At 39.5% G+C, this 121,896-nt stretch overlaps 5 protein-coding genes across 9 annotated transcripts; 2 read left to right on the top strand and 3 right to left on the bottom strand.

The window, feature by feature from the left end:
- Positions 1-59,768: 59,768 nt before the first annotated feature.
- Positions 59,769-65,656, bottom strand: ccdc125 (coiled-coil domain containing 125). Its single transcript, XM_018694483.2, has 7 exons — positions 65,600-65,656; positions 65,441-65,523; positions 65,148-65,260; positions 64,457-64,561; positions 63,656-63,806; positions 63,111-63,229; positions 59,769-62,080 (listed from the first exon to the last, which is right to left on the bottom strand). Exons 3-7 carry the CDS (start codon positions 65,226-65,228, stop codon positions 61,643-61,645), a joined length of 894 nt encoding a protein of 297 aa, XP_018549999.2. The 5' UTR covers positions 65,229-65,260; positions 65,441-65,523; positions 65,600-65,656; the 3' UTR covers positions 59,769-61,642.
- Positions 65,657-70,099: 4,443 nt separating this feature from the next.
- On the bottom strand, positions 70,100-86,791 carry rad17 (RAD17 checkpoint clamp loader component). Its single transcript, XM_051074821.1, is given in 18 exon segments — positions 70,100-70,940; positions 72,600-72,657; positions 73,370-73,472; positions 73,474-73,491; positions 74,812-74,940; positions 75,323-75,469; positions 75,572-75,675; positions 76,028-76,222; positions 76,358-76,469; positions 76,558-76,627; positions 78,041-78,166; positions 78,537-78,589; positions 83,667-83,803; positions 84,138-84,276; positions 84,602-84,676; positions 85,246-85,473; positions 86,175-86,270; positions 86,631-86,791. Coding segments are annotated over 17 exon segments (1,923 nt in total). The 5' UTR covers positions 86,217-86,270; positions 86,631-86,791; the 3' UTR covers positions 70,100-70,753.
- A 17-nt stretch (positions 86,792-86,808) lies between these two features.
- On the top strand, positions 86,809-91,331 carry ak6 (adenylate kinase 6). 3 transcript variants are annotated; one of them, XM_051074822.1, is made up of 6 exons: positions 86,809-86,929; positions 87,014-87,089; positions 87,281-87,373; positions 87,632-87,690; positions 88,298-88,443; positions 90,097-91,331. In XM_051074822.1, exons 2-6 carry the CDS (start codon positions 87,053-87,055, stop codon positions 90,284-90,286), a joined length of 525 nt encoding a protein of 174 aa, XP_050930779.1. In that variant the 5' UTR covers positions 86,809-86,929; positions 87,014-87,052; the 3' UTR covers positions 90,287-91,331. The 3 variants fall into 3 exon arrangements, with proteins under 3 accessions (XP_050930779.1, XP_050930780.1, XP_018554337.1); XM_051074823.1 differs by having other exon boundaries at positions 86,830-86,867; XM_018698821.2 differs by having other exon boundaries at positions 86,916-87,089.
- Positions 91,332-92,022: 691 nt separating this feature from the next.
- Positions 92,023-110,318, top strand: ydjc (YdjC chitooligosaccharide deacetylase homolog). Of its 3 annotated transcripts, none has more exons than XM_018699021.2 (6): positions 92,023-92,160; positions 94,738-94,913; positions 96,508-96,667; positions 100,301-100,400; positions 102,845-103,022; positions 105,405-110,318. In XM_018699021.2, the coding sequence occupies exons 2-6, from the start codon at positions 94,750-94,752 to the stop codon at positions 105,733-105,735; spliced, it is 933 nt and encodes a 310-aa protein (XP_018554537.1). In that variant the 5' UTR covers positions 92,023-92,160; positions 94,738-94,749; the 3' UTR covers positions 105,736-110,318. The 3 variants fall into 3 exon arrangements, with proteins under 3 accessions (XP_018554537.1, XP_018554457.1, XP_018554615.1); XM_018698941.2 differs by lacking the exon at positions 92,023-92,160 and adding an exon at positions 92,795-92,951; XM_018699099.2 differs by lacking the exon at positions 92,023-92,160 and adding an exon at positions 92,988-93,118.
- Positions 110,319-111,375: 1,057 nt separating this feature from the next.
- Positions 111,376-117,095, bottom strand: LOC108898993 (ubiquitin-conjugating enzyme E2 L3). The gene is made up of 4 exons (XM_018699224.2): positions 117,002-117,095; positions 114,689-114,784; positions 114,420-114,606; positions 111,376-112,967 (listed from the first exon to the last, which is right to left on the bottom strand). The coding sequence occupies exons 1-4, from the start codon at positions 117,026-117,028 to the stop codon at positions 112,813-112,815; spliced, it is 465 nt and encodes a 154-aa protein (XP_018554740.1). The 5' UTR covers positions 117,029-117,095; the 3' UTR covers positions 111,376-112,812.
- Between the last annotated feature and the right edge of the window lie 4,801 nt (positions 117,096-121,896).

Genomic DNA, 121,896 nt, shown 5'->3' on the forward strand with positions numbered 1-121,896 from the left:
AATATGGTCTCTGGCCTCTTATGAAGCGATAGCTCTCGTGTGTGTTACATTGAGCATGTAATTACACAGTCTTTTCTACCTGCACTGTTGTTTTCGGATGTAGCCGCCATGCAACATACCATGAAGAAGTTCATTTTCTGTTGCATAGTTAAGCAATATCATGTGAGCGGGCAAGACTGATCAACATTGCTTTCCTGTATCTGGTTGTGGCTTGCATCACATTAGAGGACATTTGCGTAAAATCATGCCTTTTTTTCATTTTCCCATGTGGTACAACTGGATGCCTTCAGAGTCTCAGAAACATCTTCATCCAAAGTTACATCAGTAATGTTATCTGATGTTATCTGTTCTTAGAAGAACTACACAAGCAGTGGCAGTAAAACACCTGAGACAAAGCACAACAATATGCAGGCAGTGTGCCAAAACCTCTTAAGAGGTAAGCTAAAGTAACTATCAAGTGCTGTGGATGTAATGTTAATGTTACTTTCAGTCAGCTATTTTTTGTGTCACAATCAAAGGGAACTAATTAAAGAAATATCACAGATGTTATCCATCAAAACAGCATGTCCTCTTAAACTAAACCCAGACAATGAACAGTAGGTTAGTGAACAAGTGAGCGAATCCAGCTTCTGAATGACTCACTCTGCAGTGAACAGCACAGGTTGCTGCAGTAATGCTAGGTTGGTAACTATACTGGATTAGATTGGAGAGAGGGGTTCTGTTCAAAGAGACAGAGTTTGGAATTGATAAGTGGATTTACTGAGGCACGCTAGACTGTGTATTACTGCAGAGCAGAGTCACATGGACACCTCACAATATACACCTGTAACTATGGTAACTAAAAGATGATAGCTGTAGCCTCAAAATGCCTAGAAGACATAAAAATTCAATATGCATGACAAAAATGAGACAAACAAATCAATGATGAAAACTAGACTAAAATGTCCTTAGTTACTGTTGACTACAATTTGGCTAAAGCCTAGAAAAATCTAAACAAAATCTAATTATTAAACTTTGGCTAAAACTAATTTTCATCCAAACACTAAAAACTAAATGACCAGGTGTCAAAATTAGCACTGCTTATTGTAGAACACAATTAAAAGAGCTGTATTTATTCAGGCTGCTTCTATGACATAATGAGTGGGCAGTGACAATCAAATGGATTTGAGGAATGAGGACGGGAAAGCAGGTATTTCCACAGTCCTTATAATATGCTGTCCTAATCATAGCTCCAGTCCACCTCTCAATGGACATGAAAATTACCTATCACCTGTCAAAGGGAAATTACTGGTGAAGAATGTCTTATAGCTCTTGTATTCTTCTATCCTCCCACTACGTTGATATTACACCCTTCTGCTGAGTAAATGCCCACAAAAACCCAAGATGCTGCACACATTGAAATCAGGGATTATTATGCTGGAGAAAAAGCCAGGCACGATTGGGAGGTGATTTTCTGTTGAAACATGACAGCATAAATACTTTGATAGTTCTGACTGAGCCTGGTGTTGGCACAAACAACTGAGATGGGATATACTTGGGTGCCTGATAAGACTGCCAGACATGTAATTCCTCTGTCATCATTATCAGAGTCATCTGTGATTCAACAACACCAATTTGACTTGCAGTTTGGTGGAGGGATTAATAAATACTAAACAAACATCACATCCCCATATTTCTGGATATCATGTTCAGTCTGTCAGTGTGTGACAGCTCAGTGCAGAGCCTCTTCATGTCTTCACAGCCAAGTGTAGCCATGCATCACTGATGATTAAAATAGATACTACACTTCATTAAAAAGAAGCTACCCACCTGGATGTTTCAAAGTGAAAAACAGTCAGGATAGACAGTACTTTTCTGTTTTGTGTCTTGGTCATGTCTTCAGGTCCATCTTAAGTGTTTTCAGACCCAAAAAAAGACACAGGATTTTTGGGAAATGGTGATGGGATTTTATTGGGGATGAAGAGAGGTGGGAATAAGGAGGGATGGTGAAGGCAGGGAAGCTGGAGAAGGTGAGATGGTGGACATTTGGCAGGAAGTTTGCAGGTGAGCTGTGTAGCAGGAGAATGACAGCAGCTCAAACACTGGCAAGAACCAGAGCACACCGGAGAAACACATTAGGAAGAAACACTGGAAACACACTAGAGAATAACTCAAGTGAATGATGAGGCTGAGTGGCCAAGGGAGTTGATACCACTGCTGCAAGAGAACAATCTGGTGAAGAGTGAAGAGCTGGGGTTCTTATACTGCGGGTGATGACTAATGGAGATCAGGCAAGCCAGTGAGCTGGAGCCACACACACACAGACAGACAGACATGGGGGAGGTTGGAGTTTTGCACCAGGTGTAAGATAGGGCCCAAAGTGTTTTTACCTGTTCTGAATGGTCACAGTGGAAGGTAAAGGAGAATTGTGCTATCACAGCCTCTACCTGACTTTTTCTCAACTCCCTCCCCAATCTCTCTGTGAGAATATAGTGTGTCATTGTAGTGTTTAATGTGTCATTGTAGTCTCAACACAATGCATCATGAAAAGCAATAGTCATTTCAGCACCTTCCTTTGAAGGATACTGATGCCTCGAGAGGGGTTTTATTCAAAAATTTACCAACATGTTGCATGTTATACTAGTGTGCTTTGCAATCTTGCTGCCTGAAAGAGGCGCAATAATAAATACAAACCTCCAGGCACTGCAGAAAACCAGGATGATGGGCCAGTCTGATCTACACTGATCAGCCACAATATGACAATACAATGTTCTGCCGAGGAACCATGGGTCTTTCATTCATCTGGATGTTACCTTGACACGTACCACCTACCTAAACATTGTTTTAGGCCAAGCACACACCCCAATGGCAACAACACTCCCCAATGTCAAGGGTCTCCCCCAGCAGGATAATGTTCCCACCACACCACAAAAACTACTCAGAAATGTCTCCAGGAACATGACAAAGAGCCCAAGGTGTTGACCCACAGGACTCAGAGGATCCACTGCTAATGTCCCAGTGCCACACACCACAGGACACCCTCAGAGGTCCCATGTCCATCCAACTGGGGAGTGTTGTTGCCATGGGGTGTGTGCTTGATCTGTACCAATGTTTAGGTGGGTGGTACATGTCAAAGTAACATCCAGATGAATGAAGGACCCAAGGTTTTCCAGCAGAACATTGTTTTGTAACAAAATGATCAATGTTATTCATTTCACCTGTCAGTGGTTTTCAGTGTATGGGGGTTATACAGTATGTATTACAGTTTAGTTTGCTTTGCAAAGTAAAACTCACCATTTGCATAGGAAACCATAAATATGAATTGGAAAAAAAAGAAAAAAACATAAGGCAGTGGAAGCCTGAGGAAAGCTAACCCTGGACAAAAAGCTAAAATTACTAATTGGTTTACTGATCAGTTGTACTTTGTTCGATTGATTTGCAATTAATTCTGGTTTGCGGTGTATAAAAGACAGAGGCTGGCGCCAACCTTGGAGCTTGTGGATACCTTATACTCACTTAGAGGGTGAAGGGGGGAGAACATCAATACATTGTTGTGAGTCTGTCCCGGGACTCACACTGATACTGTCTTCTTCATTTGATGGGGCTATGTGGCAGAGTGTATGGAACACTACATTTTCTGTCCATTTTAAAAGAGAAATGATGGATGATTTATCCTCTTAAGTGCAGGTGGGTGGTGTGTAAGCCTGATCTGCTAGTGCCATTAGTGTGATCTTATGCTTTGGGATATGCATCATGGAATTAATGTTTTATACTCCATAGGGATGCATTATACTGAGCTGTGCTGTAAATATAGCTGCTCTTCCAATAATATGGCATATCATTGCATAAATATGTTGGTAGCCGATAAATATCTTCTCCAATAAACGTGAGGCGATCACATGAACTTCTCAACTACATTACTGTTCTACACAAATTAATGGAGTGTTATAATTGCACAATACCAAGCAAGTACAGAGATGTAAAGATGGAATGATGGGTTATAGTCAAGTTCTTTAAACCTATTCAATACTAGATTGGTTGTGATTTAGAAAATCTGGAATATGATTACATGAAACATTACTAGAAAAACAAGAATTCCATGGACATTTCTTTAGAATATTGGTGTTTGACAGGGAATTCAAAATGTGTATGGACAATGTTCATGTAAAAGACCAGAAATGGCTCAAAATTAATTCCATACATTTGTGAAAAGATACTGTGTTCTTCCAAAAAGTGAAAGAAATGATTTTTCACACTATTAACAGTTAAGGTGGATGAAAACCAACTCACAGGCAAGAGTTAGACATAGACATATTTTGGCAGAATCAGAAGATTACCTATTAGTACAAAGTGGCAGGTAGTCTCTTACCTGTTTACTTGAGAAGTCTCTATAAATAATATTATAAAGAGTACAGTCTAAATGAAATTGACTTGACTTGGTACGATAAAGAATTTTATGTGCTATCTATCGTTTTTCTACTTGGAGTCCTGGTGGCTCAGAAAAGTGTCAGTATAGAGACATTTACTTAAGACGGCATTCAAAACAAGTGCGATTGGTTTTATTTGGTTAGGTTGTTGGTCTTGCACATCAAAGCATGATGTTCATGTAAAGGGTTTTTTGATTGGTTTGTTTTGGTTTTTTGCCACTTGAATGGCATTCCGTCGTCTAGTGTTCTAAGTATACACATGTGAACAGGGGTTTCGGTGTGTTTGAGTGTGTCCACTTGTGTCTTTGCATTTGCATTGTACACCTTCTAAAATTTGCTTTGCATTCAATTTACTATCCTAATCTTAGGATGATTATTTAAGATAATTATAGTCATTGTCAATTAAATGTATATAACACTGGTTGGTGTTCTGAGATTTAACAATCACTAGAGTTTGTTTATTTGTAAAGCCCCTTATAGGAAATTATATATGTTTGCATTCTGATTTAAACTGAACCCTTTCAAGTAAATGAGTGATGCTTCAAGGATTCCATATCAAAACTGATTCATGAAAGACTGCTTCAGCTGTTTTACTGTCTACTGTAATGTGGTGGCCTAATGTGAAAATCTGCACCTAAAACATCTAAAACACCACCCTCCTTTCAGACTAGGGCTAAACAATAAATCAAATATTGATCATGATCACAACTTTGGTTTCCTACAAGTAAATGAACCTGATTGTGTGTGTTTTAAGAAAACTACTCTGTATCTGAAATCAAACAGTCCCCAGTCTAACAGCCAGCCACTGGGGCTGTGCGCATACCTTACAGTGGCAGTTCAGAGCAGGAGAGTAACAACAGAGAGTAGAAGAAGGTTCCAGGCTTTTCTGTGTGGAGTTTATATGTTCTCTCTGTGCCTGTGTGGGTTCTCTCCAGGTTCTCCAGCTTCCTCTCACAGTCCAAACACATGCACATTAGTTTAACTGGTGACTCTATATTACCTGTAGGTGTGAATGTGAGTATTAATGGCTGTTTATCTATATGTGTTGGCCCTACAGTACCTGTCTCACCTAATGTCAGCTGGGATAGGCTCCAGAATTTCCCTTAATCCTTCCTTTTTTCTCCTTCCTTTACTTTTTGCTCCTCTGTCCCTAATACCCTCCCACAAGAGGAAGCAGAGATAAGGAAGTAAAGGAAAGGGAAGAGAGAAATTCTTGACCACAGATGCTTTCTGAATCCAGACTGTTAGCTTTTTAGCACTGGGTGTGTAGCGATCTTGTTACCCCATGTGCCGCCACCACATTCAGAGACACACAAGAAGTTTCCCTAGAGACGCAGGATAGCAGGTCTGTCTCCAGCATGGCTGAGAGATAGATCTGTCTCGGACGTCACAGTGTCTGACCAACTGCATCATGCACTTGCATCCAAAACTGAGACCTAATGCCAAAACCACAGGCAATAGTATGAGAGTACGACATACACATTAATATAATAGGTGCTAATTAAACATTATTTCTGAGATCCCAGATTGTTACCCTTAGTCACTTCACATTCCCTTGTACCTAGTCTAATATAACTATAATATATAACTATGTCTATCTTTGAACATAGGTTTTAAATATTGTAAAACTTGCATTGCATACTATGGACAGGTTTTGCTATGCAAATAACATGGCAGGCATTGCTATTTTTTTCATTAGATGTACCACCAGTCCTTGTTATATCCACAGTCACATTTAGTCTCTTTCATAAGACAACATATGTATATGAGAACAGAATAGAAAATGTGACGGTGCCATTTTAGTGACAGAAGGACTGCTGAAAAATACCAATATTGAATTAGCCACCAGTCATGAGTTAGGTATGAATAAGATAGCTTTATGTACTAGGGATGATGCTAAAGACGTAATATTGCTTAAATTGTTCTGATTCTGGGGTATCTTTATCCATTTGTATAGTTAATGTAGACATGTATATGTAATGTAATGTGTGTGTGTGGTGTGTGTTTGTGCAGTGAAGGCCATAGACATTAATTACTACCCCATTCAGCCAACATGCCAGGGTATCATCACAGGAAGGATTTACTGTTGAGGCCCCTGTGACCCATCCTCTGACCCCTGACATGGAAATCAAATATTTTCTGCCTCTTTAAATTTGCTTCTTAAATAAAGCCTGCCCTGCCTGCTATTGATAGTTTTATTGATTCAAATGACTACATAGCTGAGGAGGCTAATCTAAAATCAAGAACACTGATGCAGTCAAGCAAATATGCTAAAGTCAACTGACAGCTAATATGTAGTTTATCAATAGTGAAGGAGTTCCATGTCCACAGTCCAAATGTACAGTTGTTAACATCTCTGTAAACAAGTAAATCGAAACTACTTTACCACCCTTTACTTTTATAGGTCTACTTCTTTTAATAAAGATAAATGAATGAATTAAGAAAGGAAGGCAGTAGGAAGTAGAGTAGTGAATGAGTATCATGCACCAAAGTTAGGTGTATAGCCCTAAACAGTGTAGCATTAAAACTCTTTGCACACAAAATACATGTCATAAAAAATATGCAAAATGTATATAGTACAATGACAATGCTCTAGAGAAAAAAGTCTGTACAATTTATCAGCACACCGTAACAATACACTTGCACATTCAGATGACTAAATGTAAAGAGAAGTTAACTCCAAAAATATGCTGGGACATCTACACAATCCTATATAAGGCAGTGCACAGTAATCAGAGTTTATGAGAGATGACAAAGCTTACTCCACAGATACATTCATACTACAGTGTCTCTTCTAATTCAGATGCATGAATTCAGATGCACTCTAAATTAGTCAAATCAAATCAATACCTTCCTCCTTGTAGTCATGTAAGTAAATTTTTACCAGCCTATTAGTTACAGCAGCATTATTTTAGCTGTAGTCTTCTCACTTTTTAGGTTAACCAGTGTGGAGGACATTGCAATGCCAACCAACAAAAAATAAATGTATGTATAATTTTTTCTACATCTGCCTAAGACAAGAGGTTAGGTCAGAATCAGTGATAACACTCAGATTTCTAAATGGGATAAATAGGAACATATTACCTACAGAGGCTTAGGAGCACTTACAAGGTTTTCTGTCTTGTCAATGTTAAGTTGGAAGAAGATGTGGGACATCCAGGTGTTTATGTTTTGTGACATAAATGAGATTTCACAGGGCTGAGGTCTCTGTGTGACATGGACAGGTATTACTGTGTCATCAACATGATAATGATGCTGCAGATTATGTTGCCTAAAAGTGAACTCAAGAACAATGGACCTAGTATTGACTCCTGTGGGACTATAAAGTTCACAAGAGACACAGAATATTGTCATCCTTTTAAAAACCAGTCAAGTACTGCATTTTTTTTCTTTTATTCATGTAACTGTATACCTTGCAGCCAAGTTTGTGTGTGTTTAGTAGTGTTTGTAAATAGTGAAATTCAAAAATATTTTAATATTCACCCTAACCCATATTGATTAAACCCTACATAACAGGAAAATCCTTGTAAATGAATAAGATGCCAGAGACCTACCACTGACATCCTATTCTACATGATGACACAGAGTCTTTCTAGTCAAAGTGAATTAGCTTTTGCTGTCTCTTTCCAGCAATAAAACCACAGTAGATTTGACTCTTTTCCTCTTCTATTTTATGCATCTGTCCTAGCAGACACCAGCTTATTTCAACTGATTTATTTTCTTTTGTGAAGGCCATTATGAAATGCTGCTCTATAAATAACAAAGCAGCAATCCATAGGCAGCTTCCACATGGCTTCAAACCGTATGTAGCCTTACAAAAGAGCGACCAGTTGCTAGGAGCACAAAAGCACCACAGCCATTAGGGAACTGATAGAGTTTTGCCTCCTACTATCAGGACAAAACTATAATTAGACATTAATTGGGGGTTCTATTAAGGCCCTGCAGTTTGTGTGTGTGTGTGTGTGTGTGTTTGAGAGAGAGAGAGAGAGAGAAGGAGAGTGTGATTTTGTTTTACTGTATTTGTGGGGTCCAGAAACTGTGCACCCATTACACTTGCTGGGCTTCATAAATTAAAATGACTGTTTGAGAAGACTTGATTTTGGTTAGCTGTAGAATTAGGTTTAGGCTAGGGTAAGCAAGGGGATTAGCATTTTGTTAATGACAGGTGCCCACAAAGATAGCTGTACAAGAATTTGTGTGTGTGTGTGTGTGTGTGTGTGTGTGTCTGTGTGTGCATGTAGCACATTTTGTTGGAAATACCTAATACTTAATTGTGTGCTTATCTCAATTTGTCTCCATGTGCTTTTGTACAATGAATGAAGAGTATCTTTGAACTGCACCTCAGATTAATCAATATTGTCTGATAAATATATGCAAGGAAAATGTTTCAATCTTAATGTAGGTTGCTGTAGATCAAAGCTAAACTAACACTGTTGCTTGTGCTCCTCCAAACTCCAAAACACAACAACATGCTAGACTCAATTTCACGTGTGGAATATTCAAAAGTGTCTCAGAAAAAAGATCTGTCTTTTCATTCTGGGGCTGTGTCATAAAAATGTCTTTGTTGGGGAAATGGCATCATTTTGTTTCACTGCACCTCGTCCAATGGCATCTTGTATCCCTTTGAAGGAAGAGGAGCTTCAGATGCAGGAAAATTGAAAAATTGCAATACTTTTCTGTCATTTTGTCTGGCTATTTTGAGTCAAATTAGATCAAGGGGTGTTGCATCTGTCTTGTGTAACACAATGAGAGGCACTGGTTTGCTAGGAATAGTGGGGGCACCTCTCCTGAAGATCAAAAAGGCTTGTGATAAAGTCTTGTTCCCCTGTCATTTATCAAGACATATCAATATTTCTGATGGAATTATGCTGGGCTAAAGCAACCACTCAAGTAAGAATGAATATGAGAGACATGGGCACAGTTTATTTAGTTTAGCTGCTAGTAAGTTACTTTTTTCATGTGATTCATATGCTTTCACTAATGTTCAGCTATACATTTATATAAGATAGATGTTTTCTTTTGAGTAACTAATATTTAGAATTTTTTTATTTCTCAGCCATTTCTGCAGTGTCAATGTTGTAAGCATAATCCACACATAATTTATGACAACAAGCAGATATACATAGAGTAATTATCTATGTTTTTTTAGGTTGGTCCATCCTAACCAACTGATATATTTCCAAAGGAAAAAGACAACACATGAGTGGCAAGCTGCTACAGGTTTGAAATCACTGGATGTGATCCACCGCTCAGAGAAAGAGGCAGGTAATTTATCAGATGTTTGTATTTACTGTTGCTTTTACAAAGAAATCTACACTTAGTGACACTGCTATATGGGACCACCAGAGGTCCCATATAGTAGAAATAGCAGAGGTAAGTGTGTGCATTTTGAGGATTTCATCACCCAGAAATCCTATCAGTTAAAACATCCAAAAAGTCCCAAAGTGGTTCTACAATCCATATAGGTGACATTTTACAGGATAAGGATAATCCATACAAACTCTTTGCAGGAATTCATGCAGTTCCATTGTCTTCTCATATTATGCTACCATAATACTTAGATAATATCCATTTCTATTGATATGCAGATATGCAAATCTATCTATCCCAAACACTGCATCAAGACACTGACAAAATGTCTGTACTGATATAGCTTTGGAAAGGAATAGCCAACTTGGCGTGAAGCTTAGCCAGTCCATAACATTGGTAAACATGACTGATATTTGTTTAGCAGCATTCTAAGCTCATGTCATGTTTGATGATTATGTTTGTTAATCAGGTATGTTTGTTCAGAAAACATGTTAAAACGGATATATTTGCTAAAAACTTAGAAGTTGTGTTATATTACTTGAATGAAGATAAAATATGCATCTTGTGGTAGTTGAAGAAAACTAAACACTGGCAAACTTCTGTCTTCTTCCACAACCCTCAGTATTTCACTGACAGCTAATTTTATTTCTATAAAATTTAAATGACAAATTAGAAATTTACAACCACCTTTAGTACAATGATCCAGAAAGAAAACCCAAGGCTGCACATTAAGACAATGTTTATACCTAACTAGTGTTACCACATTGGGAACCACCCACCATTTCATCTTCCAATGTCCCATGTGACTCAGGTGAGGTGATACCATATACCTACTTTTATCTCACAGCTTATTACTTTTTAGATTGAGATTTAGCATATCAAACATATGACCTCTTGCAAATAAGCTCCAGCTTGACCAGCTACAACAATTAAATGCTGATTACATGTTGAATCATGAATGATGATAATCCTATAATAAAACAATATAACACTGACAAGGACCATCATGTTGCCTAATGATTTCTTTTGCTTTCAGTGCTTTGAATCCATTGTTGCCAGTAATAATTATATTTATTTGTAATTATTGGGTATGAGTTTTATTTTTACATTGCTGTATCACTACTTTATAACAATAGATCAGAATACTACCGCTCACATCCAGCAGATACTAACCTACATTAACATTCAGTTGGAGTCATGCTTATGTCTGCTTGCCCATGTATGAGTCCGATATTCACTCTCCTTGTACCTCCGTTTTCATCTCTACCAAGTCGTAAAAGAAATATGTCTCTTAAGCTGTGAAATGTTTCTCTGTGTTCATCAGCTAAAGACTAACTTTTCTCAACAATTGTAGTATGCTATAGAACTAGCATATTTCTTTCTCCTCCTCCTCTCTCTCCTCTCCCTCCTCCTTCTTTTTCTTCCTCTACTGAAATGTCTTTGCAAAATCATATTAGCTCTTGTGTCATTGTTGTGTCCTTTGCTCTGCCCTCATGAGCTACATTCAGTGAGAATCAACACTCTGATGAATATGTGACACAGCGTGTTGAGAAAACTTATTCTCATGGCCATTTGCCTTTAATCATCCTCATATTAACATAATATTTTCTCCAGTACCATGGTAGCCAGTGATTATTCTATCATAGCCACTTGACAGCAAGCTTGCACATGCTGCAGGGCTAATATGGCTGAAGGTTCACTGTACTAACAAGACATTTAACAAGTGAGCTTTGATTTCATAATACTATCACAAAAAATATCAATTCAGTTTTATTCATTTAGCACTGAATCATAACAGAAGTTATCTCAAGGCACTTTTTCATATAAAGCAAGTCTCTCTTTAGATTCACACTAAATTATTATAATTACAGAGAGAGACCCAACAGTTCCCACCATGAGCAGCACTAGGAGACAGTGGAAAGGAAAAACTTCCTTCTAAGAGGCAGAAACCTCGAGCAGAACCAGATTCAGGGTGGGTGGCCATCTGCCTCGACTGGTTGGGTTGAGAAAGAGAGACAGAGAGAGATGGGGGAAGAGGGAAAGAGGGGGTAGAAAAAAGCGACAGGAGAACATAGCATAATGCAGATTCCATGTAAAAATGTGAAGTGGTATCAATAATACAGAAGAGGTAATAATAGTAATGACAATAGTAACAGTAATACAAGAAGCAGTACTAATAATTTCTAAACAAAACAGCAGGTGTTGAGCAGAGTTGTAGGAGCAGCAGGAGACTTATTCACATATATCACATTAGATAATCTATAACCAGCAGCCTAACTCTTCCTCCTTGTCATTTCCCTGGTTGTTTCATGTTCTGTCAACACTGACACCTCAGGTTATGTATGTTTTTGTTTCTTTCTCACATATGAAAGCAATACCAATTGATGAAGATGAAAGCTAATATATTCATCAATTTATCATTTACTTATCAGAGATAACTCATCAATTTATATAATACTATGCACGCTGGAAGAGTCCAGGTAGGTACTATTAAATAAAAAGCTAGTCCACCTGTACAGTTAACTGCACCCTACATCAACTTTAATACTTATAGTAGGTTACCTTCACCAAAGAATACAATGTACCATTAAATGTAACAACTGCAGCAATTTTTATTATGACTTTGAATTCAGAAACCTTTTTCTAAAGCACTTCTAAAAATCTACCTGCTTCATAAGCCACCACTTTGCAAAAATGTCTCCACTCTTTGTATCAAATCAAAGATAATTATAAAGATTATTCCAATATTCTTTAACAGTCCTCAACAAAACAGTGCCATCACCAAAAATCATCAACTACAAACTTTGGTTCTCAAGACAATAGTGACAGACCTATAAGACTCAGTCAAGGCTGGAATAATAACCCCAGGTGAGCAGCAGCTGTTGTGTAAAGTTGGCATAAGACTGCCCTCTACTGTAGCCAGACTGTCTGAATGGGGAACTCTAACCTGTGAGCATCATTTGAAGTGCACATGTCAAGTGCAGTGTTTGACTTTTAGTCACAAACATTGAGACTGAAAAATGGCCAAAAATAGAATTACTGATATTTGTGGTCCAGATTAAAACAACTGACAAAAATGTCTTGAATTTCTCAATTCAAAAGCAATGTGTTATCCACAAGATTTGTATTCTTACCATGTCAATGTATAAAAAGCCTGTGAAACACCACTATGAGACAAAAATACTTGTTGCTGTAGAGGATGAATGGAAGCCAATAAAAGCTGTAATACTTCTTACAAGCAAGAGAGTACCAAATTGTAAAACTTAACCACTAATGAATATCAAAATACCACTGAATCTATAGCATTGAAATTTATGAGGACTGAGATTTCCTGTCACCTGGGGCTTTTCTGTGTGGAGTTTGCATGTTCTTCCTGTACCTGCTTAGGTTCCCTCTGGGTACTCTGGCTTCCCAGTCTGGAGACATACATAATTAGGCTAATTGGTGACTCTAATGCCTGTGTGACTCCTTATATGTCTGCCCTGTGATAGACTTGCAACCAGCTTGCATTGGATCCATACCCTTGATGATTCACACAAGTAACGCAAATTGAGAGAGAGTAGCCATCACAACCAGGCAGAAATACAAAGATATTCCTTTCTAAAGCTTCTGTGCAAGTCTCATCCCTCCAACCAATCAGGGAAGACCAAAGTCAGGGGTGGATTTTCACAGCTGTCAGTCAATAAGTGAACATTTCTGGTCTCCTCCTCTGACAAAGAGGCTTCAAGCCAGGATTAGCAGCTGGAAGACGCTGCTATGGCTGACTCATAGCCTAGCAAGCTCTTGATCCCTGCATTAGCTTAGACATAAAGGGAATATAGGGGAAGGGCTGAGTGTGATGGAGCAAGGAGAAGGAGGGGTGGCAAAAGCAGACTGGTTTGTCATGCTAGCACTAGCTTGATTTCCAGAATTTGCATGTTGTAGGTATAAGTTTGAACTTTTCTTTTGATCTGCAACCCTGTTTTTGTTTGTTTGTTTGTTTTGTTTTGTCTTGTGTTGTTTTTAACATGGCTTAAATTTTGAATGTGATTTTTCGTATATTAAATATTTAATATTCTATCTGAATTTATCAACACACAAGGTGTTTGAATGTGGACCACTTGAAATGACCATATAGTGATTTCAAACAGGGGAATTCAACCCACATGTGTTCAGATAGTTATTTTAGTGTATGTAAGTAGGCTTGCAGTTTATTTTATTCACATCTCCACATTTTTGTTTCACTTTAGCTCATATTTTTTATAATTCAGTAAGCTGAATTAAGGAAATACAAGGTGAGATCAAAAAACTCAAAAAGCTCTGCTCCTGTTACAAACAAGTGAGGCTTGGCATGGTAATATGCACGCAGCAGGAGTGAGCCATTGTGAGTCAGTATTCCAAGTTATATCACACAGTCAACATCTGGACCTGTGTTACATGTGTTTTTGTGACCACTTGCAGGTTCACATTTTTAATTTTACCATGAAGCAGAAGCAGCACTGTGCTGAAGTCTGCAAAAATCTCCAACCGTCATGGGATGACCCAACCTTCATGTCAGCGATCATCACCTTTGACAAGAGGTGGGTCTATGGCTATGTTACAACCCAGAGACCAAACAGCAGTCTTCAAGACCGAAAATGGTTTGTGATGCTCATCTTTTTGCATTGGAGCTGCTGTGCGATGGCAATTGAATGCTTCATCTTGACAACAAGTGTGTGTATAGCAGGTGATGAAGGCTTACGAATTTTACCAAAACAACACGTGATGACATAGGTGCATACATGTGTGCTCTGGTCTTTCTAATATGGCCAGAGGTAGGTAACTGTTAAGTCACACTTTGTCTACAAAAGTTCATAAAAGTTATTAATTGTAATTTGAATGTGACCATACTGCTGTATTGTGTTTTATGTAACATCTAATTTGTTTTATGTAAGATTTGAGTTTTTGAAGAGTTTAGCCTGCTAGGTAGAAGGCTAATGCTAGTATGCAAAGTTAGCTTTGGAACTTTGTTGTACCCTGTTGGCATACATTCTGCCCTTAATTAGGGAAGCCAAATCAAGTTGCAAAATACACACGACTCACTGTTATATGGGTAGGTATATTTCTATATATATATATATATTTATAGTGTTTAAATTATGTTTTGTAATTATGTTGGCTAAATGTAATCATAGTTGGCTGGATCCTGGTCACAAATTTTAAAGTAATTACCTGTTTAATTTTTATTTTGTATTTATTTCTTTTTTTTTTAACTGTACAAAATTTGTAGTTAAGTGTATTATTCCCTAAAACCCTAAGGTCCCTAAGACAGAGCAGACCCTCTGAGTTAAATTTGTCCAGAGTAAAACTTGTAATCATGTCATCATAATCAATTTTTTAGGGGTGATAGCAATGATAAATACTCTGTCCATGAGTGGGTGGAAATGGTGGACATGTATCTTGTGAAAATTAACACACCAACACACCAGCAGTCAAAAAAGATATTAATGGGCTTCTGGTTTAGCAAACACCAAGGACGGTCATGCAATGGTGAGCTCTGCCAGTTTGCCTCTCGGTTACTTTAAATATTAGACTCATTTACTTGGAATCTCGACCACGAGCTAAGAAACATCTAACGTGGCAGGTAGTTGTATGGCACAGTACAATCTTCGTGGGAAAAAAACACTTTCACTGGAAATACTCGCCAAAGCCAAACAGTCTCCTACAAAAATGGCAGCTGACGAGGAAAAAAACCCCTCACTTGAAACTCTGATGATGGCGATACGAGAAAGCAAAGAGGAGTTATCCAAGCAGATTGATGCAAAAACTGCCAGCATCCAAATCACACTTACAAAGAGGAGGGATTTACATCTACGCTGACTGCAGCGTGGAGACACAGTGAAGAAGGATGCATTCAAGGTGGTGAAAAAGATGCTGCAAGAGAAGGGTTTCGAGCGCAGCCTACATCATCCAACCAGGCTCCACATGCCGTACGGCAGCCCCATTTATTCCAACTTCCAAATGCTCTCATGCCACATCTTTCCCAAGTGCCAGCATCCCTCCACACGGTGCCATTACTTGCAACTCAGTTCACACAGCCCCAGCATCTCTTACAACTGTTCAGCCTGTTCTGGAGTCAATTCGTTGCCAGCCTGTTCCGACCTACACCCCTATCTTTGATGTGACTCGCATGCACTCTCTAATCAGCTCATTGGATGTATCACGGCGCACCAGAATGTGCAGGCCACAGCCCCTGTGTCGGCATCACCACAGCAATTTGCCCCAGGGCATTTTCATAAGAAGAACAGTCAAGTCTGTGGTGATAGAAGTCATTCCACTCTCATGCACTGCAGGAAAGAGAATCTGTGCCTCTCATGCTTCGCTCCTTGTCACTGTAAAAGAGACTGCAACAGACATGGACAGAAACGTCAAGTGGGCCAGGCTAACGCCAGAGTGAGCCCTTGGGAAATCCACACTTGGAGAGAGGCAGTGTTGTAGGTGGACAAAAAAACCCTTGGTGCAGATGAGTCAGACCTTGAGCTTCTCTATGTTAACACCTGTTCAGCCATTCAGAGGAATAACAAGTTGTGGTTCAAGGATCAGCAGAGGTGCCTGCTTTCAGTGAGTTGCAGCGAATGACAAGGTTTAACTGAAGGGCATGATGCATTTGGGATCCATGGCTTGCACTATGAATGAGGAGGCTGAATGTTCACTCAGGGAAGCTGGAGCTCTTGTGGGACAACCTCATGCATGTCATGAAAGGCAATGATGACTACCAGCTTGTATCAACTGGGTGCAAGCTCTCACATTTATTGGATATTATGTCATGCACCACCAGATGGAGGGGTATTGAGATTCCCAACAAGATCGGCACTGCGAAGTTGTCCTGTGCTGTCACACTTCTCCCACAGCATAAACTTCTAGTGTGGGGCAGGCTTCACAGCAATGTGCCAGTGTCTCCAGGCAGCACAGTCGTGGAGCTATGCACTTCCAAGTCCAGACTGAGAGACATCCTTGTTGGTCGGGTCATCACATTGATGTGGGGAGACTGGTGGGTGCCGATGAAGATGACCAAGCTCTCATCAAAACCAGTCATTATGAGGTGCAACTCCAAGGTTACTGATGTTTTATCTTGTCTTGCAGTGGAGGACCTGATATCCAGCAGGGCTCCTGTGAGATGGAGAACAGGATGCCAGAGTAAGTCAGCAGGCCAGTTGCCTCCAAGGCTGACTTCAAGGACAGGCTCTCCAACCTTGGTTTGGGCGACCTTGACATCGACTTGTGCCATGTCAGTCTCCGTTCTAAAAGAGAACTTGTTGAGCTTGGTGAAGAGAATGAGGACATCTTTTCCAGACACATGCTTGACTGTGGAAAAACTAAAGGGTTTGTGCACCACATTCACCTGACAGATGACTGTCCATTCTGCATGCCATACTGGAGAGTACCCCCTGCTCACTACCAACAGCTCTGACAGGTACTCACAGACATGGAGGAGAGAGTGATCATCAGCAAATCCATCAATGAGGATGGAAGAAGGACAGTGGATTGAGGATTTGTACAGACCTCAGGTGGCTGAATGTCCGAACTCTGAAGGATACCCATCCACTCCCTCATCAAACAGGTTGTCTTGCGGCACTCAGAGGCAACGTCTTCTTCAGCATGATGGACCCAGTCTCTGGGAGGAAGATATAAAGTATACTGCCTTCATGACACCTGCTGGCCTGTATGTTTACAACAGGATGCCACAAGAGCTCTGCAACAGTCCAGCTTTGTTCATGCTCATGATGTTGAACATCTTTGGTGACCTCAACTTGGGCAGTCTGCTCTGCTATTTGACGACCTTCTTGTCTTTGCTCCAACTGAAGAGGAAGCCCTGAACAGGCTCTGGGTGGTCTTCCAAAGGCAAAGGCAAACAACAATCTCAAGCTGAGCCCCAAGAAATGTCACCTACTGAGGAAGTCAGTCCAGTTCCTTGGTCATGTTATCAGTCAGAGTGTTGTCGCTGTGGATTCTGCTAAGGTGGATATAATTTCAAATATTCCAAGGGAAGCTCTAGTGGAGGAGGATGGCCACTCCCCCTCTGTAAAGACGTTTAAGTCCTTTTTAGGCATGATGTTTTTCTATCAGAGCTTCATCCCTGGATGCAGCCTTTGCCAATTCTCTGTTTGCGTTAACAGCAGGTCAGAAGAAGAAAGGACGGACTGGTCAGACTGGGAGAGGTGCTGGCATGTTCAGGAAGTTGACTGCTACAGACTGGAGTCCTGCATGTCAAGAAGCCTTTCATAGACTCAAGGATGAACTCCTCAACCTTTCATTCTGTCAGTAGATTAACCTCTACATGGCCTGGGAGCTGTGTTACCACAACTTCTGGGGAGGATAGGGCACACCCCCTTTTCTAGTAAAGCCCTAAGAAAGTCACAGGAAAGATATCCTGCCTATAATCTTGTGTTCATGGCCCTGAAGTGGAGCATCTCCAAGTAGTTCAGTCACTGGTTGAAGGGGCATGACTTCACAGAGTGGACTGACAACAACCCACTCACTCACATACTGACCAAGCCTAAGCCTGATCATTATGAACAAAGATGGTTGGCCAAGTACTCATCCTACAACTTTGACTTGTACATCCCAGGTCCAAAGAACATTGTAGCGGATGCACTCAGTCATGATGAGCTCGTCTGCATTGACTTCTGGTCAGCAGAGGACAGGAAGAAGAGCTATGTTGATGTGCTTATGGCAACTGAGCACTTCACAAATACGGCCCATGCCTTCCCATAGAGGAACCAGACTGCCAGGACCGTCAACAGGTTGCCAGGAAGTTATGAGATGTGTGTTTTTCGGTGTTCATGGCTTCCCTGTGTACATTAACTCAGACCAGGGACCCAGCACACCCTTGGCAATATGCTGTGAGCCCTCCCTCTTGGAGGCAAACAAGAATGGCCATGCTATATCCAGATGCTGACCTTTCCCTACAATGCAATTCTTCATGAGATTACTGGCTATGCACTATTCTACTTGATGTTTGGCTGTGCCCCAAGGCTTCCAGTGGACATTTTGTTTAAGTCTGTCTGGCATGATCCCATTGTGGCAGACTTCAGCAGCTACTCCAGAACTCTTCTCTCATACCTGTCTGAGGCTGCCAGAATCACCCAGCAGTGTGCCACCAAAAAATCAGGCTCGCCAGTATGATAAGAAAGTCAAAGCTGTCTTTCTGTATGTTGTAGATTGCATCCTGCTCGCCAATAATGGAGAATTGGGGAAAGAAGAAATTGGCGGACAAGTGGGAACCTGTGGATAACACTGTTGTCAAGAGGAACCCCAAGACTCATATCTACAAGATCAGTGATGCCTTGGGCCAGTGTAAGTTCGAAGGTCGCAAAGGAGTGTCCTCTTGGAATGGTGGGCAGGAGATGGAGATGACAGAGGAGGGACCCCTCATGAGGATGAACTGGGGGGTACAGGAAGTAGAGCAGGGGTTCTGGGCCACTGGGACTTGGGGTAGCTTAATAGCTGGGGGTTGGGATCACTGGGCAGCAGAGACTCGGGCCAGTCACTGAAGCTAAGGCTTGGAGGCTTGACTCCTGTGACCCATGGTTCTTTCTTGAGGTACCAACCCCTAGATATCTCTGTAAGATGGCCAAGTGGGTTCCACAAAAGGGGAACAGCTCTGGGTCTTCTGGGTCAAGGTCAGGCAGGAGGCTAGTCAACCTGGAAACAGGAGCAGACAGTGGACTTGCTGGCGCAGGGCTTGAAGACTACACACTACACGCACAAACCTTAGCCAGATGGATTGGGGTGTAGGCTGAGGTTCAGACTGGTAGCTGAAAACCTGGGGTTGATGCTGGGGCTAGTGACTGAAAACCTGGGGCAGAGGAGAGGGCTGGTAGCTGGAAACTGGGGACTGCTCTAGCTCTTCAAAAAAAGGTGTCTGCTGGGTCCATGTTCTAGGTCAGAATATGCAGTTACAATTACTGATTAAAGGACAAAGGGATGAGGACAGAAAGAAAAAAAGTTGAAGCTCAGCACACAAGGAGTCCATAAAGTCCTCAGAAACAGAAAAACTCAGGAGATTACACACATCCATACTACTACATGGTACGGCAAGGAAATGAAAGACTGACAATGACAAGACAGGACTATATAGACAAGGAGATGATTATAAATGGGACACAGGAGGAACTGGAAAAAAGGAGGAAAACAGAACAAAGGGCGGAAGTAAAAACTTCAGAGACACACCAGGGAGGTAGCCACAAAATAAAAGAGGAAGTAACAAAAACCACAAGGAACACAAAGGAGGGAGGATTTTCAAAATATGACCAGAACACAAGAGAAAGAGAAGAAGAGGAAAAATACGAGAGAAATAATCATCCAACTAAAATTACAAAACCAATTTCCAACTAATAACCAAAAACCAAAATTCATTAAGGGGTGGATCGTCACAGCTTCTGTTTTCACTGTTTCTTTTCAAGCACATTAACATTTATACATAGGATGACCACTGGATAATAATGTAAATGCATTTTTGCAAATATATGTACCGTTTTTCTTAAAGGGCTGTGTAATTGACTAGCCAGCTAATTGATATTCAGCACAGAGGCCTCACTGGCAGCCAACTGACATTCACTCTGTGCTGCCTAAGAACCAGTACAGAGCAAACAAAGCCACTATGAGGAGCCTATATCACCAACGAGCTGGTTGAACAGCCTATGTCCTGTGCACTCACTTCTTCTTTTTTTTTTTTTTTTTGCTTAAGATGTCTTTTAATCTATAAGAGCAGGGTTTTCTACAAAGAAGATCCAAGAGAGCACCTGCGTTTGATTTCTGGGCCTGCAATTTTCCTCATTAGCTGTATATTCAATTAGGCTGCACGTCCCCTGTATTGTAAGGCTGAGATGTGGGTCAAACACTCAGGTCACTTTGAAGAGCTTGAGTACTCTATCCCTGACCTCATGTTTGATAGTAGACAACTAGCTGAAGATTACCACCACACTTGTGACTCATCTTGAACTAAAAGAATTACAATGACTTTCTGATTAAATATTCCTCGTCCTACAGTCTACTGTCCTCAGCAGCTCATCCACATTATACAAGTCTGAAGTATACCTGTCCAACAGTATACACAAAACAAATGAGTCTGCTTCTGTGCTTGATTTATTGTAGCTCAAAATATAAGGAATGTACATCAAAATGAGAGCATCCTGCCAGGAGGTACAAGAGCTGAAGAGCTGTAGAGTCTCATCAGAATACTAGGAACACAATTAAAAGAATGAACAGGGAAACACTGATTAAAGCAAGTCAGAAGATTAGAGTGAAATCAAAACAAATCATGTTACCTTTAGTGACACTGCCTCCATTTTTGATGTTACTGCGTTTAAAATATTTTAAAAATAAAATAACATATTTTAAAAATAAAATATTTTAGGTAAAGTATGTCTTGAGGAGTGACATTTGCGATTTAATTGCACAATTTAATTGCCCCCCAAAAAATTCAGGTGAATTACCAATGACATACTCAATTAAAATAATAAAGATAACATACTATGGGTAATGGTGAAATGGGTTATACCAGCTCAACACTACCACAACCATTATTTTGAGATATTGGCAGTGTTTAATTTCTTTTTTCTTCATGAAGCCAAGCGGTCCTAAATGAAATTAAACCAAAAAGTGGACATCACTTTCAACCTTCTTTCAACCAACTTTCATAGAGCCAGTTAGACAAAAAGACTAATTTTAAAATGCACACACTCATTGATGGTGGTATAATTTTAAAAAGCTATGGTGGAGTTTCTTTATCACACTAGAAAAAGTAAACATTATTTGCTAGAATAAACTGATATGTGTTTTACTACAATGGCTTTAGTCTCAGTGTAAACCAGAAGCAAATAAAAGGGGGTAAATTCGAACAACACTCTGTGAAAAAAAGATTCAAATCTTTGAAAGACTGCATAACAAGACAGTGATCTATACTCCCAAACAACATGAAAATAATTTGTGCACGTGTGTTCACATGAGAGAATAAAGGCAAGCTCATGTGGAGATGCACTTATTTGGAACACTATATTGGTGAAATGAACCTTTATTAAATGGCAATATTCTCCATATACCACCTGCTAGTCTCATAATGAGAAAGGATTCAAATTAGGGTGAGGCGCTCTTTTCTTCAATGGCAGCCTGTTTCTTTTCATCAGTGAGCGCTTCAATAGAATAAAATGATGGAGCAGAAAAAGAGTGAAGAAAAGAGAAAATAATGTACAGCACAAAGCAACCATTTTTCAGTGTCAAGACTTAACAAGATGGAATTTTCTGCAGCAGTAACCATATTAAATACAAAAAGGGTTGCCCCATTCTGTTTAGAAAAGAAAAATAAGGGACACGGGTAGACCAAAAGATAAAGTCAAAGGCTGAAGGTGGTGAAATGACTATGAATGTTAATATATCTACCTGACATAGACAATGCAGCTCAATGGTTAGTGCAGAGCTCCTTAATATGTGATTATTTTATGAACTAGATTAGTCCTTATACATCTAGTGTGAACCAAACACAAGACACAAATCTATCTGTTTGTGGTAGCTGTTTAAAACAGTAGGGGCAGATTAATGCACCTCATACCCACAGTAGATGAGGGAAGGCAAAGTGTGTCATAATATACTGAAATGCTCCACCCCAGCACTGTGGTCAGGGGGATTTAATAGCAATGTAGAAACAGAGCCTGCCAAGCTTGGCAAAACCAATTCCTGAAGTGAAAGCCATCTTCATATTAACAAACTGCGGGAAGTCAAATCCAGCAGATCTCAACCTTTTTTTTTTTTCATTATTTCATTTCTAATACCTACAAAGGCCTGCATCAGGTGCAGTATGTGACAAGTGGTCACAATCATTTTAGGCATGCAATGAAAGCTTTTAGTATATGAAACAACGATCTGATACCCCACATCATTAAGACATGAGTAGATAATCTAGGTAGACTCTAGCCCTTACACACATATCCTCTGTATATATTCTTTAATTTTGAATGAATCAGTTATTTAATTTGTCATCCACAGACTGAAGTACAATAACAAATGCATATGTCATTTTGTCTAAAATTAAAAGTATTAAAAAATCTGTTGTGCACGGACACATGTATAAAGTAACAATAAAATATATTTCTTTACATTATTATTGTCAAACAGTGATCCAAGTCCTCCACAAACCATGTAAAGACATAGAAATATAATGCATTCTTGCTGAGTATTTTCGGGTCTGCCATCATAGCTTTAGGTGAGTTTATATACAAATATATAAGAAAATATGATAACAACAATTATAATGTTTAGATTATATTGTGAGTTATCCTAGATTTTTCTTCTGAATACTAAATTCTCAGAACATACTGCATACTGTACATGCATGTACTTCTGTGTGCCAAAGACTTGCTGTGTATTTATGCCTAACTGTGACACATACTGCACAGTAACAAATGCAGCCATTGACAGTTACAGATGGAAAAAACACTTCTCTATACAGATGAACACCAAATTTTTGTAAAGAAATAACAAAACATAATGAGATGCTTTAGACTTACACCATTAATACTGCTTTCCAACAGCTTTCACTACAAAACCATCACATTCAATGTAAAAACAGTCACAGAGAGGAATCCATATTCACATAGCTGCAAGACCAGCTCAGACTGGAGTGGTGGTCAGGAGGAATGTGATGGAAGTGATGGTCAAATATTGGGACACTGAGGTTGACAGCTAACAGTAACTTTTTAATCAATTAACCAGTCACAGAATGATCTATTGGTTTTTTTTTTTGTTGTTGTTGTTGTTGTTGTGTTTTGTTTTGTTTTGTTTTTTTTTGTTTTTTTTTTTTTTGATTAACTGTAAGGCCATATTTCTCTATATTCTATTCTATCGCAGTGTCCATTCCTAGTTTAACTGGACAACAAATCCAAGTTTCCATTAAGTGGTGAGTAATCAGGCCTCCTGTGCTGAAACAATACTTAGTATGTTTTAGTTTGTGGTAATTTGATTCACATGAGGACAATATAAACTAAAATAATAATGGTATTAAAACTAGAGCTGACCCACCATTGTTAATATTGTACTTCAGTATTGCAAATAACTTTATATGTTTGTAACTGATTAGATGGATGAACCTGTGGTTTTTGGGCCCCTCAGATTTTGGGGATCTTGGGCAGTTGCCCATTTTGGCCAGTTGCCCTGCCCTGACATTCCAACTGGTTTCATGACATTTATAGTCATTTATAAATTCATTTATAAAATATATATTTAAAGATATAAGTGTATATATAAAAATAATTACTTAAATATTTTGGGAAGTGATGTTGTCAAGATGTAATGACAGAGAAGAGTCACATAAGAGGATTAATAAAGAATTGTCAAGTGGAGAGAGTATTGTGCTGTAACACAAATACTGGAAATGGGGGAAAACTGTAGCCTAGTTCTGTACAAAGTGAAAATCACACCCTCCAGTGACTGGAAACTTGCGTATCGCTTCTATATCATTTTATACCTGGACAAAAAACTATTTACAGGATATGTTTTGGGTTTGTTTTTTTTTAATTAAAAAAATAGATCCGTGTGTGCTGAGGCCCTACTTACTTCTTTACACAGAGGCTTACACACACATACATCCCAAACACACCCATAGTCATTCACATTACTTTGCCTGTCCACTGTCTGTCACTTACAGCACAGTGCTGCAGAACTCCATTTGACAGTTACATGATTCTTGCCATGACATCTCATTTATCCTATGTAATCATAATTTCCTTTTACACAGCCTTCCCTTTTGCAGGTTCTCCCCTCCCCCACCTCTTTCCACTGGCATCCCTCCATCTCTCTAATCCTTCCATTCCTGTCATGTCAGATCTTAGTGGACGCCATGGGTCAGTGCTTCACTTTCTGAAGAGACACCACCATTCATAGGAGAGCAGAGTGGGAATTTACATCTCATGGCAGAGTTTTCCCCTCCATTTGTTATAATGTCAGGTCACTGCACTGCTCAGCTAGCAGAGAGGGAAAGATAATGGCTTCAGCACACTCCTTCCCGATTTATTACACACTCACTGGCTCTGACCTTGTCTGCAGCTTGGGGTGCATACAGATTTTTTGTCAGCCTGCACTACTTTAACTTGCCAGTTGGCTAGCTAGCTGTGATGCCAATCCTACTGCTTTATGAAATCAAAACTGCCTCTGTCATTCCTTGGCACTGGAGCACTTCTAATTCAGCATGCTGGAGGAGTTACTTCAGATTGGCATGCAATGGCAGTGGGTGGACCTACTGTATATTTTACTGTAACAAAACCAATAAACTTAATTATACAGACTGCTTTGGTTTAAACAGGGTTCCTGCAAATCCTACATCTCTGTCCTACAGAAAAAAGACTAATTTATTACAAAACTCTTTTCCCAATTCTGTTGTGATGGCAATATAATTACTGGCTGGATTATTTTGAATGAATTAAGTACTGTATTGTAAACTGCAGAAGAGATTGGAGGTTGATTGGCCATGATGTGGAACCAGGAATTCTGTAATACCAGAAATAAAAATAAATTAACAACCTAACCCTAGAAATATAATGTTAAAAGAAATGCTGACTGAAAAATGTATTAAAGGTAGGGATGGCAGTTATAATCAAATGAACTTTTAATCAAATTCAGCGGATATCTCCTCATAGTCTGCTAGCTCCATGTGTGCTGAATTGGGAATTGGGATATACGTGAGGTGGATCGGTGCGATCCATTCCAGCCAGTCATGGTGTTCATGCTTGTACTAAGGAGGAGGGAGAGTACAAAGGGGGAGTGGCAGCGAAAAAGACAGAAATTTAAGTGCATGCTAACACCACAGAGCAGAGATAGGGTAATAGCAAATAAACAGCCTAAGAGCAAATGGACCGATAGATATAAATTTAAAAAGAAAGGCCATGACAGAGGCAGTTGGGCAGTATTATTTTGTCCTGTTTGTAATGTTAGTTAGACTAGGAGGAGAGTTGTTGAGTATCACTGAAGTATCACACAAGAGAGGAAAGGGGTGAAGAGGAAAAAGAGTGAGACCAGGAGCAGCTGTACACACTGTTGTATTCAAGTACTTTCAGACTGGTTGTTACAATGATCAAAATATTAGTGATACTAATGTTATTACTAATGATAGCAGCTGTGGCTCAGGAGGTAGAGCAGCACCAATCCAACCAACCAATGCCGAAGTATCTTTGGGCAAGATACTGAACCCCAAATTGCCTCCGATGTGTGTCATCGGTGTGTGAATGTGTGTGTCTGCGTTAGAAAGCACATTGTATAGAACAAGTGCTGTATGAATGTGTGTGAATGGGTGAATGTGATCTGTAGTGTGAAGCGCTTTGAGTGGTCAAAAAGACTAGAAAAGAGCTATATAAGTACAGTCCATTTACCATAACAGCAGCAATTAATAATAAACAATAGTAATGATAACAAAATGAATAATAAAATGAATGATGATGACTGTTGAATAGTTGTGGCTGATCAGAGAATCAAAGATACCTACAGAATGAAGACAGGGAGAGAGTGGACAGAGAGGAGAGGCACAAACTGTGGGATTGCACTTCTTGCACTTATGTATTTCATCTGCCTGTAATTGCGGAATTGAGGAGGCTGAACAACTTCTCCGAACTACATTCCTAGACCCCTCAGTCTCATCCAGCTGGTTTCAACATCCACATCTCTCTCACACAAGATAAAATTGGATTTAGGGGCAGACAAGAGTTTCATGGATTGTAGACTAGCTAGGAAGTTACACCTGTTTCAACCTGTTACCACTACCTCAAAGAGGTTTACAGCAAGACTCATGCTATGTTCTTACCTCTGCACCGTAAGTATGATTGTGCCATAGATGTGTTACCTGGTTGATCTCCCTGTGGGGAGCACCTTAACTCACTGTCTGTAGCTGAAACTTGCAGGTATTTCTTCCTCCAGAGCTGTAGAGTCTGATCTGTGATGGCAAACCTCCTGCTGCTCTTATGATCCTGCTCCACACCTGCTGCTATATTTAAAATCATGGATATATGGTGGTAATGGATAAAGAATGATCAGAAGTGGGAGTGACTTGTACAAGTTATGCAAAGACACTGATGATATCATCAAAGTTGGTTTAAACATGAATGGACAGCTTATTGAATGTCCTGATTCCAAGTCATGGGTGGAAGATAGTTACTAGGAGATTAAAAAAAAAAAAAATCAAACAATGGCATTATTGAAGATACCTACAAACAGTTTACAGTAACAGAACAGAACAGAACAGACTCCTCAACAACAGAACCCCTCATGTAATTTTACAAACCAAAAGATGGATTAGCCTGATGAAGCAGCCAAAGCAGCACACCATCTGAGCTGGACTCTTTTTCAAATTGCTAATCTGTATCCAAATGCTTGATATTTGTTGAAATTTTATCAAATCCTATGCATTTGGTATTGGACCATAAATGCAAGTGGTCTATCCATACTGACACCCCTTAGTTTGGTTCAAAGATGTCTTTACTTGCACAGTGTGTATTTACCATGTTGTAGAGCTATTTTCCATTGTGCGTTACCCAACATTTTTGGGAGTTAAACTTTCATTTTTAGCTTCACAGCTGGTTAGGCTCTAAAATGACTAAATTGTAAATATGTTAATTAACAATAACCCTGGAGGGAAAGCAACATGGCATCATGGGAAAAAGATCCAACCAGAGGCTCTATCACTATCTTACAGTGTGTCCCCTGAAGACAGGGCATTTGGTTTGTTCCATTAGAGACAGCAGCTGCTGCTGTTTAGGAAATTATTCAGTCCCTTTGAATCCAATCAATCCCCTATGTTTACTTTCTTTCTCCTAAATGACTGTGAGAGTGCTATGTGGAGGGAGACGGGGCCCCCTCTGAGAGGGTCTTCATGATTAATGACCTGGAAATGTCTTATCTTTTCATCTGATTAAATAAAACTGAATGGATTTTTACATTTTATAATAAAGTGACTCCACAGGGCTAAGATGACATTGTGACATGCTTGAGAAGCTCTGGTGTGTGCATCTCTGTGTGTGACTGTATGCAAGCATACTTGTGTGTGTGTCTGTGTGTGTGTCTGTGTGTATGTGTGTGTGCACCTGTATGCATATATACAACCATTGTGTGCATGAATGACTGTGTGCGTGTGTGTGTGTGTGTGGTTGACAATGTGTGTGCTACTTGATGAAAGTCTGAAAGTGCTCCAGGCTGCTGGTGTTGTGAAGCAGAAAACAACAGTTTGTCATCATCCAGTGACACTACCTGCCACAACCATTTGAATGCCAAACAAGGCCTGCTGGCAGCATGAGCAAAGTTTCTTTTCAATTTCCTGAGAGTCTAATTGGGCACTGGAGCATTCTTGTGTGACACTCCATCTTCAGATTGTGTGTGCATGTGTGTGTGCTTACATAAGGATGTCCAAATATTTTGTTCATTATGTCTGTCTTCCAAAGTGACTAAACACAGTGTATTTGTTCATAATAAAATTTAAATCTAGGCTCTGTTGCAGTTTTGTATATTACAGCCTGTGGATTTTTTTACAGTTCTAAACATTACTAAGGGAACAGCAGATCTAGTGCAGCAATGACAAGAGTCTGCAGTATTTTGGCAAAAGTCTGTCTTTTAAAGAGAGTCAACAGGATGGCAAAATGAAAATGATTCAACAAGTAAACATCAAAGAGTGTGACAACCCGTATTATAGAAAGCTTTTACAAGGAAAGAGACACACTTTTACACCTGAATCCACTGTGTCTTTAGTCTTTGAAATGTGTGGACATGTTTTTGGTCTTATTAATTATTCTACTTTTTACATACAGCAAATCTATTTTTACCAAGTTCCTTAAACAGCTGTGGAAAAACGTAGTCTTGGATAACTTAAGACACATTAAAAATCGTCACACAGAAAGTGAAACCTCATCTGTGTAGCATCAGCAGTGATTTAAGCACTGAACCCTGTGGCGCAGTGCAGATGGCAGTCAAGTGGGCCCTGCCTAATGCACTGGTCACAGCCAAAGTACTGTACATTTATCACAGATGCATCAGGAGCTGACTGTGTGGACTTGGGCAGCTAAGTGTCCTACAGTGTACTGCGTGCCAACCAGCAGAAATGGCGGAAATTGAGAGCCAGAAACAAGGCAGTAGTCTCTACAGTCATGCTGGCAAATATGTGTTCACTGGAGAGCCGGTTGGATTATATCATAATTTTGACAGCTTCCCAGTGAAGTTTGATGAACTGTTGTGTCTTCGTTTTCAGTGAGACCCGGCTTAATCAGAACACCACAGACACCATGATCCAGCTGGAGGGGCTAACACTATACCGGGCAGACAGCAGCTTTACTGGCTGTCTATACAATCAAGTCGTGGTGCCAGGATGCCGTAGTGATTTCCACACTATGCTCACCACATAAAGTAGTTGACTGTGAAACGCCAACCCTTCTACTTGCAGCAGGAGATGACAGCAATCATTGTAGTGGCAGTCTATGTACCACCCAGTGCTAATGTGAAGGAGTCCATGAATGAGCTTTACAACATCAATGTGCAGCAGTTAGCCCACCCTGATGCTTTCTTCATAGTAGCTAAAGACTTTAGCCAGGCAAGTCTTAAATCTGTCCTGCCAAAATTCTACTCACATGTGAACTTCGCAACCAGGAGCAAGAATACACTGGATCTGGTGTACGCAAACATCAAAAACTCACACAGAGCAGTCGCCCTTCTCCACATTGGTAACTCTGACCACCTTGCTGTAATGCTCACACCTGCATACAAACCAAGGATGAAGTGAGAAAAGCCAATGATCAGAGAAATCAAAACACATGCCAACCAGAAACCACGGCTGACTGGGGAAGTCTGTTCATTGCTTAGAGCCACCAATCCTGCATTTAAATCAGGGGATGCTGCAGCACATCATTTGTGGCAGGGATTCCATACAGTCACAAAGAATCACCTTATAAAATGAAAACAAAGTCACACATCATCTGAGATCCCTTATGTGGACATGGGAAGGATTAACATATCGCTTTCATGCAAAAATTGTTCTTCAGCATGTGCACTGCATACTGCACATACAATACAATATTTGTATGTATAGTAAAGAGAATGGGCTGCTGTTGATATGGAAAAGTGGAGCACAGACAACAACCTTCTTTCTTCGTAGAAAAGAAAGGTTCCACCTTTTCCAGTGGTGGATTAACTACCAACCTTCCTGGCAACATCGATCAAACACTGTGCATCACTGCACTCCGAAAAGAAGGTCTCCCTTCATCAACATCAAACCCATTTGAGCAGAAAAACTGCAGTGTCCAAATGATGTTTACACTTCTGCTCTGATGTCCCTACTTAGTGATATAGCTGCTCTACCCACTGAATTTCCCTCACCCAGCCTGCACAGGAAAGATTAATGATCCTGTGCTGCCAGAGCCCAGTAACATTATGTGACATTTACAGAAGGCTAAAAAGGAAAGGCTTAAACACAGCAATTTTGAAAGGTCAGCCATTTGTGAGTTTAGAGGGAATACAGCTCAGTGAGAGAGAGAAAAAACTTAATTTTCAAAGGTTTATCATTGTCTTCATTTGTCAGTGGTGGGGCTTTGATAAAGAAACAATATCGACATCCTGTGATAGTCATTTCATTCAGTTATTCACTGTTGCTGTAGTTTATTCTTATCACATCCCATAAACAAATGATATATTTGTATAAACAACAAAAAAAATACTTTTTTGATTGATGGCAGCATATTGTAAAGTAATTTATCATAGACTCTTGTGCTTATAACATAGAGAATGACCTTTAAGCACCAATCAAGCCCCAAGTTAGTTTGGCAGAAGCAGATTTCTTCTCAGTGTGTCAGTTTAGTCTCATTATGACATGCAATGGCATTGCATGCACCAGCATGGATAAGGAGCATGTTACATTTGGTACAGTCAGTCATTTTACCGGCACCAGGATGTTAGTGGGTTTTTTTTCTGTTGGCATACAGTGCATTCAGAAAGTATTCCAACGTATTCCACATTTTGTTATGGTGTAGTCTTATGCTAAAATGGTTTAAAATTAATTATTTCTCTCACACTCAATACCCCATGATGACATGAAGTGAAAACAGAATTTTAGAATTTTTTGCAAATTTATTAAAAAGGAAAAACATCACATTAAATTAATCAGAGATTTTTCTTGAGATACTTTACTACAACACAAAAAAAAAAAATAAATTTGCTCAGATGCCTTCCATATGTCATGATCATCTTATCATCAAATGTTTTACACCTTAATTGGAGACCTGTGGTATATTCGATTGATTGGACATGATTTAAAAAGGTACATACCTGTCTACATAAGGTGTCACAGCTGACAAAGGATCTGCCTTCAAATCTCAGAGACAGGATTATGATGAGGCACATGGCAGAATCCATCCCCAATCTAGGTGTGCAAAGCTTGTCATCCTTCTAGCTTCTGTCTATGACTTATGTTGATTCTTTTGGGTAGTGTCAATGGGCGTTTTTTTTTGTTTGTTTGTTTGTTTGTTTTTTTTTTTGTTTCTTTTGGTTTTTTTGCCAGGAATTTCTATGGTTTCCTGGCTGTTTATCCCCAAACAGGATATTCATCATGGCAGTTCCTGTCCAGAATCACACAAAAGCAAAAGCCAGGCACCAGAACAGAGTATTTTCCTGCATATTATGCACTTTTACTTGATTGAAATGACTAAAATACCTTATAGTGGTATTTGATTTATGTCAAATACTACTGACTTTCACCATACACTACTCTACAATAATAATAATAATATGTTTACATACTATACATAAACTTTATTGTGTTATGATGATTAGTATTGCTAACAGGGAAAACACACACAGTTTTATCATTATAGATCTGTAGGTCTGTCTGGATAGGTTCTCAACATGAAAAACCTGCTTCAAAGCCTGAGCTGCACCACATTTCTTACTTGCTATATCTATCTATCTATTTCTGTCACTACAGTAACCACAGAGCAACTTTTCTCTGCTTGGAGCTCAGAATAATTAGTGTTGCTCCTGTTTAGGCTCACAACAATAGATTGTATAAACTTCTGAATCAGACACTCTGATTGGCTGTGAGGGTACCCACTGGACCCAATATGAGTGTCTGATTCAGAAACATGACTGTCAAAGTCATCAACTGGATGAGAGTCGAAACCTTTCCCAACTTTTCATACAAGTTGATAAACTGAAATAAATGACTGCTGGTCCTGCTTTCCCTGAAGTGGACAGGAAATAGAGATAGAGGAGCCTTTCTTCCCAAACCAGGTCAGCCACTAGCATGTCGAGGAATACATGACCAATTCAAAGGTCAAATGACTTGTTCTGGAAGATCAACTCTAATGGAACCAAGGCCAACATAGGAATAAACAATCAGAAACTCCAAAATGGAAATGAATGTTTTCTATACATGAATGTTACCTTTAGCAAGAAAAGTAACATGAAAAGAACTATGCTGATCAACAGAGGTTGGACTCTTACAGATCCAAATACCCAGTACCCCCCCCAATCTTCTTGTCTCTCTCTGTAAGACAACAGGGCCTCATGATTAATGACACCACATTCCAGTCTTAAGTGGAACTGCCCTCTCCTTATGTTTCCTCAGGTCTAAAATCATATGAAGAAATTGTTCAGCTATTCTTATAGACTTATAATGCTGGTAGGAGCTGTTCTTGCACTTTACATAGCAAGTTGTCAACCTGTCTCCACTGATGCTCCTTATGCTTCTTGTGTGTCTCTGGAGATACACATGAAACAAGAGGCGGAGACAGAAACACAGATGTAAATGATTTTTTGATTTTTTTCTTTGTTTTTCTTGGGAGGGCGTGGGGTCACATTGGCATGACAGGCCGCCTGTTTCAGATAATCAAGGTAGCTCCTCATTTAGCGATGAACTCCTCCTCAGCATCAACTCCACCTTCCACCCTGCATGTTCTTGTTCTGCATGTGAGCAGTGGGCTAAGAGTACATCGCACACACAAATATGTCATCAACTAGAGTTTATTGTTATTATTGCATTACTGTGGTTTTTATCACAAACAATACTATATCACCCATCCCTGGTATAAAGTTTGTGCAATATTCAATGGAATTGATGTGTGAATAGATTCAGTTTTCACGGTAGGCAAGGGTGTGATCATGTTTCTATCCTGCCTCCTGGTGTCCTGCACACTCTATCTCAAATGGGCAATCTCCAGCTGTGTGTTCTGAGTGTAAAGGGGAAACTACAGAGAATGTCCAGACCTGATTCTTTAATATGTGAAAACATGTACATAAGCACCAAACATGCAGAAGAAGATGAAAACATTTGTCAGTGTCAGACTGTAGAGAGCAAGCATGTGGCAATTTCCTAGAGGCAGTCCGTAGACTGTAGACTAAGATATTCTGAATACTCAAAATATCACCAAGCCTGGGCAGAAAAGCTTCAACCATAAGCCATGATCTTCATCACCCTCTCTGTTCTGGAGTTCTGTGATTGCCATTAACTTAGCTGTTAGCTTAGCTACTATCAGCCAGTACATACATTGTATCATTATGTAGAAGCAAAATAGTGTCAGAATCATACATTATCAATACACCAGGTCCAGTGTTGCATGTTATTTGTTGATACCCTTTCTTGACATGTCATGTCTTAACCCAACCGGTTGAGGCAGATGGCCACCCACCCTGAGTCTGGTTCTGCTCAAGGTTTCTGCCTCTTAAAGGAAGTTTTTCCTTGCCACTGTCGCCTAGTGCTGCTCATGGTGGGATTTGTTGGTTCTCTCTCTGTAAATTTTATAAGATAAAGAGTATGGTCTAGACCTGCTCTATATGTACAGTGCCTCCAAATAACTTCTGTTGTGAATTGGAGCTATATAAATAAAATTGACTTGACTTGATTTTACTTGACATGTTTTACACATTTCTGTCATATGGTTGAATATTGGGATTGTTGTCAGAGATGACAAACTGAAGCATTTAGTTGAAGGTGCTATGCAACCTGCTGCCTTAATGGCATCCTGACAAACAGCTGCTCGTCCTCTGTCAAATATTTGTTCACTCTCACTATCTGCCATCATGTCCCAGTATCATTATTCAAACAGCTTATATAAACACCTTTAGCATGACCCACAGGTTGACCAGGCCATTGAGAATGAGCTTTTCCAGGCTTTGCTGCTTAATGGGACCAGGACATTTAATGCCATGTAGACAGGTCAGATAGTAGCATGAGGACATGACAGCTGTGCAGACTGGTTGAAACCCTGAATGAACATGAGGCTACAATTCATTCACACCTAGTGATGTGATAGCGGTGTAGGAAATGAATGATCAGTGAATTCCAGTCTCAAACTGTCAAGAGGCAAACAATGACCAGAATTCTATAAATAATGATTATATAGAATAACAATGTATTATTATTATAGAATAATAATTATATAGATAGAATAATAATCCTATGAATAATAATTCTGTAATTTTAAAAACTGATAAATTCATCTGTCCATTCAACCCTGTCCACAGCAAGAGATCTCACCATCCATCGGCCAAATTAACATGATGTTGATTTTCACATTAAACCATTAGGGGTGGTGTTTGTGTCAACCTGATGTATCCAAATCTAGTATTCACTCTCTTTTAGCTTTGGTTCTGGTCTCTACCAACTACAGACAGCTTTCACATCATCTAGCTGTATCCAAATTGGCAAAGATTGGTAAACATGAATAGTTGGCAGAAGAAATAGTTTGGCAGAATTTTTTTTGTGTCTGAAACAATATTGGAACTTCTCAGGGAAGCTTTCCACTCTTGAAATATGAAGAGTTTGGTTTACTTATGCCACAAGGTCAAGCAACCTTTAATGCAGTAATTTCACTGATGGTGATGCTTAGAAATCCAATAAAAGTTAAGGGAGGGAGTAAGAACAGTTATAATGGTTAGCTTGCTGTTAAATGAAGGAGCATTGGCTTCAGACTGAAAACAGCCACAGAGAATGTATCAGCAGATGTCACCATCTTCATTTCTACTGAGGATGTGAGACGAGATGAAGCAATTTACAATGAAAGGATATCTGCAACACAAACATCAAATAGTCCATTTTATCATCATTGTGCAATTTAAATATGCTAATAGTACGCAATGTTAACAGGCTAATTTCAACCTTTTTTTGAATTCTTTATGCTTGTATAGGTGTCTGTATTTGTTGCAGAGTGAGCACAAGGATATGATAGACACAGGTTGCTCTGAAGGTAATGGAAAAAGATGCAGAAAGGACTGAGGAAGAAGACAGAAGTGAGGGAATTGCTGAGGAGTATTTGCCAGATTACCCTTATTCGGTTTTATTATTAAATCAGTTGTGTTTTCAAAGCTGTGGAAATGTCCTTTTTCCTACCTTTGTTTTATGCCCAAAGAATGATAGAAATCTAAACAATCCTTTTGAATTTAATGATGTGTACTATCTTCAGTCAAACATATGTAGCCCCACAAGATGGTGAGATTCAGAGGCTAAGAATAAATCAGTAGTTCATTCTACTGCATATTGTGGGATGGTGGATATTTTTTCCTGCCTATATTGCACCAAATGTGAAGTACAAGAGGGTTTCCTGACTAATATCAGTTTAGCTTTAATCCCGTATCATCTACACAGCAAAGCTCTGCAGTTAGGAGAGCAGCCATCTGTTCCAAAGAAATCTGACCTGGACAAGATGACCTGGTACCCTAGTCCCTAAGGTCTTGACTGAAAGCTGCCTCCATATTCTAAGGCTAATTTATACAAATAATGTCTATTTCTTGCAGCATTTTGATACCAGTGTTTTTATAAGTCACTGGAAGGAAAGGGTACATCAGTCCTGATTTAATTACACACAGAATATTGATTCATACCTTACACTTCCATTCTGATTGATTCCATTAAATGGAAAACTAACTTGTCCATTAATGAAAAATATGTTACATAGATATGTTATTGAGACTGATTTCAGCCTGAAAGAAAGAGAATGATATCATATTACTAGAAAGTGGGAGCATTCCAACTTTAAACATTTCTTAAGTTGAAGTTCAATTGTAAAGAAACTGCAGCAACCATTGCTCCCCTCCAGCTGTCCAGTTGAGTATGTAATATCACAGTGACTGATGATTTAGATCTGTTATTTGTAATTAACAATGAGCCAGCAGTGTCATGTTTAGCACTTAACACGTTGTATTTCTAATAAATCTAAAATGTCACAAAAAGATTGCATTTAATGACAAACTTTTTTTATTGCCCAAGTTTGCTTAATATTACAACAAACATATGGAAAATGTAATTACTCAAATTTAGATGGTCAAATATATTCTCTGTTAGCTAACCTGGAAATGTTAAAAACTAGAATCAATCCCATTTTTTGTAACTGCACATTGTGGTCTGCAAATTGTAAACCGGTGAATCTGGGATGCCTGGGAGTTGAAAGCAAACCCTAATTAGAAATACCCAGACTTCCAGACTTCTTAAATGCCACTGAGGCCAGAAATATGTAGGAACAGTGAGGTTAGAAACAGTGAGGCACTCTTCATGTTAAAGATTTTAACACATGGCATTTACTTTTCACTTTTAAGGCGTTTGCACTGGCCTCCTGTCAAGTTAGATTCATTAAAAATTTGGGTAGAGTGTCCACTACTTTATGATTTGCTCCACCCCTATACCACAAGCCAGGCTCTTAGGTCCTCAGATAGGGGTCTTCTGGACTGGATAGCTGGCCTGACCTTTGCTGCGTGTCATTCCCCTGCTCTGTCTTCATGTTTCCTGGGAAAAAGCCCCCCAAAAAAGAATCTTCTTATGATTAGCTGGTGGCTTCTTTTTAAAAGGCAGCAAAAGACTCATTTGTTCAGACAGGCGTATGGGTAGTGCTTTGTGTTTTGTGTTATGTTTGCTTGTGTGCGTCTCTTGTTCTGTTTTTATGCTGTTGGTTTTTAATTGAGACTACTGTAAAGTCATTTTGTGACGGCTCTTTCTTAAAAAGTGCTATACAAATAAACTTTACTTATTTACTAACATTAACATATAATGCTTTTGTTCCATGCCTGTGAATCTTGCAGATCTTGCCACTGTAAACATGAAACCCAGCTTGATCACCCCCCCACCACACACCACCACCACCACCCCCCTTCCTGATCTCTCCCTCTTTAACCTGCACATCTTCCAGCCATCAGCAACAGATGCTGCTCCACTGTCAAATGGCCTACAAAGCAAACTGCACTACTTTAATCCTATGTGTAGCCAGCATTAAAAATTGGATTGAGACGGATAAGATTAGATTATGCCTGCAGGATTTAAAAAAAAATGTAAAAGCCTCATTTAGGCTTTAACATAATCTCCTTTCACTCCCTGCAAGTATCAAGCCTCCCAGCAGATGCCAGATACATTTTGTAAAGATGTTGTCTTATTCTATCTTTTATTCTGTCTGGATTTGGTCCTTTTTATATTATGAGTATTGTGGTTTTCCTTACATGGGGATTGTACAGTATCATATTGGGAAAAGCTTTGGAATGTTCATAAGGCAACACGTTCTGGATGTTTGACCTCCACAGTGCACGTCCATTGGCTGAAACTAGTGGCTTTTACACTGATTTCTAGTTTCTTCACAGCTAGAAATCTGATTCATATCAGGCACAGCTACATCGTCTGTAACCAAATAAAATTGAGTGCTTTTAGGAGATTGCCTTCATTGTTGGGCACTGTGACAGACTGCAATATTATGTTTGTTTTCAAGTGGGTCTACTTAAAGATTCACATAGTTGAGGCGCATAGTGCCTATAAAGCAAAGTAATTAAACATGTTAAGGCTGGAAGGTTAAAGATCTAAAATGATCTTTGTAAAACTAAAATGATGGTATTTTTAAACAAAAAATCTGTGTTGTTACATTAAGTTATAAGTACATATAAGTTAAGTTATCAACATCAAATTAAGATTCTATTATTATTAAAATAAAAAAAATAAATTATTAAAAGTTGTTCAACAAAAACATTAAAGTTTTTGTGAAATAAATAAGTTTAAAACACCTTCAAACCCAGTATCCATTATGATGAGCATCAAATTATTATTCATATTACAACAATAAGAAGATTGAATCATGACATCTAGTTGCCAAAGTATAAGGAATGATGGAAAACCAACATGGCAGACAGAGAAAACAGGGAGTGGAGAGGTAAAAACTAAACAACAGCACAGTATAGCCCTGTCTATGAGAAAACGTAATACATGAAACAGCCTTCAGTTGGACAATGCATTATAGCTGTGAGCATAAAAAAGAAAAAAATTAGAGACATGAGTTGAGAAAAAAAAAAAAGATTTAGCCATACTTCTATATAGGACAAGGGAGAGGGGAAAAAAGAAGAAAGTAGTTTTTAGTATGAGTTTTGAGAAACTTTTAAATTTTACATCATATATAAAAATTTTAGAACCACTATTATTCCATATTTTCATACACCATATAATGTATGTGACTTGATTAACCTGTGACTTGATTCTACCATATATACACTCAGTTGCCAGTTTATTAGGTCCACTTAACTAAAATCACATGCAGTCTAATAAATCCTCAATCATGAAGATAATAATGTTCAGTCATTAATTTTAGATAATTGACTGTTAATTGACTTGGCAAGTTTATTAGGTACACTTAAGTTTGTGTGTCTGTGTGTGTTTGCTTGTTGAACAGCAGAACATAGAGCTGTTTCCATTCCCATGGCACATGCTAAGCAGTGCAAGCTACAGCCGTAGCTCCAAGTAGGACCTAGCTAAAGTGGCCTGCTGGTAATGCAGTGGGACAAAATCTCTCTATCTCTATCCCCCCTCACTCACACACACACACACACACACACTCACACACACACACCAGGCAGCCATTTGTTGTTTAGGCCTTAGCTGGTGCTCTTGGGTAACATCTTTATCCTTCCAGCTCAATCTGGCCTGCATCTGCCAGGCAGGAATTACACTGATCTACTGTCACACAGTCCCCTCTCCACGCACTATACCCAACCTCATCTCCCATCCCCACCCCTTTCCCTGCTATTATAGCCACAGAAATTCCCTTCTTTGAAGAGACAGGAACCATTGCTAACACACTGAATGACAAGGTATCAAATGATGCTTTATCAAAATCTGTAGGAGAAAAACAGTCATTAGAGCACAAACTAATTACAGGATACAGTTTAGAATTAAAGAATATCAGCAATAAGAACCCAACTCAACCACAAAGTGCTCACTACAATAATAAATCAACTAAGAAGATGAAACAAAAACAGCAGGCAACCAAGCTGAGGTAAAAATGAATGTACATGATCATTAACTTACTAATGAATTGTATTTGCCTGCCCTGCATTTTTAATCTATTTTTCACAAGTGAGGCAGTATCTTTTCAATTTTATAGAACAAGAGAATATATGCAAACTGCCATTTCGACTAAAGAAACTGATACTAATGATACTAATGCAGGGTAAAAACAGATATGGTACAGCAGAAATCTATGAAAATCTACAACAGCAATGCCCTGACAACAGTTTAGATATAGAAGAGAATTGGAAATCAGTGCTATAATTTTATTCATAAAAGGAAATAAAGTAACAAGGTCAAAATGAAGGTTAATATGAAAGAAAATTAGGAATTTTACAAATCCTTATGTTAAAATATGATCACCAACATCTGATGTACTATGTAAAATGTACTATGATATAATCTGAAACATGACACTCCACAATGTCATGTCACAGTCAAATATTACTAGTAGTAGTGGTAATAATAATAATAAGACGAAGAAGAAGAAGTAGAAGAAAACAATGAAGTCAAAGTTTTTGCACTGGGACTATTTGATAATGTTTTAAAAAGACACAAATAGTAAACTTAGGCCAAATATTTATTTGGCCCAAGTTCCTGGTATGTGTTGTCCTGCTGAGAAAAAATGGAGAGTTTGTTTTTTATTTTGACGGAATTTCTCTTGTCCAAACTGGTTCTCATTGAGCCGTCTGAGATCTGAAGGATTGGGGTTAGTTTTGAGGAGCTTTCCTTGCAGCTTGCTATGAGCCGGGGATAAATATATCCACACTTTCTCTCTTCGTCTAAGGCTGCTAATCCACCAGCAGCTATGCCATTTAGCAGCAGCACAGGGCGACCTCTCAACCTAAAGAGCAACATGCTGCGAGGCCAGGGGGGTGGTGGTGTTAATAGTTGAACAGCTGGTTGTGGAACAAGACTCTCCACACATAGACTAACACACACACACACACACATGCCATTAGGCAAGGAGCCAGATGACAAAACCTCAGCCAGGGTCACAGTGGATACTGACTTATCTGCTTTCATGGGTCCACTCACCAAAGGATTAAGACCACATTGTTTATGTTTTTGTTTGTATGTTTTTTTTGTTGTTGTTGTTGTTGTTGTTGTTTTTATGAGAGCGTTTTTTTTTTCAGTTTGCTGTTAAGTCTTAAAAAAAAACAAAAATCCTGACTTAACATGAGAGTAATAACTGTTATTCTATCGCATGTAGGGATGGACAATATGGATAAAATCAATTATAATTGGTATTAGTAATATTCCATGATATATGCTTATTAGTATATATAGTAATATAGTGGCAGTATTCTGTAAAATAACTGGGAACTTAAAATACCAAGGAAATAATGTGAGCTTTTGGCCAATACAGTGATGCAATACAATCAATGCAAAAATGATAGAGATAATTGAAACCTAGCATTTAGCAGTATGTTGATTACCTTACCCGCTGGTTGTGGTATCTGTGTTAAAACAACAGCTGTCTCTGACAAATAACATTTATATAAAGCTAATTTACAACAGTAATTTGAAGAAAACATGATACCAACTAGATTATATTTTCTATTGACATAATGAGGAATTGTTGTTAATGTATCTGATGTATACATGTATGTTGATACATTTACACCTCAGTAAAATATCCATTGATACTGTATTTCATAAGTTTTGCAAATTATCTGATCTTGCAGCACATTATTCACTTGGAATTACTAGAGCATTATTACTATTTTATGGTCCTGTTTAGACTTTCACAGCACTCGGTTAAGGTTAGGTTTAATACAGAAAAAAGTTCAGTCATAATCTTTTTATTTACATTTAACCTAAACCACCATATTTTCCTAACCGTGGGTGTGAACCCTGGTCTCTGGTATCAAAGTCCTGCTCATTGTTGACCTTCCCTCCCGATTTCCATGCTGTGGCTCCAGTGTGGTTTATAAATATAGTGCTTCATGGGCATACATTTTGAAGATGTTTCTACAAGGCAACATGTGGTTTGTGCGGCTGTTCTGGATCAATTGTATTTCCACATACCTGAGTATCATCATTGATTGATGTTTGCATTTTGATTCATAATGCAAAATTTCATTGGGTGTTTTTTAAAGGACATTTTACTTATGCGTTCAAGGTTTGTATGTAACACCTTTTCAGATTGTGGTGTTTAAAAAGGAGCATACAAAACATTCTGACTTCACTTTGTGAAAATGCATTTAACCATACTGGGGCAAAACATGTGACAACTGCAAAAGCATGTCAGTTTAAAAACTTGTGGAATGCTGTGGGGAATGGCTGGCATGGGTTGTATTTAAACATTATTTAATTATTATTTAATTTATTATAACTTGGATTTTATTTTGTATTTTTTGTGGCTTTGGTCATCATTGTTATCAGTTAACAGCTCAAAAAACACAAGCGTACGTGAAATCTCTCTGATAAGCCCTCGCTGCACAGAAAAATTGGGAGAACACATCTACTATAAGTATAGCAGGTCAAAGTTGAAGCAGGAAATAGATGTATACACTGATGGATGCTTACAAAAGTTTGAGTAATAATTTTACTATTCACCTTTTTCTTCTTCACCGAATTCTTTGCAAATTGAAAAAAAGTTGAATTATTCTTTTAAGCAATTTTAGATTTAAAAAGATGAAATGTCCACACAATGAGCCTAAACATCATTAAAGACATATCAGCCTAACTCCACTCAGAAACGTATTCCTGTGACCATCAATCTTAAGTTGTATTGCATTTTATATTTCTGATTTGCAAGAGCACACAGTGTTATAACAATTACTACCACTGAGGTGATGAAGCATTTGGCTACCTCTTGTCATTATGCCACTTTTGTGTCTGAGCGGAGTCTTTGTCCACACATACACATGTAACAGAATACTGTAGGGATACACTGTGTGATCCCTGTTTTGCCCACTGTAAGTCTTGATGTCATCCACAGAGATATCAGACAAGCTACTCAGATTAATAACAACCTGTCAGTGTGACCAGATCCTGGATTTATGGGATGGAGGCAGAGCAGAGATGTTGCCTGTGGGCATCAGTGCACTGGGAGCACTGCCATTACTTTGAAGTCGATCTTGCACAGAGATTAGTTCTGGACAAAGACCAGCAACCAATGGCAACACGTCCCACTGCTGCCTCAGTTGTGACAGGCAGATTTCTGCTGTGATTAATCACTGCCTGTTAGCTGCTTGAAAGGCCTGACAGACAGGCTGTGTGTGTCTCTGTACAGGATACTTTATATAGATTCTATCTGTAATAATGAGAGCTACACACACCATCCCTCAGAGACTGATACTGCTGATAGACTATATTTTGGAGAAGTATACAATGCTGTTAAATGTCATCAATTTTATGTTTTTTAAGAATTAATTACTTGCCTGTGAGAGACACAAACTCCAGCTCCCTGCATTAAGCCACTGAATAAATCCAGAGGTCTAGAATAGTCCAATATAATATGAATGCAAGTCTCTGTGACATTTTATGGCCTTTGAATTTTCCTGCAAAGAAAAATAAAGTACCGATTAATTCATATGAAGGAATATGACTTAAGGTCTAACTTCCTGTTAGTTGCCTTTAGTTGAGGCTGAAAGGAAATAATGTACTGTATTTATTTATTTTTAAGGTTGTTCATTAGCACTACTTTCCTCTTCCCTTTGTATTTCTATTTACTGCTTTATTACATTTATTGTGATATATTTTCAAATGTATATCAAAGAGAAGGAAAAAGAAGGACTAGGACTCACTGACAACCACTCAGGGGCCATGAATGATTTCAGCTTCACTTTCTGTCAGAGGACCACTGCTTACATACAGAACCATTGGGTGTTGATGCTGTGAAACGGAACAGTGAATTCAGTCCCTGACACCTTGCTGATCACCTCCACACAACAAGTGGTGATTTATAGGCTTCCAAAGTTTAGTGTGTCATGTCTGTGAGCTAAGTGGTGTTGAGATTTTTTGGCTCTATGATCATTTCATCTGATAAAGTGACCATCTCAAAAGACAACTTTAGACTGAATGAAATACCAAAGCCATTTGTCCTGTGAGAGGTTTGCATGCACAGAAATTTTATGCCAAGCTTGTAAGGTATTAAGGGGAAAGCTTGACTTGACAGCAACACCTAAAAGAAAGTTGAAAGGTCATGGCAATCACTAGACTTAGTCCTCTTGTATCCATGCAAAATTTCATGACTGCTAGTTGGGAAAATACAGCATCTCATGCTGGACCAAAGAGGAAAATATCAGACAGACTGATGATGGCCTGCTGTCTGTGAGGCACAAACATTTCTGAAACAAAGAAAGAAAGAAACCTAAATTATTAAGTCCATACACTGTAAATGCAAAAATATCCAGACTTCACCAGTTTGTGGTCAGACAGGAGCATCTATCTGGTCAAAATGAATAACATGAATGACCAGCATGCAACATTTAACAAAAGCCCAACTTCTATATCACCAGTAGCACTGGAAGTGTCTGCCGGTCAGATCAATAATCACATCTACCCAGCTGGAAAATTCACTCATGTCATATTCAGACAGGGCTTTAGACTGCCTTCACTAACTTGTCATGTCAATTTAATCTTAATATGAAATTCAAAGGCTCTGGCTTACTGGCTTAACAGTAATGGTGCTGAATGGTGAATGGTGAACATCAGTAGCACATACACGTGTATGCATATTTTATATTTATTTTATTTTATATTTATTTTAATTCGATTATTTTTTTAAGATCGTCCTTTTCAGAAAAACAAAAGTATTGGTCCTGGTTGAAACACTGTAAAACAACCACAGCAAAGGATTGCAGCCAGTTGACCCAAATTACAAAACAAACCAACTAATGAAAATAAGGAAAAAGAAAGAAAGAAAGAAAGAAATCATTAAATTTCACACACCTTCTATACATTGGAGTGGCAGCATAAACCTTAGACATCATCAAATTTGGACACATAACATCTAAACTCTTTGCATGCCACTTAGAGGAAGATAGTCGTTTTTATAAACATGTATTTTTGAGACACAAATATTGGGAACTAAAAAGCTATGCTACCTTTTCAGCAGCAAACAGCAGACAAACATGGTCAGAGACTATTTTCCTTTTTTCTTCTGCTGTATAGGCTCAGAACACTCATCTAAATTGTTTTAAGCTCATAATTAAAATGTACATTTGGAATCAGTGGATTTGCTTCTTCATTGTTATCCACATGATTCCTGCGGATTTAAAATGTTACACCATGGTAATTATTACCATCAATGCAGTTGATTTACAGACAAATTGCTTTCAGTTTCAACAGCTTTCCATCACACAGCACTATTTGTTAGCTGTGTTTATGAGTGATGATAGTGGAAAGAACCTTGATGTGCACCGTTACAGTGACATCCAGTAAATCATTGTTGACCTTTATCTTTACCTGTGTTTTAGCTGAAGCTTTTAGTAAAGTGGTATAGTCCAAGGAATACAGTCTTGATTGATGCCATTACTGAAACAGTCAGTACTGAGATTTTCATGGAGCTGCTCTGGACACGATGCTGGAAGCTTCTGGAAGCTGTCCAACCACCCAACTTATTGATGTGAAAGAAATGGAAGCCTAACTGGTATTCAACATGCTTTTAAGGACCATGCCTGGTTTAATGCTTTATGGATTGTAGTTTTTCCAGAGAGTCATTAGTTCATATTCATTTCAGTACACTACAAAAATCAACTTGCAGAGACATCAAATTTCCTGTTTTTTTTGTTTGTTTGTTATTGTTATTTTGTTTTGGAGTCAAAGTAATAATATTGTGTGATATATACATACAGTATATAGGTATATAAATTACACAAATAATAAGCTATGAAAAACAAAAAGGTATGTCAGTGTTACTGTTACAAAGTGAATACAAATACATTTATATAATATAATAATATACATTGTTTCCTTATCAGTTAAAATTCTGTGATTAAAAATAGTTATTATACCCATATATATCAATAGGTTTTTTCTATGATGACAGGTATCAAACCCACCCACATGTGATGTATTGCTCTAACTGAGTTTCTTTTGTTTATTACTTGAATTGTTATTTGTCTGTTATGACCTGTTGCCATAGAGCCCAGCATCCCTGTTGTTACATGTTTGGCATATGAATATGGTATATAAAAATTTTATCCGATGAAGAACCAACTGTGACCAAACTGTTGTCTGTTTAAATAAATTTGTGGTTTGAAGTCAGTGTGCAGGTACTGCAGATTACTTGTTGAAGTCATGTAGTTTACTTTTGCCTAACTTCTTCTATTCACAAAAATCAGTAGCACAATAACTGTGTAAACATGAATGCAAGCTTGTGCGCCTGTGTATTTGTACTGTATGCATCTGTAGTTCCCCTTCATTACCCCAGCAGCTGCTGCTGCAGACAGGAATCATCCTTTCCCTACATGGAGGAGGATATTCAAAAGAGAGATGCCTCCAAGGGAAATGTTTGAAATCCACTCAAACATACTCCGATACATTAGACGATAAACATGTGGCAACAATCTCCATTCCCTCACCTCAGTACATAGGCTTCGTGAGACACAAGTCCCTCTGAGGCGTGGGTTGCTACTGCCCCCCTTTGGTTAAAGGCAGAACTGCAGCACTTCCTGCAAAGGTGAGCAATTTGCTGATGAATAAACAGCATGATCACAAATTGCAGCTTTCCTGAATACATGTGACACTCGGTTTCTCTAATTACTCTGTTTATTAGTTTTCTCGCTTCAGCTCATCTGAAAGCTTCATCAACAGCAGGACATGTCAAGGAAAGCACAGCCCAAACACAAAACCTCAGCTCCATTAAATGAATAACCAACGGAGCGTCTGTGCTCAGTAATGAGAGACACAGGTATACGCAGACGGCACTGTCTGTTTGAGGTGTGTCTGTTGAAACAGTGACATCAAGATGTTCACAACAAATGGATGGATATTTCTGAGGGTTTATTTAAGGATATGTGTGTACTTATCTTGCTGTAACATGAATGCTTTGGCATTTTTAGACAGTGGCCTTCTTGGTTCATTTTCTATTGTGCTCCATTTTACTGTGCTGCTGATCTGACTTTGTAAATATGGAAAACAGTCAGTGGTGAGTAAACTTGTCAAACTTGATATTTCTGTTTCTTTCTTTTTTTTTCTTCTTCTTCTGTTTTTTATCAAGATCATGAGTATAAACTTAAAAAAAACGGTCTTATTTCTTCCCTTCCTCTATCTAAAATGATATTTTTACTGTGTTCTGAATTATATATTGTCTTGCTCTCTGGTTATATTTTGTATTCATTCATCATTCCATATTCTTAAGTCTAATTAAAGCTCTACATGTCATCTGTCTATTTACCACAAGCTGCCACAGTATTGGCTTGATACAGAAAGTAATTGGGTTTTGGCCTACACAGGTTTCCCTTTTCGGTCAATTATACATCAGAGAGTAAAGGGTAAGGTGAGTTGGTGGGTAAGTTCAGCCAGCTTGTGTTTCTAGGCAACCAAATGCAAAGATATTGGGAGGTTTTTGAAAGAATCACTCAGATACCTGAATCTGTGATGGAGAAATACGTTCCACACACTACATACTGCTCCTGTGGTGATTTATCAAAAAAAAAAAAAACACTCCACTGGGTCTCACTTGTATCTGAGAATGTTTTTAACATTTCTTTCAAGAGTTTTCAAGAGGTGAACCATGACCAGAACATGTTAAATACCTGCCAGGCACTGATTACACCAATTACAGTCTGCATTAATACTTCCATAGATTTTGAACAGCTACTTCCATTGACCAGTGGTAGCAATTCTCATGTTGATGAGCCTGATAATGGACAGTATGCTAAAACTAAATGTGCAAAAAGCAAAAAAGAGTGCTGCATCTCTAAGACAGGAGGGGAGAACAGGGAGAAAGGAACACAGAGAATGAGGAGAGAGTGTTTTAGTAGAGCAGTGCTGACATGTGATGGCAAGTTCTGCTATACACCCAACTCTCATTCAGCTCTTTAAAGAGAAGTCAGGACTCTCTGTGGAACTGTTTGATTCACTGGGCCTCTCTCCAGCTCTTATTGATTTATTAATCACTCTACCAATGAACTAACAGATACTGACCTTTTCATGGTCCCTGAGAAACCCCCCACCCACCCCCAAACCAGCTGAATCGATCATTTAATGGAACATCAAGGCCACACAGATTATATGTCAGCGTTTTGTCATGCATGCCCCCTTATCCAGATAGGTCAATACATTGACCTTCCCTAAGAAGTGTGTAAACAACAACAGACGGGACTGAATTCCATTATTAACCTCCGTCATCACATTTAAGAGCTATTTAGACTGTAGGCTAATGAGGACAGCCAGCTGGGAGGGTCACTGTTCAGTCATTACTAAACATGTGCCATTTGGGAAAGTTGATGTTTCTGTTTTGTTAGCTGTAAACTTAAACTTCTAATCATTACAACTTGCATTTCTCTTTGTGTATATTCTCACTTGTAATCTATGAGCACACTAAAATCTGGGTTGTTATATACATGAATTATATCACTGGGGGTTTCCACTATGTCACGTTGCCCAAGCTAGTCTGTATAAATATTATATATACTATGCAACAGAGTCAGACACAGCAAATTAGAATATATGTAATATGTATGTTTGCCTGTGGACACACAAAAATGCATTTTTATTTTACATACATTTTTATGGGTCTCCTAATTTCTTGATAATTTCCTAAGATGCTTCCCAGAGAGAACTATGTAATTTTATACTAATAATAGTATTTTTTTTATGTTAAGATGTTGACCATATAGTATACAAAAATGGAGTCGAAGTTCTTTGATAGAAAACATGACAAATTATTTATTAGAGTTTACATAGACAACAATTTCTCTTGGAAGAACTACCGAAATCTAAAAGCTAGGTATATGTAAGAGGGCCTTTTTCTTTCTTTCTCCTCTCAGTCAGACATGTTCTTGACCAAAGAACATATCTGTCCTTTCTGCCAAATCACTTTTCTTAAAAGTTAGGTATAACAACATATACATTATTCTCTAAACATGACATAAACAGTCTAAAGTAAATCCTTCTCATGGAAGTAACCCAAGTCTATCGTGCCCTAAAAAAACAAAGTGGAAACAGGCCAGCTGGCGCTTACTGTGAAGCACAATGGCTGCTGTGAGGGCTTGGAGGTTGCAGTATTGTCCCCTGATTACTGCAGGCATGAACTCAACTGGATGCACAAGAAAAAGAGAAGGGGGGTCTGGAAACAAAACAACAATGTGGCTATATCCTAGTCCAAGCATGCCACACTGGTCCTATCAGGCTGCCAGTGTCAGAGAGCACTGGCTCTCTCAATGGATGTCAGTCACTGCTTCACTAATGGCAGATGACATGGAACATAATGCACCAACTAGATCCTGGGCTGGCAGGAGTAATGGCTCATAAATTCAGCAGCCCTGGAGCAGGGATCTGTCAAAACTCAGCAGTGCATTGTGGGTTAATGTTTTTCATACACCTCCCCTCACCCCACAGTCACTGTAGTGTGCCAATCAGTTTGTGTGTATGTGTGTGTGTGTGTGTGTGCGCTCGTGTCTGTATGTGTATACCACCCCCTCCCCCTGCTCTCTGCTACTGCCACTCTCCATGCAGCCAGCCATGCTAAAAACCATTTTCTTTTTAATTAATCACGCCAATACTATAGAGCAGCTTTGGTCAGGGTCCGGCCGTGAAGCTTAAGCTCCAATCAATGATGCTGGGTTGAGAGCTCAGAGAGTGTCAATATTTTACAGAGTGCAAAAAATAAAAGTCCTGGAGGCTCAGGCTGTCCCAAATAAAGTGCCCTGGGGATGCAGGTGGCCCCAAAAGCCCCTGACTGCAGCCTCTGTTTCCACCATGCTACTCAGCTCTTTTGTTCCTGCTAGTTGGGTGTACAGGAGGAAAGGGCTGTGACCCCCCAGACCTGGGTTAAGTCTGCCTGTGGCATGCCTTTCAGGTGCACCCATGGCACATTTCATTTGACACAAAGAACATTGGAAAAGTCACAATAAAAGACAGTTATTCACTTCCATGTGATAATGTGGAATAATATGACATCTGAATCAAATTAGATGTTAATCTCTCAATCATTAGTATGAATTTCATTACAATTTAGTATGGTCTTAATTACCTAGCCCCTGCGACCTTTTCCTATCAGGCCCCCTACTATGGAACAACCCTCCTACAGACATAAGATTAGCTGACTCTCTGAGGTCTTTAAATCCAAATGTAAAACTCATGTTTATACCTTAACCTTCAGTTAGCACTTTATTCACTTAATTATTTCAGGCTTCTACCTGTTACCATTCTACCACCATGGTGGGTTGGGTCCGTCTCAATGAATCGGTTTAAACTCAGTGTTTAGTAAAATCCATGTTGTCCTACCGACTAGATTACTGCAACTGTCTTAAATCACTGCTTCATTCTAATTCTGTTTGTTTTTTCCTCAAGCACAAGTTCTCTCTCTTTCTCTTTGTCCCCACTTTTCATCATTCTCTCCATAACTTTTGTGTTTTTTGTCTCTCTCCTCCTACTGCTGTCTGCCTCTAAAGCTGTAGAGTCTTATCTGTGATGGCAAGCCTCCTGCTGCTCCTATAATCCTGCTCAATGCCTGCTATTACATTTAAAATGATTACTCTTACTTATGTTAGTAAGGTCACGTTGGTTTTGTTGTTATAAAGGTGCATATTCTCAGAAAGAACGTGGGATTTGGGGTTTTTAACATTCCAGTTGATGTAAACATATCACATAACTTCCGTGTGGGGTTGGAACAGGCAGATTCAGAACATGTATATGTATCAGTATATCAGTGTGTCAGTAGGGGGATATGTTTTTCTCCCTTACCTTCCCTTTAAAGTTTCTTTCTTTCTAAAATAAAGAAATGGAGGGTTAAATGGTAGGAATAAGGAATGTGTTTGAACACCACCTACAATCTAGCCTCATGGTGATTTCAATGAAACACAGCTGGTGATATCTTTTCCCTCCAAAGACAAACTTAAGTTTCCACTAACAATCATCACATAATAGTCTCCTCACAGTTTCACATCAGTCATTTCTACTCTGAATAAAAAAGTCACTAAATGCTGCAGCATACTGATATTACTAGCACTGAGCATAAATTGCCATTTTAGAATGTTTGGTCATTGGCCTAAGCTGCCATTGCTATTCAATTCTCATTCTGTCTATTCGCTCGCTGTCAGTCCAATTCCCAAAATGCCTGCAATCAGTGATGCTTAGCGCTTCAAGGCCTAAAGATGCAAATTGCTCAGATGGCTTGTGGGCCATTCCAAGTGTGAAAAGCTTTGCCATTATCTAAAGCTAATGGGGCAGATGTGGGCAGTGAAAATGATACAGTGGCTATGGTACTACAGTTCAGCGCCTGTGTATCAGTTAAGGTACTATGTGGCCACAAGCTGATTAAAGGAATCCAGTCACTGCTGCTCACCAGTGACCTGTGATGACTGACATTTGTCTTATTGACTTCACTTGCTAAGCCCACATCTAGATAAAGTTTACACCAGCACTATCAGCATTTGGCCAAGTATTTTTTTTATTTGTTGGTTGGCGTGAGAGCAGGGAGTGGGAGAACACTGAGAGGATGTTCAACAGGTTGTCACTCAGCAAAGTTAAAGACTGTCTGTGGCCTAAGTGGAGGGGCTGTGCGGCAGCACAATTAATAAGATAGTTTTTTGTCATCTCTAACTCAGTCATTAACCTGTATTTATGTTGATTTTGTCAGTCCACCTAGCAACCTTAACATAATACTTTTATTAGTCAGATGTCTTTCTCAATCCTAACCAGAGGCTGTGATGCAGTTTTGTTGTTTGTCAACTGAAAAGATTTTCTGTTGTTCAGGTGTCTCTTTAAGCCTGTAAACACTGCTGTGGACACAATGTTTTCAGTTGTTGCACTTTCTTTGCTCACATAAGTGATGGAGTAGTTGTATGAAAAAAAAGATTGCTTGAGACCATATCTACACACAATGCTGTCTCAAACTTAGACACAGAAAACTTTGCATTTACAGATTTAACCAGCTTGATATGGATGTGAGAGAGATGTGGAAGCCCTGCCTACTTCCACATCCCTAACCACTCACTGCATAAAAGTGCGTGTGATTGTCCAACTGTAGGGTTTGGAAAGTTACACAAATTGTAAAGGAATCTGAGGTTTTGAGCCACTATTTGACCAACTAAGAAGCACTTTGTCTGCAAAGTGCAACAGCATGAATTTCTTCAAGACAAGACTGAAATGTATGCTTTTTTTCCCCATTTTAAGATTATTGCTCTTCAGCTGTGGCCCTTCGCAAATTTCATTTGAATATCCACTCATAGTAACACAGCTGACATCTAGGGTTCTGTTTAGACACTCAAACATTGTTAACAATCATTTCAATAATTTCTACCAGAAATGAAGCGATGTTTGAGAGCCAGTTCAGGCAGTCCAACTTGATTCCAATGATATTATAATCCTATCACTGCAACACACATTAAGCACATCCTTTTAATCTTGGTCAGTGTTGCACTCACCACTCTAGTGTCCAAGCTATGTTTTGGTGTTTGTTCTTACATGTACACACGTTTACATGCAACAATAACATTGCTGTTTAAGCTCTTTTTAGTCAGCGCTTGTTCAGTCGGCTACATATGAGGCTCTATAGTGTGAACCATGACCTTGCGTACACAGGATCAAAATGAGTGTGTAATCAGAAGCATCATTTGGACGCATCAATGCATGACTGAGTTCTGATTCCGGAACTCCTCCTCTTCATTATGATCAGCCAAGACTGATGTATACATTTGTGCAGCAGGCTTCTCATTTTTGGCCACTCTGACTGCCATTTTCATTGGTGACAAACCACGCAGTCAGACCAAAATTTGCTTCCCATTTATTTCTATGTGAAACAGGGTGACCTGCCTCCTTTTTTTCAAGTTCAATCAGATTAAACTTTGACATTCAGAATCACAAGACTCTCTAATGTCCAGCCAGTTTGAGAGAGGGGGTAGGGACTGACCTCTCATTCAGTAAGCACAGTGTGTTTATATTCTTGTTTTATAACTGCAGGCAAAATAATACTCTAGTTAGTATTAGAAGAAGGTAGCTAGAAGAAAGGATGCAGTTTGGCTGTGGTGAGTGAAGGACAGTCACATTGAAAAATGTTATAAAATGCTTAATAATTTTTGACCTTGTGGACTGCTGTTGTTAGTATGTTGTGTGTGTAACTGGCCAAAGATCAGTTGTACTTGAAGGGTCTCGTGCACAGGCGCTGTGACTCTATAGCGCCACCCAGACATTTTCAAAACCCCTTTGCCCTTGCTCTGTATACTATCAAAAGATTTACCTGATGTCAAAGGGTGTAGCCGTGGCGGAACCTCAAATTTCAATGCCTTGCCATGAAACAGGAAATTGCATTTAGGTTGTTGTAACTCTGCCATACTTTGTCCAATCTGCACCAAATTTGATAGGACTGGCCTGAATACACCTACATGTCAGTACGCACATAAAGTTATAGTGCCACCTACTGGCAACAGGAAATTATGTGTTTCATCCAAGTGGGTTGATTATTATCATTATACAGAAGTACAATGAAACTGTGTGTGGCTACCATCCAAGATAAAAATATGAGATCAACAGAATAAATATTAAAAAAATTAAATATACTGTATAGTAAAAAATATATATATACAAAGCAGCATATAAAGGAGCAGCATATGAAATGAGCAGCATATAAAGGGAGTAGTGCAATTAAAATGTAATATCTATACAAAATATAAAAGAACAGTGTATAGAGTGATTAGTGCAAATGAGCAGTCACACACTGCTTATAGTCTGTGTGTATGTACACTACTCACAATAAGTTAGGGATATTGTTATTTACATGAGTGCCCTAATATGTAAGGCACACTGTACACAGTGAGACCATTACGTGGAAAACACAAAATGAGGTGTGTCTATCACCCCAATACAATTGCCTCCCTATCCCAAAAATCTCTGAAGTGTATGTATGACATCCACTGAGTCTCTCACAATATCCCTAACTTGTTGTGAGTAGTGTATATGCACCCCCAAACGCAGGCCATGATGGAAAAAAGGTCCTTGGATTTTCATGAGATTCTGTGAGGTCATTGCTCTCACCATTGTGGATGTACTGAATTTTTTTGGAAATTTTTCAGCAAACCATTGTGGATTTCCTGTGTTAATTTTCATTCTACAATCACAGTTTTGAGGCCTTTAGGATGCGCAAAAACTCACAAAACTTTGCAACCATGTTTACACTCCAAAGCACTTTGATTTGATGGCCACAGGCATCACACCATAGCAGCTCTCTAGGGCCCCTAATTACTTTTAGCACTTTTCATGTGGTAGCCATGCTTGGACCCTCACGAAACTTGGCCTCTATGTCATAAGTCACAGAACTTGATGATCTGATGTGGATCTTGGGTGTGGGTGTGGCTGTACTTTAACATACTTCTCCTAGAGATTTAATCTGATTGACTTCAAATTTGTTAGGTGGCTTCTAAATACCTTTGTGGTGTTAAATTGCAGAGCTTTTCAGGTTTCGTTGGCGTGCAGCATGGCGAGTTTCAATGCTTTGTCATGAAAGAGGATTGTTGGACTGTTGTAACTCAAATATACATTGCCCAATCTGTCTCAAACTTCACATGTCTGACAGGAGTCCCGGCCTGAACACATAAGCATGCAAATATTCAGCTATACTCATAGCATCACCTATTGGAAACAGGAAATGACATGTTTCATACTGATATGCTCTCTGAGTGGGTTTGATCAGATTCACCTTAAATGTGGATAGACATTAATTAAGACTGTAATAATGCTTTATTGTGAAAATTGTGAGTCTTCATTAAACACATTTCGAAACTTCGCCATGAAACAGGAAGTTGTTGTAACGAACATATGCATTAGCCAATCTGCCCCAAACTTCACATTTGATAAGAGCCTTGGCTTGAACACATCTACATGCCACATTCAGCCATACACATAGTGCCACCTACTGTCAACAGGAAATGACATGTATTATACATTGATGTATAAGCACCAAAGCAAATGACAGCAAATTTCCATGTCTCACCATGAAACAGGAAGTTGCTCTAACTCACAGGTACATTGTCAAATCTGCCCCAAACTTTACATGTATGATCAGGGTCCTGGCCCGAACACATCTATATGCCAATATATAGGCATAGGCATAGCTGTTGACCTGGGCTCCAAACTCCCTAGATCCCAGTCTGATTCAGAACCTGTAGGACTTGCCTAATATTTTGCATTGGTCCTCCTCATACTGGTAAAACAGCTCTGACCCGATGGGGCTTAGACATCTCCTCTGAAAATCTCCTGTAGTGTCTGGCACCAGGACATTGGCAGTAGGTCCCGTGGGTTGCGGGATGGTGCCTCCATGGATCTGACTTGTTCTGGATCATCCCACAGATGCTGGGTCAGACTGGGATCTGGAGAGTCTGGAGGCCAGATCAACACCTTGGGCTCTTTGTCGTGTTCCTCAAGACATTTCTGAGCTAGTTTTTGTGGTGTGGTGGGAGCATCATCCTGCTGGGGGAGACCCCTGACATTGGGGAGTGTTGCTGCCATTGGGGGTGTGTGCTTGGTCTAAAACAATGTTTAGGTGGGTGGTACATGTCACAGTAACATCCAGATGAATGAAGGACCCATGGTTCCTCAGCAGAACGTTGTATTGTAACAAGATGATGAATGTCATTCACTTCAGCTGTCAGTGGTTTTAATGTTCTCGCTGATCGGCGTGTATATTGTATACGTATATACACACACACACAAAGTGCCCTCTAACACACACGCACGCACGCACGCACACACGCACATTCATTCTCCAATGCTACATCGGGGGCGATCTGGGGTTCATTATCTGGCTCATACTTCGGCAAGTGGACTTGAGAGCCAAGGATCGAACCACCGACCTCCTGGCTGTTGGGCAATCCGCTCTACCTCCTGAGCCACAGCTGCCGCAATAACGCCGGGAGAAGGCCATAATGTAGGAAATGTAATAGTGATGCGGGGAGAATGCGATGGAGCAGGGAGAACTGTTTCTGACACCACCACCACCAGTATATGCAAGACTTACAGGTAATCATGCTTACAAAGCTAGCTGAGCAGCCAAAGCTGAGGCGGAGTCTGGACGTATGTGAGAAGAGTAGGTGCAGGAGGACCGGAGGCAAATTGTTGAAGACAGTCCGAAGGAGATCCCTTGCTTTGCAGCTGAGGTGGCAGAACCTATTCTAAATGAATGACCTGAATGTAACTGAGGAGATTACGCTTGTGAAGAACCTTTAAAAGTGATGATTAAACCATGCTTTTGACATGGGCTGATTGCCTGAGGTTAAAAACAGGGAGAAGGTACACACAAAAGGTCAGCCTTGAAAGGACAAAATCTACACGAACAATGATTATAGAGCAAGCACCCTTTGCTTCAGAATGTTTGATGTAATAACTAAAGTGACTGAGTTGAAATGCTAACTACGAAAGGAGATACCTCTGTAAGGACTGAAAGAATTTGAAGGAGAAGCGAATTCGCCAATTCTTAGAAAGCGATTTCCTTTAATAGCACTAATATTGGGTTAGTAAAGGCTAGGTAAAAAGGATCAAAAAAAATTTAGCATAAATTGGATCCCAGCAAGCATGGCCCAACCACAGTGAGGCTTGAAATGGCATGTCAAGTCAGTTGTATTTATATAGTACCAATTCACAACAGAAGTTATCTCTGGACATATAGAGCAGGTCTAAACCGTACTCTTTATCTAATTAACCCTAATTAATTAACAGTTCCCACCATGAGCAGCACTAGGCGACAGTGGCAAGGAAAAACATGCCACTGTATAATGCAATATTTAAGAAAGCATGTATCTGGACAGGTTACAGGGGAAATATTAGTGAAACACAAAACAGTACTTAAATGTCCCGAGCAAAATCATATGAATTAATTAAAGAAGTGCTAAACTGTCTTTGTACATACCTGGCTGAATCTTTATATGAAAAAGAGTTCCCTAACTAATGCAGAGCTAGCTCCTCGAGAGGAGGGACAAGCATGGGATTTGGCTGGCAGTGACTCTGGTAGACCTGAAATTAGACAGGATAGGAGCCAGAGATAATAGAATTTACCAGGCATGTGCGGACGGTGAAGATGAAGTTATGCCTGACAACCACCCAGGCAAGGCTCCTCATAAAGAACATGATCGTGCTTAAAGGGGAACCCCTATTTTCTAATATTGATGGTGCTTTGTTGTCACATAGCATGGAATACTTTTGCAATGCTATTGATGACTCCAAATGCAGGCGACTGCAATGGGGGTAATATCATACGAGGCAGGGGAAGAGCCAAGCTTGGAAAATGAGGAGGGCATGTACTGCATCCACTGGCCCTGGGAAACAAAAAACAGAACCCCAAAGATGGAACTGCATACCATATTATTTATTATATTTACATCATCATTAATTGCTCTTCATGGATGAAACTCTTTAATTGTTTGTGCAAATTAGGGACTAAAGAGGCCAGATGATTTCTAGCATATTAAAAATTCTTAAAATTCTTTCTTCCTTGACTATTTGACTAGCAGACTGGTGTGGAAGACTAGAAAGGGGAGAAGAGGAGAGGTCAATTGTAACCTATAGTCTTTTTTTTTTTTTTACCCAGTCGCTGAGAAGAAAACAAATCCTGAGAGAGAGAAGAGAGCATGGACTTTCTCAAAAACATACAGTGATCTATAAATCAGAGTCCAAGTCTGAAATGAATGGATTAGGCCTCCTGTGTTTTCTTGGCGAGGGTGAGCTAATAGAGCAGGAATGAGCCATTCTGTTCTGGATACGGGCTTCTTTGCAAGCACGGAGTATGAATAAATATGCAGGGTGGGTACAAACTTTTGCCCTTGCCGAGATGTATGGGTGTGGGCTACGGAAGTTAAAGTCCCTAAAATGACTGTCTCTCTGTAATGAGGAGCGGCAGATTTCTGTTATCAATGCTGCGCTTGTCTCGGGTCATTTTTTTCATTACAACAAAAAATACACAGGTACTATTGTTTAACATTTTAAAGCTTTAAATGAACAACTGAACACAGAACGGTTTTCGCTCATTTCCTTTTTCACTTTTTCCCGACGCGCTTGCATGTAAATACGGCTCCCCGTCTCCTGTCGCTCTGCGTGTACCTGGTCTGTACCACTACACTCGCCGTCCTCGGAGCGTCTGCCCCCTTCCTTCTTTCACATACTGGTATGATCCTAGTCTGTCCTCACATGTGATTGGCCGCATGGTGTGCCCATCAAAATAAAGTCCCGCCCCTGCCTGCACGGATCCCCAGCAGAGCTGAGCAGGAGCGGCTGAAGATTCCACTCTCCCCGCCGGGAGTCGGCTCGTTCGCGAACGACACATCAGTTCAGATGCTATGTGCAGATAGACAGTCTTCCTGCCTGAACCTTCGCTAAGCTTCATTTATGCAACAGCAAGTACGTTTTGTGGCAAAGTAATTGCACCCACATTACATTTTCCATAAACTTAATGCTGTTAATTTGCATATTTTTCAGATATGTTGATGTGTTCAAAGATATCTGGTCTTCTGATTTAAAAGAGTCCATTCTCCAGGAATAAGATAATACAGTCAACTCTCAACTCTCAATAAGCATTCAGCTTAAAATTCTATCATATGCACCACTATCAGTGGGTAGGAATGTAGATTACGCTACTGAGGAAACTGATTTCTCAAGCTGCAGCAACTGTATTTGTTTATTTTGCTTTAGTTGCATTTTGAAACACTAAAAAGGAATAAAATAACATGACAGAAAAAACAGAAGCAAAAAACAAAAGAATAATAAAGAGGACTGATAATAAAATAGACCTGCAGTCATTGGTTGGTTTTTCTGTTTTTACTGTCCTAACACATTATTTGTTATGAGTGTATACATTAAAAATAGTTTCCATGTATTTTTAGTTTTCCATTATATACAGTTACTGTAATATCTTTGTGCATTATCCAGTGAGAGGTGTGTGCTCAGTGAGCTAATGTCCTCAACAAAATAGACAGTCACTAAATGTGAGTATTTCAGTTTTAGCTTCATTCAACTGTTATAACAACAACAACACAGTGATAATAATAATAATAATAATAATAATAACATTTAACATCATTCACTTGTCTCACAGTGAAATGGAGTGCTAATATTGGAAACACTGTTGAAAAAGTTTGACAACGAACTGAACCAGAACTGAGCAGAGTGAGGTCCATGTAGCATATCCTCCACAGCCCTCATACTAACAGACAATTCATCAACATCCTGTCAGAGGCTGGATGTACATATATGACTACAAAAATCTACTGGGAAAGAAGCTTTCCTAATATATACCGCAGAACAGCAACAATCAGCCTAAAGGCTATAATATCTCATGAACGCACTGTGGTGGATTATACTGAATGTGGGAGCAGCCAGTCTCATACTGAGAGGGAGATGTGTAGACAAATACTGCCCTCAGCTGGTCATTTCCTGTACAGCATGCTGTCATTCAACCATCCCATCATTTATAGGAACAGGCCATTCTCTGCTTAAATGACAATGAATTACAAAAACAAACAGAGTCTTCAACATATTCTCTCCCTGACCTTTAGTCCAGGGTGCAAGGAGCAAATGGGCATCTGTTAGAAGCAGGGCTGTGTTTTAAGTAACTATCATCAGCATTGCTTGTTGAACAGTCAAAAGGCTCAATCAGCTGTTTCACTGCTGCCCACTGTCTTATAATGTCTCTAGTGGTATCTTGCCATGCAGGTCATTTGATTTCTTCAGGGGATTTCTAGCCCCCCAAGTTCATGAGATGTGCTCTATTATTGGCTCACTGTGACTAAAAGTAAAACTGAATGCTACTCCATTGTAATTTGTCTGTACACACTGTGATGACATTATTTCCATTGCACAGATGATAAAAAAATGTAAAGATTTTTTGATTGTGATATGTTTTAGTTTGTTAAATTTGCCTCAAAGCATGGGAAGTGGAATGTGTAGGAAGTCTCCCATAGGTTGTCACACTCCATGTTGTTGCAGTAATTTATAAGATCTGATTTAGAGAATGATGTGAATTTTCTTTATTTCTGAGGCCTTTCTAGTATCAGCTGAAGTACTGAAAATAAGTATATCAGAGTTCTCTTTTTTTAATAGCATTTGCATTTTACTTGAGTATTTCCCCTTATATAGACATTCCCACTTTAAACTCACATATGACTAAATCCCAGAGAGGTAAAACTCCTGTAAATGAATCTAAATCTGTGTAGAAGAACTTGTTTTTTCTTCTTTCCTCTCCCATTAATCATCTGGCGACCTCTCTGCTTTATCTAGTAACCTTTTGGAACAGCTTGATCTCTTGGTGGACAACCACAGGACAAAATTACTTAAATGTATATTAAGTTGTTATAGTATAGTTATAGTGGTAGACTATCTCCATGTTAAAACAAGGCACAACAGTAAAATGCTCCTTATGCAGTGATGTATCAGAATAATGTTATATATTAGTCACAGGGGCTTTTTGTCTGCAAAACAAGTACTTTTCTTCGAGGCAAAATTAGCTGATAATGCTTCTGTGCTTATCTCTTATCTCTATTCCTATACTGAAGCTGATAGTCTAGCTATTTATTTGTGGTGTGCTGTCCATGTGGTCTGGGCATACTTACTGTGTAAACTCAGAGACGAGGTGTTTGTGGTGTTGGTGGAACATCATTTTTCTAATACGCTTAAAGTTCATTTTTTCACCAAAGTGCATTTTAATCCTTGAAAACCTAATTCAAAACCTGAAATGATCACAACTTCCTCAGAACAGTACAAATAAACACCACAGTGAACCACACAGTGTCATGAATTAGACTTTTATCCCAACATATAACACTTTGAACACGATTAATATGTAAATTCAACTTTCAGATGACTCACAGATGCCTTTAGGTTTGAACATCATTACACTAAGACAACTAATTAAGAGAAAACCTCTCTACATTTTGCACTTAACACAGCATCTTACAATAATCTGAACATGTTGTGTTGTAGTTTAAAAAAATTACCTCCACATATCATCATTATTCATACTACAGTTATTGCTGTTTGAACAGCTATGCTAGTGTTACGCATTGATGATTGTGTTTTCATTTTGTTGTAATTAAGTTTTGTCTGGACAACTGGATGATTATGTTTTCTATATGAAATCAGTTTTACCTGTGGCTTTATGAGGACACTTAAGAATGGACTTTCTCAAAAACATACAGAATTGCTCTATCTGAGAGTAAAGCCATGTACAGTATCCTGCAAAACTATTGGAACAACAGGGCGAATTCCTTTGCTTTTGTTGTAGCTACACTCAACACATATTACTGCCTAATATTTACATCAAGATGTGTTTAACAACTTAGGACAGAGCACTTTGTATATCAACCACCCAATTTTTAGGTGTGCAAAGGCAAAGGAACAGATCATCTTAACATAACTCAAAGTAAATAACATTTAATATTTGGTTGCATAACCCTTCGCTTTAAATAACTGATAGTTTTGGATGGGACTGTAGGTCATGGGTGGAACTACTTTTCTGTATCTTCATTTCCACAAAACAATCATCTCATGAACTGAACATATTTAGTTTCTCAACAACATAGTGGTGCATAGTGCTCACAATTTCAGGGCTCCCAGCATCTGCTCTGCAATTCAGAAAATAGGTTTTAAGTAATGTGATGTCATATTTAATTATCCTGCACATACTCAGAACTTGTGCCAGAAAGAAACGGTGAAAATACTACAATAGCCAATATGCCACATTTAATACACCGAAAACAAGTGAGTCACACCATGTTAGCTATTGTACAGTTCCTAACAATTCCTTGATTGTTACAGCAGAAGTTGTTTCTCGTAATATATCATCTAGCCAGTACTTTTCATGTGACGTAAAATATTCATTAATAATCAAATAGGGCTTGTAGATTATCGAAGTTATTCTATATGAAGGACATTCTAGTGTACAGGAGGGGAAATGTCAGTCTATGGATTCAGACATGATAAATAAATTTGGGATTTACAAGACTGAACAGGTTGGTGGTAGGTAGGGTTAGGAAAAAAGAAATCAAGTAAAACATTTTATAGACAAATCCATCCACTCATTCTTAGAATGCCACACTACCTCCCTCTTTCACAATAAACACACATAATTAAGATTTTTCTCAACTGTCAAATCACACAGCAATTTTACTTTCTCTCACTGTTAATGGTAAGGCATGACAGGCATTTGCATGGAAAGGTGGGCCGGTTGATTGACATCTCTGTCCTTTACTCAGACATGACCAAAAAGCTTTCCTACTCTGACACATGACTGGACAAACTGTCACTGGTCTTCATTTTGATTTTCAAACTGCTGTACAGCCATGCTCCATTTTATATCAATAACTGCTAGTTAAAGAAGCTCTTCTCAAGGTTTGGAAAAGTTGATAGTGGACACTTACTGTATATCTTGAGATATTTGGTGGTTCATATGCCAGAATTGAATGTAGCAGGAAAACTGCTAATCTACAGGACCACATTTGGGTTTTTTGGCTGCAGTGGCTGCTGGGACAGCCCCAGTGAGACATCACACATGCTAGATCATTATATTAACAATGAAAATCTGGCTACTACTTCTTTTTCTGAGCCATGGATCTTGTGGGGGGATCAGGACTCTGATTGGTCGGACTCTTGGTTTTTTCGACTCATGACTCTTGTGGTTTGACGGTGGCTTCACATTGGTCTGTGATGGGTCTGACAGACATGGTAATTGTCCTGGCTGAAGCTGGGGAACTGGCAGGTCTAGTTGCTGCTTTGCTGGGATGCTGGACTTAGATGTCTCAGGTGTTTGCTGAGACTGGCTGTGATTCCCTGATGGGTTTTCTCGTTGCTCTGATGGGACACTGGACTCTGCTGGATCTGATGGATGGTAATGTGAATCTAGGTGCAACTGTCTCTGCAGCTCCTCTGCACTGCGAGCTAACATGATGCTGACCTTCTTCTGATGGGCCAGGGCCTCCTCTTTGTCATTCAGCTACAGCAGAAAACACAGCACCAGTAAGTTGAGGAGGAAATAAATGTTCTCTCTAGAAGAAATCTTAATAACAATGGCTTATTACTTGATGAACATTTAAGAGCATTTGCTTCATCAAATCCACAAAGAAGCTTTACCACAGAACAGCAGCAATCAGCCTAAGGGTTGTTTTAGAGTTTACACTTGAAAGTAATGCAAGAATAATGTTTTAGACATGAACACATAAATACCTTGTCATGGTGAACCATGGAGTTCAAGGCTACCTATTAAAATCAGACTACAGCTCTCGCTCATGTACCACTAAAGGCTACAAGGGATAAATTTGGTTCCATTATTTCCTATTGGGTAGATACTTAGTCTTAGACTTGACTTTATTGATCCCTTTGGGATGAATCAGGAAATTTACATTCAGTTAAAGGATAATGCTGGTGTTTTTTTTGTTTTTTTACTTGAGCTGTATTTTCCCATGTTTTTGGGTTTAAATTATTGATTGATGAATGACAGACAAATAACTTTGGAATGGTGCAGTACTGAGCAATGAGTAAGGTCACTAAATATTGCTACCAGACTCCATTGACAAAAACTGAAATGTTACTGAGAAGAACTTGTGGTTGCTGGAATTACACTGCCTTGTAAAGTAACACACAACAACACAAGCTAACATTGAGGTAGTGGTTGCCAGACACTGTTCTTGCTAAATATTGCACTAATTCCAAAGGTTTTTGTCCTTATCCAATCAGTTCCATCCAAAATCACAGGAAAAAAAGGCCCATTTTCTAAAATACTCAATTTGCCAAGGCAAAAATGTGGAAGCTGAGGTGTTGACATAGCTGTTGCTGTTTGTTAAGCCCACCCCTCTCTGTTGTGACCAGCCTTTCTACCAGCCTTCATGTGTGGCCATGTACATGGTCAGACAACATGTGTTGGGAACTAGTTATGGAAGCGTAAGGACAGTAACTGTCAGTAATTCATAGTCTCTATGTTGTGATCTGTAGATAACTGGCCTACAGATGGTAGAGGAAATACTAACCAAGTCCAGCAATCTGTAGAGAGTGTCTAAAAGATCATCAGGCAACTTCAACTCCAAACTGGAAGGCAGCAATCCTCTTAACCTCTGGCTTACACTGATTAAAGGACTCCTGTTAGCACCTGGAAGGAAGAGACAGATTTTTATTCCAATAAATGTGAATTATGAGGCATGCTTATCAAAGATTATTTATAGCTTCAAGGGGGAAATCACAGACGTTGTTAGTAACTGTAAATCCCTGGCTTTGACAGGGAATATCTGCACTCCCACTTAAGAAGCCCAGTTCACCTGTTCCTTCTTCCTCTGTTTATTTGTGACATATTTCTGTGATCCATTCACATTTGGGTGCTAGGGAAAATGTTAATTTTCTGTACACTTGCATAAATGTCATCTGGAATTTAGCCGACACCTCAGGTTTAGGACTGTGGTTACAGGTATGTGCATTGGTTTTAGAAATTTACACTCTGTGATCAGGACCCACTGTCTGAGGGACAACTTAACTGTCCAGTTTGAACTGATGTAGCATACTATACTGATGGCAGACTTGCCTTCAGCCTTGCAGTGATGGGATCTCAGGATGTTGGTCTCAGCCAGCAGCAGGAAGTGTTCACTCCGTTTTCTCAGCTGCTGTTCGAAGGCGATCCGAAAAGCATCTGCAACCATCAGTGCCTCCTCTCTCCTTGAGCGTTGAGCATCAAGCTAGAACACCACACACACACACACACACACACACATACACACAAACAAAAACTGCTGTTATTGAAATGTACATAATTCTATGTCTCAGTCTTCCTGAAATTAAAGCATAGAACAAATTAACAATTGGAAACAAAGAATCATGGAATCTTCTTGTTGTGCTTGTTTACTTTGCTTTCACCTTTTGTCCAGTTCATCTCAAACCATGTGAAGCCACTGTCTAGCCCTGGTCTCCTGATGTTTTGGTTCATTATCTTACTGTAGGATGAACCCCTTCGTTTTTCTTAGCATTCTGACAGGATTATACAGAGCTGCTTCTTACAGTATATATCCTAATGATGCGTCAGAGGGTTTACTAACACAGTTTGTTCCAACTCTGCCTTTGTACAGCAGAACAAAAGTCATCAACAAAAGTTGGGGCACCTGTAGGAATTATTTGCATTACCTTTAATGGCTTCATTTACTTCTATTGCTGCAGGAAAGCCTAAAGGTAACACATTTATTCATCTCTGAACAAGGCTTGTTTTCTATTAAATGTACATTATTTTCCAGTTTTGGTGACCTAAACTTTTTTTTTTTTTACCTCTGCCTTTACACCATTTAAGCTCTTTCACTGAACTTGAGCTGCGTAAATTACGAGTGGTTAGGTTTACCTCCTGTTGCAGCTGAGCAAGCTGCTTCCTGCTGGCAGCAGCAGTCCGGCTGCATGGACAAGCTTCCCCAACTCCAGGACACCGGCAGGCACCCAAAACTGCCAGCTGGAAAACACATAAAACAAGGACTACTTCTTTAATCAACTCCTGAGTACAAGTTACTTATAAATTAATCTTAAAGTAAAAAAGACTTTATGTATATAATCTCATATTCATGTTCACCTATTGAGAAGTTTTTGAGATCTGAGAGTGATTTGATAGTGGGCTTCAGGTGACACCTGTGTCATACCTCGTCTTGTAGACGGGTTAAAATCTAGTTTTAAGGGCTTCATTATTTATGTTGTGCTTATATGGTGCAAATTGCATGTAAATGTTTTTTTTTTGTGTGTGTATGGTCAAAATACAAAAAAACAAATGATTAACTAAAACACAACCCACAAGGTGTGTAAGAAATTGGGGACTCAATGGGGTACAGCTTTTTTTTTTTTAGCCCTGTGGCCCCAGAGATATACTCTGCAACACCATAGATCATCATGTCATTTTATATTACACTTAGAGTAAACAAGGGTTTCATAATGCGTAATGATCCAGCTAAATACACAGATAACAGTTACTCTGAGTCTTGACCTGACTATAAATATCATCTCTGTGTGTGTACGTGTGTGTGTAATGTTGATTTGTGCGCTCTCACCTCCACAACACTTGCATCCCTCTCTGGGCTGTACTGAGGTTTGGTTCCTTGGTAAGCTCTCTGCTCCTTCACATTCAACATGGAGAGAAGCTCTAAGCACTGCCGACTTAGAGCTGTAAACACAGGCACATCATTTTCCTGATGATGACTACATCCATGTGCAGAAAAAGGCTGCAAGATGCATTTGAAACTCATTCAACTCTAGACAGATCTGCTTCACTTCACAAGTAGAGATGATATGTGCAGACATGTCTAGGTCACCTCAAAATCATTCTACATTATTCAGCATTTACCATAATTTTCTGCCCGCAACTGCTGGATCTCACTCTCTCTTTCCTGCAGGTTGTCAGCCAGAGTCTTGTTTTCACTCAAAATTCTGATTACAACAACAATACAGTTACAATACAAATCAAGAATACCACAGACGTAAGTGTATGTGGAGTAAATCCAACCTGTTGTATTTCTGCTCCCAGGACTGCTCAGACTTCTTCAGCTGGACCTGGATTAAAGCTGAGCTCCCACTGCAAACTGTTCACCTCCTGCAAGAGATGGTAGCGCTTATTTGGCATATATATATATATATATATATAATATAAAATAATATATATATATATATATACACACACACACTGCCAAAATCTTTTATAAAGTGGATTAAACTTTAGAGATTAAGTTGTATGTATGTATGTACTCCTACAATGAGTCTAACTGAAAAAAATTTTGATTTAGGATGCAACAATACAAATCTGCAACAACATGTCATGATTACCACGTCCTGTGGTTTAATTAGTCTGACAACAATCAAACTTTTACCGTACCAAACTATATATTGGATTGATGCTCATTTTTAAATGTAGTGATTGGATAGCCTGAGTAGCATATTAACTATGATCATGTACTCTTGACTCTTAATTGTGAAAAGTCAACTGTGATAATGACAATGACAGATTCTAATGATTTCTCAGTCATATAAATGTTCTCATCTGAAAATGAAGTTAATGTACAGAGGTACCTTATCTTGACCAGTTTTGGTCATGATCTAGCTATCTGTGAATAAGCCACACACAGCATGTTTTTCATTAAGTGCTTGACGACTTGTGTCTGAAATCACTCCCTGTTTACTAAACAGCTAACTATATTTACTGTCCATTTTATCTACCTTGAGTATACATCTGTGATGTACTACTGCTAACATCCACATTAATCACCCTAAAGTTCCAGAAATGACCCATAAGTGTCTGCTCAATTTTAAATGTTTTAGTTGTGAACAAGGGAGAGATTTCAGACACAGAACTTGTCAATCAAATCAAGCACAGACAAAACCAGGGCCCTGCTTCATTCATCATTTTAGAACCATTTCATATTTTCAGACAATTCTCATAGAATTTATCAGCTGTGGACTTTCCTTGACTGGAATGCTGGAATCAGTCAGAATGTAACAGAGACATGTCTCTTTATACTACTATTTCTTGTAGCATTAGAGTTTGTCTTTGATAAACAGGAAAAGAGCAGCTAGGTCCTGACTGTTGAGCAGAAACCTGCTGTAGAATGTTAAAGCAAACAGACCAAGCCCTTATTTGAGCAGCCTGCACTTTTATAAGCACCAAAGAAAAGCAGTTACCTTCTCCAGAGCTTTGGCCTTTTCCTCACTTTTTTGCAGCAGACTTTTAGTGTGACTCGTGGCTTTGTCGAGAATGGCCTGTGTGAAGAAGAGCAGTTTTTAGTCACTGGCTGAACAAAGCCAAGACTCTGCAGGTTTTTATCTCAACTTATCATCACAGAAGCAGGTTACATCCTTCTGTCTGACTGACGCCGACCGATCCAGGAGACAAAGATGTTTCAAACAGGACTGTCCAAAAGGGACTTATTGTACAAAACTGCTTAAACTATTAAGAATTGAAAGGCAAGTAATTTGCAGCAACATCGTGCTGATAAGGGATCATCTTTCATGATCTCTTTAAGAAATTCAGGTGTCCCTTTGATCCAAGTGCATTACAGCAGATAGTCAGGATGTAATACTGATATCATCAGCTAACTTCTGAGTCAACATGGATGAGAAATGGAAATTCGAAAATCTACATTTCCATAACAACTGGATAACTATGTCTTATGGCTGATCATGTGATATAATCTGGACCATGGAGCACTGCTATTATCCAAAAACTACTAAAAACACATGTTGCTTCATCACCATAAACACACACGCTGTCATTTATTTTGGCTCAGTCCCACACACACCTTTACATTACTGAGTAATAAGTGTGTAGTGTGTGTAGTAGTAAGTGACTAGCTGTATCTTGAGTCGAAGTTAAAGAAATGAAATGATGTATATTTGTGAGGCTTTTTTTTAAAGATGTGCATCTTTAGTAGATACCAGTAGGTTTGGAGCTAAGAGCTTTTTTTCCCTCCACCAATTGACAAAAGAAATCGACAGGAAACAGGATGAGACTGAAGGGGGTGACATGAGGCAAAAGAGCACTCTTAAAGGGTCAAAAGCCCAACGACGAAAAAGAGTGAGAAAACAGTTTCATTTTAAGTGGTCACAAGAGATGGCGAGATGTTTGTGATTCCAACTGAACTAAGGGACAGTGAGGTGTAACATGCAGTACGTCAGTATGTGTTGCTCTACCTTTCCCTGTAAGATCTTCAGAGCTTCAAATTTGCCTTCAAGGTAACGATGCGCCACCTCCAGCTCACAGCATAGTACGTCTATCACCTGTCAACACAGAACCATCAGTTACAGTTTGGCAGGCTGGAGTCAAGTTCTGTCAATAGTAGTATAGTTTCATGTTTCCTACCTCACTTGCTTCCTGTAGTCTGTCTTTCAGCTCATCTTTGGACAGGTCAACCAGGGAGCCTACTGATTCACAAAAAATGTTCTCATGCATTAGAGGTCATAGAAAATGTGTGTGTGTGTGTGTGTTTTCTTGAGAAAAGACACTTTTCCAGAGTTCCAAATTTGATCAGCATCATCACAGAAATGGCAGCGCTACCTCACTACCTATGCCTTCACATTAGTGGAGTATTGTGTATTTATTACATATCAATAAACGTGTTTTGATTTACGTGAAATGATAAAAGAAGTGATGTTAGATATCTTTAATCATGTCATTCTTGTTTAGCTCAGTAAAAGGTCAGTTCACAGCTGTTCTTACTGCAGTGTGGCAGCTTCCAGCGGGCTCTCTGCTGTGTCTCTGCAGTCTTCAGTCCAGGGATCCAGGCTGTCTCTCCTGCCTGGCTGCTACGCCTGAGCAGCTCTGCTCGGGGCAGCAGGGTCTCTGAGAGACCAGCGGAGCTTTGGCTCTTCTTACTGTTGGAGCTGGGTGCTGCTCTGACTCCCATTCCATCACCCAGGTCTCCATCCAGCATATCATCATCCAGGCTGCAGGCCTCACTGACCTCCTGCATGTGAACCAGGTCAAACTTTACCTGGATTTGCTAAACCTGCAAAACCACATATTGTTTAGCTCAAACTTAAATGGTTAACCCAAAACTCACAAAAATATATTTTCACACTTACACTTGCCTCTAATGCTATTGCAGTCAAAAACTGTTCCAGGTTAGTTCTATCAGCTTAGCCACTATGAGGGTTAAGACCTCCAGACCTCCATGTGTTGTGTTAAACAGAGCTACTGGTTGTTTATTAACATGTGACCCCCTCACTGTGTATGCTTTGTCAAATGGCAGCCTAACTATTTCTATTCACACCAAACTTCATACACTTACATGGAAATGTTGAAACATAAAAGCATTAAGTATTCTAAAGTATTTTTGATTTTATGTCGAAGATGTCATGTTCAGTATAAGTTAGCACATTTAAAAATATTTGTGAAAAGTCCAGCTGATTTGAAGTTACGATGCTTGGCTCGATGACTCTGTGTCTAGGCTAAAGTACTATGTCTACAGTTTGGATTAGAGAGTCTGACTTTTTATGTGTGTGTTTTCCGACCATCACAGGACACTGACTGTCACTCAGATTGAATATTGAATATTGAATATTACTCTATCTTGTTGACTGAATACACGATTCCACGCAAACTTGTAAAACAATACAAAATGAGATATGAAGGGTTTTTTAGCATATGAAAAGTTACACGTTACGTAAAATATATATGTGACAGTTAATTGCACTTAATATTAAATGTATCACTTTGAATACGTTTGCCGTTCGCTGCTAAAAGCATATGTATATATCATATGTGAATTTGATGTGAGCTCTATCATCCCGCTGTGTTCCAGTGGTGACTGTCATCACATCATCATCTCTGCAGCAGTTAGATCATTTGAGGAGAGACTGGACGAAACACAAGAACCAAACCTGAACCGTAAAATGTGACGGAAATAAGATTTCTAGGTGGATTTACGCTTTAACGTTAGTGACTCTTGGCGTTTTATGAATTATTCTACTTCCTCTTACCTTCAACTTTGAAGCAATAACCTGTATATTGCTCGGTGCTTTAAGGTCTCTGCCGACACACAAACAGGAAGAAAGTTAAGTAACTAAACGAAGAGAGAGTTCATATTCATGGTTCATATTAATCCGGGCGGTGGCACATTACAGACTTTATCGTTATCTTCCTTCATCCGGCAGTCGCGTTCACGCCGTTTGAAACCCTCCAGCACTGTCAAGCTCAAATCGGTACCACCTACTATTTCCGGTCAACACCAAATAAATAAATATATTTTGGAGTAAAAAAAACAAAGCTCGGCAGTCTGTAATCAAACACAATAGTATTGTATGCGTTATTGAAGCAGCATACATTAAGAAAAATATGGAAGAAGAATTATTTCTTGATTCAAGTTGAAAGTAGTTGAGGGCGTTCCAGCTGCAGACAGTCAGTGAGTCAACATCACCAGAGGGAATCTTTAAAGGACCTTCCTGTGGAACTGTTGAGTAAATATTGGATGAAAGGGTGTGTGAGGAGATAATGTTCAGGTTAAGAGCCCTACAATCAGCTTTTCACACACTGTTTTTATTCACATGCTTATTAAGATTCAAACCATTTATCCCTCAATAAGCATTAATATAACATTTCTTGTTTTCCACCCATGGAACAATGAGAACAGATTTCAGTTACAGGCTGAGTTTGTCCCTGACAGTACTCCATTACAGGTTCCTTCAGGCTCAACAATCAAACAGCAAAACAGAAAGAAGTACAAAAAACAAGTGCTGAACTAATAAATACTAAGAGTGTTTCAGCTGGTAGCACTGAGCGGTTATAGGTCACTTTGAGAGATTATTACAGTTAATCCCTATGCTTTCATGCTTTTATGAGCCTGTGACAAGTGACAGAATCACATTCAAATCAGGGTTTACAACACAACAAGCTTGTTTGAACAATGTTCCTATCTTGTACAAATGACATCTCAATAAAGCAAAAATACTGGTAATATCAAAACCATTGTCACAGTCACAGTGGGGGGTGGGGGTGGGGATAATGTGCAGAATCACTCTGTTCAGGGATCAAAATCAATATGTATGTAGCAATATGTTTTCCCTCACATCATTCCCATGGTGCTAATCTTGGCTCCATACTTAACCATCACTCTTTTAAAAAGCCATACAACACAAATGAACATTTTTAATGAATGGCAGAGCTGTGGTTTTAGTCACTGATATATTCCTCTATGATCATGTCCTCCTCCTCCAAAAGGACTTGGCTTGTAGCAGGTTGAGGCTGACTGACTGGAAGACCCTCCTCAACTCCACCCTGGCCTGTTTCTTTCTCTTCCTCTTCACCATCTGTCTCCAGCTGGACTGGCTCTTTGTCTGTCAGAGCCTCTGGTTTTAATCTGCACACACAACACAAAGCCAAAGAAATAGAAACACAATGATAAAGAGTACAAAGATATGATCTAAAACAGTTTACACCACTGCTGTAGAAAAATACCTGTCTGAAAATGAATTAGAGATGTATATCATCAGGATACCTAAAGATCATCCTCAAGCAGTGCCTATGGCAATGCATGTTAAACCACAATTATCCATAGCAACAATCAATCCCATAGGTGTGGTTTCAGAGATAGGGGGAAACATGATGAAGTCAATGGGTTCTTTAACCAAAGAGAGAAACACATTTCAGAAGTGTCCAAAAAATCTGAAACTATATCAAGCTGACTAACATCACTGCATGATGACACTAGTTATTGTGCTTTCAGTGTCAATGGTGGACTAACAAAAGACAGAGAAATACTATGGAAATTGCAGGATTAGTAATGTACTTACCCTAGGTAACATTTAGTTTCACTGACAGAGATGCAGTGCTTAGTAGATAATGGGGTTTGCATCTTTACTAAAGAGAGTCTGTCCTTTCTAATCGTATCTTTGACTGATGTTCAAATGTTTGAATGTATTCATCATGTTTCATCATGACACTGATGCCATGCATCCTATGTCAATAAACCTGTCAGTGATGTCATCCTGTACTTCACTTCTGAACTTCACACCTCACATAACAAATCTATAAACATGTTTAGCCTGAACCTGAAGTTTAAATAAATGTGCATTAAAATAAGATGGCAATTTGAGACTGACAACTTAACACTCCATAAGAACTGAGCAACTCTGTGTAGTGAAGTAAGCAACAAGATCTTGTTGAAACTTTGGGACTAAACAAGTCAGTGCCTGCAACCCCAAGATAAGGCAATTAATCGAGAAGTAACCAAAATCGACATTATGACCCTGCAGCTGGACTTCATTTTAGTCAAATGGATACGTTCAATAGATTCTCTTTCATATATGCTGCCACCTACCTTTTAAGTTCAGCAAAGAAAGCGACTCTACAGCTCTAAATACACAAGCAATCAGTTTACGATATGGGTTCATTCAGCATTTATGTATACACATGATCATAACCATACACATGATCTTACATTGTACATACATACACAGTCTCCAGGTTTCTGGTAGTCTGCTGACTGACCACTGTGTCTTGATTTCTCATTCATCTCATGTCACTATGAGATGGTGCAGAAACCTGCATGAGGTGTTTACATGCCACAGTATCCTGGTTTCTATCAGAGTACTTCAGGTGGTACATTCAGGTTTCTCAAAAGCTGGATAAGCTGTTTACATGCACAAAACATAACCAGGATACTCCCAGGGAATCCCCTGAGTTAAGATTATTTTGGTCAAAAAAAAAAAAAGAAAAGAAAAAACATTCAGTATGATTTTACTGTAGACATTGGAAGGATAAGTTCCTAGTTCAGGCAAACACTGTGTAATGGTGACATCTCTGCTTTGATTCCAAACCATGTATGTCAAATGCAAGTGGTCCCATTTTCATTTCATTTCTCTCTCTTCATATTTCCACCACTGTCGACAGGACAGTACGGACTGCTGCTTTTTGAGGCTGGCTGGATATTCTACATATTTTAGACTGTGGGATCACAGTAACTCATAGACATCCTTGAGTCTAATTGCATTGTGGGAAGATAAAATGTGTTCTGTACCTGCTGGAGAACCTCCTCAGTGACATCTGACCCACGTCCTGGATGAAAGCTATCTGAGCTGGGAGACACATTGTATCACACAACACTTAGAACCCTAACACTTACATCATCACAAACTTTTATCAACAGACACACTAATTAAAATCAGTTTACAAAGCTCTCACAGCAAAAGGCTTTAATAATTGTAGTGTGACAAATGACAAAAATGACATTCTTCAGCAACAAATCGTTTGCAAGCAGTGTTTTACAGTACTGGCAGCATGATAGAGCAAAATGATAAAAATCAGTGTGAAGCTACGCAAAGTATCACTTCAAAATACAGCACAACTATTATCTGTAATCATTTCAGATTAGGCAATATAGCCTTTGATATATTGCTTAGGATTAGGACAGCAAGATATGAACGTGGCAGCTTCACATTTAAAAGGTTAACATCCATCACTGATCACACAAGTATCAAAAACGTTTCAAACCTATCTGTACTTCCAGCTGTAGTACTGTGTATGCATACTTGTATGGCCATCATTGTAAGGAGCAGTTTGAGTTTTAGACCTGTGGAGTGACATTTTGACCATTTCTCTTCCTGACACACCTCCAATTTGAGAATTAAGATTTGTTTTTAGGTTCAGGTTAGAATTAGGCTTACGTCAGGGTCAGGTTTGCATTTAGTTGTGATGGCTGAGGTTAGGGTAAGAGGCTAGGAAACGCATTATGTCAATGAGAGTCCTCACAACTATAGTAAGATCAACGTGTGTATGTGTGTGTGTTACCTTGGTTCCTCATAGGGTTGGTGAGTTTGGCCAGGTATGGCAACAGTTCAGTCTGCAGGCTGACTGGTGTCAGACAGAAGCTTCTGAACAGGGACTGGGCAGCTTAGGCAGTTCTCCCGATGCTGAGAGGGACAACATCAGTCTCATTACAGTCTTATTTACTGCAGCTACATTTAAAGTCTACTTCTTCAGGCCACACACATAAGACACGTCCCACACAGGAAACCTGGAACCTTCAAATCTGCTCTGAGGCAACAGTGCTAACCACTGCACCAGTGTGCTGCCCTAGGGCTGAACAGTTCATTTGAATGATATCAAAATATCACAAGTGCAACATCCAGTTTGCAGGTCCTTTTTTGATAAAGGTAAGCTGTGTCACAAGTTATATACAAGTTATACCATGGACAATTATGGACTACAAATCACATTCTCCAGATGTAAGAGAACATATGTGTTTGGTACAGACCTGAGCAAAAACAACATCATCATTTTTATTTTATTTTTCAGAGTAAATGAAATTCAAAATTTCTACTAAAATTGTGACTCATACCATAATATCTGTCAAAATAATTGCAATATGGTTTTCTTGCAGATTACTCAGCCCTCCTGTCGAAATATCTGTCATCAGTGCACTTAGCTGATTCATTTTACATTATGAAAACCTCATGTTCTCTTTATGTAATATTAAATGACATTATGTTCTACAGAGTTGTGAAGTTTCTTACACTCCTTGTATGTTGGGTGTGTATTAGTTAATAATTCGTTTTTTGGCACAAAAAATATTAAAATGCAATTTGCATCATAAAAGTACAACATAAAGTGAATTAATAAAGCCTTTAAACTAGATTTATTTAAAGTAGATAGATCTGGGAAGTCTGGAAGCCAGGTCAACAACTTTGGTTCTTTGTCGTATTCCTGGAGACATTTCTGAGCAGTTTTTGTGGTGTGGTGGGAACATTATCCTGCTGGGGGAGGCCCCTGACATTGGGGAGTGTTGTTGCCATTGGAGGGGTGTGTGCTTGGTTTGTGACAATATTTAGGTGGGTGGTACGTGACAAAGTAATGTCCAGATGAATGTCAGGACAAAGGTTCCTCAGCAGAACATTGTGTTATGAGATGATCAATGTTATTCACTTCATCCACCAGTGGTCATAATTATATGGCTTATCAGTGTATATCAGTAAGGAAATGTTGAAGATGTGTTTGTTCAAGGACATTTAAAAACTGCTTACACAGTTTGTCCTAAAAACTGTATGTATCTGGCTCACAATCTATCCAACTATGACCATAACCACAATAATTTAAGTTAGTCTGAGTAACCCTCTTTTGGGTCTTAAGTTTAAAAGGCAATGTGTCTTTGTTCCAGACAGGTTTAAAGCAGTCTTAAACCACAAACTGCAGCTTAGTTAATGACAGAGCAATCAAACCCCAATGTGTCTCACCCTCTTGCTGATTAGCAGCCAGCTGGGTTTGTGCAGTGGTCTGAAGCCAACAGAAACTTGATGAGAGTTTGAGTGAAGGAGTCCTCTAGTGGCCACTGAAGACCCATAATCCCCCATGGTGTTACGACTCTGAAAACAACACAGCACAGATCTACGTAGATTACACAGGTGACACAGACTGTTGTTCACACTCAATCCATCACTGACAATACTGTTAATTCACAGGCAACATATATATACTAAATTTAAAAAAATTCTATGAAGTTCTCACTTTGCTCTACCACTTACTACTTACTCCATCTGCTACAGCTTACAACTTTCTAGAGATGTAAAATTCTGTCTCTGTGTTATAAATCACTGTGTTGTTTTTTGGTGTCTGAGCATGATGGTATGCTATATGAATGTGAAAGGAACTCCTTGAAAGTATCATGCAAACATCAGGAACACCTCAGTTCAGATTCTATTGACCAAAGCATTCTTATTAGCTTTTATTGTCTAGGGAAAGACTGACCGTCCAATCAGCTGTGAGGAGGTCAGCATCAGATAGATACTTGCTGGCTCGGGCCACATCCTCCACCTCTGAGAAGAAGTCCAGGTAGTTCTGGTGGAGGTACAGGTTGAAGAAATCTCCAGACATGTGTGAACGATCAACAACCAACTGAAAAAAGAGCCATAGACAGATGAGTTCTGAGTATTCCAAATGACTAAAAGGATCCTGGGGCGAGTGGCTTGTTTTAGCTAGAATAAAGCACATTTTTACCTCAGGGTCTATTAATAATGCTTCTCTGTGATGATGAGACAGGTGAGATGATAGACCAGGTCCAGGGGCACCTTCAGCTGCTTTAGCACCTTCATGATTCCCTCCTGTTGATGACAAACAACCTAGCATACAAACAATTTGCCTCCATGCCATTTACAATTACTGAACTACTGTCACCACAGTGCAACAGTCATCAGTTGGTGATGCAATGCCTGCTGCTGCAATGGACCTTCAGCAAGTAAATCAGTAAAAAGCACCAACAGAAAACCAGTAGGTTCTGGTGACACACAATCATCAACACATTCCAATTAAGACAAGATTTCTAGATCAGACTCCTTTTTTTTAGTGGATGACCTTTGAAATCAAGACCTTAGTTAAGGTTGGCATCTTTATGTTTATTTTTCCTTTTATCAACAAACCCCACGAAATGTATGGGAACTAGGAGATATGACTTACGTTTGCAGTGCAGGATCTTTCCCAGTGCTCTGAACAGGAACAGAGAAGCATCTTTCCCTCCAATAGCCTGCTCCTCTTCCTGCTCCTTTGTCTGTTTGGATTTCTTCTTCCTCTGGTTTGTTCTGGAAACAGCTTTGCCCACTGAAGTCACAGGTCTGTCCTTCATCTGCCACAGCCCCTTTTCCAGTGATATGTCTGTCAAGTGGTGGAGGTCAGTTGGTGAGACATTATTTGCTTTGAGGAGAGGCCACAAGGTGATTTCATGGTATGCATTTCTATACTCTTGATGACCTCCTCTGGTGTGGTGAGGTGTTTGGTTTTACTCCTGACCTGGGAGAGAGGAAAACTGGAGGCTATTGATGGCACTGCGAATATCTCCTGAGCTTCCTGAACACAGCATCTCCAACACTCCCTGGTTTGGGATACACATTCTCCCACAGCTCTGTTTGGAATAATGGAAAAATATACTGTAGAAACACAAAAAAAACCCTGTGCAAAATTTTGTAATCAGCTGCAAAGCGTCCCCTCACCTTTCCTGCCTCCAGGCTTGAAATACGGGTCAGGACCTTCATCATTGTGGTTGGAGCCACTGGGTTAAAACTGGAAACAAAGAACGCACAAAACAGTTTTCAGCAGGATTCAGCTGTCCCCCCTGAATTGAATCCTTAAGAGGATCCACACAAGTTAGCAAGGTGAGGAATGATTTTATTCAACAGCCTATTAATCCACAACTGAAAATTAAATCAGATCAGAGGAGAGAGGCCTTATTAGAGACGTGGACAAATTTGTTGGTACCCTTACAGCCTTTTGAAACAGTGCTTCATTCCTCCTGAAAAGTGATTAAATTAAAAGCAACAGTCTCATATATTCCTGCCCGGCTATAGTACGTGATAGAGAAAACTGCTAAAATTGTGAAAAGAAATTATTTATTGTTTATTTTACCAATATATGCTAAAACTAGGCTGGACAGATTTGTTGGTACCCCTAAAAAAGATCAGCCAATCAGCCTGTTTAAAGAGAGAAAACATGCCACTGTGTAGTTTGGTATCACTGTGTGCACCACACTGACCATGGACCAGAAAAAGCAAAGGAGAGAGCTGTCTATGGAGCTCAGAAGGAAAACTGTAGATAACCATCTTAAAGGTAAAGGCATCTCCAAGCAGCTTGATGTTTCTGTGACTACAGTTGCAAATATCATTAAAAAGTATAAAGGTCCACAGGACTGTAGTCAGCCTCCCAGGACGTGGCTGCAAGAAGAAATACAACCCCAGGTTGATCAGAGGGATAGTGTGGATAGTAGACAAAGAGCTAACGAAAACATCTAAAGCTAGTCAAGCTGAACTCCAAGGTCAAGTTAATTCACTATCTGACTATAATCCGTCACCTTTTAGACAACAATGGGCTCCATGGGAGGAGACCCAGGAGAACTCCATTACTGAAAGAATAACAGAAAAAAGCAACGGGCAACTTAATAGTGGGCACTAGACCAGGAATGTGGAAATCTGGAGCCTGTATTATACATCCCTGGTGTCTAGTGTATTTTATTTGGCTTTAACTCGTTTATTGATATTTTTTCTCCTTTGTATATCTCCTCATTATGTACTTGGAAAAGCAGCATCAGTTTTCTCAGCTTGAGGTGAACTGTAGCCAGAGAGAACACTTTGGTAACTCTTTCCTGAGTTTAATGACTTCATAGAAATCCCATGGCTGATCTCTCCATAGGCAGAGTGCATCTGGACGTTCAGCCCAGGGGCTGACTGCGTAATTAGCTGCTGTCTTAGTAAATCAGGCACTGAATACATATAGATTACAACTGCATACAGTGAAAACCACAGTGCACAGTTGTGCAACACTATTTTTTAAAATTATCTGGCCATGAATGTCCACTAACAACCTTCCCTTGTTGACAGCCAGTCCCAGGGATTGGCTGTCTCTACCAGGGGGTCTCTGGGATCTAATGTGGGTTTCCATAAAGGTCTAACATCACAACCAGCTAGGTATATCATTTGTAACCTGATGGTGCTGATGTCCAGCTCCTCCTGGATCTCTCTAGGAAAAAGAATGCGTGTGCTGCTGTCTCCACTTAGACTGTCTGACACTATGAACACTAGGGGACATCGACTGGTCTTCACGAAGCGCCTGGAAGACACACAGCAAGACACAATGTCACTCACAGAATACAATATACTTTACATATATAGTTTATAGTAGTGAATATAATCGATGAACACTGTCCTGTAGAAAGGCTTTCATTATCAGGCCTGATGCTGAGGACATATGAACATGGCTTAACAGAAGCAAGAACAGTCTTAAGAACTATCAGTCTCTTCTACACAAAAATTGAGACACTAAACGCTGCAAAGTTAAACCAGGAATGCTGGTACTGTCACAATACTTCTGTCATTACTTTTAGTGGGGTTCAAATTTGTGTGTCATCAAAGTAACTTCTCCTGGTTTCCTGTGTGAAAGTATGAAGGGAAACGTGGAGTGAAACCAGACCTACTCTCACCTCAGGTTATCGTGCAGGCTGCCAGGCTGCCTGTAGAACTGGTTTGGCAAATCCTGAGGAAGCAAACAAAGGAGCTTTAGACAAGGCAAGTCAAGTCTCCAATTTTGTGACAATTTTTTGGCATCTATCAGCAGTTTAAAGAGTAGCACTGTTTTCTTATGATATAGTCAACCATTACATTCTAGACATCACACTGGCAAAAGCAGTCCTCTTAATTGTTACAGTAGCTTTACCCATTACATCAGGAGAATACACATCTGCAAATCTATTCATCCAACTATGGTAATTTTGAATAGCTACAGACAAGTGAGAAATTAAAGCAAAAACCAACATAAAGTGTGTCAGTAAGGCGCTGGGCCACCACAAACCTGAAGAACAGCTTCAGTGCTCCTTGGGATTTGATTCTCAAATCTCCAGAACTCTACTGGAGGGATGACACCATTCTTCCAAAAGATATTCCCTCATCTGGTGTTTTGATGATGGTGGTGGATTCTGATTTGATTTGACTTGTGTGTGGAGTTTGCATGTTCTCCCTGTGCCTGCATGGCTTCTCTCTGGTTACCTCCCACAGTCCAGAGACATGCAAGTTAGGCTACCTAGTGAATGACTGTTTGTCTACAGTATATGTGTTGGCCCTGGATGCACTGGCGATCTGTCCATGGTGTACCCCGCCTCTCACCCAGTGTCAGCTGGGTTAGGCTAAAACACCCCCCGGCCCTTAAGGTTAAGCAGTATAAATAATGGATGGATGGTAGAGAGAGAGCTGTCTAACACATCAGTCTAAAATCTCCCATAGGTGGTAAGCTGGGTTGAGACTGTGACTGTTATCATTTTCATACTCACCAAACCACTCAGTGAGCCTCATGCCCTATGGAAGGCTCCAATTACAGCCACATACAGCCCAGGTTTTATGAAGAACGTGGTGAAGGATGACTCCTCTGACCATATCATGACTTTTTGCCACATTTCTGTACCTGTGGTTTTAACATTGAAATCTCACATGTGCATTCATCTTTGTAATGAGGGATTTGTGCACTGCAACCCTACTATAATATCTTTGTTGTTGTTGATGGACTGTTCTTGCGGACACAGTCTGATCATATCCTGTATTGACATTCTCAGTCACCCAAAGAAGAGTTGTTCTTCTCTTTTTCCTGACATATTGCAGTAATGTATATAAATGTCAACCACAATTTCTGATCCCATTTACTCTAATGCAGATGTCATTTTAGTCACTGTTTGTACCGATTCACCAGCCAGTAGAGCAGTCTTTGTTACTGAAGCTCCTGCCATCAGTGCCCCAACAATGAACTCTCTTTAAAAGTCACTTAGACCCTTTCCTCTTGCCATCTTTTTTTTAAATTAACGTTGTTTTTATTGATTCCACCTATCAATATTCAACATTTTAACATACACAATTTTCCAACATTATAAAACATTCCTATACTTCTCCACCAGGTAGCAGAGACGTAGATAGACATACATTCTCAAAGAAAATTACTGTAGTGTAAATGTATTTTCACACCTCTCTTAGATTGTCCCTTTTCTCCTGTTGGAGGGTAAACATAATAAACATATGAACCAGTGAACAAGTTTGTAGCCTGAACCAAAGGGATCAGTAATCTACCATACACAGTGCCCTTACTGCACAAAGTCTGCTCTCAATGGAGACACAAAATTAACCCAGTTTTCCCAGTAATTTTTAAAAAGTCTCTGTTTTTAGTCTAGTTGAGAAAGTCAGCTTCTCCATTCTATAAATATTGAGCATTACCTCTACCCAATCCTCCATTTTTGGTGCATCAGTTTTTAACCATTTTCTGGTGATGGCTTTTTTAACTGCCACCAGCATTATTCGAAATATGTTTTGTTCTCCTGACCTTGTAATCTCCTGGTTCTCTTTTCACAAATATAATACTTAAAATCTAAGTGGAATTTGCACTTTCAGAATTTTTCCATACTCTTCTGTAACTCCTGCCAATAGGGTAGAATACAGGGTCATCCCCAAAAGATATGAAAATGATTGGCTTTATTCTCCCCACAAAGTCTCCAACATCATGTACCTCGAGATTTCTGTTGTGCTGGTGTAATAAAGTATCTTACAATGAAGAACATTGTAATTATTATTGCTTCTAATCGCTTTTTAATGATGTTTTGTATAATATGTAGTGTACGTCGGATATTGTCTTGTGTCTGTCCCTGCTATATAAAGCCCACTGTCCTTCATTTACCATCACCCATCCCTCCTCTGATAGCATCCTCCTTGCCTCTTTTCCCCACTTTTCTTTTATATATGTTGTATTATTGCCCTTTAATCTTTTGATTTCTTTATATAATTTTGTGATTAATTTATTGCCCTGGTCTGAATCATAAGCTGAGATGAATAATTTAATAATTCCAGACTAGCTCATCCAAATTAAACTTTTTTATATTTTGCTCCATATAATGCCGCATCTGTAGATATCTGTACAAATCTTAATTGTCTAATCCGTATTGATTTTTTAGATCCTGAAAGCTTTTGATGGCCTTCTTTTTAAAAAGCTCCCAAAATATTTTTGGTCCCACTTCCCATCTACTGAATCTACTATCTATTGTGTTTGGTGTGAAGTCTGAATCATGTGCGATCCATCGCAGTACCTTGCTCTGCTCAATCAGATTGTTCTTTGATATAATCTCCAACCATATATTTAAGGATAACTCCAGCCAAGGATGTAACTCCTCTTGAAGATGTTCCCTCAATTTTTTATCGTTTATTATTGCTTGTATTGGAACATGTGCGTTTGATGTGAAACATTCAATGTCCTTCCATCTTGCACTATAGGCAGGATTGCATAAATTCCACAAGGTTTTTAACTGTGCAGCCTGATAGTAGCTCTTAAGACATGGTAGGGCTAGTCCCCATTTATCTTTAAGCAGTTGAAGAGTCTTAAATCTTATTTGGGGACTTGTCCCCCGCCAAATGTATCTTGAGATGAATTTGTCCCATTCTGTAAAATCTTTGTCTGTTACTTCTACTGGTAGGGTTTGGAATACATATAGTAACCTTGGAAGTACATTCATTTTCCACACTTGAGACCAAACTTGTGAAGGGGATTAAATTCCACCTTTCCATATCAGATTTGATTCTTGATATCAATGCATCATAACTTAGAGATTTCAATTGAGACAAATCTTGCAGCAAGTTCACTCCCAAGTACTTCATGAATTTTGAGTCCCAAGTAAACCTAAAACTCTCTCTAATTTTCCTATCTGGGACATAATTAAATGTGAGAATCTGGATTTTCCTCATGTTCAATTTGTAGCCCGAAAATAGACCAAATTCCTCAAGTGTTGACATTAGTGCTGGAAGAGACCTAGTGCGATGTGTTAAGTATATTAATACATCATCTGCGAATAATGCTATTTTCTGTTCATCTCCCTTAATGTTGATACTGTTCATATTTTCATTTTGTTTTATCCATTGACTCAGGGGTTCCAAATAGAGAGCAAATAGGAGTGGGCTAATTGAACAGCCTTGGTGACACCCCGCTCCAATACGAAAAAGTTTGAAAGGTCCCTGTTAATTTTAATCCTGGCCGTTGGTTTATTATACAAAGACTGTATAGTCTTGACAAATGTTTCATGAAAACCAAATCACTCCAGCACTATATATAAGAAATCCCACCTGACAGAGTCGAATGCTTTTTCTGCATCCAATCCTAATATTATTGCTTCTATTTGCTTTTTAATAATGTTTTGTATAATATGTAGTGTATGTCGGATATTGTCTTGTGTCTGTCCCTGCTTTATAAAGCCCGTCTGGTCCTGATGAATTATGTCTGGTAAAATTATTTCTAAGCGTCTAGCTAAAATAGCGGTGAATAGTCTATAGTCTTGGTTAAGGACACTAACTGGTCTATAATTAGAGCACTCCATTTTGTCCTTCCCTTCCTTCGGGATAACCGAAATGTAAGCTTCTCTCCGAGAGTTTGGGATTTCTCCCTCTTTTAGCACCCAATTAAATGCATTCTTTAACAAGGGGATCAATGGTTCTCTGAGCACTTTATAAAACTCTGAGGTGTATCCATCTGTGCCCGGTGCCTTGTTTATCTTCAGCTTTGAAATAGCTGAGTTTATTTCTTCTGCTGTGATTTCCTTTGTCAGAGCTGAGTTCTGGGTCTCTGTCACCTTATGTAAATTTAAGGAATCCAGCCATGTAGCTGTCTGATGTTTATTATTTATTTTTGGTTGGGAATATAGATTTTTATAATATGATTCAAAACATTTATGTATCTTTTCTGTCTTATATTTTGGTAAACCTGTAGCCGAGTCCCTAAGTTTGTAAATGTTATTATTAGCCATTTGCTTTTTTAATCTGTAGGCCAGCAGTTTTGTAGATTTACGCCCTGCTTCATAGTATCCCTGCTTCATGTACATAAGTTTTTTTTAAATCTCTTGTGCTAAGATGTCATTTATCTCTGTTTTAATCCTTTTGATATCTTGGTTTATTCTCTCGTCCACATTTTTTTAATGTTCTTTTTCCAGTTTTTTAAGCTCTGATTCTAACTGATTGAGTTTTTCCTGTTTTTGCCTTTTTAAATACGTTGATTTAGCAATTAGTTTTCCTCTAATCACAGCTTTACACGCATCCAACAGTACTGAGGGAGACACCTCACCATTATCATTATCCCTTACATACATCTGAATTTCTTTGGTATACTCTTCCTTCAATTGTCCTTTTAATACATTGATTTTGTTTGTTTTGACATAGCCAGAGTCATATATACTGGACTATGGTCTGATATGTCTCTCATTCCAATTTCACACTTTTCAATCCTATAACTGTCCTTGCTATCCTGGAGTATATTTGATGTGGTGCTGAGAAAAATGTATAGTCTTTCTCTTTAGGATTTAATTCTCTCCAAACGTCAATTACACCCAATTCTGTCATTAAATTTACAAACTTCCTATTAATCCCTGGTTTCTGTGTACCAGAATCAACTGGGCCTGCTCAGCAATTTTCCACTAATCTATTCAGATTTTTCCTTTAATTTGTCACTTGTCTGTATTTGAAACACTAGAAGAATTCTAGATTAACAGCTGTTAACCAATCCTGCATAACAAGAGCCAGATTAGAGCGAGGCAATAACATACCTCCACCAGTATGAGCTTCCTGTCTATAGCTCCTCCATCACCTGCCATCCTCAGGCAGTTGTACTTATTGGCTCTGAGGAGGAACTCCTGGAACTGGCCTAACTGGGAGCTGCAGGATGAACCATTTATCCTCCATTCTAACAAACAATGGAGAATTAGAGACACATCCGAAAAACGGTGGAGAAAAAGTGACATAGGACAGTAGTGTAGGTAACTGAGATTATTAATCATATTCAGCCTGCATTCACCCAAAAGCTGTATGAAATAAATAGAAACACATTTCAAAATAATGCAATACATCAGCACCAACACTTCCTCTGACAGAGCCCCCAAAAACAAGAATTAAGGGCAACTAAGGGCAATTTGACATCATAAATGTAATTTTCCTACATATCAAACATAATAACATTCTAATTTTTAGTTTGACAGTGACAGGCATAAGGCTGGTAGGACAGAAAGGATTCTCCTTACCATGCTGACTGTTGCTGTATAGCTCCAGGTTGGTGGGGTTGATCCATTCCTGAATCCTGAGGCCGAGCTCCTGAGATAAAACCTGTACTGTAGCAGTCTTCCCACAGCCTGATGGTCCCGTCAGCAGTAGGATGCCACCCTGTGGGTGACCACAGCCAGGCTAAACTTGGACCTTCAGGTTCATTTCAGACTTCCACAGACAACATTTTGACATTACTCAGACTGCAAGAAGCTCTTGAGATATCTTGGTCTCCAGACAGGACCCATTAAATGACTGACATGACAGCAAAGCTCATTTTCCACTGGTTGTTGGAATTTGCTCATGTTGTTTATCAGGAGGGAAGTGGATGGCAAAGATTACTCAAAGACAATGCCACAAGGCAAGTCTGGGGCCCAAGGTTCAGTTACTGACACAGGACAGTGACTGAACTGTCCCGATTATCAAAATGAAAAACCTCAGTTACCTTTGATGAGTTTGTGTGAACTCTCATCCAGTTCTCCACCTCCTCGATCTTCTTCTTGTGGACAGCTAGCTCAGCCTACACAAACACACTTAGTAACCACTGCAAGAGACTAGAAGATTCAGACCTGAAACTTTTTCACAGCTAAAAATACATGATCTTAGCCTTTGGCCGCCACACACTCACATCCAATAAACTTAAACTCCTGGTAACTGTTGCTGGGGGTAATTATTGGATATCAGCTGTAAGGACATGCTCAAATCTGTCCTTCAACTTAATTTCAGGGCTAATAGTAATAAAATGTGGAAAACTCTTGTGCACAGATAAGTTAGACAAAATCTATTTATATAATGCACTAGAGTTATTTGATGCAGGGTTGGACAATATGACTTATTTATGTATTGATTTGGCTTGATATTGCAAAACATGCCAACATGAATTCTGTTTAGAACTGTTGAGAAAGTACTCAAAAGATATGGGTGGAAAATCAAAATCAAGCAGTTAAATTATTTAAGAATTATTGTAACAGATGGTCATGGGGCCATAGGTAGTTTGCAATCACAAATCCACAGTCTAGAGTTCAGACCAGTTATTGGCTGAATCCAAATGTATTCATGATACCAGGTGTCAACAGTGAAGATGCTGACCTGTGAACGGGGCGAGTGTCTGTCCACCCAGGGCTCATTTTGGTCCCCCTGGGCTGACTCTTTCAGCAGGTAGGCTGTATGAAGGTCTGAGCCGGGCTCTCCTTTCCTCTTCCTTGCTCTCTTGGGCTCAGCTTTAGAGCACGAGAACTGGCTCCCCTTTCTCCTTCCAGGCAGAGAAAAGCTTTCCCCTTGCAAATCAGTGAAACATGGATCCACCCAGCTATTCACCTATTGTAATACAGTCAAACAAAATGGTTAAAGATTCATGAGGAACAAATGAAGAAAGATATCTACAGTAAGTCTCTTAATTACAGCCACATTAGAAAAGGTTACGTGAAAGAATCAAATGTTAAATGTAAGTTACAAGGGGAAGCAAAAGTCCCTGTGTGCTGTGGGAGGCAGAAGTTATTCATGAAGAAATGTGGCACATACATTATATGTGATAAATGTATGCTATGACTGAGAAAAGAGGAAAAGTGGTAAGTGTTAAGATTTCTGAAACCACCAAACGCTACCAGGTGCAGGCATTGTTTACAAAATGTAAAATCAACAAGAAACTATGCTATCCCTCACCACTACGTCTCATAAGTCTGTGTTCAGTGTAAATGGTATCACAAATATATCCCCAGCTGTCAGTTTATTAGGTACACATTGGTAATAATGAATGCAGTCAGTAATAAATCATCCTTCATGATTGTTATGTTGAGAGAGTGTTGAGTCTGTGCTCCTGTTGAACTGCATTGCAGTATACAGAAAGGTGTTTCTCTTATTTAGCCTACCCTCATCGATATCAGTGGGGTGGACAAAATAACAGAAACACTTGTTGGCTAAACATATAAACCAAATATACTCATCAGACCAGCTTATTGGTGACATCTTCTTTCTAGAAAACAAATCATGTAAGAGAATTATCACATTTAAGAACGTACTCTGCTTGAAGCAGCTTTATCTCCCACAGACAGCTTGTTCATCCTTCACTGCGGAGCTTCACATTGAGGGGAGCAGTTCACCAAAGCACTGGGAACCTAAAAGGCAGTGGGAACAGTTGGTGGTTGCGAACAAACGGCAGCAAGGCCAGTACACACTTTTCCAAGTATACAGCATAAAGAAATGGTGTATCTGAGGTTTCATGATGCATTGCCTTCAGCTGAACTTTTTTTCCTTGTTACTGTGCCACCAAAAGAGCACTCAGACATCCACAAGTCAAATGCACACCAGATAAATGTTAGTGTCAAACACCTAATCAAAGTATATTTTCATCTATTTGAACGTGTCTGAACAATAAAAACACACTTGTTTTAACTAGCCACACTGCCGTGTTGTGGGATGGAGGGGTGGGTAAACTAGTTTAAGTGACGCTAATTGATGTCTCTGTATTAACTTACCTTGTTTGACCATTTGATGTGTTACTTCAGATACGAGTATACTGAGAACTAATTTGTGAATCAAAGACGGAATCGCGTTTGTGTTAGTTAAGAGTTGAAGGAGCCATGAACCATCTCAAGTTTACCTCTTTAAACTCCGGGGACTCGGAGTGCCGCAAAATGCTGCCGTAAAGTTGACGCAAAGTTGACGTAAAGGTGACGTGAAGCCTCACTTCGTCGCAGTGTTTATTTGTGGAGGTCTGCTGCTGCAATTAACTAGTTAGCGGGGTCTTCTGTTTAGTCAGCTTCCTCTTTTTCAAGTTTGTCCTTTCACATTTCAATTAGGGGCTGAAGAGTACGTCTGCAGTAGCAGGAGGAGATAACAGGGTTGTTCTGTCTTTTAGGTGGTCGACATCGAGACACGTGTCGGCTGCTGGCGAGCTATGAAGATGAGAAAGCGACCGAACCTTCTGTTAACAGGTGACAGACACCTCAGCAGTTGCATTAAATCATTAAGTTAAGACTTTGCGGACCTTTCACTTTTGAATGTTACAGCTCTGCGCAGGAGATTTGGTTTAGTGATGGTCGTTTTGATTCGCATCACTGTCATCGAGCATGTATGTGTATATATATATATATATATATATTAATATTGATCCTTTCTCATACAGGAACCCCTGGTGTTGGAAAGACCACTTTAGGAAAGGAGCTAGCCCAGCGGACAGGGCTGAACTATGTTAACATAGGAGACCTGGCCCAGGAAGGTAAAAACTTCCACCAACTGTCATAACTAATAGAAACACATACTGAAACAAACATCTAACACTGAGATTCCAGGAAATGGAGCATTCGTCGTCCTCTTGTTCAATCACAAATTGAAACCTTATCGGTCATTGGATCTTCACTCAGATTTGGAATGGTTTGCATTTAGATGTTTTAGGCAGTATGCAAATAAAGGTAGATAAATGGCAGAGTCATCCTGAGGCTTTTCTAATGATCTGATGCTGATTATCTTTCCCCAGGACAACTTTATGATGGCTATGATGAAGAGTACCAGTGCCCGATTTTGGATGAGGACAGGGTGAGTTTAATGTCATATTCATCACAGTCGTTGGTGCACCTCACAGTAGGGCTGTTGAAAATAATCATTTCTATGATGCATCGCGATGCGGACATGGACGATTCTGCATCGATGCAGTGACACAATATCATCGATTATTGCCTACTGACATTGTTTGTTGATTTTCCAGCCTCGGCTGGACAATAGAGTTCTGAAGTTCAAGTTGTTAGTGACATGTGACATAGCCGTGTTAGCCATTTTCACCCTGAGAAACTAACGGCTGCCACTGTAAAGGAAACGGGGAACCCAGCCCGGCCAAGAACTGTCGTGACTCTGTTGTGACATGTTAGTGACAACATGTGATTCCTGGTCTTTGTTTACATTAGAGAGGACCGACAGATTATTTCTCATGTGCTGCAAATGAAAGCCATTTATGAGTCTCAATCAATTGCTCATCTGGTGGAGCTGCTGTCTCATGAAAATTGGGGATGCAACGCATCGTGATGCATCGTGATATCGAATTGAATCCAATTGTGTGAAGATCTTGAACCATCATGCAGTACATTACCGCTACAGACTGAATTAGCTTGGGTGGATGACAATATTGTGACTTGTTGTGATCCTGCAGGTGGTGGATGAGCTGGATGAAAAGATGGTAGAGGGTGGTGTGATTGTTGATTATCATGGCTGTGACCTGTTTCCTGAACGCTGGTTTCACATCATCTTTGTCCTCCGAACAGACAACACTCAGCTGTACACACGGCTAGAGAGCAGGTAACTTCCATTTTCCATTTGTGTGCTGAATCTCAGTTGATGTGGGACTTCAGTCTATCCTTAAGACTGTTGAGCCAATGCCAGAAAGACTTCATTTTTGTAGCAGCCAGGATCAAGGCATTATTTGAGAAAGTTTCTCATCATAATTACTTGCAGGATTTTATTTCTTTTTCATCACAGTGGCAGACATGGGCTTCCACATAAAGCAATGCCTGTAACTATGTGTATTTATCTATGAAGGGAACATGGGAGGACATTGGCACTGTGTAAACTAAATGACCACATTAGGTTAGGTTACATACATATTCATGTTCCCACTAGCTACCCCACATACTGTTTTGGTCTTCTGAAAATGACAGAAAAATGTTACCACACCTGGTTTTATTCTTAATGTTGTTATGTCATTAGTGGTAGAGACCTTAAATATTGGCACAAAATTAATAAATGATTGAGTTGGAAGAAAATATAATGATTGATATCATATGGGTATAACAATGGCTTTATAATACATTCAATGTCACTCTAGGAATTTAGCATTTTTTTCCAAATCTAGTGCCTTATTGAACAGGCATGTAGTACAAACTTTTAATGGTTCAGAATATGTTTGTCTTCCATCTTACAAAGTTTCGTCAGGCTAAGAATAATATTTTACAGTAGTAATGCCCAAACATGGCTTCCCAGATGAGGTGTTTTTGAAAGGGTAAAAGTTAAAAAAATATCCAGGGCAAAGAAGTGAGCAAAACATATTTGACAGGCCTTAGTTTTGGAACCCAGACCTGATATAGAGAAACTCTGAACAAAATCTGAGACAGTGCTGCAACTACTTTCCTGTTCAGGGTCGACCTACAAACACTGGTGCTTTGCCACTCTTGCGTTAGGGTCTATTCCTATTCTTATTCTTATTTAAATACTGCTTCAGTGGTATATCACTGTTGATATCTGGCAGCTGCTGCTGTTCTAATGAGATATGCCATTTAGAAATGGGATATCACTGATGATCCACTAACAAACATCTCTACCCAGGTACTGATTCCTTCTGCTGTATGAAGCTGTTGAAACTGGTAATATTATGGCTGAATTGCATATGCCACTGCAAACAGCACATCACTGATGTTCCACTGTACCGCCTTTCAGATAGTTCACGAGATGGCTGTATATGTAATGGTAATAAATTATTATCCAGTTACAAACTTTGTAAAAATGTAAAAAAAAATCTGTTATTTAAATGTAGTCCAAGAGTCCACATCCACTGTACTAGCTATACAAGGTTAATGAGTAGACTAACTATAGTCAGCCCTAAAAGTTTATCTAACATTACTACAAAAGGGAAAAGTATCAGTGATCATGGGGAAGAGCTGCTCACAAGCAGTAGTTATCTTCTGGTATTACATTATAAGCTAGTTTTACATGGTACCTGTCGACTCTGTGAGTGGCATGCTATTTTAGTTTTCAAACTGGGGGTCAGTCTGTACCACCACACTGCACTGCAGAAACCAATGCTGCTCGGTATAAACCACTGTATCCCATCATTCTGTTGTCTTACCTGTTATGACACCATATTAGATACTCACTCCCCTCATGAGAAAGTTTGTTCTTGTTTGTCTCTGTCTCTCTCCTATCTGAAATGGACTTGGTCCTCTGTGTGACTGACAGGGGTTACACAGGGAAGAAGCTGCAGGACAACATACAGTGTGAGATCTTCCAGACTATCTATGAGGAAGCCATGGAGGCCTACAGTCAGGAGATTGTCCACCAGCTACCCAGCAACACTCCTGAAGACATGGAGCGCAACCTGGAGCAGATAGTGCAGTGGATTGAGCAGTGGATGAAGGACCATAACTAGAAGCTGAACTCTACCTGCTGGCTTCCAGTGGCAGGATTATCTACAAAGATTATTTAGATAGTTGAATATGAATTGTAGTTATTTTGAATCTGTGTTTATTTTCATAAATTTGAAACCATAATGACTTCATTCAGTGACCTCCAGTTCACAAGGAGTGCTGTTGGGCTAACTCTCTGTAATGTGCAAGTGCAAGCTAGTGTCAAATCAAAGCACTGGTGTACATTGGTGTATCATATTTTTGTATAAATAAACGATCACTGGGAAACAGTGTTTTCAAGTATTTCACACATAAAAACAGAAAAAGTGTGATTTGAGAAGTGGTGTAAAAGACTCCGTTAAGTGGATCTCCTCAGGTAGATCATCCCAGAGTCTCAAAGCCCTGACAAAAAAATCAGTCTACAGCACAAAACTGCTAAAAGTGAAGTTCTGGACTTAAGTAAAAGATAAATGTAAAAATCGTTCACCTTTATTCACAAAAGTTTAAAAAATGACTTTAAGAGGGCTCCACAGGTCTCTGAAGTCGTTTCACAGCAGATCCTCTAACTAATGCTGATAAAAAATAATACATTAGCTGAAGCAGTATGATTTAGAATAGAGTAATTCTGGTCTTAATTGCATTTTAACATTTTTTTTTAATTATCAGGTACAAACAAATTTCAATAAATCTGACTGATTTGCAATCACTGTCTAAACATCTTCACTGTCTGCAGTCTGCAGCATGGAATTCAATTCTCCTTATTACATGATTTCTCCTGTGTATATACATATAACTGTAAAACTAAAAGTCAAGATGAGATGAAGCCATGTAAGACAGTTTCAGTGTTTAGGTTGAATCCTTATTTTACATAATACCTTATATTTCTAAGTTGAAAAAGATACAAAGAGAAACAATAGCTGGCACAGAATGTCTGGCCAGATTTGTTTTTTTTTTTTTTTTTTTTTTTTTTACTTACTCATTACATGTATCCAGATTTAATCATCATATCCAAAATGTACTGTTTTGCAGTTTGCACTGAAAATTTAAAACACCCTAGCTTATTTTACAGTTTGTTTTATAGTTCTTTTTCTTTTGTCGCAACATATTGATTTGTGTGAAGACAAACATTCAAAAATGTACAGTGGCGTCAGAGTACTCTTCTTTTAATCTGTGTGGACTATGGTAAAGACGGCGCACTCAGCGCATTGGAGTGAGCGCAAGGCTGCCACTCATGCCTTCTCTAGCCCCCTTACCTGCCCCTCTCTACCACCTGTGACTGTGACACCTGTATGCTCTATTTTTTAGTTTAAAATAGTGTTTATTGTGTTTTATAAAAATTGAGTGTGACTGTGTCTACAACCCACAGATGCTTAGCAAATACCAAGCGACGAGCTCCAGTGTCTTTGTGCCTGTTCGGTCCTACTCTGAGGTGTGCAGCAAACCTGTTGACTTTCAGGAACTGTCCTGTTTGTTGCAGTGACAGCGGCTGTTTGTAACTGCCTCCATCCTCCACGAGGATAATATGAAGCCTGTATCGATATCCATGTGAGATTTGCATTGACTATTTATGGTAAGTTAGGGGAGTGTTGGCAGGATATGAACCTTACCGAAGTACACACATTTCCAAGTTGACTGTGATTTATGAGGAGAAATATGTATGGAGACACGTGTGCACACACTTATATATTCTACAATGCGGATCATCTTTGGTGGACCTTTTTCTGTCTTGTGTTCTTTGATGTCTTTTGGTAAGGATTCTACGCGTGTGTAAATGAGGTCCCTGCGTCCATGACGTGGGAAGCCACACCTGTACAGTCATTCCTGAGCTCAGCGCTCAGTGAGCCCGCTGGATGTGGAAAGGTATGTTCACAAGGAGTATTCGTGGGAAAAAGTGTTGGTAAGTTTGGTAAATGTCAAACATACACTGTACGGCGATAGGGTGGTGGTGATGAAATATGAATGCTTTCTGACACGATTATATGTTTACGTATATTTTACCAGAGATGTCCGAAGTGTCGTCAGGGTTCCGGTCAACAGTTCTACGAAGAGCCCGTATAATGTTATAAAGTTCTGTCTGCATTATTCTAGTAGGAACAAACTAACTCTTTGAGAGTAACATAGGCTTTGTATTTGTCATTGTCAGGATGTAGAGCGTCAACTTTCCGATACCATGTTTTCATAATAAAAGCCCAAGAGCGCAATCAAATTCACTACACAATTGTATGTTTCAATTTTATTAATACGCAAGGCGTTTATTTATTAGAATGTGTTGATAAATATGGTTACTAGGATCAAATTTAATAGCTGTATTATTAATATGATTACCGATGACAAATAACATGTTATCAAATATGTCCATATGTAAGAGTGACTCTTAAACGAAAACAGAGTTTGACGTACGTCGATACAGTTTAGAAATTCTTAATTCTTAGTAATTCTGAACTTGAAAGACCTGCGGACGTCTTATTTTGAAGTTTTTCTTGACAGCAGCTGAGTGCTTCTCATTCCCCACAGGAGACGCCATGTTACAGACGGATATATGATTAGATCCTCCAGCAGAGGGCGTCATATTTTAGTAAAGTTTACTCCAGCCTTCACCGATGCTGCTTGCTAGTCGGAAGTACAGCTTATTTTCATCGTCCCCGTATGGCTTCGGACATACATGGATAAACGTGTGTAATACAATGGGTAAGACTGAGTTCTATTTTAATTCGCAAGACAGGATAGGGTCTTTCTTGTCTGAGCCACCAGGGCGAACCTGTTGGTGATTTTACAGCGGCTCTATCCACGGGGACACAGAAACAGAGAGGAGACGTAGCCGGCTAATAAAGAGAGTGTCGTCTTAAAATGTTCAGGTTTGTTCTGAATTTTAGAGGAGAGCTGATTCAACTCCGTGGTAACTGATGAGACCATGGTTTGTTGAGAGATATTTACAATATTTTGTTACCTATATACAGCATGTGACGTTAATTGACCAAGATAATGTGCAGACCAGCATTACCACACCGTTCCACAAACAGCGGTGTCAGAATCGCCACTTCAATGAAAGGTCTCAATAGTTACTTTTAAAAAAGAATTAAGATAACTATCATTTTGTACAGAGGGCGCATATATTGTAGTCATTATTGTTACATTGCAGTCCACTGATGATGGGCTTTCTGTGACCTTGATGAACTTAATTTTAAGTTGGATATTCGACAGACATTCTCTTCAAATACAGCGCGGTCTTCTTATCAAGTTACACTTTGTGTTTGCAGTAGCAGGACAGTTAGCTCACCTGCCAGTCTCACCAGACCAGTGCTTAGCTGCTGTGGGTGACTTCAGGGACTAATACACCCCTGTACGTTGCGCAATACGTTGTGCAACATTGGCTGTGTCCTCTTCGTGGCCACACATTTTAGGATAGATTGTGAACCCGTGGGTTGCATGCCATATAATCTCAATTGCTATGAAAAATATTCTTAATAGTCAAAATACTGTTACAGAATAATAAATTATGTGCCCTCTTTTTCATCAACTTCCACATCATGTGACCCAGTAGACCCACAGTCTCTTATACAATGTGTGGCTAAATGCCCCAAAGAGGGCACAGCCTTTAATACTGTATATTAGCCCTTTGTATTGTACAATAGTATAATAGAGTAGTAAATTGTAAAGGGCTGTATTAGTCCCGCATCACAGCCTTACATTAAACATCAGCTCTCCTCTGAATCACAGGTCCTAATTATTGGGGTATTATTAATAATTTGTTAATTAATAATGCATCAATAATGAATTATTAATAAGATGCCAAGTGGTTGCTTAATTTTTCAAATTGTATGTTTTCCTTATGTGGTTGCTGAGGTGTTGCTTGGTGGATGGATTTACACCTTACATTAAATTGAACAGAAAATGTACTTTGATACTTTGGTGCCAAGATGTCATTGTTATCCAAAACCTCTGCTTCTCCTCATTCACTCTAAAACACAAGAGTGGCATTTTTAGATCCGGCCACCTGGGTTAAGAGGAGTGAGTGATAACAACCTGAACCAAGTGCCTGCATGCTCAGTCTGGTGCTCAGGTTCTCTGAAGGACCTACCTGCGTGGCCTCTGTCAATCAAATTTTACTTCTGCCAACATTATCTCTTCTGTGAGAAGTGATGTCAAAAGTCTGCTTGTGTGCTACGTTCATGTGCAGTTTGGAAACACATTCAAGACTTGAGAGTCAGATGCTTTTTTCCATTGGCTTTTGAAGCAAGGTTGATTTAAAAGAAAAAAACAGTACTGACTAGCTCCTGGTAAATGCACTACATTTTCATAGTGCTTGTATCCAAAACACTTCCTTTCATTTGCCCATTCACACAAACACTTGATGTTAGCAGTAATCTGGGATTGAATCACTTATTAATTTATTGATCAATGGACAACCTACTCCACCTGCTGAGCCATAGCTGCTCTTATGATGGGTGTTGATCTGTCTTCTATGTGTCCACAGAGACTAGCAATTATGCCACAGCCCAGAATGATGCTGGTGGTGACAGGAGATGATTTCGGCTACTGTCCAAGGAGGAACCAAGGAATTGTGGACTGCTTCCAGGCTGGAGGAATTTCCAATGTGTCACTGCTGGTTAACGCCTCCTTTGCCAAAGAAGCAGCTGATCTGGCTAAAAGGTGGTGTATTATATTGTATTTGTAAAATTCTAACAAATTTAAAATCTGCTTAGAAACATCAAGTGCTAATGGAGTAAAAGGTGGGACTCATTTTTGATGTCTGCTGCAAAATATGTAATTTGCACAGGGGTGACCAAACTTTTGTTAAACCAGTTTAGTGCAGTTCCTTTAATGCCAATAAAATGCTCCAGTCTCTGTAAAAGGATGTGATGGTCAACTGTATCAAAAGCAGCACTGAGATCTAACAAGACAAGTACAGAAACAAGTCTGTTGTCTGATGTGATCAGGAGGGTGTTCGTAACTTTTACAAGTGCTGTCTCTGTGCTGTGATACAGCCTAAATCCTGACTGAAAAACCTCAAATAAACTATTATCCTGTAGAAAGTCGCACAGCTGTTTTCTCCAGGATCTTAGAAAGAAAGAGGAGGTTAGATATTGGTCTGTAGTTGGATAATATGTCTTGATCTAGAGTGGGCTTTTTTAGAAGAGGTTTTTATTACAGCTACTTTATATGACTGCGGCACATAACCTGTTACCAAGGACAGATTTAACATATCTAATACAGGACTGCAAATTAAGGGCAGAGCTTCCTTCAGCAGCCTAGTTGGGATGGGGTCTAAGAGACAGGTTGAAGGTTTAGATGCTGAAATAATTGATGTGAGCTGGGGGAGGTTGATGGGAGAAAAGGAGTCAAGGTTAGGTTTTGCAGTTATAGAGCTGTAACTCTCTGTCAGCCTGGCTACAGTGCTGAAAAGAAACCTGGGGTTGTTCTTATTATCCTCTATTAATGACTAGCAATAAGTGCCTCTTGCATTACAAAGGGCCCTTTTATATTATTATTATTATTATCATTATTATTATTATTATTATTATTATATTATTATAGCAGGATTTTTCCAGTTTGGTGGAACGCCACATTCTTTCGAGCCTACGTGCTGTTTGTTTCAGTGTACAGGTTTGAGAACCATGGAACTGACCACTGAACCATGGAGCTTGCCTCTTTTGCTTTATTGTTTTCATTTTTAGGGGGGCGATGGAGTCTAAAGTTGTACGTAGTGAGTCTGCAACACTGTCTACAAGATGATCAAGCTGGGAGGGAGTAGCTTCTGCTAAATTAAGATGAGGCACTGGACCTAAGTTAGTGGGAATCATTTCCTTTATGATGGAATTTTGCATCTTATACTTGATGTAATTAGTCTGTAGCTTTAGTTGTACTGTTTTACTCATCAAGGATGACCTGATGAACTTACTGTTATATTCCCACTGTAAATACCTTCCTGAAAAGAAGATGGCAAATGGTATCTTCATCAGCACAGGAGATTACACCTAGTTATAAATTCCTGAGAGGGGTCACTGCCTTTTATTGTACCCCAAGTGTTTACTCAGTTGTATAGTAATGTTCTCCGGCAGTTCAATCAGAGGGCCAGAGGCATATCACAAAGTATAAAAAGGAGGTGAAACGTGTGGTCATGGGGCACACCTCTGAACTGCTTAATGCCATGTGGTTCTGTGTGTTGTTTCCTCTCTAGAGATTAAACATTTTGGTGCATGCTACCTTGCCAGTCTTGTTCTTTGACTCTCTCTTTTTGTTTCAGACACAACATCCCCATTGGCCTCCATGCCAACCTGTCAGAGGGCATCCCAGTGTGTCAGAGCCTCCAGCAGGCCTCCACACTGACAAACCACTGTGGCTTCTTCCATGGGAAGATGGGCTTCCGTCAGGCCCTGGAGAGAGGTCAGGTCAGCATGAAACAGGTACAAAGTCATCTAGTCATGTCATTGGCACACATTTATTTAGTTCATTTCTTATTTGCATAACAGCATAAAACAACAAAGAAAATAAACTAGAAAATGCATTTCCTGTGGAAAATGCATGTGAATGCTGAGTGCTGAATGGATCACTGAAACAATGCTGCAAATGACTGAAATCATTGTTGAAATGAAGAAGAAAAACATTGAAGTTGGAAGTCAGTTGGGAATCAAAAGTAATTTCTGAAGCAGTGATTAAAGTGGTGGAAATGAGCAGAGAGAGAGGGTAGATGCAGAAGCTGAGAGTTAAAACCAACAGCTGAACTATTCAGTTGAATAGCAAAATTGCAATAGCAAAGTTGAACATTTTAAAAAGTGTAAAGAGTTGAAGAAAGTTGAATAAGCACAAATGTAAATAGTTTAAGCCTCTTGATGATTGAATGGTTTCTATAGCAGAAAGTATGCAGGATGTGTGTGTGCGTGAGTGAGAGAGTGAGAGTGAGAGTGAGAGTGAGAGAGAGAGAGAGAGAGAGAGAGAGAGAGAGAGTGAGAGAGTGAGAGAGAGAGTGAGAGAGAGAGGTGAGGGACAAACAGTTCAAAGGAGAGGTGTGTGTTAGGGTAAATCACCAATCAAAATGACCAGTGTGTTAATGTGCAGGTGTCAGTTGTGTGTACATGTGTGTGCGTGTATATGTGTGTGTTAAAACAGGTTAAAGTTGATATGTGTGTAGGGGAAGTCCACCAATGAGACTGACCCATGTGTAAATGTGCAGGTCTCAGTTATCATTCCCAGTCACACAATACTGAGAGGTGGCTCAACCCACCTCTGGAATTTGTGTTATTGATTAAAAAACCATAGCTGCTATCAATGAAATGCGGTGACTACCAGCACCAGGAGACTTTACTGAACACAGACATGTGTCATTTGTGTAGATAAAGTGAAAAATGTATGGCAAAAATGTATGGTATGACAGTATGGCAGTTTAAAAACTGGCCTGGTTTGGCTGAACAGACAGAGAGAGCCAGATAATATGGAGATCAATGGAGCAGGTGAGGGCTCCTCTTGGTGATCAGAGGCTGCTACCTCAAAAACCGTGAATCCTATGGCTTAGGGAGTCACACTGTGTGACAGAGCACAAAAATATCTACAATCTGAGGTATAAACTGTGTGTGAGAAGTGATAGGTGTGAGTTGAAGCACAAACATTTCTGAAAAAGTTGAAGGGCTGAATAGAGTGGGTGATGTCAATTGCCAGAAATGAGCGTGAAATATAAACTGCTGTCATTCAAAAACTGTACAAGATATCAACAAGTTGAATGGAAGCTTAAGAGCTGAACTTCTTGAGACCAGTTTAAAGTTTAAATGAAGTTTCTAGGTTAAAGTATGCTGAAGGTTTAAAGAGGCTGAAGTTTTGGAGAATTTGAACATTCCGTCCATTCATTTGAATGAAAAGAATTTTGCAGAAAAAGCTAAATATTACAAAAATTATAAATAGTACAAAAAAGTTGTATACAAGCAGGAATGTCCTGAATGAGCTGAACATTTTGATACCTAAATGGTCTTAATAGCACAAAGTATGTGGCACTATGTGCTGAGAGCATTCACACTATTGTGTAGTAAAATAGCAAAATTGCTTAAAGCACAATATATTCATAACAATATCTATTATTATTACCATAACTGTTATCATTGCTTTTCTCAGGAGGGGTTTTTGATATTTGTCTGGGTCAGGGCTTGAACACCAGACCTTGGGTTGGTAGGCATCCGAGTTACCGATCTCGCCACTGAAGTCCACAGTGCAAAGCCTGGCAGTAAAAGCAATTGTAGTGATAGTACAATTGCAAAATTGTTGTAAATAGCAAAATAACATAAAAGCATAAACAGTTGAAATTATTATTAGTCTGAATGCTTCAAGCATTCAGACTAATAAAGATTTGAAGAGCAATAGTGCGACCGTAGGATTCATATTTGTTTGCCGTAGCAGCCTCTGATCATCAAGAGGAGCCCTCACCTGCTCTATTCATCTCCATATTATCTGGCTCGCTCTCTCTGTTCATAAAACACCCAAACCAGGCCAGTTTTTAAACTGCCATACTGTGGTCGGTATTCACTTTATCTACACAATAATAATAATAGAGATCATTATGAATATTTTACACTTTTTGCAATTTTGCTATTTATGCAAGTTTGCAATTTTACTACCACTACAATCAATTTTACCACCACGCAGTATCCTGTAGTCTAAAGTGATATTTATTATTTTTCATGTGTAAGAAATGTGTAAAAATGTGTTTTCTTAACTGATGGAATTGTTATAATTGTTTTAATCATTGTGTTCTATATTTATGTTTTGGATTTTATTACTTTCATTATTTAATTATATATATTATAAATAAAGTTACCATTAGTTGAACTGTTGTAAACCCACATATCTGATAAATATTCATAAAATATACTGAAAGAATATTATAGTTAGCTTTTTGGCCCCATGGCAGAGAGAACTAATTATCAGAAAACTACAGTATGGAGGAGGAAAGCCTCCAAGAATGAATGCTATCTGTATGCCAGCGTGATAGTGAACCTGATCAGCTGATCAGTTCGTTAAACCTGTGTTAAGATGTGTGAGTTTGCAGAATGTCTAACACATATTTGTCTTAACTCTGGATGCTTGCTGAAGCACAGATGGCAGCCACTGACTATAAGAGTGAAAACCAAGCACAGTCCAAAAGTCATTTATACTGTAGAGGTATAACTGCAAACGAGCCCAAGCTTTATTTGCCTGGTTCACAATAGATCATTACAATTACATTACATACAAGTTTGGTTGTAATTATTATGTTACTAAATTCACATGAAAAAGATGAAATTGTACACAGAGATCAAACCAATTGAGTGTACTAATGGACTTTTTATAATATTACAGTGCTGTAAATAATAATGAAATAATGATGTAAAATGCAGTCAAGTTCAAGTGTGTGTGTGTGTGTGTGTGTGTGTGTGTGTGTGTGTGCGCACGCGCTTTTATGTCAATATGAGGGTAGACTAAATAACAGTAACACCTCTTAGACTGCATTAGTATTAGCAGTCTAAAAAAACAAGTGTGCTCTAGAATAGATTACCACCAGATGAGCACAGTGCACCTGTGTATGCACTGAGAGAAAATGGAAAATGCTGTTAAAAAAAAACAAAAAACCCTGTAAAAATCTTCACAGACACAAAGTCAGCAGAGCCACTCTACCATCCCTCTACACACACGTTTTTTTATTTAGCCACAGAAAGATCAGGTTATCAGTCCATTAATAGGTGGACAAACTGCCTAGAGTCTGATAAGTTGCCTTTATGCATCTGATGTCAGCCCTATGTACTTCATAGTATTTTGATCTATAACTACATTAGAGCCACTAATAGTGCAGTCTTGTTTATGTTGCAAAAATTTGCATGACACCAGAATTGCCAAGATTACTGGTGCGTTGCATGTTTTACTGAAGTTATAGCCATGGACAGTGTTTTGGTGACACACTGTTAGCTAACAGACCACAAGCTCATTTTGCAAAGTAGATTAATATGCACCTACCGAGGGAAGAAGAGAAGTCATATCTCTATTACGGTTATTTACAGGTGTATTTTTTTCCTTCGTAGGTGGATCTGGAGTTGAGGGCCCAGGTCAGGCATTTCAGGGAACTGACAGGTCATCTGCCCTACCACATGGATGGACATCAGCATGTCCATGTACTGCCAGGTAATGAAAAGTATCTTAGGAATCAAACTGTAATTTTTAGTGTGCACTGATACCCACACATCTCTCTACACTACACATCTGCACATCTCTGGTTTGAGGATTCCTGAAACTGCTACTGGGATTTTCACACGCAACAGTCTCTAGAGCAGGGGTGGGCAAACTACGGCCCGCCGACCACATCTGGCCCATTAGTCTTTTAAATCCAGCCCGCCGAAGATTGGTACAGAATTGCCCAAATCAAATCATATCATAATTATGACTGCATTCATTTGACCTTGTCCTGTAATGCCTGGCATTCCACCAGGTGGCGCATTAGGCGCAGTGATACATTGACTTGATTTTGCGGAGCCCGGGCTACTCTGTTATTACTCTGCTACTGCTCTGAACCCATCTGCAACAATGAGTGGCCAGAGAAAAGAAAAGTCGACAGTGAGTGCCGAGCGTTTAATAAGGAATGGACAACTAAATACTTTTTCACTGAAGTCCGGTCAAAGGCTGTATGTCTTATTTGCCAAGAACCCGTTGCGGTTTTAAAGGAATACAACATCAGCCGTCAATTTTCCACCACGGCTACTGCTCAGAGGTTGGCAGCTAGTTTGCAGGCTCACAGCTTGACCACGTCGTGGAGGCCAGTTGTAAAACTCGTTAACTTTATTCGAGCGAGGGGTCTTCAGCATCGTCAGTTTATTAAGTTTCTTGAAGAAACTGATGCTGATCTCCAGGACTTGCTTTACCACTCCAATGTCCGCTGGTTAGGTTCGGGGAAAGTATGTCAACAAGTGTGGGAGCTCAAACAGGAGATTACCTCATTTTTGGAACTACTTGAGAAAGCTGATGATTTTCCTGAGCTGAGTGACACAGATTGGCTTTGTGATTTAGCTTTTGCTGTAGACATACTGACACACATGAATGAGCTGCACGTGAAGCTACATGGGAAAGACCAGTTTGTGCATGAAATGTACACAAACATCAGAGCCTTCAAAACTAAGCTAGCTTTATTTTCAAAGCAACTGTCAAACAAGTCATTCGCTCATTTCCCCACACTGGCTATGCTGAAAGGGGCCCCTTGATATGTGAAAAAATACAGGAAATCACTGGCAAAAAAGGGTAATCAACAACACTGTTTCCACTAAAAGTGAATATAAGTATTAACACTGTAATGCCTTTTTTATGTTTATGTTTGATATGTATGCATCTGAGCCTGACCCTGAGCCAAAAAGTTTGCCCACCCCTGATCTAGAGTGTTCTCTAACTCATTCATTCACTGATGCACACACATCAGGAGCGATTTGGGTTTGGATACTTGGGCAACTTTGCAGACTGGAGGAGCCGGGGATCGAACCACCAACTTTCTGGTTGGTGGGCAACTGCTCTACCTCCTGAGCCACAGCCTCCCCCTTGAAAGACTCCAGTACCTCAGATAACCACTCTTTACAACTGAGCAGAGCAGAAAAGCATCTCAGAATGAATAGCACATCTAACCTTGAGGTGGACGGGCTAGAACAGCACAAGACCGTGTCAGCTTCCACTCCTGACACAACTACTTTTTTTAATCATTATGTTATATGCATTACTACAAAACTCCCAAAAAGCCCATGAAATTAGAAATAGCAGTCCAACATTATTCATCATGCATCAACATGAATTGTGATTGTTTATTCCAGATGAGGATGAGCACACAACAGTCATTATGATTAAACGTCCTTGACTATATATATAACCTTCATGAAGGAGGATGTGTTGCAGAACTTTTGTATTAAGCTGCTTAGTTCTAGCTAGGACCGCCTAATAAACAAACTGCTGAGTATATATAGTATATATTGTCTTGTCCTTTTTATTATTATGATGTTGTGTGGAGTCCAGACAGCTCCTAGTGGAGTAGGTTGGGTTACTCTGTGACATCAGTGATGGTGTCAACATGGCAAAGGAGCGCAAAAAAGGCTGCTATTTACATACATCTGTTTCCTGTTACAGTTCACAGCAAGCTACTGTTCTGTCTATATGACTAAAAACTATTAGTTGATCATCAAAATGGTTCATTTTATTCTTCATTGATTGACAAATTGTTTCACCTGTATGAAATGCATCATCTACAGTCTCTTTTGTCTTGAATATGTAAAATGCTGGATGATTTTCTTGAGCTAAATGTGAGTAAGACAGAGGTCCTTATTGTGCATCTGAGTGGTCCCCCAATAGTTTAGCCAGTGCTCATGGCCCACTGTCTTCAAATGTCTGTACACATGCCAGGAATCTAGGAATCATTTTTGACTGTGACAAATAACAACAAATACATTCTGTCAGCAGTAGCTCCTTCCACATTGCCACTACTATCTTTTGGAGATTTGGAGAGGTCTTGCACACTTTCATTACTTCATATCTTGATTATTCCAACTCTCTATATGTGGGAGTCTATCATTCCTTAGTTGTTTTGCTGTGTATTGCAGAGGTGCGTGAGGTGTTTGCACAGGTCCTGTCAGATCTCAGGATTCCATACACTCGTGTTCCAGTAGAGCCAGGTTTACACAGCTGCCCGTGGCTGCCAGCACACCTCCAAAGATTCTACACACAGGTGGAGAGGGACGCACTGGACTCCATCCCTGTGTTCACACGCTATGGAATCAGGTCTGTTTGGGTGTCTATGTAGACTGAAAAAAAAAAAAGTAAAAACACTGATTGATACTGTTATTCTATTCCTGGGTCCAGCCACAACAGTAAAACCACCTGCCTAATATTGTATAGGTCCCTCTTTGTACCATCAGTATAGCTCAGACCCGTCAGGCCATGGACATGGGATCTCGGGGGGTGTCCTGTGGTGTCTGACACTGGCAGCAGATCCTTTGAGTCCTGTGGGGTGTGGGGAGGGGCCTCTGTGGATCTGGCTTGTTCTGGTGACAGTTTAGAGGCCAAGTCAACACCTTAGACCCTTTGCTGTGCCGTTTTTGACAGTTTGTGACACTTAGCTGGGTGATATGTGTCAAATGCCACTTTTTAGCACTACTCACCTCTACTAGACTCTACTCAGTTTCATTTTCCATTACAATTGAGAGGTGGGTGGGGTTGTCATAGCAAGGCAGCCCAAAACTCCCGTGACGTCATTTGTATGGGCTGTGGCTGTGGCTGTCGCTGTTGCCATGTTTGAAAAATAGCGGGTTTGATTTTTGTGAAGGAGTCGCTCTCATGACTTATCCAGTGACGTCACTCCCTGGCCAATCAGTGGCCTGCAGTCTCTTGATGTCACTCAGCTCGCTTGGGACCCCAGCCAAGTAGATACTAAAAAAGTACCTGGTACCAGGTGCTACCACCTAATGGAAAACCCTAAAAACCAAGTAGAGTCGAGTCAGGTAGAGTCGAGTAGGCGCTAGTGGAAAAGCACCTAAAGTAACATCCAAATGAATACCAAGACCCAAGATTGCTGAGCAGAACAATGCATCACATTGTGCATGTTCAGTGTTATTCCCTTCACCTGTCGGTGGTTTTAATTTTGTGGCTGGTCAATGTATAGACAATGTATTTGCACAACAAACATGCATATGCAGCTCTCAGCACATAAAGTGCTATTTATGAAAGACAGAAAGCACAGGGAGAATGTGCACACCTGTACAATATGTTTTTTCTAGGGACAGCATGAAGTATGATAAAGCAGACATGAAAAATAGTGTAATCTCATTGCAACAATGTGGCAATTAACACACATTTATTGAAATTGCTTATGTGTGCTTCTAATTTTATCACAGTCTTTATTTACATTATGGACATAATTGGCCATGTTTATGTTCCTTTAATTTGATTATTGTGAAATGCTCACTTACATTACAGTCTATGTCACTATGAGTGTTATCAGCTGAATATTTGATTACCTATTGATTACCAACATTTGTTGATGATGATTTAATGTCTTTGCTGATGGTGATTTACAGCTAGGTCTAATACATTAATGATAAACCAGGCCCATAAATATCCACACCCACGCCATGTGTAATGGTTGTGTGTAAGCACAGCTGCTCTGGCCTTGTTAGATGACTTCACTGATACAACATAGACAGCTTGTGAAATTGTGCCTCTGCTTTGCTGGGTTTTTTCTTTATTTGTTTGTATATAGACTGGTGGAACAGGCAGGAACACATTTGAGTAAAGATTTGTCTTCATCTATTAATGGTTAACTGTGGCAGTGAAAATGAGGCTGCCACACTTGGACAAAGACTGTGATTTCTTCACACATCTTTAATATTGAGATGAAAATAATGGGTATGCATAGTTGTGCTTCTTTGTACACACAGTGGTGAATCTACATAGAGTGTTATACATCTACAAGTGTAAATGTGAAAAGATTCAGCAATTCAGTAATTCTGAAATTGTGTTTAAAAATCCACTGCACTTGTAAATTGCATTGTGGGATTAAAGTGTCCGTCAGTATCACTCAAAAATCCAACAAATTTGATGTGCATACTTTATATAGTTTTCTGATATGAACACACTGCATGCATCAAAATCTGCTTAAAATTGCAGCATATAGTGTGGCTTTGAGACAGAGCCACAGACACTGCAGTCTCGTGAACATATGTGGCACAGTGCAAAGACATAAATATCTACATCTAATTAGATTAGATCAGATGAAGTCACTTTATTAATCCCCAGAGGAGAAACAGGTTTGGTCACCCTGCACAGAGGATACAAAAGATGTATGTCACTTACAAGTTTCCTAGCTGAAGGCACGAAGTGTGGAGCACCCGTGCATGTTTACCTATTACTAAACACACACACACAGCAAACAGAGGGTAACCTTCAAGCATTGTCTGAAAGTACTGCTTTTTCCTTTTTTGAGAGGTTAATTGTGATGTGAAAGTTAGGTGAACCGGATCTAAAAATCTTTGTCACATTGGTATGTGTTTTACTAAATGTTCGTCTATGGTAGTGCTTGTGCTGTAGTGAGTGAATGGATTTGTTCCTTTGTGGTCTATGGCTGATAAACATCAATCAGGGTCTAAACCTTCTCCATGTCCACAGGTGGCCAGATGTGTACCTGGGACTGACAACCATGGGCCAGAACATGTCCGTCCCCAGCCTGCAGAGGGCCCTCAGCCATGCTTTGGCTGCAGGGCCTTCAGGCACTACCTCTAGCAGTGCATCAGGCTCTAATCAACCTGTGGTCACAGCAGAGCTCATGGTCCACCCAGGTTACCCCAGCCACCCCCAGGAAGGAGGCTGTGGAGAGGGTCCTGATGATTTCTCCCAGTCCTCTGACAGACAGCATGAGCTGAACGTGCTCAGAGACCCGTCCCTGCTGGCCCTGTACAGCCAGGAGAGAGTGCAGCTCTGTGCCTTCAAAGACCTCTGACTACTCTTTCTGTCCAAAAATGACAAACATGTAAAACTGTAGAGAGCAAATGTGAAACCCAGTTTCCCAGGTTCTTTTCAAGTGGTAAAAAAAAACATAATTCAAAGTCTAATTGGCATTTGTATTAGCACAGTTTGCTATAAACCTGCCCCTATATTTATGATGAATAGTATGTGATGTAGTGACTCCATGTGTCTAAAAGGTGAATGTTTAGCAACAAAACACTTTAATAATGTTATTCATTCAATCTTTCAGTTCTTAGCAGCCTTCAGTGAACAGCCCAGGGCAGTCAAAGGTAAAAGGTCACCTCTCTCTTGAGGCCAGACAAGGCTGTAATATATACATGTTCAGACAACATGTATCTTGTCTTTCTTGGAGACAGTTCTTAACATGTAGAAAGATGTTCACTGCCACACTGGTAAAATGTTATGAAAGCTGTTTTTTTGAATGCTTTGAATCATGAAGGATTTAGACCCAGCAACATATTTAACTTCAGAAATGAAGGAACCTTCAGTGAGAGGGTGTACTGAGTTAGACTAGACATGAAGTAGCAGAAGGCCTCTCAGCCTCTTCATATTTACTGACTAAATGTGACTGTGGAGCACAGAAACACTACCAAAAAACAAACAAAAAATAACAACAAATGTTTTCCTTGGTAGTGTGTGGGGAAGTAAAGAGCTGTTTGTTAAAGTTGATGCATTTAAGGCAAAGTGTATTTTTTATGTAAGCCACACTAAGTGCAGTTGTACAGTACTCTGATACAGATCAATGTATTACACCACCCACATGCCCTTCATTGCACATATTTATTACAACCGTAATTTTGTCAATTATCATACACTGTACTAGTAGTGTGTACAAGTTACTAGCTGAGATCTAGAAACACAGTAGCATCACTACAAAGTTATCCAACCAGTCAACAGACATGAGCAGTCATGTGACGGGGCAGGCTGGAAACAAACCAGGAGGTGAAACAAACTTATTTAGCTTATTTAACCTAATCTATCAGTTTCTAAACCCACTCCCTGCTTCAGCTTTCACCTGCTGTACTTACTGTAGTACTGCACATGCTGTTTTCTTGTGCAGCAACTGCTCTTTTTAATAAGTTTGATCTCTGTAGTGATGTTTTTTCCATTTCCAGATCTCAGCTTAAAATTGTTATTATCACTAAAAAATAAACTACAAAAATAAGACACAAATTGTAATAAACCATTCTTTTACCACACAGCAATTTAGAGTCAGGTGGTACTAGCACAGCATCATAGAAGAAGTCACTGTATATAGTAACATAGTGGAGGGATGGGGTAATGGGATCCCAGAAGTGTGTGTCTGCCTCAGGGACCTTTACCAGGAAAATCAAGCCATGTAGTCTCTGTGGTTTTAATGTAAGAGGGTGGAGGTTTGATTTCCACTGATCTCAGGTCTGTATAACACATATAGCACTCAACATCTCATCACCTCCCAAATGTGCGTCTGTAAGTGAAAACTATTTTAATATTCACATGAAAATCATCTGTAACAGTACAGTATATTTGTAATATTTGTAACCAGTGTCTAGGTCTTTAAAATTTTATATTTTTGATTAAATTTCTGTTGAAAATTTTTTATTCGCTGCTATATTTGAATTCAAGGTTCAATAACTGAGGAGCTTGCAAATCTGATGGTGTGAGCTAATAAATAATGTAAATATAATGTCTGATGTTTCTCTCTCTGTAATCTGAAAGCAGCATTTTATTGAAAATCTACTTTGACAGTATTTCCTAACATTTAAAAGTCCAGTGCAATGCATATCTTCTTTAATGCCCATGAGGGCCTTACTTTGTATTTGAATGTGATTTGTATATGACTCAGAGTGGGAAAACTCTGAAATGCTCGCAAAATGTGTGTGAGCCATACTGTTGTTATGGAATGTATTTGCATTGACCAATCATTTGTGTACCTGCTAAAAGTTTTTTTATCCTCAGAAGGGCAGATTATGACGATCTTTCCTACAACTTGACTGGTTTTCTGGAGGCAGTAATTCCAGTTTCTCATGTCGTAGACCATAACTGTCTGCTGGCATCCTGTTGTGCCATCCAAGTTCTGCTCAGGTGTTTGCAATCAGATAAGATGTGTTGCTGTCATTCAAACTGTAAAGACATTTGTGTGTTTCACCTCACGTGATAAGGGCTGATAATTGACATTTATTTGAAACACTGTAAGGTTAAAAGTGCAGTCACAGTGCATTCAGAAAGTATTCAGACCCACGTTTTTCATATTTTGTTATGTTGCAGCCTTTTACTCACATCATTCAAATTAATTTTTTCTCTCATCAATCTACAATCAATATCCCATAAAGCCAAAAAACAATTTCAGAAACTGTTGCAAATTGCAAAAAAAAGGGAAAACTGAAATGTCACATTGACAAGTATTCTAGGATTCTGGGATTGGCTCTAGCCTTCTGCGACCCTAAAAGGATAAGTAGTATAGATAATGGATGGATGGATAAGCATTCCCATCCCATTTCTTTTAATTGTCTGAGATGTTTCTACACCGTGACTTGAGTCCACTTGTGATAAATTAATCTGATTGAACATGATTTGAAAAGGCACACCTGTCTATAAGGTGTCATGACTGACAATACATATCAGAGCTAAAACCAAGCCACGAGAACGAAGGAACTGCCTGCAGAGCTCAGAGACAGGGCTTTGGGGAGCCATAGATCTGGGGAAGGCTACAAAAAAAAATCTGCTGCACTGAAGGTTCCAAGAGCACAGTGGCCTCCATAATTGTTAAATGGAAGAAGTTCAGAACAACCAGGATTCTTGCTGGTATAACGTTACTTCATAATAAATGTAGAATTTATTCAGAAAATCCACTGTTAAGAGGGCACCACTTAACAATTTTTGGAAATAATTATTTGAATATAAATTTTAATATTAATATTAATACCCAAAGGGATCCTTGTTCACTACTCCAAGGAACAAACCGAATGCAATGACTAGGACTAAGTCCAGATGATTATATTAACTACCTGCTATTACATAAGAAAAAAAAAAGATTAATGATTTCAAAAAAAAAAAGGTAAAGATGATCAACTAATAAGGTCTGTTCTTCTTTGGCTTCCCCAGAAGAACAGACCATGATCAGGGTGGTGAATTTGAAAATCAACCATTGGAGCCAGATATGTTGTTAAAATTAACCTGAGACTAATTGTAATTCACTGTTTGAACACTGGGTGTCACTGTAATACTATCTTGTGTGCTTTAGGTCTGGAAGGTTACTGTTTACATCAGTGTTTTTTGTCTTGTCCTCTTTATCCTTCTTCCACTACTGTTCCCTTGTTTCCCGGGCGAGTCTTGTCTTGTATTACACTTCTTTTCATGCTTGAAAAGCCCTTTTCGTCTTAGACCTGAATATAAATGGGGTTGAATTTTCTTGCATCTTAAGTCATTGAGGCAAGACATTACTTCTTGCATAGCTGTTGGTGCATATATGTAAAACAAAAAAAAAAAATTAACTGTCTAAAGGAGATCAAATAAATTGGATGCCCTTTGGGAGATACAACATATATGTAGATAACAGATCTGAAGTTCTTAGAGTAAAAATGTACTACTTCTTTAAACCAATAAGGACAAAGTTCTGTTGTCACAGAGGTGGTTCCCAGTCTGCGCAGCCTATGACAAGCCTTTTAAACATTTAACCACTATTTAATGCAGATGTCTATAATTCAGTTCACTTTAGCCAATTGTATGTATTGGCCTTTGAATTTTAGACATCCACAGTGTCATTCTTACTGTCTGGCTGTTTATGCCTATAGCAGCATAACTACCGAGATGGTTTGATGGTTCAAGGCAAGCCTGACTCTTAAGTGTAGGGAGGGAGTCTGCCTCTTGGACCCAAACTGGAAAAAGGTTTCACAATGGAGGAGCTTAACAGCTTAAGGCTCTGCCCAATATTCTACACTTGGAGACTCTAGGAAGCCACCAGTAAGCCTGCATTCTGGAATCACAGTTTTGTAGTAGGGTACTTAAATTATATTCTGGATTTCACAGGGAGCCAATGCAAAGAAGCTAACACATGAGTAAATATGATCCTTTTTTCTAGTTCATTTCAGTACTTGTGCTGCAGCAGTTGTGTTCAGCTGGACAGTCTGTAGAGACTTGCTGGGGCAGCCTGATAAGGAATTGCAATAGTTCAAGCCACATTTTAATGTTACAGTCCAAGTGGTGGTAATTAATAAACTTCTGGGAACATAGCTGACTGCTTGAGGCTCTCAGATTACAGAGATGTTGACAATGACTGCAGATTTCTGAGTTTTATGTCCATCCAAAACCAAGCAGTACAAACAATATGTATCCAAAATGTGAAATACAAACTAACAATCACCAGCTGGATTGAATTTCAATTAATAACTACAAAAAATATTAAAATAATAGTTTAATAGTTTTTTTTTGTTTGTTTGTTTTGAATGTGAAATGACTGAAGGGGTATGAATACTTTCCTTTTTCAAGCATGGCACAAGAGTCACTGAAAGTACAACAGCAGTGTTTTTAGGTTGTTCTTTTACCGTATTACTACAATAAATAACTTCACTGCTAACATTTCCCAGTGTGCTGTCACGTTAGATTTTCTTTTCTAGTCAATAATGAATAATAATAATATGAATCTCACAGGGCTTATAAACAAGTAATTTTACTTTTAATAATCAGAGTACGCTTTACTGATAATACTTCTGGACTATCACTTAAGTTACATTTTCAATACAGGGCTTTTACTTTGTAATGGAATATTTTCACATTACTAATTTTACTTCAGGATCTAGATGCTTTTTTTCACCACCGTAAAAATGTAGACATCAGTAATAACTTATCCTGTAGCTACTGTGGGGTGGATGCATGCTTTTGTATTTTTAATTTAATCAAACAAATCCGCACCATAAACTACTGGAAAAGACTTATCTAGATAGCTTAGCGTACATTTCCACAGCCAAAACCCAAAATTGGGCTTTTAAAATCAGCCCACGTTTCAGATTTAACAGGATTCTGAATTATAGTTATTGTATTTCCACGTCACATACATGGAAAATGTGGTAAATGGAGTTCAACTCAACTGGCCACCCACCACAGATCCGGTTCTGTCTGAGATTTTGATAAAAGGGTTTTTCTTGACTGCTTATGGTGGGAATTGTTGGTGCTCTTTCTCTGTAATGTTCTACGGTCACAGTCTTAGTCTGTGAGGTGCCTTGAGATGGTGTATATAATGATTTGGGGTCACCTAAATAAAAGTGAATTGAATTGAAAATCTTAATATTCACTGAACCTCTGGGACAATGGGAGATGGGAAAGTTCATTCCTTACCTTGAAGCTGACAAAAAGTCTAAACTCAAGATCCTCTACTTTTTCAAAGGCTATCACTTGTGTTTCACAATGTCTTATACTGCAGACGATAGAGATGCTGTTAAGAGCTCCAGAAAAAAGAAGTTGGCCATGAAATTAGTTTTTTTTTTTTGTGAAACTACATTTGCAATGTTTGTTATTAAATTGCATCATTTAGTTCACTACGTTAATTTCTAAATCACGCTGATGGGTTTGTGTTAGTTCTGCTTTTGTCTAGTTATCATAAACCAAACATGTGCCACATCCACTTGACAACCAGGTAGACAGTGAGGCCAAATGGTTAGCCATCTTTATTATGAAACGATATTGGGACCAGATCAAACAGCTGTTACACGGTGGATTTTTGGCCACTGCAGTCCCTTCCCATGTCCTGATACATCCCCGGACAGCCAGCCCTCTCCCAGCTGCCTTCAAGGTGCTTGTTTCTAGGACCGCCTCCAGGAACTGAACTCCATTCCAGCTGGGTGCATCCTTCTCCAGCATCTCCTTCCCCCCTCCCAATGACTTAGGTCCCTTTCAGCTGGACAGCTGACAATCAATCTGATGCTGGAATACGTCTCAGTGTGGTAAAGGGCTCTGTTTATAATGTGATAGATGGTTATACTGGGGTGCCCAATAGTGGGAGAGGAGACATGTCTGGAAGATTCAAATGAACTAACTTAACAGGTTCTTCCCACATTGCCACCACTTTAATGTATCAAGTGCCAATCAAAAGTTAGTTAATAAAGGAAAAGACAGTCAGAGTAGCCATTTGTGATGCAGTAAACAGTTTTAACAACATGGTCTTAAAAGTGCAACTGATCTGTGTTGCAAAACCCATCACAGTATATCTGAGAAAATGGGTGGATAGTATTAATTCATTTGCCTTTAAAGGTGTGCTAATACTACCTGCATGCACACTCAAATAATTTTCTAACAACAATTTTAACAATTTGATCCATGTATGGCCTGTCATTGTATGTTTCTGCTCAGTGGGTTACAAACTGTGGGGAAGGAGAAGTGAGAGGGATTGTTCCACAGAGTACAGTGCAAGTCTAGAAGCAGTGGAGGTAAGGGAAACCTGTCAGTCAGCACGTGCCTCCAGGTCCTAGCTACAGCTTCTCTTTTTTTCAGTCATGTTTGTTTTTTAGCTGAAAAGATTATGGATGATAGGTCAAAAGAAAAAAGTCATCGACCACTTTTCCCGCTCTGCAAAACAATAAAATACATCAGAACAAATCATGTCTAAGTGAGATCTATTTAACACAACAGTTGTTTATATAGAGGAAAAGCCAACAGAAAATTAACACATTACTCTGAGTATTTCCATCTAATTCTTCATCTGAACATCATGTTCCCTTAGCATTTCTTTTTCCATTTTCACTTTAAGAAAGGAGTAGAAAGTTAGAAATGGTCTAGATATTTATGGCCAAGGAGAAGGAGGAGGAGAAGGAGGAAGAGGAGGGCGAGGAAGCTGTCTGATCCACAGAATCCTGGATGAGGAGGGCGGCTTAGGGTGCCGCTGCCTTGCTTCAGCTGGGCAGCTCCTGGGCTGCAAGGAGGACCGGTGTGGGGGAGGAGGAGAAAGAAGAGTGAGCGAGGAAGGTGCTGAGGTGTGGGGGGAGAGCAGAGAGGCGAGTGACAGAACGGTATTTGGTCGGGCAGGTGAGATAAGAGAGGGGGAGACAGACAGAGAGAGGGCTACACGCTCATCAGGTGATCAGTCCATTGGCCGCTTTTCACCATGTTTCTTTGTAAACTCTTCAGCATTCTTCAAGAATTTTTTACGGTCCTTTGAGTATTCTTCTGCTAGGTCTGCCCTCAGGGGATGCTCCGGCTGGGGGTCATTAACCAGCGCAATGAGGGACTGAATTACTGCAAAACACACAATGCAAAAGAAATCACGTTAGATATGAACAATGCTTTTCCTAACATGCCTACAGCCTCTAGTATGCACTGGTAGAAAGTGCACTGGTGGTACATAAGACTGCAAAGGTGGAGTTAACAAAAGGAACATATCAGTTTCTAGCAATCTACATTACTGACCACCATCTACCAATGAATGCAAGTGGCTGTAATTTAAAGTAGTCTGGTAGGGTTCAGTTCATTTAAGTACACTATTCAAACTCAGCAGAGATACACTACATTACAATTTAACATGTTTGTGCATGTTTCTTATAAGTTCCTACATTATTGTTTGAATTGTGAGCTTCAACATTCAGCAGCTTAATGGCACTACATTCATAAGGTATGGCATTTGGAAAGTCAACAGAGCAAATAATTATTAAACATGATTGTTGACTGTCAGTATAGGAGCCTTATACTGGTAAGCAAAGGGTAGTTAGCTAAGAAGTAAGTCTGCAAAGATGTGATACTTTCACAAGTAAATGGCATACAGTGAATATCATGAGGAGGAGATGATTCCACTTTCTACATAACAACTGTTTTAGTCATCAGTCTGAGCCAGAGTACTGACCTTATGTGGCTTGTTTGTTTCATTTCTGGTTGTGTCTTTCAATGTCTAGCTATAGTAAACTAAAGTCAGAGTCTCCGTCCTAATGTTCACAGTACAATATAATGTCTCAAAGCTGAGAACACATGCCCAATTCACGAGGAGGTCATAACCACCCTGACACCACCTATAGTTAAATAAATTACCTACGGTGTTAACTAGTTTACAACCAGCTCATTGTGTATTGCAGCAGCAGCCTGATGTCTTTATGGTGAAAAACTGCAATAATGCTTCAGCTGTCAGTTTTCATTAGATTATAAAACTGGTCAGCAATTTAATGAAATTCTGGTGCAAGGTGAACATAAGCAGCAGATATAATGAAACACGACACAATGAAACACATCTCCACTTCCGGTGCAGCCTGGAAGTTAAAAGACAAAACAGAGTCGGGGCTCTTCATTGTAGCTGAAATGCATAATGTCAATACAGAGGAGGAAAGGGTTCTGAGGTGAGCAGGGAGAGACAGGGAAAGAGCATAAAAATACTGCTGCAACTTCACCAGCCTCTGGGACCAACAAGTAGCTGCTAGTGGAGTGCCAAACTATGCAATCCAGTGTTCTGCAGCCCTGCATGGGAGCTGCTGTTGGGCAAGATCACAAGTCACAATTTTGTCCAATTTTATCTTGTTTTTTATAGTAGCATACTTCCTGTTATAGCTACCTAACAGTGTGTTTATATTATTTTTCTTGTAAAATTAAAAATATAATCAAACAATTTCTACCTCTGTGTAGACACATGAACACCTAATAATGTGAGATCTTTAGCTGATAGCATCAGTTCACTACAGAGGCCCTCTGTAACACTAACACACCCACCTTGGTCAGTTTTGGTGGCAGGTTTCCAGTTCTCTGCACTGATCACAGGCAAGCACACCTGTCCCTTCTCATCGATGTTAGGGTGATAGATCTTTGTCTTGAATGTGATCTTGGGAGGCTTGAAAGGATATTCGGTGGGGAAAATGATTTCGATCCTGAACGCACCTTTATCATAAGGTGGGTTGTCCTGAAAGTGAGAGATGGAGATCAGTCAAGGAGACTGTAGGCCCACAGATATCAGATCAGCCCAAAATGGAATGGAGACTTACAGGAACAATGAGCCCTTGCCATGACAATAGGTTTGATTCCTCAACTTGAATGTTTCTGAAGTTCTTCATTCCAGACCTGCGAATCTCTTCAAGTTCCTGAGAGAAGAAGCACACAATGTATACCACAGAAGTAAAAAATGTCAAGACAGGGGATCCATATCCTAAGCAGGTTACAGACAGAATGGAAACATAAAAGCAGTTGTAGGTGAGATAACTTAAGAAATGTACTTTAGTGTAAGATCTGCTATTTATTTCCATTTAGGAAATGAGGAAATATTCTACTTTTCACTCCACATCATCAGTGCTGGGTATAGAGAACCACTTTAACATTAGAACCAGTTTGGAATCTGTTCAAAGGTCTCACTGCACCATCCCAGACATGTATGTATCAACACACATGGATAGTGTTATTGTTCAACAATGTGGCTAAAAGGAAGGTGACCACCTCAAGAGATCCCTGGTTCTCAATTACTAACAGTACTCCAATTAATACTAAATTAAACTAGGCCAACTTTTCCACAAAATGCGGTGTAATTTACAGCTGTATATGGTGGTCTACAGCTGCATATAAATATTTTTCTGTCAAATACCGTGCCCACAAATCAGAGCAAAAACAACTGAGACAGATAAGCAAAATCAAAATGTATACAATACCCCAAATCAAATTTCATTCATCAAACTACTGTAGTTGGTTACTTATGTGTACATATATATGGTTGGTGAAAAATCAATATTGACGTTTACGGAGTGAAAGGATTTGGTGGGATGATACTGTGATGATATGCTAATGTTATTTAGCAAAATTGCCCATTCAACTTCCCAATATTCTGACATACTGGTCTAATTAACTCCAATATAGCAAAGGTACAAGCCTGATCTTCAATCACTGTCATCTGCTGAGCTGGGTCTTGTATATCCTGACAGGATCTCATCTATTATGATCAATATGGTTATTAGGCAACGGTCTAAAAAATAGCCTCATTTTGTTCTGGGAAACACTGCTGTAAACCAAGGCAATATTGTGCTCAAGCCTCAGTCTTTTTTCAGGCTGATTTCCTTGATCTGTTCTGCCAATGACTGAAAACGAGTTGTGTGTGTTGTCAGGTTCAAAGTAGCTGCTGTACAAAGTCTTGTCTGGAAAATGGAATACTGTGTGTTATGATCACTATGGCACACATTAAGTATATGAGTCTTTACCACGGTAATTTGCACTATTTCTGCAGTGTTGACTTAGTAAATGATTTATGAATACATTTTTTTATAGCTTGAAGTCTTAAACTGTACACTTATACTGTCTCATGCTGTCGCATAATGGAGCATTTGATACTTTGCCTTGAAACATAAATAGAGAAATTTTGCTTTTACTTGCTCTTTAAAGTCCTGAGTAATGACCTCTACATTATCTGTGTTGGAATTATCTTAAAGTAATCATGCAAAATGAAACGAGATCTAGATAATACAATTAACACAACAACGGTGACGTTTCTGCCGGCTTTTGCTTTCGCATAAATTTGTCCTCATTCTCTGAATGGCAGCTTTTGACTCAAGTGATCAATCACAGATTCAAACACTGAAAATATGAGCTAACTATGTAACTAACTGGTCTGCTCATTCGTCTGCGATAAAGGAGCACTGGAATAGAGGTACACAACCTAAAGTTGATTACATGCAAACGGCTACGTTAACATAGACCTTGAGTAATGTGGCATCACCACTCTTAAAACGACACAAAACATTTGCTGGGAGTCGCTTTAGCGTAGAGCGGTGACAAATGTTTGCTATGGATTTACACTAAGTTCGTGTTGAGCCATGCCCAGATAAAGGACCCCAAGAGCGAGTCACTGTGTGTTTGGCTGATGCTCACTGGTTAGCTAGCTGAAACGCAGTTGAGATCTGAGGCTAGCAAGCTAGCTGATTAGCAAACGTCTTGCGTGTTGGAAACTCGCTAACGGTCTTGTGTTGGGCACATCTAAACTCGCTCCCTCGGTCATACAACCCGTAGCTGCCTGAAAGACAGTGTTGGATGGTAAACGGAACAGGAGTTCGCTGGTTGTGTCCGCAGGGCTGACTCTAGGACTCTCCGGCCTAATTTGCCGGTGCTTTTCTGCTTGACGTTAATACTGGGTCGCCTGGGTGGAGAGTAGTGACCTATCGTTTTTATCAAGTTTACAGCTAAAAATCGGCATTAAAGGTCTCTTCACACAACAGCATTATCTTATATACGTTAAGGTGAAGAGCAAACGCGCCAGCTAGCCGCCAATGCATCTTTACACATTACAAATTGTATGAAAATAACGGGATCGGGGGATTTACCTTGGCCAGCCTCCTGCTCGCCGCCATCTTGAAACTACTGTGTGTTCCCAGAATACACAGCGCGGCGAATATGGGTCTGGTTGTGGGCTAAGGGTCGGTCCTAATCGCTAATTATCTATCGCCTAGCAACCCCAGTCAGGAGGAAAAGCTGGCCATTAATTTTGTTGTTTTAGAAACCTACGCTTCAGGCTAAAGGTGTTGCATAAAGTAGGCCAGATGTTTGTGGTTGAACACTAAGGTATTATCTTTATATATAGTCTATGTGTATTGACTGTAATGGACATGTACCTACTTGCCTTTAAGTAAGAAAGAAAAGGAGAAAAGAAAAAGCATAGGCTGCTAAATAATTTTTTTTCATAGGAAATATTGATCTGATTTAGGTTCTTTCTGTTAATTGCACTTCACATGAGGTTGAAAATGAAATGATACTGAATATGAAAGATTCCTCTATGTAGATGATACAATTTTTTTTTAAACAGAGCCAGATATGTCAGCACCACAGTTACCTAATACCAGGGGCTGTGGCTCAGGAGGTAGAGCGGGTCACCCACTAATCGGAAGGTTCGATCCCCGGCTCCTCCAGTCCGTATGTTTGCAACATCGGTGTGTGAATGTGTTAGAGCGCTTTGTAATAGTGCAAGCGCTGTGTGAATGGGTGAATGTGATGGGTAGTGTAAAGTGCTTTGAGTGGTCAATACGACTAGAAAAGCACTATATAAGTACCAGTCCAGTCCATCCATCCATCCATCCACCTATCCATCCATTATCTATACCGCTTATCCGGTAAGGGTCGCGGGGAGGCTGGAGCCTAACCCAGCTGACATTGGGCAAGAGGCAGGGTACAACCTGTACAGATCGCCAGTGTTCAGGGTACAAAATACATTTTGATAAAACAAATGTTTGTATCTTGCACATGACTTAAACTCAACAATTAAAAACCAAATGTATTGTATTATTTTATATTCTGCTGTTACACTTTAACAATCAAAACAGATCTGATTAAATGGTCCACTTAACCATTATTTTTACTTTGGAGAATTAATGCCAGCTAAATCCAGTATAGTAATTATGATTAATTACTTTGTAGAGTATTTTGTTATAGTATCATGAAAGGAAAATGCTCCACTAACATCCACTAACAAGTGATTCCTTGATCATTAATCAGAATGTAAGTCTAGAAAAGCAGTTTTTTTGGAGATGTACTACATTGGGGGGAAAAGGTACATGTTCAGTGTTATTGGCATAGTGCACTGTAGTTTTCCTAGCCTATCAACACTAAGAATCAGTAACATGTTAAAATATGTTCTAAATATTGTCAAGGTGTTAGTGGGGCAGTAGCAAGTAAATTGTTACAGCCTCTTGTGTAACCTCTAGCTTCCCAGTGTTTCCTGTCAGTTTTTGTTTCTCCCTTGCCCTTCTCCCTTGTGTGTCTTCCCTGTGTGTGTGTTTGTTTCTCATTGGCAGAGGTGTGGCTCCGACTCCAGGCACATTAGTATTCAGTCTATTCATCAGAGGCAGTATATAATCCTTGACTTGACATCCACTCCACACCAGACAGTTCAATCAGTTAATATAATTTATTATGTTGTGTCACTACATTGATGCAGAAACTATTATTTTCAACACCCCTACAGTTTAGTGATGATCTTCTTTTAGAGGATGATCACTAAATCTACCAATGAGAAAGCAGGAAGACTGACACACCTTGGCACAGTAGCTAAAACCTGACCAGCAGCTGTAAGTGCAGCTCAGCTTGACAGTAGTGACTTAGCCAAGCAAGCTCAAGTTGACAGTAAGTTAAAGGCTAATCGTGCTGCCATTAGAGAACCAACTGCACAGACACTGACGAAACACTTGTCACAGGTGGTAAAACCTCCTGACAGCATGACACCGGGAAACCCCTGCTCCCCAACAAGCTGCCCTTCACTACCTCTGGCAGAGACAGCAGGGCAAAGTGAGCTGCCCTCACTGCTTTGTGTGTCGCCAAGCTGGACATCAGGCCATTGGCTGTCTGTAAAAGACGATGTTGGGAAACAGAATGAGGTCATTGGGGAGGGGCTGACAGTAACTAATACGGCAGAGAAGCCCCCAACACAGGTCAGCTATCCTAAAGCCACCAGTCTTGTAAAAAGAAACACACAGTGTCAATCATCACAAGAAAGCACATTGCTTTCTTGGTGATGATTGACACTGTGTGTTTCTTTGGGAAGAGATGTATGGTCTTGTGCTATTAGTGGAGGTCCACTCCAAATGCTGCTTGACTCAGGGGACCAAGTTACTATGGTAGAGAGAGCATAGATGGAAGAAACCTTTCCCAACATCCAAATCCAGCCACCTGAGTCTCTCCTTTCCTACCAGCCTTAAGGAATTGTCACCGCTAATGGCACGGATATCCCCTTTGATAGCAGGGACAGACACTGGAAGATAGATAGATAGATACTTACTAATCCACTTTGTAGCTGCTCCTCTGTGCTGTCAGACAGGAGCCTGCCTTCCTCACCAGTTTGTCTAGCCATGAGGCGTCCCTCTTCTTGATGCTTCCCCCTGAGCACACCACCACCGTCCCTTGTTGTGGTCTGCTTTCCCCAGTGCAGGCAGCGGGGTGGCGCTGTATGCGTCCGTTACGTTAGCATACAGTAGGTGGTCCTATTTCCCCTGGTGTTACAGTCCACATACTGGTAGAAAGCAGGTAGTGTGTTGTCCAATGTCACATGATTGAAGTCCCCCGAGATTAACACAAGTGCCTCCAGGTGCTGTGTTTATAGTTTAGCAACAGTGAAGTGGAGGGGCCCGTGGGGGAATGTAAACAATGACAACAATGGTGTGTCCAAACTCTCTGGGCAGGTAGTAGGGATGCAGACTTACAGCCAAGAGTTCGATGTCCCTGCAGCAGCTGGAGATGGAGATGTTCACATGCCCAGGGTTACATCATCTTTTAACAAAAACTCCAGATCCAAGGTGTGAACTATGGTGTGAACTATGGACATGTCACCATACAAGTTCCAGTATTAATCGGTCAGAAGAGTCTCAGCTGTCCTCTTTTGGGCAATAATGTAATCGCTGAGACCATAAAAGCAAACAGAGAAAAGAGAGGTGAGCTGATTTTACTGCTCTACTCAGAGAAGCTTTGAGTGCCAGTGACAGTGCGGTGAAAGCATTAGTTTCTGCTCTCCAGGTTTTGACCCCTAGAGGAGACAGCTCACGAGTGTGTTGTTTGAAATGTCCTACAATGCGTTTCTCAGACCCCTGTATGAAGAGGTAAAGGAGTATGTCCTGAACCTACTCAGCCATGGCTGGATCAGGACGTCCCTTACACCCTATTCATCTACTGTGGTCTGTAGGAAAAAGAGCTTGCGTCTGTGTGTTGACTTCCTAGATCTGTTGATTAATTTGGGGGGCTATTTGTGGATTTCCTTTGTCTCTCCTTATTGCTGTTTGTAGTTTATTCTTCCATTTGTTGTTAACAGCTTTGTATAGAAAGAGTGTTTTTTAGGAACGTTGTTGTGGAACACTTTGTTAGGGGTCTGTTGATGTAATGTTATGTTTTTTTGTGTGTTTGTGTGATGTTTTTGTCTGATGAATTGCCATAGACACAAAGAAAATTTTCGAAAGGATTATAAACTAACTAACTAACTAACTAACCTAGCAAGATGTATGTTGGCTTGTTTATGTGTCAAATGGAGACACCCTGTTGGGTTGCAGAGAGAAATAACTTAGATACTTTTATTTATATAAGTGAGCCAATAAAATAATTTTCTATTAGACACCCCATTTTCTACAGAGTTGCAGCAGTGGATTTGTAATACCACAGAAAACATATGCAGCTGTAAATTTTATTTATCTCACACTGTGGACTGCAAACAATTAACAGATCAAGCACAAAAAATGCTAAAGTTCCTCTTCAGTTAGAAATGTGTATTGCTTATTTGTTCGCTTGGATGTTTCAGTTTCACTGTCTAGAGTGATGCATGTGCAAGTTTTGACACCAGGGTTATTTTCACATTTATCTGCTGAAGGGGCAGAGCTTCTCTGTGCTGTGTGAGTGTTGCAGGAATGACATATGTTTGTAGGCCAGCCTGGAAGTTAGCATCACCCTGGTTTCCACAGAAAGCCATCCATCCATCTATCTATTTTCATCCTCTTATCTGGGGTCAAGTTGTGGTGGCAGCAGGCTAAGCTGCTGCCACCTGATGTACCCCTCCCCAGCAACACTTTCCAGCTCCTCCTGGGAGATCCAGGGGCATTCCCAGGCCAGATGAGAGATGTAATCCCTCCACAATGTGTCTGGAAAACCTCCAAAGCAAGGCGACCAGGAGGCATCTGATTTGGATGCTTCCTGGGTGCCTCTGAATGCAAAGGAGCAATGGCTCTATTCTGAGGTCCCTCCGGATGTCTGAGCTCTTCACCCTGTGTCTAAGGCTGAGCCCTGCCACCTTACAGAGGAAATTCATTTCCAGCCGCTTGTATCCACAGTCTTGTTCTTTCTGTCACTACCCAAACATGACCATACATACCACAATGGTCCGATACAAGTCTGAATTACTGCTGATGCTGCACCGATCCTCCTGTCAATCTCCTGCTCCATCCTACCCTCATGAGTGAACAAGACCCTGAGATACTTGAACTTCTTCATGTGGGGCAGCAACCCTCCCCCCACCCAGAAGGAACAATTCTGGCAGAGAACTATGGCCTCAGACTTTGAGGTGCTGACTCTCATCCCAACCGCTTTGCACTCTTTGCACTGAAAACCACCCCAATGCACGCTGGATGTCTTGGTCTAATGAAACCAACAGAACCACGTCATCTGCACAGAACAGCGATATAATTCTGAGGTTGCCAGACCTGCCACCCTCCTCAACTCAGCTGCACTTTGAAATCCCAAGTCCATAAAAAAC

The sequence above is a fragment of the Lates calcarifer genome, linkage group LG13, assembly GCF_001640805.2.
Source record: "Lates calcarifer isolate ASB-BC8 linkage group LG13, TLL_Latcal_v3, whole genome shotgun sequence".
NCBI classification, from domain to species: domain Eukaryota; kingdom Metazoa; phylum Chordata; class Actinopteri; family Centropomidae; genus Lates; species Lates calcarifer.

Excerpts from the sequence above, each read along its gene's own strand:
- ydjc (XM_018699021.2), top strand. The coding sequence starts at position 94,750 with ATGCCACAGCCCAGAATGATGCTGGTGGTGACAGGAGATGATTTCGGC. Across the intron at positions 94,914-96,507 it reads GCAGCTGATCTGGCTAAAAG|ACACAACATCCCCATTGGCC; the intron begins GTGGTGTATTAT and ends TTTTTGTTTCAG. Across the intron at positions 103,023-105,404 it reads TTCACACGCTATGGAATCAG|GTGGCCAGATGTGTACCTGG; the intron begins GTCTGTTTGGGT and ends CCATGTCCACAG.
- ak6 (XM_051074822.1), top strand. The coding sequence starts at position 87,053 with ATGAAGATGAGAAAGCGACCGAACCTTCTGTTAACAG. Across the intron at positions 87,374-87,631 it reads AGGAGACCTGGCCCAGGAAG|GACAACTTTATGATGGCTAT; the intron begins GTAAAAACTTCC and ends ATCTTTCCCCAG. Across the intron at positions 88,444-90,096 it reads TACACACGGCTAGAGAGCAG|GGGTTACACAGGGAAGAAGC; the intron begins GTAACTTCCATT and ends TGTGACTGACAG.
- ccdc125 (XM_018694483.2), bottom strand. The coding sequence starts at position 65,228 with ATGTTGAATGTGAAGGAGCAGAGAGCTTACCAAGGAACCAAACCTCAG. Across the intron at positions 63,230-63,655 it reads CCATCACTGCAAGGCTGAAG|GTGCTAACAGGAGTCCTTTA; the intron begins GCAAGTCTGCCA and ends TCTTCCTTCCAG. Across the intron at positions 62,081-63,110 it reads TCTACAGATTGCTGGACTTG|CTGAATGACAAAGAGGAGGC; the intron begins GTTAGTATTTCC and ends TTTCTGCTGTAG.
- LOC108898993 (XM_018699224.2), bottom strand. The coding sequence starts at position 117,028 with ATGGCGGCGAGCAGGAGGCTGGCCAAG. Across the intron at positions 114,785-117,001 it reads CGAGCAGGAGGCTGGCCAAG|GAACTTGAAGAGATTCGCAG; the intron begins GTAAATCCCCCG and ends TTCTTCTCTCAG. Across the intron at positions 112,968-114,419 it reads TGCCACCAAAACTGACCAAG|TAATTCAGTCCCTCATTGCG; the intron begins GTGGGTGTGTTA and ends TGTGTTTTGCAG.